General features: G+C 42.6%; 2 protein-coding genes and 2 long non-coding RNA genes across 7 annotated transcripts; 1 reads left to right on the top strand and 3 right to left on the bottom strand.

Moving 5' to 3' along the window:
• Positions 1-1,946: 1,946 nt before the first annotated feature.
• Positions 1,947-7,341, bottom strand: SYPL1 (synaptophysin like 1). Its single transcript, XM_052680923.1, has 5 exons — positions 7,217-7,341; positions 6,405-6,523; positions 4,285-4,489; positions 3,251-3,439; positions 1,947-2,437 (listed from the first exon to the last, which is right to left on the bottom strand). The coding sequence occupies exons 1-5, from the start codon at positions 7,283-7,285 to the stop codon at positions 2,309-2,311; spliced, it is 711 nt and encodes a 236-aa protein (XP_052536883.1). The 5' UTR covers positions 7,286-7,341; the 3' UTR covers positions 1,947-2,308.
• A 24,808-nt stretch (positions 7,342-32,149) lies between these two features.
• Positions 32,150-61,248, bottom strand: NAMPT (nicotinamide phosphoribosyltransferase). Of its 4 annotated transcripts, none has more exons than XM_052680898.1 (12): positions 61,100-61,248; positions 50,663-50,819; positions 49,342-49,445; positions 46,781-46,909; positions 46,161-46,319; positions 45,668-45,804; positions 43,388-43,613; positions 42,185-42,304; positions 39,386-39,403; positions 37,171-37,311; positions 36,904-37,038; positions 32,150-35,042 (listed from the first exon to the last, which is right to left on the bottom strand). In XM_052680898.1, the coding sequence occupies exons 1-12, from the start codon at positions 61,157-61,159 to the stop codon at positions 34,929-34,931; spliced, it is 1,500 nt and encodes a 499-aa protein (XP_052536858.1). In that variant the 5' UTR covers positions 61,160-61,248; the 3' UTR covers positions 32,150-34,928. The 4 variants fall into 4 exon arrangements, with proteins under 4 accessions (XP_052536858.1, XP_052536856.1, XP_052536859.1 ...); XM_052680896.1 differs by lacking the exon at positions 61,100-61,248 and adding an exon at positions 51,184-51,347; XM_052680899.1 differs by lacking the exon at positions 39,386-39,403 and having other exon boundaries at positions 61,100-61,246.
• Positions 61,249-62,739: 1,491 nt separating this feature from the next.
• LOC128079529 (uncharacterized) lies at positions 62,740-117,487 on the bottom strand. The gene is made up of 3 exons (XR_008206195.1): positions 115,875-117,487; positions 64,349-69,032; positions 62,740-63,066 (listed from the first exon to the last, which is right to left on the bottom strand). It is a non-coding gene; the product is annotated as an uncharacterized LOC128079529 (long non-coding RNA).
• On the top strand, positions 67,288-87,523 carry LOC128079528 (uncharacterized). Its single transcript, XR_008206194.1, has 2 exons — positions 67,288-67,365; positions 83,107-87,523. It is a non-coding gene; the product is annotated as an uncharacterized LOC128079528 (long non-coding RNA).
• Positions 117,488-121,896: the final 4,409 nt, after the last annotated feature.

Below are 121,896 nucleotides of genomic sequence, written 5' to 3'. Positions count from 1 at the left end.
GCCCGTTCAACATCTCACTTCTCCCACCCTGTAACCTTTTTAGGCTGAGAATTGCACCTTGCCTACCAGAAGGTGCAGCAAACAGCTTCCTTGAGCTAGTGGAAGTGAGATGCACAGAAACATGGAGTCACTCAAATCAGAAGGCTTTAAGATCATCGAGTCCAACCTCAACCTAACCATACTACCCTAACAATCATCTGCTAAATCATGTTCCATCACGTTCCTGAGCACCACAGCCAAACAGTTTTTAAGCACATCCAGGGATGGGGACTCAAGCACTTCCTAGGGAAGCCTATTCCAGTGCTTAACAACCCTTTCTATAAAGGCATCCAACCTAAACTCACCCTGGTGCAACTTGAGGCCATTTCCCTCATCCTGCCACCAGTGAGAAGAGATCATCCCTGCTCTCATTGTAAGCACCTTTCAGGTAGTTGAAGAGAGCAATAGAGTCTCCCCTCAGCCCCCTTTTCCCCAGACTAAACAGCCCCAGTTCCTTCAGTCACTCCTTATAGGGCACATTCTCCAAGCCCTTCACAAGCCTTGTTGCCCTTCTTTGGACCTGCTCCAGCACCTCACTGTTTCTTTTCTACTGAGGAGAAGATCTCAAGGAGGCTACATTTTGATTTTACATGTCATACCCCTGATGTGTGGATTGAAATCAAGTCCTACTTTTCTTCCACATTCCCTGAAAACAAGTCTTTGCAAGGTGATATAGTACTTGGTTCCTGAGTGATTATAAAAATAAAGCCAGCTTGCCTATTTATCAGTCAGAGTTGGCATCATTACATAGGAAATGGTGAGATATCCATAGCTTTCAAAACCCTTATCCTTGAACTGGGAAGAAACAATGTCCTTTAAAAAGGCCACGTGAACACTGCATTTAACACTTTTGAAATAAAACTCAAAAGAAACTTTGGACAGTTAAAAGTAATAAAAGGCCCCATACAGCAGGCTGGCAGAAGTGCTGCACAGCACCAGGTAAGCATGATCTGCTCAAGTAAGCGATGGTCCTCTCAAAGATAGAATCTTTACCCCAAAAAAAGGAGAAAAAACACCACACCAAACCAACCAAATCACCCACTAAAACACAATTCAAAGCATCAGTCTAACTGCTCTTCCACAGCAGTTACCTCATTCAGCTAGCAAGGTCAGAAGCAGCTAAAGCCACATCCCAACACATCTGCATCTATTACAGCAGTAAGGACACAAGGCACCCTCTTTTTGCAGCAGCCACACTAATTTTATTATACTTAGAAGCTTACTATCAGAAATACAACTCTTGTACAGTCAACAGTCTAAGTCTGCATCATATACAGTGGCACACCTTTGCTTATTTTCGTGATACAGCTTAAAGATAAGATTAACAAGCATGTGTTTTGTCTAATAAACTGTATCTAGGCAATTCAGAGTCAGGTATCTTCACACAGATGTTCACAGAAACCATCAAGTATTGCTCTCAGTAAATACAAGTGAGCTGAGCAGAGTCAATGAAGACTTCCATATATTGAGACAGCTTTAGTCCAACCCTTCCACATGCAAAGACTGTACATATACTTCAGAGGAAGGAGTAGAGACTGATATTAGCCACTAGATATTAGCTTTGGAGTCCACAATATGTGAGCAAGTTCTGAGACTAAGTCACCTTCCGCACACACACACACCTTTGATAAGTGAACTTACACTAAAATATTGCAGTTCTCATCTGAAGATTATCCTAAGATACTAAACAGTAACCAAATATTAAACAAATTAATGTCCTCCAAAAAAGACCTGTTGACAGAGTTGATGCTGTAATCTGAAGGGAGTACCTGCAAATCTAGGTGTGACGTCCACAATCCTGACAGAGCTCCAGGCTGTATGCAGATGGCTTTTGCACGGTGTCCATCTTACCAAGAAGATCAACTACATTTTTCATTGGGATTTCACATGTCCTGGTTGTATTTGCATTTCATTATTTTTTTTTCTAACAAAGGCTTGTTAGAACTAGATAGGCTGCAGTTGTAACTCAAACACAGGTGCTCCTTCCCCATCCCTCCTATGAGGTCAAAGAACCCCCCCAAGGTGCCAGCATTTAGGCAACCTCAACATTTTCTCTCAGAAATATTGCACAAGGTTGTACAGCCTTTTTGTTAAGGCATAATATATTTCAAGGTAACAATTCAGTTGAAATATTGAAGACTACATCAAGGTAACACTTCATATGAACAGAAGTCTGTACCATCAGTTATTACTGAAATAAATCCTATTGGCTCCATGTTCTTGGCAGTCTGATGTGAAAGTAGAAGCACTTCAAAGTATAATCTTGTTCTTATATTCTTTGAGCTGAATATGTCCCTGGAACTTGAGAACCTCTGATTAATTGGCTGTGCAAGTTGGTGTCCTTGTACACAAACCAGATATTTCCTCCCCACAAAACCATATTAAGTAAACCAAATACCTGTAGGTCAAGAAAAAAAGCGAGGTTAGGTTAAACAAACAAAAAAAAAAAAAACAAAAATAACACCCCAACAATGCAGAATATGACTTCTAAACAAGCCAGAAACAGCTCTCCAAACCAAAGAGATGACAGAATATACCTGCATATACTCTGGAATATTATGAATATTTTAAACAAACTTCTCTGGAAATCAGATAGTTGACATTCTGTCTTTTGTACAGAAATACAAGTTCCCTCTGCACATACAGAGCACACAACTGATCACTACAGTGGCACAATGAAAAATAACACTGAGTTCTGGAAAGCAAGTTTCATTAGGAAGATCTTACAGTGAGACAGAGCTACCTTGCTGCAAGGAGCATGTGAGCACTCTATGCCAACCATCTGATAAGGAACCTCTGAGGTGTAAAATTCACACAGCTGATTTTAAAAAGTGAAGTTCAGCACCAGAAGACAGAGCAGGAAGCACAGTTTTTCCTCCTTAAAGCAGTCTGAGCCATTTGGGTGGCTGAGAAACATTTTAAAGGTGCTACAGGCTAGAAACAGAAATAGCAAGGAGGCTTAAATGTGTCTAGGAACTATCATATCTAACAACTCTAAAGATAAATCCTTCAAGTTGTTTCTATTCCTTTATAAGAAGAGTTTCCTTTTTTTTTTTTTTAAAAAATAAGGTATAAGCACTATATCATAGTATAACCAACATCCCCACAAAGCAATTTTAAAAATCAACACATGTAATGAGAATATGCTTCTCAGCTACCATCTGCATTCTATAACATTCATTGAAAACTGCATGACATAAGACATACATACCACAGACACATTCAGAGATCTCATGCTGGTCACAGAGCCAAAATGACAAGTTGTTTCTGGAGCTCTGCAAGAGTCAATTAGTGGAATAATGCCAGCCCCTGTTGATATTTTGATATCAGCAAGTGCCTTTGCCCAAGCAGAAGTACTGACCAGCCACAGAAAGGTTGTTACAATAGTTACAGCTAAGTCCTACAAAAGAGAAGTACTCGTTAGAAGATTTAAAATAAATTGTTAAGTACGCACCAGAATAAGGCAGAGACTGTGTCAACTACTTTAGAATAACCATATCAGTACTAGTGAACACAAGCACAAACATTAACAGCTTCGTAATTACAAGTCAACATGGGTAATAAAATTGTGTATCAGCTATTAAATCACGTATGCCTTTTGTATCTATCAAGCAATAAGCAATTTTATCCTTGGGAAGAAATTTGTTTCTAAACCAGACAGCTGGCACTTAACAAAATTAAAGTCTCACAAAATTGGGGTAGCAGGGTGATATCAGTCTGGACTGCTGATATCCCAAAGTTTAGCTGAAAAGGTCACTAGGACTGAGAGATATTTCAGATCATACCCAAAAACACTGCAAAGATCAGGGCTTTGGTATATAAGGTGATTTCAACCCACAGGGTAGCAGTTTCCCTCCATGTATCACATCTGTACAGCAGATGCTCTACAGAGTGGGAGTTCCCAGAGACTAACAGGAAGGACCTCTCCCCATGGAATAACTGTACACTCAAATACATAATAAAGGTAAGTTATGGGGAAGACACTGTTCACTTTAGGAGGACTTTCATTCTAGTCTTCGCTTCAGTAGATGTACAGGACAAGATGCCATGGATATTAAAGGACTTTGGGTTCCTCCCTCCTTTTGCTTAAGTGCTGTAGCCACACATCCAAGATGCATGGTTCACAGTCCACGCAGCTTTTGGAACAACCAAGTATTCATACAATAACTCAGGTTTGGCTTGCCTTAATAGCATTTTCCATCCTTTTTATAAGTACAAAAAGACATGGAAATACTTATTACTCACAGTTAGTGGAAACTTGCTGTTGTGCTGATACACGTGTTTATATCCAATATATACTACCAGGGCAGCAATGCAGTAGAGGAAAGCCAATGCTGCAAGCGTAACAAAGAACTGTGCAGAAGAGGAGAAGTTGCCCACAAGATAGATGTCAGTCCAAGTACCACCACAGCGACTAGAATCTGGTGCACTAAACTGAACAGTATTCAACCTGGAAAAGATAAAATATATTACATAGTAATAGTCTGCTATGCAGAGGAAACTTCATACAGTCATGTTTCACAACACCACTGCTTCCTTCAGCATGCTAGTTGTTTAAGACTGTAAGAAAAATTGTTTGAATAATATTACCAGTTATACAATACAAAGGTACACATCTCTGAAGATTGTTCCTACATTGAGATATGCAACAGTAGCTTAAAGAGAAGTGTTGACCTTATATTTCAACTAACTGAAGAAAGTAGCTCCAGTTTGGAAGCAGACATAATATATTTCAGAGGCTAGCATTTAAAGGTGGAGGGAAGGTGAGGGGCAAGACTTAAAATGAAACAACTGCATATCTACACACAAATGCAAGCACTGGATCTTCAAGCAAAGGAAGCTCAATGAAGTTTGCAACCAGTAGCAACTCAATGACCAGCACAGGAGCATTTCAGATGCCTACCTTCTCCTCCAAGTGCTGCTACAATGCTGAGGTTTGTGACTAAGCTCTGTACTTCTGGAGAGGTCTTTACATTCTAGCATCTGAATCCATTTCTATCATTACACATATGCTTACTGAACATGAAATAACACATACACTTCTTATGATTGTGCCAAAGTTAAAAGAAAGAATAAGCCTTCTTCCTCATGCTCCAAGAAAGCAGCTTGCATTTACATTACAATTGCATTAGAGTATTTAGTCACGTACTCAACCTCAGAAAGACTAGAGTGGAATAAACTACAAAGTTAATTTTCTCCATTCTGCCTTTGCATGAAGATATCATGACAGCAGCACATCAGAAACAGTTGTACCTGGGTCCCCAGATCAACTATGTATAAAGAAAGGGGCTGTTAAGACTGTAGATAATCTTATAGAATCATTAAGGTTGGAAAAGATTTGGGGAGGAATAATTGCATGCACTGGTACAGGCTGGGGGATGAGCTGCTAGAGGTGAGCTCTGCTGAGAGGGACCTGGGTGTCCTTGTGGCCAAGAGGGCCAATGGCATCCTGGGGTGCATTAAAAAGAGCGTGGCCAGCAGGTCAAGAGAGGTGATCCTCCCCCTCTACTCTGCCCTGGTGAGGCCTCATCTGGAGTACTGCGTCCAGTTCTGGGCTCCCCAGTACAAAAAAGACAGGAAAGAGTCCAGCGGAGGGCCACAAAGATGGTGAAGGGCCTGGAGCATCTCTCCTATGAGGAAAGGCTGAGTGAACTGGGTCTGTTCAGCCTTGAGAAAAGACGACTGAGAGGGGACCTGATCCAGGTCTATAAATATCTAAGGTGTGGGGGGCAGAATGGCGAGGCCGGACTCTTTTCAGTGGTGAGTGGAGACAGGACAAGGGGAAACGGCTGGAAACTGCAGCATAGGAAGTTCTGCACAAATGTGCACAAGAACTTCTTTACAGTGAGGTGACGGAGCACTGGAACAGGCTGCCCAGGGAGGTGGTGGAGTCTCCTTCTCTGGAGATGTTCAAGGCCTGCCTGGATGCCTACCTGTGCGACCTGCTGTAGGGAACCTGCTTTGGCAGGGGGTTGGACTCGATGATCTCTGGAGGTCCCTTCCAACCCCTACAATTCTGTGATTCTGATTCTGTGAAAAGACCCCTGATTACTTGTACTGTTCTGCAGATTAATCACCTTATATAGCTTTCCCACACGGGCAGAACGTAGCTTAGAGTAAAGCAATACAAAATAGTCAGTTGTCACCTTTATTTCCGTGCCTCCACAGCACACCAATGACTACAGTGCTTTCAGCCATTATAACTTAATACTCTCTTCTTTCCCTTCAACTACCATAGATCAAGTCAAGAGGTTCACAATATTAGTTTGTATATGCGAGCTGTTCACAAGGAGAAAACTAGATGAAAGTGAAGAAAAAAAAAATAATCAGTGTATATGAGTAACAACTGAACAGATTAATCTCACCTGAATGGATAAGCAAACACAGCTGTAACTGTTTTGTTCACCACACCCCTGCAGGAAACTAGAAGGGTAGTCTCACCATGAAAGCTTCCACATGTTGAAAAAACAAAGATGGAAAAAATCTAGAAATTGAAACAAAGACATCAGCACACACCACTAGAGCTCAAAGTCTTTTAGCAGAAATTAATTTTTTAAGAAGTTAATTTATTAAGAAGTTAATAAAAACCAAGAACTAAGCAAACAAGTTATTAATGAAAAAAAAAAGCATTAAAGCAAAAGCAAGAAGGAATCAATGCATTGTATTTCTATAGAAATAATTGGGGAAAAAAAAGCAAACAAGTCAGTTTCAAAGACTCTTGTTTACACTCAGTTCTACTGAGAAAGTACCATTTTGATTTGAATGCTGTCAGGGAAAGCCAGCACAGCATCTCCTGTAATTAATAAGCACTTCTAGGAGTCTCAGACATCCACAACTGTATGCTGACACAGCAAGAAGCTGTATCTCTAAGTAGCTCCTGCTTGCCCTCTGTTAAGTATGGAAACTCCACAGCTCCTACAAGCAGGATGTAAGATACTACCACCCAGCAGCCCAAGTTGCTGTAACAGCAGTGATGAGTACATCGTGTTATTTATCTGCGGAAGTGCTTTCTTCCCTCCTAGACAGGACCTGAGGAGCACCTCTTTGCAGAGCAGCCACTCCCAGCTGCACAACACAGACAGGCAGCTGACCAACACGCTCCTGCTGAGGACTACACAGCCAAGCTCTGAGCAGAAGGACAAACTGCCAACCCCAGGGCCTTCCCTGCCCCACTCACCCACTCGAGGACCTTGATGAAGCCCAGGGGCTCTAGCAACAAGCCACAGTCCACCTGCAAGCCAAACATCCTGGAAGACCACAGAGCAGGCTGCAAGTCCTAGAGAAACCCCTAGTTCCCCCAGTCCCCAGGCAGCCCCTTTAGAGACATTGCCAGGCTCCACCCCGCCCACTCGCATCACCTGTAGGCAGCCCCGCCCCCATTACCTCATACGGGGTGGTCTTGCCCCCAACCGCCTCGCGCTGCTGATGGCCCTGCTCACTGTTCCGTCACACTGGGACCCTGTGCAAGGGGAAAGTCCAGCTGTGTAAGATGGCTGCTGCTGCCATGGAGGACGTGAGTTGGGATCTTGCTTGGGGAAGGAGGGCAGTCACGGGTAGGAGCAGCTTTGGCTGTTTTGTGAAATACCCAGAAGTGCACTTGGTCTTGTTGAAGCTCATACAATTGACGCTGCAGCAGAGTGTGACATTATCACATAATTTGCTCCTTTGTGCAAGAAGGAGCTTACTGTGAGGAGAGAGAGAGGTGCTGAGATCTGCCAGCTGCTATGGGCTACTGGAGGCAGCCCAATGTAAAGCTGTGAACAGGATGGTTCTTTCTTTCACTGCTGTGTTATCCATACAGTTGCACAGCCTGGCAGCCTCCTCCCTGGCTGGTGACTTCCGCTTTGTTTTTGTGTGTGCTTGTGAGTGTAACATGAACTGCACAGATGAAATACTGTCAATCCCCAGCTGTCTCGTTTTGATGCGCCTGTCTGTGAGGATTATATAAACCATTAAAATGAGTAGAGCGGGCTCATTTCTTACATGAAAATGATGGTGGTGCTTCACAATACAATGAATTAGTGTAACTGATTCTATTTATACCAAAATCTGTAAACTTCTTTTAAATCTGATGTCACTTCAAGCTCACCAGCATTAGTATTAAACTAGTTACTAAAGTGTCTTCTTGCTATTAAGATCAACTTACAAATTAATAATTAATTAGTTACAAATGGTAATTAGTTGGCTTGTATATTGGAGCTCTCCAAGAATGTGCATCTGTGGTTACAAAATACAAATGGTGCAGTGGGCACTGAAGGGTGAGAGCACCTGCTTGGCTAAGGCTAGTTGTGCAGCTTTCCTTGGAGGTGTGAGGCTGTTGTGCAGGCACTCAGGGAGCTAGGACAGAGTGCCAGACCTCTCAGCACTCCAGCAGAGTGTGTAGGCATCATTAAGCATATGCTAGAATTAATTTTTGAAACTCGGTATCATCTTATTTTTGTCTGCGTATGCCTTTGAAGCACAAACATGATCAGTCACTCCTTGAAGTAAGCTACTAAACACTGTGTGATTAGAAATGACAGCAGGGTATCACTTGAGTGGGAACCTCAGGACAGCAGGGACCTAAATCATCAGTCCGCAGAATTGCAGCTTGCATTTAAAAATGAAAGTAACAAGGCCAGTGATGGTCATAGAATCATAGAATAGTTTGGGTTGGAAGGGACCTTTAAGATCATCTAGGGCCAACCCCCTGCTATAGGCAGGGACACCTCCCAGTTGACCAGGTTGCTCATTCAGCCTGGCTTCGAATGCTTCCTGTAATGGAGCAACACCAGTGTATGTGCTGGTGTTGTGCTGGAAATGTGGAGCCTTGAGAGAGCTCCAGCTCCTGAAGATGCGTTGTTCAGCACAGCTGTCAGACCTGTAGCAGCTCAGGGCAGAGCTGTCTTCCTGGGTATCCATCCTGCAGCTTCGGGGCTATTCTAGATATGCTCAGCACAGGCTACCTGACCAAGATAAGGTCTAAGATGACAAAACTTATTTCATTGGTTATGACAAATTTGACTTCAGTGACTAATGTTGCAAAGGAATTTGTTATTTTGGTGCTGAAAGTAATCTCTGTTAATAGAGAAAACTTAAAACTCCAATCTGTACCCACCACCAGCTCCCTAATCTGTACTCACCATTTAACTCTATTAAGGCAGAGCTCTCTCACAGGGATATTGCAGTGGCACAGCTGAAGCGTTCTTTACTTTAGGCTGTGAAGATCTTGTGGGATTGAACTCTGGTGGAGAAGTCTTTGTGGAGCTGATGTTTTTTTCTTTTTTTTCTTTCTTTTTTTCTGTGTCAATAGGAGTATTTCTAATGTGGCTGGTGAAATTACCTCTTGTAAGGATCTGTCACAGTTCAGTGCTATTTCCCCTGAGTTAAATGAGTAGCGACTGAACCAGGAAAATGTACCCTGTGGGAGACAATCTATAAGCCCTGCTGACTGTGTAGTACATGAATCTCAGCACAACATACCAAAAACAACAAGCAATGGTGAGTGTTTGAGCCACACTAGGTAGCCTAGCTGCCTTGAGCAGCCAGTTTTTTTAAGGAGTTAAATAAGACTATTAAAAAAGGGACAGGTCAAGAGAAAAGGTGGAAGATCTATTTGGTTATTTTCTCCACCACATCCTGTATGCGCAGGAAAAACCGTTCTGTATGTAACTGGCATTTGTTTGAGTCTAAATACCCCAAACAATCCCCCTACATCCAATATCTGAGTATTCTTCTTTGTTTCTCTATCTTCTTTCCTCCCCATCTTCTACTTAAACCTCAGAAGCAGAATACCTCTATAAAAGTACACATAGGCGATTCCTCTCCTTTATCACTCATCAGTTGGTTAAAAGTATTTCCTTATTTAAAGCATTCTTCAAAAATACTCTCAGTCCCTAATTGATTTTTTTTTCCAAAGTCTCTCCAGGTATCAAATACCTGATATGGAAGTACTCTCAACTTCATGCTGTATTCTAGCTGTGGGCTCATTAATTCAAAACTGTAAAAGGCTCTTAATTTCTCACTTCATATAACTTATCTCTTCACTGGGGTTAAAAGCATTTTGGAACATTTTTTCTAATAGGTTGCATTCCAAAGTGGTATCAAACATATTAAATGTAGATGATGCTTCCACAGTGCCAATTTCATAAGCTAAACCCAATTCTAAATCGAATCTCTGCAAGGAAGTCTTTAAGCAGGTAAACCACAAAACTGTGTAAGTGCAATGAAAAAGTGCACTACAGAAAAAGGGAGTTATTTTGCTTAGAAAATTGGTTTGGCTATGAGAGAAAGTGAAAGAAGTATAGAAATTATACAGCAAGTGGGAGAAGCAGTTAATAATGAATATAAATTAGAAGGTAGCCTCTTGCAGAAAAGTGATAAGGGAGCAAATGGACCAAGGGACCAGCATATGATCTGCAGACTTGCAGACAACAGCTATGCATTTTTAAAATGTAGAAGGAAGAGATTATACCAAAGTGAATAGATAGAAAGGGTGGAAATCAACTCAAAGGAAAAAAAAATGCAGGAACAATCAATATTATGTTCTGTATTTGGGAAAAAGCAGAGAAGTATTAATGTGCTAATAGTATAATAAATCCTTGCCACTCCAGCAGGGCTCAGGAGAGTGTTTTGTCACATCTGCTAAAGCTTTTCCGTCAGCTGTCCGTACCCAGCAAACCCAGTTTGGATGAGGCTGATAAAGGAGCTCTTGTAATACTACTACTGATTGCCAGTCATCTTTGAAACACTGCTCAGGATCCAGATGTCTGATGTGATGGCAAGGCCAATCCTGTCCATTTATCACTATTCCTAAGGAAAAAATGTAACCCTCTCAATAGAGAATTAAATAAACATAGCTTATCTCGAGACGTATGGTCATCTGGGAGTTAGTTTCTGCTGACTGGCCGATGCCTTAGCCTGTGCTTAGGCAGCATGATCAAAATACTGAGCTGATGCAGTTAATAGTTGTCACTGTGACATATATTTGATCTGGGACTTGGTGAATGCAGAAGAATATAAAACTGATGTGAAACACTGATGTAATTAGAAGCTACCTAACTGATGTGAAACACTGATTTTAATGAGAAACCAACTGATTATCTTAAACTGAGAATTCATAAATTAGTGAGGAAATAAAAATAATTTCTCGAGATACTGAGTCTCATTCTTTGGAAGAGAAAAGACAGATTGTGGGCTTACATAGCGGCTGTCAGGGTGTCTGGTGGTGGGAGAAACCTGTGGGTCTGCCTGCTGCTCAGAGACACATCTCTAATGGAGACAGCAAGATGCAATGGGGACAGCAAGGTGCCAGTGCTGCACTGCAAGAAGCATCCTCTGAGCACTGCAGCCTCACTGACTGACTCTCATGGGAGATGAATTCAAACTGTCTGATTGTTTAAAGGTTGTGGAGAGCTCCTTTTCTAAGGATGAAAGAAGTTGCATGGTTTAGCTCATCAAAGTGAAGAGTAACTGAAGATATTACTGCTGGCTTGAAGTACACCAGATTCGGGGAAGGAAGAGGTTGATACTAAAAGACAATTTTACCACAGGAATGACTGCATGTAACCAAAGAACGTAATTCACGTTGAGTATAAAGTGTAAGTATGGGGTTCTGGAGGTGTCTCCCTGCAGCAGGCTCACTGTAGATGCTGTTTTCATAGGGAGTTCAGAATATTTGTGATATTGTGACTTGTGATAGCAGTGGAAAAGAACTTGATGATTCTTGATGTCCTTTCCCATGCTAATCTCCTACACAGTCCAAACAGGGATTAATTCAGGGGAAGTCCTAGGGTCTGTGTTTATAGAAAAAGCAAGAGAGGATGATTAATTTAGAACAGGTCTGGCTGGGAGACACCATTACATGGGGCTGCTCTGCCAACCAGACTGTTCAGCACCTTTACTGCTGAAACATTAGAAACCCTCTCTGCTTGAATCACTGTCCTCTTGCCACCAATAGGGCCCACTAAACCATGCCCCTAAGCACCACATCTCCACGTTTCCTGAACACCTCCAGGGATGGTGACTCCACCACCTCCCTGGGCAGCCTCTTCTAATGCATTGCCACCACAGAAGGTACTTGGAGCTGCAGTTTCCTCCTGGGCAGTTTAATTTCCTCATGGAAATCTACAAGTGAACCCTGTGCCTTGATTTTCATAGCTCAGTGTTTGTAGGTGTTAACGAGTCAGCTGTGAGGCAGCACTGTGCTGAGCTGTGAATTGTTCTGTAAGTACACATCAAAAGGTTGTCGCTGAAGATGGAGCTCTGGAACATACCAGACAATAATCATGATGTGTGCTATTGTATTTAAAATTCCAGCTTACACTGTAGAATCTTCAGGCAGAATGAAGCTGTGCTGAGCTGCTGCAGTTGTGCAGACAGCATCCTGTCATACCATCTAGTGGCTTGTTAGGATACAGCATGCTGTGGAAGTTATCCAACTTCAGGAGAAGGCAGTTATTATTCATACCATAAATTATTCTTAATTTATGTTTGTCACTTGTGCAACCCAACAGAAATGCATTTACAATGAATTTATTGGATGAAAGGAAGATATCAACAATGTTGTGGATGATTTAAAGTGGAAAGTGTGGGAGAAAGCAGGTAGAACCTATTCTCTGCTTCAGCCAGATCAGTATGGTCAGCCAGACAAACACTGTGTAAGCATCAGAAGCTTCTCTGCATTAGAATCATTAAAGCCTAACATTACTACATGTAACCTGTATACTATGGCAAAGCACATCTCTGTAGTGCTATTTATAATTTGCTTTTTGATGAAATAAGGTAACCCTTCCTCTTTTTCCCACCTTAATTTTCTGATAACTGTCTCTGAGAACTAACCTAGTATGCTGGTTAAAAGTGGTTTTCCACCCCTGGCTGCACTTCCATCCACAGAAGTTTGCACTGTCACACATTTGATTGGGATGAAAAAGAAACCCATCAGTGATTTCATTTTGTAGTTTATTTTCTTTTGTTGTACTTATTTATTTGTACTGAATAGATGCACAAAAATCTGTGCTGTTACAAAGCAAGATGTAGTTTGCATTAGGATGGAGCAGCTGGAGGCAGGAAATGCCTTTTTTTTAGCTACCTCGTCTTGGAAATTTCTCCTTAGCCAAAGTGATTTCTGACCCCTCCAGAAACAACCTGACCTCCACAGAAGACATCAGATGTCCATGGCAAAAAAGATGATGATGATTCCCTTTCAGGACACTGTATTGAGAACACAAAGAGCAGGAGAATTGGGCAGAGTAGGACAGGATTCCTCAGGAGCTTCCAAATGCACCGTGTTTTTCCGAGCAGGACTGGAGTTCAGCTCAGATCTACACAGCAGTTTCAAGTTTCCAAGGACTTGTAGCACACTGAGGCTGAGAAGCAAAGCAGCTTTAGAACTTTCCCATTTATTTGATGGATGAATAAATGTAGCATCTACTCTGCATCCTGAACAAACGCTGCTGTGCTGCTGTGCACCTAGTGCTGCTACCCCAATATTTTGCCCATCCAACCAAATCTCAATAGAAGTTTTTGTGTAATGAATTATACAAGCAGAATGCATTGCTTTGCTCTATTTTTTTAAGGTTCCAGATTTTCCAACTGTTGACAAAGGATGTGTTAATGTCATCATTATGAAGTTCTGTTGTTTACTGTTTTCTTCAGCAAGCAGTAATTTTATTGACTTTGGCAGAGACATTGGTGTTTTGCATGATTTCAATGGATTTTGTGGCACAGACGCACAATATAACCCAAGATGTTCCATAATAAACAGGGCTGTTACTACCAGATGGAAATAGTCCTGAAGCATTACTGGACTTAAGAAAACAAAAATGTTTTAGGACAAACATTTTAGGTCTTAGCTTAATTGTCTTCAATCAATATCTACTTGTAAAATATTTTTGAAAGAAAAACAAAGCCAAAGAAAGGATATAAACAGAATTTATTTCAGATTTTACTCTTTTATTATCTGTGCACAAATTTAGTTTATGCTGCTCTTTAAAAGACATGCTGACACACAAGTTAGTGAGATAACTACACAAAATAATATGAATCGGGGATGAGATATTTCTGATCAGAAAGCAAAGACTCAGAAGATATTCTGAGCAGTGAACTTAAATATACATGAACTAAAAGACAGTAGATAATGGCTGGCCTTATTTGTAGAGCTGCTCAAATTATTAAGTGTGAATTTCGGATTAATTCTAAATGTATCCTGGTAACAATAGCTTATGCAATCAGTGGATAATGAGCCCTGACACATGGCAGGTTTATAACTCAAATCTGGGTCGTGGACATGAAGCCGCAAAACAAAAATTAATCTATTCAACAGTACAAATATTTCTCATTCTAAATTGTGAGAAAGGAAGTCTTATGTGCTTGGTTGGAACGGCTGTACACAAATACAGATGGTTCAGCAGGTATTATTTGCTTGCCAAGTGGGACACAATAGATACTCGCAAAGAGTGTGTTAAAAATTTGGAAGCAATGAAATGTACTGGGTAGACTGCGTGGTTTAGATCACACATTGTAAAAATACATACAGATGAAATAAAATGCAAACAGCTGTGAGAAATTGAGGAAAAACTGAAACAGAGAGCATAATAAAATTAAGTGTTGCTATGCAGTTAATTCTGTTATCATTTGACCGGATTATATTTTCTAGAAATGAAAACACAAAACAAGTCTCAAGCAGCCCATGTAAATATAAAAGCCTTTCTCAATGCCATTAAATGCAAATGCTGCTCAGTAAAAATAGTTCATAAATCCTTAGTGCAAACGTTCACAGCCTGCAAAATGAAAGAGTGAGCCATGTTGTTCATGCAAGCCAAGGGTTTGGCTGAGTCCAGCTTCTCGTAGAACAACAAACTCCACTCTTGGCGCTGCGGGTTGGTGGCTGCATGTTTAACATCGTCCCTCCTGCTTCAGCACTTGACATTTAGCAGAAACAAACCGAGAAGGCGCTCGATGACCCCTGCCCTTCTCCTGCTGCCTTCAGAGCCAGGAAACGCGCTCAGGCACTGCCACTACCTGCCTGCCTGCAGCAGAGGTGCCGTTTTGGCAGAACACTGAGCAAATGGGGGTGCCAGTTGAGAAGGATGATGCAGTGTTGCCCAGTTATCCTAGGAAAACAATGCTGCAGAGGAATCAAAAGAAAAGGATTTCCTATAGGCTTCCTAGACCTACTTGGGCTGTAAAAAAACCCCAGCCCTCACAGTAAGATCTTATAAGTCAGGTTTCAGATTTCCTTTGGGAATCTTTCCAGTGTAATCTTTAAAAAGCCTTCTCAGAGCCATATCTGTATCATGGTGACTGGCAAAAATGCAGTGTAAAACATGGAAGAAAACAGTTTCCAGAGATGCTTTATTTCCAGTAAACTAAGTGCGGCCAAGGGCCTTCCAAACCGCGGTGGCTGTGTGACCTGGTGGGGTGGGCCGAGCCATCCTCACTTCTGAACTGGGCTTAGGAATTATGTGGGAGTGAGGTCTGTGTGCTGAAGCCAAATTCCAGTGCTTCACCGGTTTGCTAGGATCACTGACAGTGCTCCAGGAGAGGTGGCTCTCCTTGCCACTCTTCAATCTTTCTGTCCAGAAACAGCATTTTTGTGGGAGGGTTGGGGTACAGTCATGGCACAGAGCAAGAAGTTGCTTGGAGTTTAATTCTTTCCCCCTGCTCCAGGGACTCGCCTTGCTCTCCCACCTTCTCGAAGCATTTAGCTGCTTGTGTGGGTCCTTGGGTCCTTGTAGGACTGATTTTTCCCTTCTGACATCAACTTCTTTTTGCCTTCATTTTTTTCTGGAGGCCTTCTCGTGCTAATCAAACCTCAGTGGATTTTCCAGGAGACAGGAGGTGGAAGGCAGAAGGAGGCTGGCAAGAAGCCAGGCAGTGATAATGCTTCTGTGTCTGCTCTCAGCCAGTGGCACTGTAAGCATCCCGCTGGACGAGCTCTTTCATTAGCCATTCATCATATTCACAAACAAGCCCTTTGCTCTGAGAGTATTTTGAAGAAGAATAGAAAGCCTGGAAGGGAAGTCTAGGCTGCCTAATTGCATGGTGGCTCTGGGGTCTCTTACATATATCCCGATGCCACTGCCACTGCAGTATGCCTTCCAGCAAATATCTGCATGTCAGTAGAGCACAGACAGTGCTACTTTATCTGTATATGGCACTTCGAAACCCCTGACTGTGGCATGCTGTAGTTGTGCTGTCACCTCACTGTCACGATCTGCTGTGCAAGTGTGTGTGTACCTAAAATTTAAAACAACCAAATCCCAGAGTCAGTTCTAGGAATTGATACAGCTGGTGTTTCAGCGTTGGAAAATGCTATGTTTTGCCTAGCTTCCTGGGGATTTTTCCAGTAGCTGGTTTAATCAGTCCTGCTGGTAGCCTGTCAGCCCCAGGCAATGTTTTGGCACTGCATGTTACTCCAACATAAAGCTGGAGCAACCTTGGAAGGCCATGGGGCTGCATGCTGCGAGGCTAACCCAGCTTGGCTGCTGCTGCAGAGGCATAAATCCACTGTTACTTCCTCTCTTCATCCCTTCTGCACTGAGCACACAACAAATTCTTGGCCATACGTAGTGCCTAACGATTTTACCTTCTCCATGCTTTCCTGTTAGCATCCAAGACAGCTTTTTTTTTTGGAGCTCCTTCAAGCGTGTATATATAGGCTTGGCACATAACATAGTCAGATGTAATTTACATTAAGTTGTAAATTTCAAGCACCTCATTAAAATTCATGTTGTTAAGGGAAGGCAGAATTTAGGACCTAAGCATTTTGACAGAACTTTCTGTGGAGCTTCACTTGTGCTTTCATTAAGCTAGTATAAATCAAGAATAGCTTTCTGGAAGTCATGCACTAAAAAATGGGTGCTGTTGAGCATCTCCCATCTTCTTCAGCAAAGAATTTGGCTTCAGTGTAAAAGCATGAAGGTAGAATCAACCCAACATGAGCAGATGTATGCAGAGGTGTGCATTTCTGGGGGAATACCATGCTCTTCTCTATATGTGATTCTCACCTGTACTATCAAATACTATGATCTCTCTTAATTACATGGATTCATCTTTTTGCTGGCTTTTCTCTGCATTATACATCATGACATGCCCGTTCACTGTACAGTTGTACATGTTTTGAATAGAGCTCCTCACCAGATCCTCTGAATCAAAGAACATCCTAAGCTGGAAGGGACCCAAAAGGATCACTGAGACCAACTCCTGACACCACACACAGACTCCCCTGACACAGCTCCATGCCGTTTGCTTGGGCCCTGGAGCTGCCACAGAGAGCAGAGCTCAGCGCTCCCTGTGAGGAGCTGCAGTCGCCATCAGGCCTTCCCTCAGCTCCCCTGCTCTGAGCTGAGCAAACAGAGGAACCTCAGTTGCTCCTCACGCACGTTGCCCTGCAGACACTTCCCCATCTTTGGTGCCCTGCCCTTGATGCTCTCTAATAGTTTTATGTCTTTCTTATATGGTGGTGACCAAAAACACGCACAGCATCTCCTGTGTCACAACACACTCAAGGCTGGGAGAAACCCTTCCATGGCGTATGGAGGCTTCCCACTGTCTTTGTGCACTGTGGGAGAACAGACCCCAGGACTGACCAAGCATGGACAGTGCTTCGATGATTAATTTTTGCTCATGTCTTACATGGAAAGTATAAATCTAAAGTTCTCTACATTGGTGACACTCCACTTCACCTGCTCACAGTAGGTGAAGTCCTCATCAGCTTTCCTTTAAATCTGTTTTTTTGGCACATGCTAATTGCTGAGTGAGAAAGGTTTGACGGCTTGGCACAAGACTCAAGGTGCGTAGGAGATGCCACAGCTGATGGCATGTCAGCGGACCATTAGCTGCTCATTGCTTGTTTCTGTCTGGCCACTTTGCTTCCACTTAGACCTCTCCATTGAAAAACGAATGTGCTCATCCGACGGCAAGCGTAGCATCTTCACACAAGGCTCACTTCAGCACAGAGGCCAAGGACTGGCAGCAGGGTTCTGACGGCAGTGCTGGCTCGGCCCCAGGCCTGCTGGCTGAGAGAGCAGCCATGAGCCGCCTGTGCCCGCAGCCAGCCTGCGGCGCTGCCTGCCCCACTCACACACGGCTGTGTCCTTTCACACTCACAAGACCCTGACAAGCCTCTGTCCAAAGAGCTCTGCGCAGTTGGCAGCCAGCCTGCTTGTGATTTTCCAGTGACACGTGTTCAGCAACGGCTGCCGTTAGTTTTGGCAGATGCAAGGAAAACATTTTGTAACCCTGGAAAATCCCCAGTACTCACACTCCATCTGACTGCTAAGAGCATCCTTCTCCAATGGCATCTTCAGGCTGAGAAGCATCAAATAGAGTGAGCAACTGTCTCGAGCCTTAGAAGGAATAAGGGCAGGGAGAGAAGAAGGAAAAAGCAATTCTCTGCAAGAATTTCATGGCATTATTTCTCTTTTAAAGTACTAAAACCTCAATTGTTAGTCCTCAAAACCATCCAGCTTTCAAGCCATGTTGACTTAAAAATCAGATACAGCTGAGCTTCCTTTCCATTTGTTTTCTGATCCTTTACCTTTAGGAGGTGGCATTCGCCAGCTTTTCTTTGCAGTCTCAATGGCTAGAAACTTTCTTTTCGTTGTAGTGGAAGCTGAGATCCTCATATAATCATATGACTACAGTCATATGACAGAAGTTGGGGACTAAGGATCACACTGCATGCCATGGAAGTAGCAATCAGCCTGTTGGCTGCACTGCAGCATTTCCCTGGAGAGCTTGTCCTGCTGTGATTAATGTCCTAAAGATAATGTACAAGGTGGCAAATGAGCTGGAGGAGTGATCTAAAGGTCACATTCAGCCCTGTGTGATGAACCAGCACAGGCCAATGGATCACATACCTCTCAAGCAGGACCTGTACACATAGGCTGGGCTGACATTCGCATTGACCTCAAGACTGGATTGAATTTCATTCAGGGTGCATTCAGAAGACCCAACATCTCTGCTAGTGACTGCTGAAATGAGTGGAAGTAAAATCTCAGAATTTGAAAAGGGTTTGTGCCTTTTTTCTCCTTTTTTTCCTTTTTCTTTTTTCGTTTTGTTTAGTTAGGTGGCATTCTCTCCAACTCCCTCTTCCATGGGCCAGAAATCATACCTAATTCAGAAAGTAACTTTTGGATGAAGGTAACAGTACAATACGTACACAGAGAGAAAGAGATGAGATGAGAGGTTTTGATGAATATGTTACATATATGTTACATACATGTATAGAAATAAAAAAAATCATTTTTGCATATTTTCAAAGAAGATGTAGGGTTTTTTTTTATTTTCAAAGCAGATTTTATCCGACATTTTTGTAATTTGATAATGAGAATAGGTTAAAAGGTCATCAGACACCAAACGTGATATTTTGGATCCAACAGAATATTTCAGTTGTGTGTAAATAAAAAGTGCCTTATTTCAGCTGCCCTGTTAAGAAACTCAGTCTTTAGTGCGGGAATCGTCTTCAGCACTTTAACAACACAGAGTGCTGCCCAGGAGCTTGAGGCAGATGGAGGCAGCAGAGCCCCCAGAGCTGCAGAGCTGTTCATGAGTTTGTCATCACGAGAGCTGCGGTGGGCTGGGGAGGTTACATTGCATTTAGGCACTGCTTCCTGCTCCAGCCGGTGCAAGGGCACATGGCTTGGGGCCAGAGCTTGTGCAAAGGCTTGTGAGGGAACAGGTGGTGACTACGAGTTTTGCAATCAGCTGGCAGTACATTTTCTGTATTTCTGCCTGAGGTTGGGACACTCAAATGCCCTTGCCAATAACCCTCTCGTAGACATCAATGACAAAACACACACAAAGAGAGCGTATCTCTCTTGGGATATGTTAGTTCTTTTACCTTATTGAAATTATTACTGTTATTATTAAGGGAAAAAAAAGCAAGGAGGGGAATGTCAGTGGGTTTTGTTGTTTTTCTCCACTATTTGCACCACCACCAGAGGGCTTCATGCTCTAGGTTCTGGAGCAATCTGGTTGAAGAATTAGCTGAAGGTTGGATTTCTTGTTCCCACTTCCACTGACTGCTCCAGGAGAAAGGGGCATATGCTGCAAGAAGGGCTCTCAGCTAATCCAGGGCACCAGAAGTTTGCCATGACAGTGTGCTTCTGGGAAAGGCATTTGGAGCAACCAAAAAGAAGGCATTTAGGACGCAATTTTGCTTCTGTGATGTTTTCCCCCTGCCTTTCCCATGACAGAAGATGGGGTGAAGTGTCGCAGTGCAAGGTGGGATGATACACACAGTTGTGGTTTTGCACAAAAATAAAATGCAGAGCGGTGGAACAAGCTCAGACAGGAAATCACTTATTTCCTTGTGCTGCTACTATGACAGCAATGTTGATGTTGGATCTTCCCTACATGAAAAATAAAAAGCAAGTTCAACCAAAATAGGGCCCGATTCCTGTAAGGATGAGCCATTGCCTCCTCTGCAAGGTAGTTTTCTGCAGCCCCTGGGCACAGAGCATCAGCCATGCAAACTGTCAGAGGTGGATGGTAGTACATTTGTCATCCTTTATCTACAAGATGCACAGCTCTGAGTGGGAAAAAATTGTGATTTAATCGTTTGGTTGAACACAGTAAGGAACAAGGAGGGATTTTCCAATAATACTTGAGGTGGTTTCATTCTTATTGCCCTTGAGACAGAGATTTATTGTCTTGTCACTTGATGGCAGCTGCTTGCACTCTTAAGTTCTGTGGCACCTTGGGAAAGAGGGTAACAGTTTTTAATGACCAAAAAATCATCTCATGTCATTTCATGAGGGAACACTTAGGCTTTCCTGGCAGTGGAGTACGCTCTGCTGTAGCTTTCACTGCAGCCTCTGTGCTTCCTCTGAGAAGATGCTGTGTGCTCTTTGCTCAGCCCATTGGCAAAAAGGGTGAACCTCATCTTGATTCTTCTTCCCTTGCTGTGTTGCCTAAGAAAGTAAAAAAGAACTATTGTTTCATCAGCCTTTTTTGCAGCACCACAGGCAAATTTGAACTTTCCAACAAAGTCGAAGCAGGGAGTATTTGCGAGGTTGTGTGGCAGCAGTTGACGGCAGAGGAAAATCAATACTCCCCATCAAAACAGCTCAATAGCCTCATGCGCACCCACAGAGGTTTTCTTTCCAGATGCTATGCTTTGTCCTGGTAGCATTTCCAGTTGTCATCATGAACCTGAGTTCTTATTTCACCTGCAAACAATTCAGCTTGGTTGGTGTATTTGCAGACTCGGGTCAATCCACCTTCTTAAAAATGTGTGGAAGAGCAGACCTACACCAAAGAGCGGGCGATTTTGTGAAATAGCATACAGGGGACTGCACCAGTGTGCATCTACTGACTCAGTTTTAAGGCCCAGGAGAACAGTGGGCTGGGCACCCTGTCCTGATCTCCCATGGACCTTCCTGGAGCAGAAGCTCCGAAGCAGCCTTCCAGCTCCAGCCATTCGGTGGTTGTGTTCTCTCTTGTGCTGGGTTCCCCAGTGCGAATCTGTACCAACTCAAAATATGAGTAATTTAAAATCAATGTAGTTTAAGTGAAACACTTTCATTTTTTATTTCTTCTTTCTAGAACAATCAGAAACTCAATCTTAACCATGAGGGGTACACTTTTTTTTAAATGAAGGCTGAGGTTTTCACTTTGTCTCAGGTATATGGCAAATGCAGCTCCTGCAGTAGGGCTGTGCTGGCATGGGACCATGCTGAGGCATCTCAGTGCTCAGCCCAGCCATGATAAACCTGCCTGCATCCCCTGCAGACAAGGCAGGTCATAGCCAGTGACTGTGTGGGTTGGGAGATGCATGTCTCCCGCAGGAGAAGCACATGTCCACACATCTCAAACTAACTGCTGCCAAATGCCAGCATGTTGACCACACCGCACACCTGGGTGCCATCCAGCAATCTTGCTGAGAGTGTGCGCAGCCCACTGTCTGTGTTACCAGCAAGGACGTTAAACAGTGTTGGTTCAGTACTGACCCCCAAAGAGCACCACTTGTCATTGGTCTCCACTGGGACATCAAGCCACTGACTGCAACTCTTTGGGTGTTACCATCGAGCCAATTCCTTATCCACCCAGTGGTCTTCATCTTCCTATATCATCTGGATGAGTTAAAGGATGACTTTTACAAAGTTAAAAAATATTTCACATTTGTAGATCTAATAAGAGAAGACTTGCAAAACCACCAGTAACAGCAACAACCAACCAGACAAAACCCAAGGGATTCCAACTGAAAGGCAAAGCCAAGCGTGAGACAGAGTACTTGTCACAGTTGAGCATTCTAAAGCAGAGGGAAGCAATCAGATCAGCCCCAGAGATGCTAGGTTGGGTCTAGTGTTTTTATAGCAGATTGATTGTCCTGGGAGCTTTGTGGCTCCTATAGGGTGAGTCAAGTTCGTGATAGAAAGTATCAGCAATGAGCTTTTATGTCATGCCTTTGGTGTGCCATGGGGCAGAAGTCCAAAGGCAGCGTCATTTCGTACAGCTGGGTAGAGCATTTAGCACCTCTCCAGTGCTGACTCTGGAAGGTGTTATTCCAGGGTGAAGCCTTTTTTTTTTTTTTTATTTTTATTTTAAAAAACAGTTTTTTTGGTCCAAAATTGGAGTGAATGTAATTGGCTTTGTGTGTTTTCTCAAATCTTTCTCTGGTGTGGAAAGTGGAGGGTGAAAAGAAAGGAAAGACAGTTTACTCACTTATCTTTAATGATTTCCTTTGGTTTCCTCCACCCGTCAGTCATCCCCACCATATTTCCTGAAAAAGAACACTTTTAGCAGCGGGCAGGATTTTGACTGAACCTCGCACTAGTTTTAGCCCAGCACGTATCCTATTGGGGGATAAAAATCAGTAGGAAGACTGTATTAAGCCTTCTAACTTTTTAGCATAACAAGACATTTTCTTTTTTTTTTTTATTTGTCTTTTGTGGAAGGGGAGAGAGCCAGAAATGCTTCACCTGTTGCTTTGAAGCTGCACTACTCAGAGGAAACAAAACAAAACCATCGAACAGCAGCAGATCGGTGTAACAGGGACAAACAAGAGCAAGCCAACATCTCACCCATCCTCCCCATGCCACGTAGGCTCAGACAAACCGTCCAGTGGCTGTGTCCCATCTTCCAGCCGCGAAGGAAATAGTAAAGCAAAAGGACTGCCTGATATCTTTTATTTTTGCTTCAATGTACTGGAAAGTAGCGCTGCTGCTCAGTTTTGGCAGCTTTCTGTGCACCTCAGGATGCAGCCTCCCTTCTGGTCCCCACTCTCCTCCTAGGGCTGCTTACAAACCTTTTTTCTGCTCCCCAAAAGCAAAAATAACAACACGTTTGACTTCTGTCAGTTTAAACATTTTTGTTTTAAATTATGAAAAAATACCTCATTTTTATTTCAGATCCCTTTACCACTTTTACTTGTTCTATTTTCTTTTAACTAGCTGTGAATGAAGTTTCTGTCTGAAAAGTTGTGCTGACGAAGCCAGCTCAGTTCTGCAGTCTCAGAACTTATCTAACAGTGCACCAAATGGGCAGATTCATTGAAACCAAACCTTTCTGCCAGCAGTTCTGTAACAAACTGGCATTTTTTAAGGAAAAATATGCTTCACAGGAGAAATTCCAGTTCTTTTTGCCCAAATTATTGTATAAAGGCTTTCGTAACAGTCAAAAGGTCAGCTTGTTTTTTCGGATAAAGAAAGTTCATATTTTCTTCTAATCGTCTCTAACAGAAAGGGAAGTAAAAACAGGTAAGCACATTTTTGGTAGCAAAAATTGCACATTTAGATGCTTCATACATTTGAAACACTGTTGAAAAAGTATTTAAGTAGCTTAAGGTGTTCGTATCTGGGCTGGGGCACCTGGAGATTTGCCCAGGGCTCTGCATTTGGGCAGCCACAAAAGTGTGCAGTGCTTTCAAACGATTTGTTAACAGCTGGGCTCATGTAAAATGCACAGAACGTGATCTGCTGTGGGACGCTTCACACCAAAATCCATGCATCACCTAATGATGTGTGGGGGAATTACATTCTTTGCTTGAAGCAAGAAGCTTCTTGCTTGCAAATGGGGCACAGAAATTGGCTTCCGGATGGACAGACCGACAGAGGGAGTGATCAGTTCAGTCTAACGAAGACTGGCCTTCCCCTGGCTCCATGCTTATTCATCTCTGTCATGGAGGAGCAACCTTGAGGGTATTTCCAAAGCAGCTGGTGGTGCTCTGCTTGCTGAGGCCTGTTTTTCAAGCACTGTTTGGACCCTCGCTGGCAGCACAGGGTATGTGTGTACTCCTCACCACTCAGCATGTTCCCAGCAGAAAGTTCCAAGTCACAAACAACTGAAAATAGCAAAATGATCTCATAGATCAGTTGCTAAAAATATAGAGAAGACTCTAGTTACAAACACTGTGGTCTGCTGGTTTATTATTCAAGTGACAGAAGAAAGCATCACAGAATCCTGGATTCTGTCCCTTCTAGAATAATTTTTCCTTTCTGGTGTTACTTCTGTCCTTTCCTAAGCAACACTGAGGTCACACTGAGACTACTACAGAGGCCCTTATGTAGAAGGCAGTGCGGGGAGTGAGGTGGGCACATCTCACGTGTTTCACCACTTTCACCCAGAGGTACCCTTGTTGCAGTCCTGCTCCAACAGCAGAGACCTCACATGCAGTTCTGAGATGGCCGGTGTCTTCCCAGAGGACATAATCCCTATAAAACTTCCATGGGGGCAATAGTGTTGGCCAGCAGCCTGATGTTGCTTAAGGACCCCATGAACTTTTTGCATGCCTGGTGGTGGGAGAGGAGTCACTGTGGAGGTAGCTCCTTCCTTATGCTGGTCCCCAGCTTGGAAGCTGAAGGGTCAGTAGCAAAAGCACGCTGTGCAGAACTCCTTGGCTTTTCTGAGTCAAGCAGAGGGAGCTTGGCTACAAACACAAATGCACCCTGCCAGGGCAGGTTGGCATGGTGGGACATGTTATGCTAGATGATTTCCCTTCCCTGCTCGCACCTCATGAACAGGAGGTTTCCACACCTGGGATGGATCTAACTCACTACCTTGAATTTCACCCTGGTGTCAGCCATACTCTGTCAGTCACTCTGGCAGTGCCAGTGTCACAGTGGTACTGTGGCACTCTGGCCCCAGATCTGCCTACTGCTGCCTATACACTGCTGGAGCTCAGGGCCTGGCAGGACAGCATGGCAGGGCCTGCACAGTTGGAAACTGCTCCAAGCAAGAGCCTGTACGGGATTTCACAGCCTCCAGGGAGATGCACAATGGGGCTGTTGTGGGTGTTCGAGCCCTTCTGCAGGAGAATTAAATTCCTGGTGATTGAGCAGCCCATGTCCCAGGACGCCCTCCAGTCTACCTGGTCTTCTGGCTTGGCAAGGTTGATCCAACGCAGGCGTTTGCCCAGGGCGAGACAAGCTGTGAGGTCAGAGCTATGCTTGACAGCCCTGTGGTTGTGGTCTCCTCTTCCCATGTGACATTATTGAGCGAACTAAGGCTGACAAATATTTTCAGCACATTCTTTATCTAAAGGTATTTCCTTTCATAATTAGGAGTTGCAGCAGAGACAAGGATTTGGCCAGCAGCGCTTCCTGCTCAAAGCTAAATGGAGAAGGAGATCCTAAATGGGGAATATCATCTGTAGCCTTCCAGTTCAGAGCACTTTAATGGCCAGTAGTGACAAAGGGAATTAATAGAGCATGGGTCTGAAAGCTGTTGTCTTTCTAATATTGGGAGTGCATATCTGTAGAATAACAAAAACCATCAAGGTATAATGTTAATTCCTCCAGTGCATTAATAAAGTATTATGTTTTAAAAACTTGTGCAGTATGGAGTTATCAGGGAGTTAACTATAATGGGTTAAAAAAAGGTTCTTTCACTGATATCTCATCACTGATTCACATATCGATCACTGGAGACCATCAACAAGCATAACCACTTTATGAGAAATGCCAGAAGGTTGGCATCTTTTTGCTGCAGTTCAGTTTATCAGTGAACTAGACAATGACATAAAACTTCTGCTGGCAAAAGCTGTGGAAGAAGTGGAAACTGGGAGGTAGTGGAGAGAGAGAAAGATGGGTTACTGATATGCAAAACTGCCTTGTCTGGCTGCAGTCCCATGGCACCCACTGGCAGGTAGCTAAATTCCAACTTATGCGACACCAAAGGCAGACACGCAGACTGTCTTGGCAAGCAAGAATTCAAAGACAGATTTAAGTGTAATCGTAGATGATCACTTCAGCATAAGCTGCCAGTCAGGTGGTAGCCAAAAAGGCTGATTACACAACTCTTCATGTACAAAATGAAGCTACTAGGAAGAAATGGGGCAAGGATGGATCCCTTTTCATGTTTGTGAAAGATCACAGCACATGAAAGATCACGTTAGAATGTCTTTAGTCTTTATAGACTTTTCTTCTATTTATAGAATATTTGTGAATCTATATGCGCCCATCTCTTGAGATACAGAGAGATTTGCGTATCTGTGTGTGATACATACATATATATACAATTATACGTCAGTGATCTTAATACAGCCTGTATACATGAAAGAAAGATTTTCTTGTCCCAAAGGACTCTGCTGAAATAGGAGACTGCCGCCGTATAAATAAAATGGCAGAATTTTACCAGAATGTTGCCATTTACTACTGAGAAGTTTATTCTAATATAGCAAAGATAGCAGAAGAACAAGGATCAGTGTCACAAATGCCCTGAACTTTCTGAAGCTTGATTTTCCAATATTCAAGGGGCTTGTGATCTTGCTATCAAAGGCATAGAAAGGCCAAGTGGCTTGAAGTTGGACAAACTCAAGTTTGAAACTGTAATGGTAGGAAGGAAGTTACTTGGATGACTGCGCACAATATTTCAAGAGGAAGTCAGTTCTCTGAAAGAATCAGCAGGTGTGTGCTAAGGGAGATCCTATAATGTAACTTATACTTTAATTCCAAAAAGGCATACCACAAGATTCCTTACCAGAAGTCTTTAAAGGATTATAGAATCACCAAGGTTGGAAAGGACCTCTAAGATCATCCAACTGTCCACCTACCAATATTTCCCCACTAAATCACATCCCTCAGTACAATATCTAAAGGTTTCTTGGACACCTCCAAGGACGGTGACTCCTCCACCTCCCTGGGCAGCCTGTGCCAGTGCCTCACCAATCTTTCCGAGAAGTTTTTCCTGATACTCAGCCTGAACTCCCCTGGTGCAACTTGAGGCCATTCTCTCTTGTCCTATTGATAGTTACGCAGGAGAAGGGGCCGACCTCCGCCCCCCAACCAAATCCTCCCTTCAGGTAGTTGTAGAGAGCAATAAGGTGTCCCCTGAGCACCCTCCAGACTAAATAATCCCAGTTCTCTCAGCCCCTCAGCCCCTGTGCTCCAGGCCCCTCACCAGCTTTTTTGCCCTTCTCTGAATGCATTTCAGGGCCTCAATGTCTTCCATGTACTGACGGGCACAAAACTAAGAAGCTAAGAAGTTTTGTAAAATGAGGGGAGGTCTGTGGATCCAAAGATAGGATCCAAAGAGTAGAAAAAGTACTCAGTTTTCACAGACAGAAGTGGAGTTTCTTAGTGATCTGTGCTGTAACTCATGGTGCTCTGCATGTTATGAAACAGTCTGGAGAAGGATGAGTATGATGATAAGGAGATGCTGGAGTTGCCGAGTTATTTGAGGTAATAAAGATGTGTACCAATTGGGAAGAATTGCAAAAGGATCTTATGAAATGTTGTGACTACAGATTAAATTTGGAAATGAAATCCAGTTTAGAGAAACATAAACTGATGGGCATAAGACATAACCCTACTTTACATATGAAATGATGCATTATGAGTCATCTACTACCAGTTACACACTGGAGTTAAAAAATAGTGTTATTAAAATGTCAGTACAAAGCTAACGAGCACAAAAAACAAGCAAACAAAAAAAAACCTGAGCAATTCAAATGCTACAAAAAAGCAGATGCTGTAACACTGAACTTAAAGCCACCTGGATTTCTGTTAGAAAAGATTTAGAGAGAGACAAGAAGAATACAGAGCAGTGAAGAGCTTCTGTACAAAGAGTAACTATGTGGGTTGGGACGCTTCAGCCTGGAGTGGGACTACAGCACAGATCTACATATGCCCAGATGGTGCGGACGGGTGAAACGTCCTTTCCTTTTCCAAAGGGGAGAATTAGATGGCACAAGAAAGTAGCAGTTGGCAGATTCAGAACAAACAAAAGTACCAGCTCTTAACACAGTGTTCAGTTGTGTAATTATCATGGATTGTTTCAGGTGCTGAAACACATTGATTTAAGGAGAGAAATTCAAATTCAGAAAAGATCATTGACAAGTTACTAAACACAGTGTTTCCTGTGGCTTAGAAAATAAATGATCTGTGAACAAGGGGCAGTGGAGAAATGGAAGATGGCACTTCATGTTTCACTGTCGGTATCAGCATGAGCACCATCCTGGCTTTTTTGCTTTGCTGGCTGTGGCTCACCCCACTTCAGCTGCTTGAGGCCTGCAGCACACTGAGCTCACCATGGAGGTAACCACATGAGCTACAGCAATCTCTAATAAGCACAGCTTCAGATGGCAAGGCAGAATATCTAGTGTCAGCCTTTCTTATTTAGATGAAAGATTTATCAAAGAAAGTGTTTTAGGAAAATGGCACATGACTGCTTGGTGGAAGTGCATTTCATTCTCCTTCCTAATTCCAGGTGTTCTAAGGAACTAGGGGGAAGTGAATTAGAGGCAGCCTTAGCCTACACACATCTCAATAGCCTTGCCTTTCCTGAAGTATAACAATCACCTCAATGATTGTTGTTGTGCATAATTGATTGACTAGGGAGGGAATTATTATTTACCATCATATCACGACCTGCAAAGTCACTTCCATGCTCTTCTCATGCTGGTTTACAGCACACCATATATTCAGAGACTGTATGTGTCAAAGTGACTTTGGGCTGGATCCCCTTGTAGCATGGGAGAAACTAACAAAACTCTTTCCACATCTTCCCCAGTTCCATACAGGCTGTACCGATCAGGGATGGAACATGAACATGCTTTCTTACACAGGTAGAAACAGAGGCCCACCAAAAATGCAATTATGTTTTGCTCCAGGGATCAGGATGGCAGCAGGACACACATTTCATATAGTGTGCTGTACTTCTACAGTGGATACAAGACTCAGCATTGCAACCTCTGAACACTTGAGGACTTTGCCTTGCTGTTCTGCATGCAGTGCAGCCTCATTGTCTGATGGGTTCTGCCATGGGCGCAAAGCCTCTGGAGTCTGGCTGAGACAGGTGAGTTAAGAAGCAGCTGCAGAAATCAAGCTAAGTGAGCATTCAGCTACATTGTAGTAGTCCCTACAAGGATTATAACTGTATGTTTTGACATATGGCATCGCTGTATGTATAGTTTTCAAGAAAACAAATACTCTCAGCTTTGCCAGACCCAGGTCTTCATTAGCATGTTCATGACCCTAAGCCAGGACATGAAAGGCTGCACAGGGACAGCTTTCTTTTCTGGTTTCACTGTGTTAATCTATTTGCTTTGGTCTGAAGGTGTGGTGTAAAGATTGCAAAACTTTGTATGGAGGTGAAATCTTTCTTTTATCTTGTGCAGATTTATTGATGCAATAAAAACAGGTAGTGGTCTTGAAGCAACAGTGCTGCAGGTGAAGCTGCAAAAAAAGACAGCATGGGATGAATGGCAGCCTTAATGAAGTTTGTCATTGGCATTCGGCTTAACAAGTTGCTATAAGCCTTGAAAAATGGATTAAGGCTAAACTGGTGCACATTAACAGACCACTGCTTTGTTATCACAGGGACACGGCCACACTCTGCTTCAGTTGAACAGCCTCAATGCTTTGCAGTAGATTATAGGATAGACTTGAACCAGCTCAGCTGAGACAGAAATCACAGGGAGGCACCCTCACCAGAGGGAGATTAGCTGTCAAGCTCTGACCCTTCTGTGATTTACGGACATATCCCTACCCAAAGCCATTTAACCCACAGTTTATCCTCTTAAATTGCAGGAAAGGCCACCCTTCTGGCACCAAAAACCAAGCTGCAATTCCTTATGCATAAACCAGGTAGCATCTTTTGAATCATGGAAAACTCCCTGAAAGGGAAGTGTGCTCACTGCTGTCTCTTCCATCAGCTGAGGAAATTGCATCACGGTGACCCTTGGAAAACAGCTTTCCTCTTTTCCCTTTTGCAGAAAAGGGAAGGAAGTTCAAGACTGATATTCTTCACTTTCTCTTAGAATGAAAGAAAGCCTTGCAAGGCTTAGAGTGCTCTCAATTCACCTGACACGAGAGTAATATTTTTATTAATCTCTTGGTGATAGGAATACTCAGTCATCATAAAATAAGTTTCCTTGTCATAGAATCATAGAACCTGTAGAGTTGGAAGGGACCTTTGAGGATCTTGTAGTCCAACTCCCCTGCAATGAACAGGGACACCACAAGCAAAGTGCCAAGAACTGGATCATCAAAACTCCCAGTATTCATCAATGAAACATAAGAAAATACACAGTTAAGTATACAGACTGATTAAAGTATGCTTGTGTAATTGCATGTAGAGATCTAGAAACCCCGCTGTTTCAGATACAATCCCAATTGCTAAAGTTGTACAGCCCAAATGTTCTGACTTTTTTTCTCAGATGTAAACCAGCAATGAAGTTCTGCTACTGCCCTCCTCCTTGGAAGATTTGCAGGAAAGGGAAAAACAAACATTGCTGGAGATGCGATGGGCTCTTTCCTCCTGCTCCAGCCACGAGTGGGATAGAGAACTTCAGTCCTGAATTTAGGAAACTTCATCATAAATTGAAAAGCTTAAAAAATGTATTTAAAAAGCAGTTATGAGTACCCAGATAAAGAGCTGTAAGGAAATGCTACAAAGTACGTTACTTGAGAAGAGTTCTATGGCCTTCACTCCCAAATCCTTTTAATTGCTCTGCGCTGTCTTACAGCAGAAACCAGCAAAAATAACACTACAGGAAAGGAACTTTTGGAGGAGCTCTATGGCTGCACGTTTTTCATCTCTTCCCATAAAAAGGAGCATTTCAGATAAATGCAGTGAGTATTTTTAAATCATTAACAAGGCTGGCTGTGCTATCAGTAAAAAGAGGATAAAATGAACACGATTCCTGCAGAACAGTAGTGCTTTCACTAAGCGTGACTTTACAGAGCATCTTTAATGTCAGTGTTTCCATACTTCTGACGGCTAGGTTCTTCAGGAGGCACTATGGTGTCCCCCACATAACTTGCCTTTGTCTGTCACATTTAAGCCAAGGGGATCACCTTGCACTAAGCTGCTCACCAGCTTCAAAGCAGGTGTGTGCCTACAGGATGCTGTTGGGAGTCTCATGGACAAGCAGAAGTACGCAGTGTTGCATAGAGATACAACCACCATTAATTAAATATCAGCACGGCCCTTGCTGCAGGCTATAGGTGCCCTTTCCTGTATTCCAGTGTGATGGGAAGGGAAAAGCAACAAATAAAAAGAAATAATCTTTATACTTGTATTACAGATTGCATTTAAGGGACATTTTGTCATTTGAAGTTTTGTAGAAACTAACAGTGCAATTACTTCCAATTATGAAAACCCCATTCAAAGGGACTGGAGCTATTCGCTCCACTAAGAGATATTTTCAATAGATACCAAAACATTTTCACATGGCCATGTGAAAATCAAATAATCAGTCTTTATTTGAGGAAGGATTACATGAAGTGTAGACAGTGGATAGGACCTTATAGCGAGTCCAATCACAAGTGCTCCATCTTCCCCATCCCTGGAGGCATTCAAGGCCAGGCTGGATGTGGCTCTGGGCAGCCTGGTCTGGTGGTTGGCGACCCTGCACATAGCAGGGGGGTTGAAACTAGATGAGCATTGAGATCCTTTTCAACCCAGGCCATTCTACAACTCTGTGATCTTTAAGCAGAACACACACAATAGTGAACCACAGATACACTCGCACTCTGCAAGAAAAATACTGAAAAGAAAGGAGAGTTCAGTTTTCCTTCTCTTCTTTAGAGCAGAGTTGACCACAAACTGCACGGCAGCTGTCAGATCAGTTCTACAGCAGACCGTGACAGCACAGCTATGCTCCCATCTGTTTGGCAACAAAGAGCACATGAATGAAGTCTGATGCCCAACATCACAACTTTAAGACACAGGCAAATGGCTCTTATTTTCACTGCCAGAACTAAACTTTATTTCCATGTGTATTACATACTGGTATTTGATGCCAAGTACATTAGAATTACTTTAACAGAGGATTTAAGTGAGGAATATTTATTCTCACTGAACAGATTAAGAAGGAATGTAAAAACCTACAGGAAAAAGAAAATGTTTCAACTTAGTTTTGATTTTGGCAATCCAAACAGTTAAGTACTCTTCTATTCTCTCCTCCCATCCTTTAAAGTAGGAAAAAAACATCTTTTCATAATCATGCAGCTCAAGAAAAATAGTTTTATAAAATCCATTTCTTATGCTAAATATGGTTACAAATAAGGTATTAACACAAAACTCCCAGTTCCTATTTTTAAATACAAATACTGTGTTATATTATGAAATGGGGATAATTAAAATATATCGATGACTACAAATCTAGTAATTTAAAGCAAGCTTAAACATGCTGTTTGCTTTTATGTGGAAGAATTAGGATACTGTATGGTTTAAGCACTGCAGTAACTTCTGTCAACTCCTTGATGCCCAAAACGACAAACCGTCAAACAGAGAAACACGTATTTGGGTCTGAATAGCACCGGGTGTTTTTCTCCCCAAGTCCCTCTTTTGAAATATATCAGCAACTACCAAGATGAGTGACATGACAACTTCCAGGGGTGACGTGCACACACACACAATTTGATCTAAGACTCCAACGAGCAAGCTACATTTTAGACAACACTGACAAATACTGATGCACATTGTGATACAAAAGAAAACAGTGCTTCCACAGCATATCCTCAGTTCCCAAATACAAAAATATCAGTTATGGGTAGTTAATAGTTATCAAAATTTTTATTGGTACAGAATGAAAGCAGCATTTTTTTGTTTTTTAAACTGTACATCATAAAATTCCCTAGTGTGGAGGAGCAAAATAGGCTCTGTACTATTTACCTGCTATTGGTACTAAGTCCAGATTTAAATCTCTTCTTGGCCAAATACAAACAGTATCACTAATAGCAAAGGGAAGGCAGTTCCTCAGTGTGAAAGGTCAGCATTTAAAACTTTACTAAAGCACTATTTTTGAAACAATACATCACTTAAATGTATAATTACATACACTAACAGTGGAAAACAAGTTTTCATGAACAAGAACTATTGAGACGGGGCATAAATATCTTAACCACAAACCCTAGAGAGATTCTGAATGCTTTGATGTGGCCCTTTTTGGTGAGAGAATAAAAACAATGAAGTATGGCTTTTCAATCTTCCTTTAAATGCATGTTTCGTATAACTTCTGTAGGCTTAAATTATTTCAGAGGACCTCGAACATTTTCCTTTAATGTAATTTCCTAATTAGAAGCATTAATTATATAGCATATGAACTCATTGATCATTAAAATACAGCAGCCATTTGCTTTTGCTGTTGTATTTGCATGTTTGTTTAAGTAAGGGAGGTATTCCTTCTGTAGCTAGAGCCAGCCTACAGTACTAACATTTCAGAGGTTACTACATAGCTTCTCAAATGAAATCCTCAACAGTTTTGTTTTCCAGCAGACATTTAAATCAGGCATATGCAGAGAGCTCGTACAATCAAGTGCAGACAGTTCAGAAATCTCTCAAGCACTGCTTACAGTTACCCTCTGCAGAATGAGAGCCCCTCCTCACCCCAGTGAGATGGGGGAGGAGGGGAAACAGCTCTGCCATTCGTGTAGGAGTTTGGCTAGCATAAAGTTTTATTAAAGTTGTTAACAAAAATAGTTAAACATTTTTTACAATTTAACATCCAGTCTGACAAAAGGCAAATCAATGAAAAAAATACAAAAAAGTAAAAAAGTGCACTACCGAGTCCAGTATTCTGCTTTAAAGTCATGTCACTTACAGTATATGAAAAATAAACCCAGAAGTGTAATTACTTTAAAATACACCGCTTCCATATTTCAATATTTTACACATATATTCTATAGTGGAAGAGGAGATCTCTTAAAAACTTTACTATTAAAATATTGAGGTGCATATGCCAAGTGGGATAGACTTGGCAAGTTCAGTTGCAGTAGAGAATCCTTTCAAATTTGGCATTCCATTTACATACCTCACTGTGCCAGCAAGGCCTGTAAGTACCTAAACCTTCTAAAAAGAACAGTAACTTTCTTTGAAGCAGATTAACTAATACAGACAACTACAAGAAACGGTGAGGTCAGCAATTCTAAAGGATCTTAAGAAGATACAAGTCCTGATTTAGTCGTCAAATGGTACAATGTCACAACAAACTTTAAGGCCGTGTTTTATTTGCTGATTAATGGACAAAAGGCAATGGATTCCCCCCCCACCAAATATTTTCTTGAAAGTCTGTGCTCATAAAAATCATGAAAAGTTGGAAAGACTTACTTATTGAAACTTTAAATATATTTTACACAATCTTGTTTGTACAAAAATACAAGTTAAATATAAACATAAAGCAATCATGATAATTTTATGTAAATCCATTTTGTGATATTCTGTTATATATAAAAAAGTTCAGCTCTGTCTCATTTGTGAAAAGATCAATACCAGATTGAATCACTACTGGCAAAGGGCCCTAAAAAGCACACTTTAGCATTAAATATGTTTTACAATGTAAGTACCATTTCCTGATTTTATCTTTTCTAAAGGCTGGCAAAAGATAGGGCAGTATGTCCATAAACCAACAAATAATTTGGCTACAATGTCATAAAACACAAACACACAAATCTGTACAGTAAATCCAGTAGCTATGCAGTACATACTTGTTACACACATACACAGACGTGGAATGAAACTTAGTGAGACGCTGTTTCTAGTTCACTGTTCTTCAGCCTGGCATTTTGTCTTACTTCATCAAATGAATATGACTTCGTTACTTTCCCATTCTTAAATACCGTATGAAGGAGATCCTGCAAGAAACACCACCGGTTTAGCAACAGTCAATGCACAAACAATACAGGTTACACAAATGACATAGAAACTCAAATGCAAGGACCCAAATCAAAACTGATGAGACTAGAGCTCGTGCCTGCCATCACACCCGATCTTTTCACCTTCTGTCTCTCATTGCCACACAGAAGAAAGGATTTAAGTTACCCTACACACAGACAGAAGTTCAGTGCTGAGTAGTCCCCGAAGTAAGCTGTCCACACATGGCTAAAGACAGAACAACATAAGCTAAATAGACTCTGCTAGATTAGCTAGGAGAGGAGGCACCAACCAAATCTTATGTACAATTCAACTGCAGAAATTTAGACAAAGTCTTTGTTTTCTATACACAACTATGAAAGATATCTTTCTTGACAGTCTCCTTTGCATAAAAATTCTGTAATACAGCACATCGAGAAGTGCTCACAAACAGCACACTGAAAGCAACAGGCAGAGCTTTGTGCAGAAAACTTAGCATAAAGCAATGTCAGGCAGCTGCTATGCCTGCAGACCTATCACATAGACCCATGGCTTTAGGGAAACAGGGCCTGCAAAAGAGTGCATCTCCCCATCATTTCCCAGGGAGCCACAGAACCTGCACCACACATACAGCCCTCTCCAACATCCCATTACAGAAAACATCTTTACGTTATGACAGAAATGAAGGAACCATATACTGTCTTATTTCAGGCCCCGAGTCTTATGACTGAGTTGAAGAGATTTCTCAACTCTCTTAACAGAGATTCTTACTATTATCTAATCTAGACCTCCCCTCTTTTAGTTTAAAACCATTATCACTTGTCCAATCATCATACTTCCAGACAGAGAGTCTGTTTCTTAGGTCTTTGCATCCACTGCATGTTACCTATGGAGATTGTCTGCTTTCTGTGTTTACATTTCTCAGAGATGTCAGTTTTATGATTATTGTTGCATAAAAACTTTGTGCCTAATAGTATTCCTATGCCTTGTAGCACAGAAATGTGTCTCCAAGTACCAGAAAACACAAGAATCTTCCAGCTTTTAATGGCTGAATTTGATAGCTTGCTTATTTTCAAACCTCTTAATTCAGGAAGAGACACGCAGTTAAACAGTTTAGTGCTCATACAATGAAAAATTAAAAGAGATTTCCAGCTGAAAGCCTGGAGACTGGCCTAAAAAGCATGTTTATTTTACTGAAATAGCACTTAATTTTGTGACTGCAAAAAATTAACAAGGAAACTGAATTTGTGGATTAATTTACATCTTTGAAAACTGGGAAAATCCAGGCACAGAACATTAACACCTGAAGGAACTGTTTTACAAATATCAAATTGGAAAGCAAATATAAGTTCAATAAAAATCTACCCTTCTCCCCCTTCACCTCAGGATGTTACTTGAATTGCAGAGCATGGCTCATACAGAAGTACTTGGCTAGCTTAACATTCTCACAGAACATCTCAAGTGGGAAAGGATCCAGAAGGATCAGTGTCTTGCCCTCTAGACCTTTCACCATCTTTATTGTCCCCTTTTGGAGGTTCTCCAATAGCTTTATATCCTTCTAATATTTTATTACATTTAAGATAAACTAGTTTTGGGGAAAAAAAAACAGTATCTCTTATTTCTGAACAGAGACAAAAGATGGATAACTGTACAATCTGGACATTCTAACAACATCCTAACATTTTACTGGTACTGAATTTTGCACTGGAGATGCTTCTGAAGTATTGAGGACAGAAGTTGAACTAATTAAAAATATAAAATTTAAACTATTAAAAACATAATTTCACAGTTTGTTTTCAATTAACTTTCTTTCCAGTCTACTTCTGCATGAAGAACAATGTAATAAGCCTTGAAAATTCATACCTGCCCATACTCTTCAAGATCTCCCTTTCCTTCTTCAAGTGTCACAAAATCTCCAGCAGGTGTCCTGTGCAAAGACAGTCGGCCTTTCTTTGACCTTTTGTTTGGATCAGCTACCGGATCCTTGAAGACATTTACCTAAAATCAAAAGTACATTGGGCTTTGTTGGAGTTGCGTAGATGGCAGTAATCTAACAGGAGGTATGAAAAAGTTTGCCAAGTGGGGAGGCCCTGGCTGAAAACATGATGGTAGAAGTAGTATAAGACATACCCCAAGACCGTTGGTTACCACGTAGCTACATTTGAAGGAACAGTTTAAGAGATCTCTAGTTAGCTTCTGCAACAAAGCTCCACCAGATCCAAAGGCGATATTTTCAATACTCCATTTATTCTTCTTCATTCCCTCCACAATCTAATAGAAAAAGAAAATTATGTTAGAATATGCTCTTAGCCATGCTATTTTTCCATCAAAATAACACACTACTTAAACAAGATGCTTTTTACAAAGAATTGAACCAACTAACATTCAGTTTCCAGGAGACATACGTAACAATCCTGTCAATACTTGGCATGCAGCAGTTCACTTAAAATTTAAAAATCACAGTGTCTAGAATTAAGAGTAGCAATCTAGAAATGGAAATACATAAAGCTATTAAGAACATGTTTTGGCACCTTCTCAGGCAGATACAGATTAATGTGAACTGCACTGGTATCAATAAGTCAACTTAAAGCTTACTACAGCATTCCCCTCATCCCATTCTACCTATACAAACATGACATCCCCTAGCCTAGAGTCATGGGTGCTAGTTTAGTCACACTCATAAATGGCCAAGATTTGTTTCCCTTGTTACCCCTACGTAAGGCTAAAAAGGTAATGACAGCCCCACTAAGAATGTTTGATCTCATATCTCCTAAATGTTTCACTAATAGAAGTACAAGTGAAAGCTTCAGATCCAAAGGCAACATTTCCAATACTTGATTTATTTTTCTTCATTCCTTCCACAATCTAATAGAAAAAGAAAATTATGACAATATGCTCTTTGGCCATGCTGTTTTTCCATCAAAATGGAAATAGCATGGAAATGGAAAATGGTTAAATAGCGAAGTCCCATCCATCCAGATCAAAGGAAGCTGAGGAACAGAACGGAAGGATATAACCTATGGCAACAATGCAGTTTCAGAAACCAATATCATGAGAAATCTGGTAATTTTTTGTGCACCAAAAAGAAATTCCACAGTAACAGATAATACCACTGTTCCAGGAGATGCTGATGTGAAGTCATTTCTTTTAGAGACAGCTAAGGTAAAATGAAGCTTTCCAAAGGAAGAGAGCAGGGGTGGAAAGAAGTGACAACTTTCATATAGTAGTAAATGGATAGCTAATGTAAACAGAGTATATTTATCCATTTTGTTGCATGTAGACTGTCTCAATGGATACCCAATGTTACCAAGGCCCTTTGGGCTGCCAGGGCACACTGCTGGCTCGTGTTTAACTTGCCATCAGCCAGAATCCCCGGATCCTAACTACGAGAGGGACTGACTACAAGAAAACAAAAACAAAACAAAACAAAACGCCAACGGAAACCCACCTATGAGCATTTGCACTTGCTTTCAGAGACCTAGACATGAGAGAATATTTTGAACAATCTTCCACAAGATATTTAACAGAGATTTATTCCACAGAGATCTTTCAATAGGCTTTCCTCAATCTAACAGTAGCTGCTTACTCAGCCTCATCCAAGGTAGCAAGTAGAAGGACTCTCAGGCCCCACTCCCATGACCTTTGCCTAGGGAAGGAACCCTTCAAAAACTCTGTGTCTTGAGTAAACAGTGCCTGTGGATGCAAAAATCCTGTGCAATTTAGTAGTAGTTACCTCATCATTCTCAACAGCAACCCTGTACAAAAAGAACGTGTATTTTCAGGTGATTAGGTTCTCCTGGAAGCAGTTTTAAAAGGAGTATCCATAAAGGACAAAGGGTTTAAGATCATTACAGTGCAAATACAATTCTTCCTGATGCATTTCAGAAGCTACATACATGACAAAGAAAGGATAATAAAGAGAACTTTCAATATCCTCTCATCATGCATAATATCCAGTAAGACAGAAAGAAACTAGCCTTGACTCACAGATACGGACTCTGCTTATTTACTGCTGTTTTTTGATAAGGCAAATGTTGGTAAACCCCACCTGGATTCATCCAGTTCTAGCCTTCTGTTCTGAAGCCTTCCAAAGGAAAAACCAATAGAGAACAATAGAACAGTTCTGGTGTTAAGGTTTTGACCACCTCCTGCTGACCATTATGAGCATGATTAACAATTATGACTCCAGGTTAGAGGATTTTCTTCCTTTATAACCATTTAAAGACATCTGGAAATTGAATGTTCAAAAGGAAGTCCTTTGAGAGTGTAGTATATTGTGGAGTTAGCAGATTGGAATGATTTTTAAAGTGAAAATACTAGAAGAAAGTCAGAAAAGGTTCCTTACCTGTTCTACCAGCATTCCCTATTAAAACAAAGAATTTTAAAATCCAGTTTATACTGAGTTGTTTTCTATATTTTTCTTTCAGCTAGTTAAAAAGTTCTGATCTGCAATTACTCATTTTAGCTTTCCTCTTACACCCATTACTCTCTCTAGATCCATAACTGGTCATGCCTAGGATCTAAGGCTGATCTGGAATAATTAGAATGATCACTTCCATAGGGGTTTAGAGTGAAAAAAAGATAGCCACAACAGTGCATTTGTTTATGTAAATTCCTTTTTAACAAGTATGAATTATATTTCAAGATTTTTTTTCTTTAAATAGCAAGCTATAATCCATTCTTTCACAAGTCAGCATAGTAACCTTGGTTTTGCTGACATAGAAGGAAAGAAAAATCCATGAAATTTTAAACATGACTAAAATAGGCTGCAAGCTTGTGGTCTTTTTGCTCCAATGTAACTTGCTGCTGCCAAATTAGAAGTGTTGCTTTCCTCCTTTTCTGCTTCCCCCAGCTCAAGACAACAGTTTCTATTTCTCTTGTATTGTGCCAGTGATTATTATCCTGTTTTATAGGACAATTTCATTCACTACAAAAACAGAAAAATTGATTCCTTTCAGCCAAGTTAGTTTGCTGCTACATTACGGCATAAATTAGTTCAGTGATCAGCAGTTCAACAGTCAAAGCTGATGTGAGGTGCACAGCAAGATTACAGTTAGACAAGATGAGAAGGTGGCCACTAAGCAGCAGTGAGTTATACCTATTCTGTGAGCCCCACGGAATTGGACCTTTTATCTACTTCTACACATTACAGGTAATATTTCCTCACAGTCAGCAACAGCTTGAAAATATCAGCAAAGAATTGCTCCTTCTGCCTTTCATCCTCTCCCATTAGCTACTGGAATTATTTTTCTGCTCTATTATAGAACTCTGAGAGCAGTGCATTTTATCCTTTAACATAAGTAACTTCAATAATGGTTTTGGTATTCCTAGAGACTGGCTGAGGTTAGCAGGGAATTCTGATTCCATCTGGCCCAGCCCGTCCAAGCAGGGAGACTCGGAGCAGGGTGCCCAGGGCCATGGCCAGGCGGCTTCGGAAGACCGCTAAGGAGGCTCCACAGCCTCTGGGAAACCTGCGCCGGGGCTCCATCACCGCACAGTAAAGAAATGCTTCCTGGAGCTCAGACACAACTTCCTGTGCTCCACATTGTGCCCACTGCCTCTTGTCCCGTCACTGGGCACCACTGAACAGCACGGCCCTGCCTTTTTCACACTCTCCCTTCAGGTATTTATACAAATCGATGAGATCCCCCCGAGCTTCCCCTTCTCCAAGCTGAACAGATCCATCTCAGTCCCTCCTCCTATGAGAGGTGCTCATGTCCTCAATCACCTTTTATCTGAATGCAACCAATGCTCTATGAGCTTATTACCTCTTAGAACTTTGTCAAGTATAACTGACAAAATGAAAACTGAGTTCCTACAAGAAATAATGGTCCAACATTTTTTCATTCAGATTTTCATGAGTCTGTGACACATGTACATATGTTGCCTAACAATAGCACCAAGTTGTATTTAAGTTCTGTTTTAAAGCCACTGAGAATAGTAAGCTTATTTATCAAGCCTCTTCCCTTAGAATCTAACCATAAGACTTATTTCTCATGCCTTGCTTCCTTAAGAACATTAGCATGGATTATTCTCGCAAAGCTACAGGAATAAAATTCACTTTCAAGGCTGTGGGGAGCAGGAACAAAACTGTGGTGTATGACTGTACTATGGCTGGCATATCAGCAAACAACCTCAGTGTGAACTCTATTTTGCGTGACAAACATCTCAGAGTTCCATGGTTGAGGTTAACATGATGCATACATGTTAAACATGCAGATGTTTCCTAGCTGGCTTGAAACTTCAACTCTGTTAATAAGAATCTGAAGATGTATTAACCTAAGATAAGCATCAAAATTAATTTTATTGGATTTAAGTTTGTCCAACATATTTCTGGTTTTGAACTGTTACAGTTAAAGATGAAAAATGCAGAACAAACCTTATAAAGTCAAGTCCACCTCCTCTTACTTATCCTCCTTACCTACATTATGTTAGCTAGAATCTCCTTCTAGCAAATAGCAATGAAGTTTTAACTAGCTTCTAATGCAGCAACCACTAAATAACTAGATTTTGTCTTGCTGAAAGGGCACTTCAGTGTCATTTCTCAAAGACTATGCATATTTACCAGATTCAGGCATCAATGATCCAACATGGTCACTCTGACTCAGACCACAGCCTAATCTGTTGTTCATTTGGGCTTTCAACAATCCGTACTCCATTAGTCACCAAACCAATGGACTCCTTAACCTCCCCTCACCTTTGTTTTTACCAAGTCACCTTTAAAATCCACACCTTCAAAATTCCAAGTACAAACACTCATCAGAGCACACATAACCAATGAACCCAACCAGTTAATTACTATTATTGCTGTAGCACAGCAATCACGCGGCATGCTTTAGCTGTCAATGAGAGGACCAAACACTGCCAGATTTTTATCTGAATAAGGTTTGACAGCAGGACAAAAGCAAACAAAAAACGAGACAGCATGAGCAGAAGGGTTACAACACTAAGGTTAGGATATGCCTTTTAGCTATTTATGCATCTTAATTATTCTCTGTGAGAGGAGGATATCACAGCCAGTGTCTGGGACAAAGGGCAGGGAGGGGTCAGTAGCAAAGCTGCAACACCTAACTAGTCATAACAGATTCCAGATTAAATAGCAACATGGCCAGTACCACCCTGACATGTGAACAGGATCTCTCACCTCTTGCAACGTGTTGATATCCACACCATCCCCTTGAATAACTCTGAGATAAGGTGGCAGCAATTTGTAGCCTTTAGAGTTCTCTGTGATGGGAAACTTCTTCCCTAAGATTTCCAAGACCTATGGAAAATAAGGTTCAAAATAAAAGTAAGAAAGTAAAAAAACAAATATATCTACCATAGGCACACAAACTAAACTCACACCAGCCATTGTGGCAGAAGCCATTAGCTCAAAGCAGTCATAGACCATGAAGCTTTCATAAACACGTATCCAAAAGCTAATCCAATCCATGCTTCCCTTCTTTCTCTCTTTGGTTGCTGTCATTTATTGCTATTCAGATGTCATCTGACTTTTTTTTTTTTTAAATCACCTTTAAGATGGCAAAGGAGGCTTTCAGTTTTCTACAATTTTCTTAGCCAGCACTAACTTAAACGCAACTCTTCAGACGGGATTTTTCTTACTTACTATGATGAAGATAATTCAAAGTTCCTATTTGTGATATGTCACTTGCCCAGAAGAAAGAAGTGTTAAAGCTGCATGCATTTGAGAGAATACCAGTATCCTCAGAGTCTACCAAATTTAGTAAAACAGTGTGGATAGCTACTCAAATTCAGAGGTACCAACAGCTTTTATTATTTTAAAACTTCAACCATTTCTGCATACAACTAGACAGCCAGAAGTAATTTTCAACTTAAAGTTCATTTGTCATTGACTTACATACAATTCTTACATATATACAAGTCCCATACAGGAAGAGAGAAGGGTGTTTAACTCGTATTTACACCTTAAAATGGTAAATTATTCTAATACAGGACTCCAAGATACCTAATCTTGGAGGAAAGAAGTCTTACCTGCTTGGCATTTGTATTAATACAAATAAAAAGAGGGAAATAAATAACTTCTTTTTTTTTTTTTTTACTGAGGGATGAATCTTTCTAACATCATTAGAAGAGCAACACTGGTAACTGTTACAAAAGCTTCAAGAAGTGGTATGCAAGAATGCATTTAATGAAAACAACGAAGCAATTTAGGCTGCAAAGGAGTTGCCGTATCTATATGTAAATGAGATACAAGTTCAGATTTTTCATAGGTATGCTTTTCAAGGCACACTAAGCTAGAACATTATGTTTACTGGCCAGCCAATCATTACAAAACAAACAATTGTCCTTCCTAATCTCATATATAGAGAACTTAAAGCATTACCTTTAAAACAGTGTCAAGGGGATTCCCAGAATCTGGTCTAATAATAAGTGGTGCCTCTGGACTTCGGCCTTCAATTATATGCCTTAAGTCGTCACCCCATATTTTTTCACAAGCATTGTAAATGTCGTAGCTGTCACTAACCACAGATACAGGCACTGAAGAAAACTGTGTCACTATGTGTTCAAAAGCATCTTTTTCGTGATCCTTCCCCCAAGCTGTTATGGTACTGTGAAGTCAATTGAAAAAAGAAAACGCATTAGAGCAGCATTTGTGTTAAACCACACGTTCTGCATTTCCTAACAGAAATAAATCAAGATAAGAATAGGCAGTGTGATTACAGGACAGCACAAATTACGTTCTTATGTGCTCTGTCTTGTGTGGATAGCAAATGTACTAACAGCAGCACAGATTCATCTCTGGTAGCTTAGACAAACACTGGATATGTAAAGCTTCTTTAGCGTGTAACTTAATTTTACTTATTTACTCTCTGTATTTATGAGAGTTTCTCTTAGATCTGAAATGCAAACAATTAAGGAATTATAACTGCAAGAACAGACCATCTGCTCTGGAACTTCAGACTATCAAATGGGAAGTAGAGAATTAGCAGCATAAATTAGAAGAATCTTAACACTTTTTTTTAAATTTTATTTTGGATAACAATTTAAAACCACTAAGATCCCTATCACAAAGCTTCTTCCAGAAGAACCTCAGAGCTTTGCCCTTGGTACAAGGGTACAGGCAAGCACATGAAAGAGAGTTGCTAAAAGAAGGAGTAAGTTACTGCATGCCAGCTGATCAGCAGAGGCCGTCTGTATGTGGCTGGCACAACTTACATCAATAACTTGTGTGCGAACAGATAAAACACTTGTATAAAACATAGGTGTGTGGTAAGAAATAACCTGCATTGCAATTTCCCCCCAAAAATGCTAGCGTTAACTTTTAAGTGGACAAGCCCTGGCTCACAGGACCAAAGAAAGAAAACAAAACTACTTTCCAGGAGGCTGGGGCACCCACAGGAACAACACCTGGTGGTGGTGTGCCAGAAGGAAGCACCACACACAGCACCACCTTGGATTGGAAGTTGGGGAACAGCAGAACAATTCTGGAGAAATCCAGGTCTTTTGCAAAGAGCCACTTCGTGAACCAGTTTGAAAACAGAGACTGGTCTGCATTAGGCAGCACACACTCAAACAAAAGACAGTTTAAGACAAAGTATGCTCTCACACTACCCACTTCTGCACACTGTGCAAAAGATGCTTCCATGTGTTTTCTGTCATTATACAGAATTTTACAGTCACTTGCTCCATTGTTTGTTTGTTTTTTAAATCAATTGTGGGGTTAAGCCAAGAGATGTGCCAGGCAAATTTTGTTACTTCTACATCAAATAGCAGTTCTAGAACAGCATTACAGCAAGGATCCAGGAAGTGAAATGAAACAAAGTACCTTTAAAGCTGATCACTACCCTATTAGAACTATTCCTGTAACCTTTTCTGTTATCTTTCTTGCAAATCTGAATGAAAGCTTCTATTCAGAAGAGCTATATTTTGTACTAGCTAAGAAAAAAAAAAAAAAAGAGGTCTTTCCTTCCTTTGTGCTCATTTCAGTATGCAGATGTACAAGTAATACCCAAAGATGTGCACTCAGTCTTGACTCTGTAGAAGATTCCAATATCAAAGCAGAGATCTTAAACAGGCATTTCAGATGAACTCCTTACTCTCACATTCATTCACAACAAATAGAGGATTATACTATTGGCTGAATCTGTTATGTTGATAGGAAACTTTAGAATAAGGAAAATAGAGTGGGAAAGTTGTACCTCATATAGTTCTTCATTTTATTTTAAACAAAATTGTAAATGTGAAGTTCATAGCACACATCCTCAGTATCTTTTTCTTGTAAGCTTACAGGTTCCATTTTAAAAATAATCATGTACATTTAGAATCATATAATACTGTGAGTTAAAAGGGACCCACCACCAGGATCATCAGCTACTTCACTCTGTTGGGAAGTTTATAGTTTAAAAACACCTGCAGTTAAAAACAACCACACCACTGTTGAGCCCCTAGAATGTACAGAGGTGTCAGTACAGAACTTTAGCTTCGTCATCTGCATCAGTCAAATACAGCATGGAATAAATGAAGCAGCTTAAGATGAAGTGAAGCTTCCACTTTTCCTTTAAAGTGGAAAAAAACCAAACGCACGTTCCTAGATATAAAGATGAGTAAGTTTAACAAAATGTACTTTTTCCTATTAAAAAAAATTAATTGCCAAAAATCCTACCTGTGTTCAGCAGCTGGAACAGAATATCCTGGAACTGGATCTTTTGTTCCATAGTACTTCTTAATTAATGCAATTCCAGCTACAGTGTCTGTTCCTTTGAAGTTCACCAAATGAGCTGAAGCTCCTATTCCTGCAGTCTGAAAAAAGATGCAGCTCTCAGTTGCCAGGCCAAATACAGAAGCCTAAAATCAGTTACTGGCTAGCACCGATTTGAAACAGCAGAACTCTGACTTGGTTCCTCTTTTACTAATGCACTCTTCATGCATTTACAGGAATGACAATTTCCAAGGTGAAGGAAGCTCTCCCAGTCTAATTCTCAGAGTTCAGGCACACTCCACGCATCCAGATCCACTCCCTCCATATAAGTCCAAACACAGCACTCTATGAACTCACAATTTCACCGTTGCACACAATTACCACTGTTAACAAATACACACTGCTGTCCACCACGACTGAGATCAAACTTCCCAGATTATTAGAAAAGCTGTATTACCTCTTGTGAAGAAACTCCCCTGTAGCCGAAGTCATGCAGTTTATACTCCAGTCCCTCCAAGCTGCCAGAAGTCTCCAGCAAATATTTGGCCAAAATCTTTTTCTGCTCTCTAGAATTTGTAGCCACTGTGATTGGATACCACGACTGAACAAGAATAGTCTGAAGCAAAAACCCAAACCATTATTAGGCACGCAGTGAGTGAGAATTTTTGAATCCTAAGTAAACATTTGCTCAGATACAAAAGGACTATTTATTTTCATCACCCATTCAGAAAGCCTCCAACAGTTTACTTTAGGTTAAAGTAATTAGTCTTTATAATACCTTTATAAGGCAGGGTAATACCAGCCATCTCAAGAGTTACTGCTCCCAAGCTGTGGACATACACGATTCCCTTCCTCCTCTTTCCCTTACAAAGGAACTACTGCTATAAAATTATTACAGTCGCTTGCCAGGTAGGGAGGAAAGGTCTATGTATGAGTACTAAAGAAAGAATCGAGGCTTATTTAAAGCAGAAAATGAAAGCTGTCACAGACTTCCCTTAAGACAATATGGGATTCAACCCTTAATTTAAGTGCATTAATTTTTATTTAGAAAAAAATAAGCTACTTTCCAAGACTGACCTCAATCCAATTTGTGAGCCAGTAGCATTCTGGATCTGTGTTTTCTACTGTGAAGAGAACATTTCCTCTGGGAATGACAGAGCCCTCGGGAACAGCTTTTATTTCTATAGGAAGATGGCCATCATACTTCTATGTGAGAAAGAACAATGTCATTAGGCAACAGGAAGGATACATATTACTTCTCTTACTTGATTGCAGATAATAATCAGTCTGTGAGTTTTCTGACTAAGCCTCTTCATCAAATCAAACGAAGGTTTTCAGTTGCATTCCTTGTGCAAATTGAGACAAAAGGGTTTAAATATTACCTAAAAATACATAGACTCATAGAAATAAGAAACACTAGGTATTCATTTTTTCTTCAGTGTTTTTGATCTGAAGAAAGAAAAAAAGTTTAGCTGCTATCTAAGCCTTCAAAAAGCTGTAGTAGTTTTGCTCAGTGCAGATTAGAATCTACTAGAACCTATTTGAAAGAACATTTTATCACCTCAAATATTCACTGAACACAAAATCCAGTTTTGAAGTATCATTCTTCTGTCAAATTCAGTCTTTCATCCCTGAAAGACTGAATATTCTATGGAATATCCCTTTCACAAAAAGTCGTGCTCAGTAGCTCCAGAACAGTAATTATAACTTTCTGAAACAACATTGCCAGATAAACCAACAACACTTAAAACATTTTGAACATCAATACTTTTTGACAAAAAGCTTCATATGAGATATTACTTCTTTAAAGGCAACAAAAATTGCATAACTTCAGAGAAATTACAGAGATTCTTAACTGCTATCAATTTATATTCTCCAGTGCCCAAAACACATTTACAAAAATCCCCTACACACTGCAGTTAAGGTTTCTTCTGAAGTGCACTATGCTGTAGCTAATTGCATTCATGTGCCACACAGACTTGGCGTTCTTCAGACTTGGAGATGATTGTGCTAGTTTAATAAATAAAGGACAGTAAGACCTTCCAAAAGGCTCAAAAATATTCAATAATGATTCTATGAAGACAGAAGTATAATTAAAAGGAAAAAAAAAGCCCAGGAGATTTGAAAGTCCCTTAGGTGTTCATTTTATCCATGAAAAGCAATAAGGTCATATCACAACAGTATAGTATCATCATTTTCACATGTTTTAGGTAGTAACCTTCTCCTTTGTAATAATGTGTCTTCCCAGCAAACACTGAGTACATCTGGTACATATTTTAGACAAAATGCATAATATTTTTCCTGTACACTTTACCTAGTATAAGAAATTAGATAACAGAGCCAGAAAGCAAGCAGTGGTAGGTTTATAGAGGTATAAAAAGCAGAAGGATCTCAGTGTGCACATAAGGGCATAAAGCACACAAAGGGAACATACTCTTCCAGGTCGACAGACATTCACATCTAAGATTAAAAAAGGGGAAATGATATTTGTTTTTCTATGAACTGTTTTGGCAAGAAAACCTGAGCAATGACAAACAACGTTCACAGGGGGCATGTGGAATGGCTGCTTTAACTAAGCCAAAAGCACTGAAATGGGATTAGTGAAGTGTTAAAACTCAGTGTGGACAGACACGCCGCATAACAAGTTTAATTCAGTTTAGCGAAAGCAGGATCAGGATTACTTTAAATATATGAGAGAGCAGTCCACAAGTATAATGTAGCTTAAATAAGAATACAGTTCGAATTCACATCTGCAGTTATTTCAAAAGTAGACAAGGCTTCTATGAATCAATCTGCATTAAGTATCTCCTGCACACCTTGTGGCTCAGCCTTGCTGCTAGATGACATCCAGATATATATATCTCCAGATTACCAACAGATGCCACCATACAATGCATTCAGTCAGGGTATCAATAGGAAAATAAACCCAAGGGGCTAAAAATTGTTTCCAAGGGTCAAATGTCATTCATTAGAATTCATAGTACTTAACTCATCCACAGTGATTAGAACAGCTCTGAAGAATGCTATTAGTCTCAATATGGACAGAGATGTTTGCAATTACTTGAAGATGGACATACATACAAACAAAAAAGAAAGAGCATAAAATGTGGAAAGACTTGGAGGGATTTATGTCTCAAGTCTTGTATTTCATAATAGATTTGAACTGAAGCATCTCTGAAAAAACTTGGGAAACAATTGAACAAAACACATTTACACATTTTCTGGAACTATTTACACACGCAAAAAAAGTTGTAGTGCTTCCTGCATTAGAATTACAACAGCTATGATTAGTTACAGACAGCAGTACAGATGATGCAACCAACCACTAGGCACCAAATTATAAATGGAGACTGGTCAACAAGCCCCTACTTACTCTAACGTGGCTGATAGCAGCCATAAGTCCTTATCTCCTGCAAAGCCATGTCTATCATCCAAAAGGATGGACATTGCTTTTCTCTTACGATTATATGATCATTCTTTGACAGTTACCAATCCCTGTACACTGTACATAAAAAGCTACACTTACCCACTCTTTGCTATTATGGCTAAAATATTTTGGCTTAAAGAGACTGCCATATCTATTTTATTGTTGACTCAGAAATCCTTTCTTATCTTGTATTATTTTCATTAAGTTTTACCTCCAGAATATAGTTCCATCCCTTCTCATTGAAGACATCATCTTGAAAGTGCTCCCTATACACTTCTTTGGCTTCCTTGATTTTTTCTTTGGTCACCACTTTACCTGTGGTTTCAGAAACAAATGAAAGCTTAGAAAATAAGTAACAAGAGGTTTAGATACAGAAGACTTACTTTACTTGGGAAAAAAAAAAAAAAAAAAGACATGAAGAACACATCAAATACAATACAGTAGCTTGTTTAAACCAAATTTAATTTATCATGTAGATTATGATGCTCATGAAGCCAACAGCACAAAATAGACTTCTGGTCTGCAGGTGGCTCAAGGACAATTTCAGATCTTTTGTCTTTTATGATAACTAATAAGTCATCATGAGCTTTGTTTATCACTGGAATAGTATAGCAATTATGAAACTCAACACACTCAACAAGACACAGCCTGCCTAGCACAAGTCTCCAGCTATACTGCTCCAGGAGAATCCCTGTGGAGACACCTTAAAAAAAAAAAAAAAAAATCAGTCTCTGATTAATTACTTCTGTGATAGAAGCAGACAAACTAACTGATTACTTGAGTAAGCACTGCTACTGCTTTAGGACTAATTGTCTATTTGCAATGTTAGAGAACAATCCTAAGATTGCTAGAGAAAAGAAGTAAGATTATTAAGTGCTTTGATTTTAGTTTAATTCCAACACGTTGCAGAGATATTTATGGATTCTGGATAACGCAAAAGCATGCAAACTGCATGGCTACAGTTTTCCTTCTAAAGCTTGGCAAATGCAATTTGCATTCGGGTCAGAAAAGGTGATATTTGCACAATGCAAAAAAAAGAAAAAAAAAAAAGAAAAATCTTAAAATACCACCACAGAATTTTCAAATGTTACTCTTAAGATCAGCCAGCATTGAAAACAACTTCACACGCAGCTGCCGTATTAAATAACCTGAGCAACAAGGTAAACATAAGGGAAATTAAAGTTACTACCTTACATAGCAAATACAGATTAAAACGTGCATTCAAAAATGTGAAATGGATCTTCTTGTGATTTCGTGAAGCTTGTTTCGTTTCCATTCAATTTCAAGGTGGGGAAGGAACACCTCTTCATTTCTAATAATTCATTGTCATAAAGAAAGGTAGTAGGATGGTTCCTGAAGTTAGAAGTCAATATCACTTTATTGGGGTGGTCACCTCAATTTCAGAATCACATAAATATGTACCAACCAAGATAATCTGCAATTGTTTAAACCATAAGATTGCAGTAAGGCTTGGGAAAAATTAAGGTATTTATATTTACAGGTATATTTTTACTGGAATTTGAGATAGTTACCTTTCAAGTATTTATTCAGAATGTACTGCAAACCGTAAAAAACAGTTTCTTCATACTTCACTTTCCGTAACTTGGAATTTTCAGTCTTCTTCTCACGACATTCAAAGTAGGAATATACTTTGCTTGTATTAGGTGGATATTGCTTGTAGTGTGTAACCTACATTAAGAAAGACATCAGTAAGTGCTTGAAACAACACTATAAAGCACAAGAGAAATCAAAAATCATTGGGCAGAGCTCTACCTTTGTATGTTAGAGCTTACAGGCACTCCAATTCTTCTGACCTATTCCTCCATTAACACCCTACACAGTAAGCCCTTAGGGGATGTCCCCTCCTGTATTTTTCTTAGATTTTCAGTTCAGAAGTCTGTATCTCTTATCTTACTTTCTTTGTTTCTGCAACAAGACTTTTGTTCCCCCAGTACCCTTCATGGTCAACTCTTCCACTGCCCCCACAACTTCTCTTTGATTAACCGGGGAAGTTTTCATTGCTTGGGTTTTAGGAGCAGCACTGAGCACTCACCTGCCCAACCAGTTTTCTCTCCACCACACTTTGCTTCCTGCAGCTACCCGTCTTGGCCACAAAGTTGTCTGCCACTTCCAACCCAGAGGTATCTGCTTGCATTTAATTGAAGGGTTAAGGCTGTAGTCATGTAGTTCAAGTGAAAGCCATTCAGGCTCAAGAAGGCACTGACAGTGGCATTTACCCCCAATGTCTTGTTCACCAGGCCAGAGAGGATTTCCCAAACCCACACTGCATTAATGACAGCTCACAAGCCTGTTACCTTTGGGAATGCTGTTAGAAGAGTTGCCTGAGGTTTGTACCTGCTCACAACCTCTCATCCTTTGGCAGTCAAGCACCACCACACAACAAAATCTGAAAAGGTGCTAAAGGCACATCCAAATTTTTCTTAAAGGCCCATATTTAACCACAAGATTAAGTGTAACTTAATTGCTGCTGCTACTTGCCTCAAATAATCTTTAAAAGTGTCATTTCCAATACCACAAGAATCCAGGAAAGGAGTAGCTGAACATTTCTTCTTGTCTTTCTAAACTGCACCTTTGACGCATTCAAAACAAAGCATCTGAGTTCCCACTGCCTGTATTGCTAAAGCTGTACATTAAGAACTTTAAAAACAGTGGGTTCTTTTCCTCTCAAATGTCACTTCTATTTAGTAGTTCGCTCAGCTTGAATAATCAACTAGACTGTGCAATTGCATTTTCTGGTTCTTCTATTGCAGCAGTTGTGTTTGGGTTTCCAATGCTGCAAGGAACAGTCAAATAAACGAAAAGGTCAATTTATAGATCTTTCCATTATCTTCACTTGTATGAAGTTTCCAAGGCCAATCAAATAAAATCCAAGCTTGTAACGGCAAGCTATCTGCCTTCATTTCAAACAAAGCACTGCTGAGCAGACATCAACGGAGCACAACCTATTCTGCTCCAATTCCACAGCCACTCCAAAGGGAGACCTACCAACTAGTTCTTAGACTCAGTTCTAGCTATCAGAAACATCTCACTCCATGAACTGTGACAAAGCTGTCCCCAGCTCTAGGCAGAACTTCCAAAAAAGTAACAATGCCAGCTGATACAGTTCTGTTCACACATAAACACACAAACATAAAGCCCACCACCACAAAGCCTCCTATGGAGCATTCTGAAAAAAATACCACGTTCTTCTGACTAATGGGAGTGTGAATGTACACACAGCTCCCTTACAAAAAAAGTTATTAAATGGTCTCAGAGGAAAACATAACAAATCAGAAGGATCATTTACTTCGACAGAGAGCAGAACTCCTTGCTTCACGCTGTTACCACACAAGTTACTGTGACTGCATGAGAAGTTTTGGTCTTTTTTGTGACCATGCGAGGGACCAGACTTTAAGCTGGAACTTCATTTTACCATATTGCTTCCGAGCACTGTCTGACTTTGTTTTCATTCTTCATCCTGCTGGGATGCTACAGCTTTGCAATTTCAGAGTGAGCACACAGCACAGAGCTGACAAATGAAGACGTATACGGCAGACACTCCAAGAACAATTCCCAAAAGAGCACCTGAATTCCTGGAATGTGCTCTGGAACAAAACAATGTAATGCTGTTGTTTTATCCACAACAATTCAAGCAAGGCACTACATCCATGTGAGAATGTATACTTAAGTCTCTAATAAAGTTTAATGACCCAAGTTACTAAGACAGGCAGGTATTTGCAGTTAACATTTGCCTTATAATGAAAGCTTGCATGATCTCCAGCTACTGTCTTTGAAACAACCTCTGGCTTCAGTCATTTAAAGACATCTCCTCTAGCCACACATTTTTGTCTATCAAATGAGTTACAGGTCCCAGATTAACTTATGGAGCACAGTGCACACACTGAGTTGGTGCCACCTTCTCCTGATGCATTTAAACACTTTTTCATAGAGTCTTCCCATTCTAGCTCTGGTATGAAGCATAACTGCAGAACAGGGTGCTCTGGCAGTACGTGAGCAGAACTTGAGGGCTGAAAGCCAACTGGAAAGCCAACAGCTAGAAGTATCCTTTATGCAGCATGCCTGGGGAGACTGCTCCTCCAGACTACCTTGCAACAGTTTCAGCCAAAGAAAAAAACAAAACAGAGAGAAAACAAACCAAGAAAAATTAAACAAACAAACAAACAAAAAAAACCCAAATGCATACCCATACAATATGCAGGTTCTGCTATTTTTATAACTTTAGATTAGACCTCAAACTGAAAACATATAGCTGTTACTGTCCACAAAAATATTATTTCTAAGGATGCAAATTTAAATAAGTTTGAATGAAATTGATACATTTATAAATTAAACTTCACCAAGTACTTGACAGAGATAATTTGTTTTACAAGTTATAAATGTAAGATGTAGTTCTATTTTTTACATATTAGAATCCATTCAAACAAGAAAAAAAAAAACCAAACTGCCTCCCTCACAATTAAGTTACTTCACACCTAACCAGTCTTAGTGATTTTGACTGGTTAGGTGTTTGGGCTGCCTTTAATATTCCACGAAGCCACGGGTTTCCTCTATAAAACCTGAGCACCCACTGGGTGCCCACAAGGCTCCCATGGACTCTGTGGTACTCAGACACAACCTCAATCTTACAGCACCACCCTTTCCAACCACTCCAGGCACACAGTATATGTAGGTGAGAAGAAACCACCAGACCCATTTTCCCTCACTCTTGATGTGTTTAACCATAACAGGAAGGCTCCAGATCCACCATGCTAAGCCACATCATCATCCCACACCTCAAAGACTCATAGCCTCTGCTGTGCTTGCAAGCTACCAGGCAGCGTGCTGAATCTAAACGGCACATCTGTCTACAGCGCAGGATGATGGCTCTGTTCATTACTGGGGATTCTTGGATATCTAGGGCATGGGGAATAACACACATTCACCACAATGATGGTGCAGGGAAGTCAAACAGCAGTTTCATTTGGTGGGCGATAACCCTGCTTTCAACAGGGACGAACTGAATGGGCTTTGAGGTCCCTTCCAACCCAGTCCATGCTGAGATTCTATGAAATGTCTGGTGCTAAAAAATAAGTATTAAAAAAATCCAAAAAAGGATCAAGCCCTAGGAAACAGGAACATCTCACAGAAGAGATAGAAAACACCTCTGAGAAAACAAAACAGCAAAAAAAAGAAAAACAAGAAACCCAACACAACACAATCGATGATACAAAAGAGGCTACAAGGCACTTGGAAAATAAAAGCTATGCTTTGAAAACTGCCTGAGCTTTCCTTGTTGTCAGATGATATTCTGCACCTCCCTGTATGCTACACAGTGTAGAAAGAACAACTGATGACAATAGATGGCAGTTGAAATGTATTTCATGCGACTTACAGATTGAGACAGCATTGATAAAGCTGTGCTTTCAGGTAGTGGGTGACAGAAGCTGGACCTGTACAGACAGGCTCTTGATAAGCAGCAGTGACTCTAAGCTCTATAGGAAACCCCCGTTTCTACAGAAACAAAGACCAAGCAGAAGTTCCTACCGAGATTAAGAGACCCTTACAAAAAAACAGAACTCCAAAACATATTCAAAGGTCTTTTGATACTTAGTTCAAAGACTGTGGCTTAGGTTTTGTTTCCACGAATTTCAACAAACAGCCCTGGAACAACCATCTACAACAAGGTTATAAATTACATCTGAAATAGAGCACTTTTACTCTCCAGTTGTGACAGCTCCCTATTACATTTAATCCAAACAAAGGTGTATGCTGGATAAAGAATACTTCTATTCAACTAGATGTAGTAGAAAAATAATATGAAGCACAAAACAGATTTAGAGCAGCCATCCAAGAAAATACACCAACTGTACGAAGTTAAATTTTAAGAGAAATGAATTAAGAGTACTCATGACAAAACAACGAGAAGGAGACAAAGGTGGGGTTTTTTTTGTTGTTTGTTTTAAATAGGTAACAAAGCCTCTGGAATAAGAGTCTGTTTACAAACTTTACTGTAAAAGAGTTTGCAAAGAAATTCTTTTAAAATGTTACTTAAGGCCATACATGCCAGCCATTTGAGAATATGAGAAACCCAGCTCTAACCTCAGCAGAGAAATCTGGTGTGCTCACATTCCTGCTGCTCAGCTGGGTGCTATCATGAACCATCAGAAAGATGCTTCTAAGCTCTGTCTGTAGCAAAGCAAACAATACCCTGCATATCTAGCCTGCAGGGGCTGGTCTGAATTTTACCTCTACAAGAGAGAATACCAGCACAACTAAGAAGGTACTTGACATTTTTGTAGTTAGTTTGAAAACTCTTCACTGCAAAATGGGTATAAAAGCGTCCAGTTCTTGAAAGATAGATACTGTAGCCAAGCTCAAAGGAGCACGGTCCTTGTGGACCACTCAACTGGGGCACTTCAGGATCTAGGGCACATCACAGAGGGCATGAATTACGGGCTACTCAATATCCTGCCAGCCTTGTTCACACGCCAAAATGGGCTAGATCCATGACAGCGCAGGTGAAAATTGACCCATGCTCCTTTATAAGCGACAAACAAAAACGAGAGCCACACTGTGGGATGTGGTATCAGAATAGGTGTTGAATTAACTGGTACTGGAAAATATTTATCTGGGGGATCCTCACCCCCACGTACAGTATGCTGACTTAGATAACTTCCCTGCAGCAGTCCCTCAAGCATTTATCCTGGAGATACTTGTATGAAGCTCCTCTAAGACTCTCTCTTGTTGTGGCACTACCTACCATTTGAAAACTCGCAGGAAAAGACAGAGGTCATGATCTGAAGGACCATTTCACCTAACAATATTGGGTTTAACTCATAGAGTGGTTCAAAGCAAAGGTTGCCAATAACTTACATGGAAGGCACAGTTAACAAACAGCAGAGGAAATGAAGCAGTATTTAGGACAAACACAGGCTATGACCGAAACTGAAGGGTGACTCTGTACCACATCTAATGCCTCTGTATTTTAGCATACCATTATCTCTTACAGGCTGAAAAAATAAGAGAGTGAGCAAGAAAACCTAAGGCATCGGTCAGTACTACAATAAATAATGAGAGTATGTGCACAGAGGCACATTTATATGTAATCTGCACACAACAGCAAGAGGTCCTCTTAAGGATGATGTTCACATTCACCTACAAAACAAGGTCAAATATAAGCACTGTAACCAAAGGTATTCTGAAATGCTCAAAAAATATGTTTTAAAAGTAGCACTCTGCAGCAGATTTGTCACCAAAAATTCCCATGTTTTACAAGCAAGATGACAGAAATGCCTTATGCTTACTGTTTACACATTTTTTGAGTAGCAGTAGAATTTCATGTACTGCTACAAGCTTCACGTTCCTTAATTAAAAGTGAAAAAGCATTTAGCTTTTCAACAATGAAAGTTAATTTAATTAATTTAAAAATTGTCCAAATCCCACACAGTGGCAGCATTCCCATAGAGCAATGATGATTTGAGGGTTGGAACACGACTGTGTGACCGAGTTAAAAGGTGGAAGAAAACAGACCCTGATACAGCAAAGACTGCTTTGTACATGGAACGTCACGCCTGAAGCTTCTGACCCTTCCACTGCCAGAATTACAGGAGGTAACAGAACGCGTCCACATCCCCACCAAAAGATTTTAATTAAAATAAACAGATATATATGTGCTGCTAACAATAGTTTGTCATCATTAAGTACTAATCAAAACCAATAAAGAATACTCATGACACTTCCTTGCATACCCACAGCCTTATAAATAAAGAACGTAGCTGCTGTCAGAGCCTGAGAATAAACACATTCACATGAAACACTTCAGAAGTGCTCTTCTGCATCCACGTGGAGTAAAAGAAGTCATTAAAATTCAACATGGAAGATGCACACCGTTTTTTTGTTTTGTTTTAAAAGGAAAAATAAAAGGAAGAAAATATGTTTAAGCTTCCTTGAAGCATCCAGAAAGAACTGAATTCTGACACAGATCTCATTTGCAGTCTAGATATCAAGTCAGTTCCTCCTATGGGGTAATTGCATGGCAGCTTATTATAGCTATCAGCTTAATTACAAAACACTCCAACCAGCAGTAATAGGGTCCATTGCTGGTAACAACATAAGCTATTACTGGTATAGAAACGAGGTTCAGTCCTCCTGACAGCCCTTCTCCACTCACAGCTCACACTGCGGCCTGGCCAGCTGTGGGTCCATGCCTGACACCTACCCACCAAAACACCCTGCCAGGCCAGCCCTCCCCTGGCTCTCAGGTGATGTATTGTCTGGAAGGTTTGCAGCCTGTGCTCAAACCAACACGGGACAAACAGAGAGATGGGAAGCAAAGAGAAAACAGGGACAGTGTGTCAGCAGCATCAGAGATGAAGAAGGTGGAAGGCTTCACTGGGAAGCGCAGGGAGTCACAAGGGGCACAAGAAGGGCAGGACAACACATGGCCCTGATGGGAGGAAGGGCAAGAGCGGGATAAACTGACCCCTGATGAATTGAAAACAACCAAAAAAAGAACCCCAAAAAATCAGATTATGGAGACTTCTTAGTACCAACAGATCATTAGGACAGCAGCCAGTACATTCAGTTGAAGAACAGTGAACTTCAAGGAGTCTACCTGCATCCATTCCCTCAGCTGCAGCTTTCCAACTAGCAGCCAGAATTTGGACTTCAAGTACTTCCCTCTTCCAGCAAGTATTGTGTTACCAGCAAGAAATTTCACCACTAAAAGCATAGTGCCTCTACTGGACACTGTCACAGAGCAGTTCCCCAGGCACCAATGCACAAATTAATTTCTTGCAAGTCTTATGATCCAAAGAATTAACAACTGCTTTCACTCACCAGTGAGATACAAACACACCACTCTGTGTGACCACCACAGGCCTGGCAGCAGAGGCACATAATAGGGAAATCACTGCTGGAGAATTTGGGGAAGCTTAAGAATCTGCAACAAAGTACTCAGATTTTTATTTTTTTTTTCCCCCCATCTAACTGACGTAAAAACGTTTGTATTGTTATTGGGGGGTAGAGAGAGACTGGGCAATCTGAAGCCCTGCACCAAAATCATGAAGCACTGGTACAGATCTGCAAGCCTCAGCTCAAAAAAGGAAGCTCAACACTGGGTATGGAGCATAGCATGTCTCTGAAATTACCCTCTGGGAATTATTCCTGCCCAGAAAAAAAGGAGCATACTAGAAAAATAAGCATGGTATTGAAAGTGGGAGTTTGATAAGCTTCTGTAACTTAAGAGGAAACGTTCTACAATAGGCACACAAACAGGAAAACTGTTGAGGGGGAAGAGGAATTGGATCAGCTCTTAAAAGAAAGCTCTACCAAACCACTTTGCCATATACCACTTGTTTCTAACTCCTAGTAGGCTCTTAAACCAGTAATCAGTTTTCTTTCCAGCCCAGATTTCCTACCTCAGCGCAGAACTGGGACACTGGAGCCAATAGCACCCAAACACAAACAAACAAGCAGCGCCAGATCACAGCTCAGACACCAGAACTTGTTACTCTCAGACAGCTGTCTCGGATGGGGCCGCACTGTTTGAGACACTGCACATTTTTCCCCAGCAGAGCTGTTTATCTGCATGTGACTTCTGTCACCACCATTAGTTTGTACAGATCTGTGCCTACTGCAACGGAATTGTGAAGTAAACTTCTGAACACAAGTGGATGTTTTCCATTATAGCTTGATTGTCACATATTGCATACAAACCGATGCTGTAACAGTGGATATAGCAGAAATATTGAGGGAGGAATAAAGGAAAAAAAAACATGAGATCAATTTGTTCTAATAGTGCATCAGAGTGTTTGGTAACTCTTGCAAAAAGCTTGATGTTGTGGACTACCAGATCTTTTAGTGCAGTCATACTGAAAGTGCTTTCAGTAAGTGAGCTTCATTGATTAGGAAATGACAGTATCACACAGGGAGCAGATAAGTGATGTGTGCCCCTGTTACCTAACAGGATAAAAGCAACTACTTAGGTGTTGCTCAAAGATCTAAGAGTTCTTAAGGATTGGAACAAAGCATGGGGAGGCAATTTGAAAAGTCCTAACAGAACCAAGGTAACTCCAACTACTTCCGATATAAAGTAAAACACTCCAAACTGTCACAGAGAACTTAACCCCAATTCAACCTGAACTAGAAAGAACTCAGCCTTTACTTACTCCTGTAAGGTTTTTACCACTAGCAGAATGTCACTACATCAGCCTTCCTATAGAGCAGCAAGCAGAAAAAACAGGTCTGCCATTCCAGTGCCCCTCACTTCTACTGATCCCAGAACAGATCTGGTGAATTTAAGAGAAGTTGCGTGCAAATGAGATGGAAAATGGGCACTGCCTAAATGCTAGCCTACAGTACTTAACATGATTAGACTCAAGCATGGAAAAAAAAAAGTGGATCTTCCATGTTTGCATTAAATTTAAACATAGAATGGCTTGGATTTTAAACCTCACCAGCTCCAACCCCTGCCATGGGCTGGGGCACCCACAGCTCTATGGGCAGCTGTGCCAGGGCCTCACTGCCCTCTGAGTAATGAGCTTCACCCTAACATCTATCCCAAATCTCCCTACTCTTAGTGTAAAGCCATTCCCCCTTGTCTTGTCACTATTCGGCTGTCCCTCTCCTGTTCATAAGCTCCCTCCAAGTACTGAAAGACTATCAGGTTTTGCCAGAGCCTTCTCTTTTCCATTCTGAAGAAGTCCTGCTCCCTCAGACTGTCTTCACAGGAGAAGGCACTCCAGCCCTCTAAACACAGAAGACCAAAATGTAGTTCTTAAGGAGGGTTGCTAGATTGAGCCCTTAATGAAAGTGGTTTCCAGAGCCTTGTTGAGAGAGCCGCTCTGATGTTCTATTGGTGTCTCCTATGTTCCAGCTCACCTGTTTGCAGACTGCGGTGGTATACACTACCAACTCCTTTACAAAAAGAGTTCTTTTGTATAACATCAAACAGTAATAGTAGCATCATATCCTCAGAGACGAGCTGGTAGAGACAGCAATACGAGCCAGCAAACAGAGACTCCTCCAGGAGTTTGCCAGTGACAGGAGATGGCCGTGATATAACATCTCCTGTTTCCAGCTCCGTTGGGTTATCAGCACACGCCCAACCCCATACCAGCGGTCAGAGCTTTAAGGGACAACAGTGTTAACAAACGCTTTCACCACAATCGGTGGTGTGACCGCGGCGGCGTTCAGCACACCGACCGCCTCCCTGACAGCGCAATTCGGCTCCTGAAGAGGAAAAAGTTCATTTGTCACTCCCGGAGTCACTGCGGGCCGGACCGGGGGCTGCCCGCCGTGGCTGCGCCCGGAACCCCGCGCTGAGCCCGAAGCCCCGCGCTCGCGGTAAGCAGTCACGGGGCTCGCGCCCGAGCGCGCTCACGTTCCGATGCGCCTAAAGGGCTTCTGGGTCACACCCCGCGGAACGGCAGCGGGGAGGTCGCGCAGCGAGATCTCCCCGCCGGGCAGCGCCATCGCTCAAAGTGCCGCCTCGGAACGGAGACTCGACGCAAGGAGCCACTGCCGCAGCGAGCGGCCGCCCCGCACGCGCGTCTCCGGCCGGCGGCTCCTCGGGGCCGCTGCCGCCCCGCTACGGCGCGGGAGGGACAGCGCCGCCCCAGGGCCGCACGTGCGCCGCCGCCGTCCCCACCGCGGCCGGGGGCCGCCCGGTGCCGCCATGGCCGCCGCCGCCGGGCCGCGCCGCTTTCACTTTCTCTCTCGCCCCGCAGGCACCGGGGCCGCGGGACTCCGCGGAGCCCCACCGACGGTCCTCCCGCACCGCCCCGAGGCCGGGCGCGCTCTCTCCCTCCCTCCCGCCGCGGGGCCCTTCCGGCCTCGACCGGGCCGGCGGAGAACGGCAGCCGGCGGCGGCCCGGCTCCGAGCCTCAGCCGCCTGCAGGCTCGCGGGTCCGGAACGGTGCCCGCAGAGGTGACCCCCCCTCCGGCTCCGTCCCTCCCGCCGTGCCCACCTTGTAGGAGTCGGTGGCGAGGAGGATGTTGAACTCGGCGCCCGCCGCCGCGCACTCCATGCCGCCGAGCCCCAAGCAGGCGCCGCCGCCGGCACGGACAGGACTAGGCTGCGCTGCCCGCCGCCGCCAGGCGCTCGGTGCTGGGAGGGGGCAGAGAGGAGAAAGGGGGGATGGCGGGAGGCGGAGCCGGGCGGGAGGCGGAGCCGGGCGGATGATGGCCGGGCGGGCGGGACCTCGCTCAGCTTCCGAGCGCCGATTGGCCGCGCCGCCCAGCCGCCAGAGGCTGTGCCGTGAGGTCAGCGCGCGCGTGGGCGGAGCCAAGGCCTGAGCGGCCTCTGATTGGTCAGGCGGTGCCGGGGGGAGGAGGGGGACGGTGTGACACCGCGAGTGCGGGGGAGAGCCCCGAGCCGCACGTTCTCTTTCATCGGAGTCCGGGCGGAGGGCGGAGGGGAGGGGCCGGGCACGTGACGTCACCGCGCGGCCGGTGCGCGCTCTTTCCCGATTTGCCGAGGCATCGGGGGCGGGGCGAGTGCGGAGCTCGGTGGCGCGGGGGGTCGCGCGGTTCGCGGGTACGCGCCCAGGGGCTCCAGTTTCGATTCCTGCGGGCGCCGCCTGTGGGCGCGATTCTGGGAAGGGGCGGGTCGGGGCGTGACCCGGGGCCTTGCAGGAATGCGGGCACGGGAGGGGCCCTTCTGACAGGTGAACGGACTGTGTGCCTGCTGCTCGTCAGCGCTGCGCTAGGAAACGCTTTAATTAGCCCTTCCTGAAACACCGGGGAGTTTGGTGGTGTGTGGATCCGAGCCCCAAGTATGTCCAAGTATATGCTTCGAGTTTCTGGATGGGTAGAGCTGCAGTGTGCTGTTGTTGTTTCCCTATTTCGTTTTCCTGTTGTAAGAAGTCACCATTTTCAGAGCAAGGACTGGGATGGGTGGACTGCACTGGTCAGGCTGTCACTGGAGCACAAGCATCCCCAGAATCTCAGGCACACGATGGGGACAGAGGCCCCTGTGGGGCTGTGTGTCTGTGCGTGCTGCCCCAGGCCCTGCCCTGGGCCCTGCTCCACTTGGCCTGGCAGCAGAGATGGCAGCAGCCTGTTCTATAGGCAGAGCACTGGAAGGTTTGGACCAGGAGCTGTTGCCCTTTCACTTTACCAGCCCCTCTCCCCAGCACAGGCCTTCCTTCCGCTTGCTCTGTTGCTGCTTGCGAGGTTATCTCCCTGCCGTTGTTTTGCCATCGCAGCAAAAATATCGGCATCTCCCACCTGCAGTTCCTCCCTTGGGGCTTTCTGTGGCTCTCCCTTTGTTTGAGGAGAGCCAACTGCCCTCTTCCATTAGCAAAACTCATCTTAAAATGCTGTTTACCAAATGTCAGTCTAGGAAGCTTATCTGCCTTGAAGTGCTTTTGCTGAAGCTCTCTTGACTTGACTTAATTCCTTCTCCCCCCAAGGAGTGTGCCATCAGTGCAGGACCATGATTATGGGGCAGTGTGAAATTGTCTTTACACACAACTGCCGTGCTCTGTTCCCAAACTTTACATTGTGATCTCATTTACACCTGATTTTTCTCCTTGTCCTTCCTCCACGTGTTCTTTCCTGGTGACATTGTGGCAAAAGACAAATCTCCATTTTTGTTTCAAAAGTCTATTTTAATGTAAGTCAGATCACTGAAAAGAAAAATAGATAAATTTGATCAGATCCGTCTTTTATCTGAAGTGTTCCAAGAAATTAGAAGAGTCAGAGACATACCACAGGGCTTGTTGTTTTTTAAAAACTGACATTTCTCACTACAGAGTTTTGCCGATAAATCTTCAAGCCTTCAATAGCATAATTAATGGTGATTTGCTCAGACAGAATTTTTAATTGTCAGCATCTTCCCCCTCCTCCTGCTGGCTCTTTCTTGGATCTTACAATGTGCCTGAACTTGAAGAATGGTTTAATTTAGCTCATGTGAGCAAATCTAAAGCTGTATCTGTAATGAAATATTGTAAAGTTAGGAAACTTCAGCATGTTAATAGAAAATAGTATTATGCTGAATAGAAGTATATTAAATCACACTTTGCTGGTGACAAGAACATATTTTAAATTTGAATAAAAAGGAAATACTCCAGCTGTTGTTGCAGTGGGAGTGTATTACAATGGGGGAAGAGAGGTGAAGAGTGGGGACCTCAAACACTGGATGCCTGTGCTTTATTTGTTATCTTTCTAAATGACTTTGGGCTCTTCATCTGACTTACTGAAACCAGAATTTGTAATTTAAATGGGCATAACTTCTCTTTTCAGATGGAACCACGTTAAGAAATTGTGTACTTCAATTTAAATGGAATTTCAGCTGAATTTTCTTCTGACAGCATTTAGCCTGATGATATATCTAAATGCTCTGTTGGTGAGCATCTTCAGTGAGTGAGATCTTCACAAATGATTTCTATCACTGTCCTTTGACATATAAGACACTTTTAGAGGTACTCATTTTACATGTTTTCAATAAACAAAACAGTAATGGTAGGTTTTATAAAGTCATATTAATGCAGGGACATGTTTTTGTCCTCCAGGATTTCTGATAAGAAATTATATTGAGTAGTAGAAGTATCCATTAGCAGTTTATATTTTTAAATATATATATATTTATATGTACATAAAGTCTGTCATGTAGTCTGTTGCTGCTTTTGAAGGAATTCTGTCCTGCAAATATGTTCTCAGGTTGGTGTATTGTATACAAGATCAGCCAAATTAAGATAGAGATTAGATTGTATCACTTTGATAACCATTGCAAAACTGGATATTTATTTCATCTAGCTGTGAGAGTCGTGTCGCATCTACACAGAAAATCGATGTGACTGAAATTTCTGCACGTGAATTTTTCATCTCACCTGAAGAGTTTCTGGTTCTTTTGTTGTTTTTTTTTTGTGTTTTTATTTTTTATTTTTTATTTTTGTTTGTTTGTTTGTTTTGTTTTGTTTTTTTTCTGGGATGCCATTCAGAGGGACCAAGACAGGCTTGAGCAGTGGGCCCAGGTGAACTTCATGAGGTCGAGGCAACCCTCACTACCAATACAAGCTGGGAGATGAAAGGATTGAGTTCAGCCCTACTGAAAACGATCTGGAGGGTACTGGAGGATGGGAAGCTGGCCGTGAGCCAGCAATGTGCCCTTGCAGCCCAGAAAGCCAACCATATCCTGGGCTGTATCAGAAGCAGCACAGCTAGCAGGGTGAGGGAGGTGATCCTGACCCTCTGCTCTGCAGTACAGTACTCACCTGGAGTACTGTGTCCAGATGTGCTGTCCTCAGGACAGCAGAGACATGGACCTGTTGGAGTGCATCCAGAAGAGGTTTCATAGAAATGATCCCAGGAATGGAACATCTCTCCTATGAGGACAGGCTGAGAGAGCTGAGGCTGTTCAGCCTGGAGAAGACCTGAGAGTGGCCTTTGAGTATCTAAAGAGGAGCTACAGGAAAGAAGAGGACAGACTCTTTTGCAGAGTCTGTGGTGATAGAACAAGGGGAAATGGCTTCAAGCTTAAAGAGGGTAGGTGTAGGTTGCGTATAAGGAAAATGTCATTTACAGTGAAGGTGAGGAGGCATTGGAACAGGTTGCCCAGAGATGTGATGGATGCCCTGACTTTCAAGGCAAGGCTGGATAAGGCTATGGTCAACCTGATCTGGCTGTGCATGTGCCTGATCATTGCAGGAGGGTTGGCCTTCAAAGGTCTTTTTCAACTCTAAGGATTCTATGATTCTATGATTCTTTTGATAATTAGTTCTCAGCCTGCACCAATCCCTCATTCTCTGTTTATCTTGGTGATAATTCCAAAGCATATTGGTGAATCTGGGATTGTTCAGCGTCTAGAGAAGACGCTCAGGTGAAACCTTATCACTCTCCACAACCACCTGAAAGGAGGGGCCAGGGGTGTCTTGGTCTCTTCTCCCAGGTAACATAGGATGGGATGTAATTGCCTCAGGTTGCATCAGGTTGTATATTAGGAACAATTTATTCTCACAAAGAGAGTCAAGTGCTGGAACAGGCTGCCCAGTGAGGTGGTGGAGCCACTCTCCCTGGAGGAACATTTAGATGTATTAAGACATGGTTTTGTGGGCTTATATTGGTGGTAGGTGGATAGTCGGACCAGAGGTCTTTTCCAACCTTGGAATTCTACGACTCTATGAATTAGATGCCAGCATTATATTTTAAAACTGATAATTTCTGTTTAAATATGTAGATATAGCTGGTCTTCTTTGTGCTTTAGGTTTGCACAGGTTGCTGCAGCCAGTGCTCGTGGTGGTGTTGAAGCTTTTAACAGTTGGCAGCAGATGTCTTCCCCCAGCTCAGTGCACCCTTCATTGTGAAACTATGAAGAGAACAGAGTGGAACCTGGAGACTTTTCATCAGGACTAAGTCTCCTAAATTTTCTCTTGTCCTTCCTAAAGCTTCCTACCCTACACCTTTCTGCAGCACCTCAGTACTTCCTCTGTATAGTTAATGGCATTCTTTCACCATGGATGAAGCTCCAGAGATGATCAGTGCACAACTGGCTCAGGTGTTAGTACCATCTAAGTAGATTACAGCAGGCTTGAGAATTTTATTCTCATTGCTAAACGGCATCCATCAATAGTCTTGCAAAATAGTATCCTAATCACAAGGAATCATGGAACAGTGGATTATTTTGCATAAAGCAAATAAAAGAAAATCCTGACACATCACTTTAAATCATATTCAGTGTGAAGCAAGCACTAGTATTTCTCTCCTGTAATTTATCCAAACACTTGTGCAGAAGCCTAATTAACTTGTAAGTCAAAATAATCTTTAAAAATTTTGCGTTATGCAGGCTGTATAAATAACTGACCGTACTGTGTAAGAAAATAAGATGTGCTATAGGATAAGGTTAAATCCAGTGCAAGATTCTACTTATGGGAAATGGCAGAGCTTTTCGGAGGGCAGCCACACTAGATTATATGTAGTTTGATACTCAGATTCTTGGATCTCTGTACATACAATATATATAATTATATATGTAAGATATATTTATGTATATATACAGAAACTAATATTCTATTAAAATACTGCTTGGTGGTCTGTCTACTGAAGTTGCTGTTCAGTTCATGGTATAGCAGCTCTTTCCTAAATTCCAGCTTAGCAAGAGATGTTTGTCTGTCTGCAAGACCTGGGTCAACAAGAATTTTATCTTAGGATGGCTGTCCTTCAAGAACTTATTAGATTTTGTGGTTCAAAGTGTGTATTACAGCAGCCAGTTTTTCTTTATACTTTCCTAAGAGCTCTATCTCATCATTGGATCTTATCTCTGGGAGGAGATGCACGTATTTCTCCTGGGGGTAGATTCCTGCCCTTCCAGATGTGCTGCAAGACCTCTTGCCTTGGTTTTTGGAAGAAGTGAATTTCAGTTTTGTGAGGCTAACCTCACTTCAGGTTATGATTATGGTTTTATTTAGCTCATACAGTATATGTCAGGAAATAAAAAATGATAAGCAGTGCTGAGGCTTTTGCTTGCTCTTCAAAGAGTAAAAGAAGTTCAATCATTCACTTCCCTGTTCAGAATAACATGAAGCTGAGTTAACTTGAAGATGCTGTCGCACAGGTGGACAAATGCCACAGGATCCTTTGAAGCTTCTGAAGCATTGAGATACTTGACTGCTTCTGCATAGTTGCTGTGGATCCATGACAGTTCCTCTGCTTTGGCTGAGTCCTGAGGCTCTCTCCATCAAGAGCCACTCAGGTTTCTCTGCTTTGTTTCACCATTGCTCAATATTTTTCATGAATTAAGTATTGTGCATGGATATTTGAGTGCAACTCCCTAGAACCAGCTTGGATCAGGACAGACCTTCCTGAGCGAAAGCTTGCTGGGTTTAACGGGGCTCCATGAGTAAAGGTGCCTGTGCCATACTTCTGAATCTTCCCGGGGTCCAGTGAACAACACTAGCTTGGGTCAGTAGAGTTTATTTTATATTATTATGTTCCAGATAACATAAAAATGGATAAACTGCTTCTAGATCTGATCTGACACTGCTTAACTTTGTTTGTGCAGCACCTGAGCCAATAAACTTTGTGTGAGTAACCTCTGAGCTGAGTCCATGGCACATACAGGCTGAGTCCATGGCACAATGTGCAGCTGAAATAACCCTCTACGGCCAATTAAGGGGTGGCTGTGGACTGTGGCATGCAGTGAGTAGTGATGTGAACATTAAACTGGATCACCAGTGCCCACACATCAAGGTCCACAGACATCTGAGCAGCTGGATTTCCTTTTCTTTTAAATTGAGTAAGTAGAGAGTGTTTTCTTTGCCTCTCAAACCAAATTTTCTCTGCTTCATTACTGTGCCCAGAGGCTCAGCTTGGGCAAATAGAGTTCATGTTAATTAATGCATCTGGCTTTTACAGGAAGAAGAGTGAACTATTTCCAGTAAATATATTCCAGGATTCAGAAGTACTTCTAAATAGTTTCTCCAGCAGTGTTTGGCTGAGAATTTTTGATGTTATGGCATAGCGTGAAGATTTTACTGCCATTTTTCTAGAATGAAGTTTGTAATTTAATCACTTCTCATTGCTGTGGAGTAAAACAATAGAAAGTGAGTCCTCTGGAGCTGAGACCACTTCAGTTCTGTGTTTGTTTATCCCTCAAGGTGCCAAGGACTGATTCTATCCAGAGCCTCTGCACTGCCATAATAACAGTGACTGCAGTGTCCATAGGGCGAGATTGAGCTTTGCATGGGTGGAGGAATAAGAGACCTCAAACAAAACAGATTGCTTTTCTATTGTATGTTTGAAAGGATGATTTTCAAAGGGAGTGAGATGTACAATTGTGCGTCCTGGTAAAAACACGTGGTTCACAATATCCACAGCACCATTGCGTTAGCAAAATTTGTGAAGTTCAACCATGCCACCACACTTATGTCTGTGACCAAGTGCCAGCTGTCAGGCTTGAGAGCCTTGCTAATGGTCTCCATGCTCATTCTAGAAAGGTGGAGGCTATGCCTACCTTTGTTTTCTTTCTACACACTTAGGAAGAAAAGGAAAAGCCAGGAGCCTCCTAAAAACACCGATTCCCCCCAGTTTCCGTTGTTGCTGTGTTGGCAACATGGAAGATCGGACATATTTAGTGACTGCCTAGTTTCTGTAGTGTTCGTGCTAGCTTTGCAGGAAAACTCTGGAAGCAAAATGAGAAAAATCAGTGCATTTGTAAAAGCCAGCAGCCAGCCCTGCCGCTTAGCCGTGTGCTCCAGCCCCGCCGTTACACTCGTGGCTCCTCAGCTGATGACCTCAACCAGTCTCCTCGCATGAACTTCAGCCCTGAGCTGGTGCTGTGCTAACACGCTCAGGCGTGCTCTGTTAGGCGTGATCCGCAGCAAGCACTGCTTCTCCCATGAGAACCCTGAGCTGCCGCTGACTTTGATAAGCTCAGCATCTTGCCTACTGTTTCTTTAAAGGGAGAAAAGAATGAATAATTAATTGCTGCTCTCTGGAAGAGTGGCATGGAGGGCAAGCAGTACTGAACAGACAGCTTTCTGTCAAAAAAATATCACATTTGGTGCACTACAAGTCTTTAAAAAATGTGTTATTTTTTCCTTTGCCCACTTTCTCAGTGAGATCTGGGAAATTTGTCAGGGAAAGATCTTGCTCCTGCTGTTCCCAAGGAGTGTGAATGCTTAGATTGCAGAGGGATCAGGACTGAGCCCCAAGTGGTGCCCATTTCTGTAACAGCTCAGCACAGGCTTGGGGTTTGACCATGGGACAAATCAAGGCTCTTTCAGGCAGTCAGCAAGGATGTTGGTGGCTGGAGCTGAGGTGCTGCAGGGATGCAGGGCTGTTCTGCTAAGTCATCCTAGCTCGAGGTGAGCAAACCCTGCAGACAGATGCAGCGTCATTTCTGCTCACTCAGTGCTGGTGCATTCAAACTGCTGCTGGGCTGTGCCATGGGTTGTGCTTCTCCTGTGCAGAGATGGAAATAAATAAAGACCTGGGAATTAGCAAGGACAGCACCTTCAAAACCAGGGAATTTCCAATGGAAATTGATGGAAATTGATGTTCGGGTTTGCATTTTGTTGATTCTTAAGATAACAATGAATGAAAAGAATGAATGAATTTAGAATGAAGAATGAATTTAGAATATTAACCAAAATCCAGCAAAAAACTACTTTCTATACTTAAATTTAGAGTGTCAGCAGTTTTATTGACTTGAGCAGGATTAAAATCAGCATGTGTGGTAAATAATTGCAGAGGTGATGAAGCAGCGTACAAGTGTGTGCACTCTTTTGTGGAGCTGGAAGTCTTTCTTTTTGCTGTCCCAGGCAGGAATGATCTCTGCCAAAAAGTTATTTTTCTAACAGTGGTCTTGCACAATATTTGTACTGGCACAGGGCACTGAGCTTTGCAAGTTCTGCACTGGCTGGTTTATGGAAAATGCCATCACTGGCAAAGGAACAGGGCTCCCTGTATTCTGCCCACTGTCTTTACAATATAGACACAGGTTTTTCTGCTCTCTTTCAACCCCAATCCATCGTAAATTCTCTGTCCAGCAGACAACCTGGGGCAGGCGGACAGGCAGCCCGCGCTGTCTGAGCCAACTGGTCGGGGCTGTGCTGGAGGGCACGTGCTGGAGCTGCTTCATTCTGCAGGGCTGCCAGTTACACAGTGGGCAGTGAGAGCAGAAAGCTCTCCATGCAGGAATAGATTGCAGCAGTGCTTTGTGAAGAGCTTAATCCCATTAGTGTGTGTGAAGCGTGGCCTAGAAATCCTCTATGGATGAAAGCTGAGGGATGTTGTGTGCGGATGCTGATGGGCGGAGGTTCTGGGGCAGCTGTGAGCATGCACAGAAGCAAACTGATGGGCACCAAGAAAGCCTTTGACTCGAACAGATCCTTACCTGCTATGTTATACACAGCTGCATAGTGCTTTCTATGAATGCTATGTTTGGATTTTGTCTTTGTATAAATCAAATTCTACTTGATTCATCTTTATTGTAATTTCAATTTAATACTTCGTTATGAAATATGAAATGAAAACTGGAGATGAGAGTTTACCCTGTGACCAGAGGAGACAAGGATGAAGTTTGTGCACCCATTTGTGATCGATACAGATCAGATTGATGCATATACAATAAAAAAGCCATTACCTAGAATTATGAGGAGCTACAGGAAATGCTGAACAGTGGAACAGGAGGAAAAGCTGCCTGAGCCCTGTAGGAAGAGATGGCAGCCATGCTATGTGACAGCTTGTACTGCATTTGGAATCAACATGAGATCCCAGTTTGAGCTGTTTTATTTGGATTACACCTACCCAACAAGTACCTGTAGGGTCTGGCTCTTCTCTTTCACTTTGGCAACATCTGGAGAGTTTGTCAATCTGATAAACTGCTGAACTGAATTGAATCACAGCACAGCCCCCTGCACACAGCATTTTCTTGCCAGCATCTCTTCCCATCCCGGTTTGCCAGGCTCCCCAATCACAGTTCCTGCCCATGGTCTCATTCCTTCCTCAGTTCTCTCAAGAAATGAACCAAATAATTAAAACACACCCCTGAAATCCCCACTTGTTTACAGCTAGTCCTTCCTCTGGGATCATAAGCAAGGTGTCTTTTCTATTTATTTTTCTGTAGATTAGATCCTGAGATCCCAAAGTGAGTGGAAACTGGAGGGAGATTTTAGATTGCTGATTTTAGAGATAGGATTTGTGTCTCAAATCAGCACTGAAGGTATTGCCTGAGATGAAGCAATAATCAGCTCTCTGGCAACATTACTTCTTACACATGAAATGTGATAATCTTTAGCACAAAATTAAAAAGCCAAGCCTTTAGCTGATTGGGCAGCAAGTAATAATCGTTCCACAAATGTTTTGAGTAATTCCTAGTGTATGTTTAAGTAATTCCTTACTTAGTGAAGTAAATACTTGGCTTTATGACAAACCAGTTTCAAACAAAACATGGACCTTTCCATAGCCACTGTTACTTTTGCTATGCTGTATCAGTCCCTTCCGTATGTTTTCATTTTCTCATTCGTTTTCTCTATCTCAGATATGCATTTCCCTGCTTCTGGAAGTAGTTTCTTTCTTCTTGCTGGGGTGGCAGATGGTATCTGATCATTTTTTTCTCTGCAGATTATTCCTTCTATGGTCTACATAGTACTGTTTTCTCTCTTTTATAACCTGATCATAGTAGTAGGAATTAATCCATATTCCTATTAAGAGGATTTATTTCTGTATCACTCACCTTATATTTATTAGCTCTAATTTATTATACCCATAAAAAAAAAAAAAAAACCTGACACTGTCACAAGGATCTTCCATTTGATAAGACCAAGTTGATTCCGATTAGAAGGTTTAAATTTACAAGACTTTTAAGATATATACAATTAACTGAAAGATATTATACAGTTGTTAATCCCAAAGGTCTCTTTTACAGAGAGAATGAAAATGCCCTAGGAATTGGAGGGAATAAGGAAATACCTGAGTGTGTAGCTCAAGAAATAACATTCTTCTTGATGCTGAAATATTAAAGACTCAAAAATATTCCTCCCAAAGGGAAATGTTTAGAAGATAGTAAGGGTAAATTGTCTAGCCTGGAGCAATGCAAAAAAGTGGAAGTGAAATTAAAGATGGAAAATAAATGATCCAGAAGACAACAGTGAGAATATATATGTAGAAGAAATGGTCATTGGTCCTTGTTTATGTGAAGTTTGCTGCAGTAATCTTTGCCATAGTCATATGAGTCTTATGAGTCATAGCTGTGGGGAGGTTCTCAGGAGTTCCATTAAATCAGGAAAGCAATACAGGAATTGTATCTTGATTTAAATTCACACCGTGGCAGGTTCATGGGTGTTTAAGCTGCTGACTGTTCAGTTTACCATCTATTGTATCAGATCGGCTTTCCAAGAGGCCTGCGTGGGATTGTTTTTGTGATGTGCAAGGTGCAGTCAGTCAGGGCAAGGAGAACTGCAAATTTCCAGTCTCACAAGGGTGACATGAGAGCTCCAGATACAGTCAGGATGTGGTATGATTCTGGATTCACACCTGGGAATTAGAGAGTGTTCCTGGATGCAATAGTGCGCATGTATTTTGTAAAAACATTGTATGACTTTGATGTGCTGGCTCATCAGGAAGGGAAAAAGTAAAGTGAAGTCTTGGCAAATAACTGAGCCCATTACTTTTCCCTCCACATTCTGATGGGTATCTGGCAACTCACTTTAAACTCTCTGTGATAATTCATAAAACCATCCAGGCTGGAAGGGACCTTGGAAGATCTCTATCCTGGTCTTCTGCTCAAAGTGGGTCGATGTGGAATTCGGATCAGGTTTCCAGGGCTTTGTCACGTCAATTCTTGAACATTTTCCAAGGACCAAGGCTCCCTAATTTCTCTCAACCAATGTTCCAGTATTTCATTATCCTTCTAGTGATCTTTGTCCCTGTTTCAATGTCCTTGTATGCACTGCAAAGCTGCTATTGGGTGCGCCCTAAAGCCTTCTCCAGGCTAAGCAACCTCAGCCTCACCTGACAGAGTGTGTGGGATCTGATCACATCGGATGAGACAAGGTTCCTCAAGAAATACTTGCCTCAATCCTCTGCCATGAGGAAGGCTCTTCCCCTTTGTTCCTGCCTATAGACATAGTGGCCTGAGAGACCTTTCTGGTGGTGACTGAGGCAAAGGAAGCCTTGAGTATTTTAGCCATATCTGTGCCTACCCATCTCATTCAGCAGCAGGCCCATATTTGTGTATTCTGTTAATACTAATGTAGCAGTAGAAGCTTTTGTTGTCCCTGATGCCTCCCACCATGTTTCAACTTTGGCTTTCCCAAAATCATACGAGTTCCTGGGCAATGGTTTAATATTTCTTTTGACAGCCTTTGTCTGTCCATCCACCCAGCCAACCAAACATCCCAGAATTCTGCTGGTATGACTGATCTCATAATGTTTCAGTGATTCAAGTGATGTCATAGATGTGGAGTCTTGTTGCTTCAGTTTGTTTGTCTGGCTGCGTGCTTGCGTATGGGCATTTGAGATTGCTTCTTTATATCTATTTCATCCTTCCCAAGGGCTCTCTTTCTCCTATTACCTTGTCCCATTACTTACCAACCTGACCTCCCTTACTTAATTGCAAACTATTATCACTGTTCCCTAGTGTACTGTTTAAAGTCCTCTTTACCAGCTGGCAAGCCTGCTGTCTATTTCTTCTATGTAACATGAGGATGGTTGTAGTTTTCTATAGTACAAGCATAACATAATTGTAGATACATTAAAAAAGTGAGAAGAGATGGTGAAAAAAAGTGTCTGCCTTGTGGGAAAATTCTGTGCAATGAAAAATCTGTACATAGTAGTTGGGTCATCCATACCTTTGGGATTCCTGGATGTCCAAGCATGCTCTTTTCTCACAAACTGGTTGCTAGTAAGCAAGAAGAGGCCTTATTTGAACTTCTCTTTTAATAATAAACTCTTGTCTGTTCAATCAGAAAACTCCTAACCAGTTGCTCTGCTAATATAGTGCGGAGGGACAGTGACCATACAGCTGGTGAGTAGACCCAAGGCTGGTTGGCAGCTGGAGGCATTCTGGGAGCTCTCTGTCAAACGGTTTGCTCATAGAACCTGCCTAGCTCCTTGTACAGGTTACAGTAAAAGCTGCTGGGAGCACAATAAATAGTGGTTTCTGTCATCACAAAAGCAGAGATTGTGAAAGGATTAAATGTTATGCTAATAAGGGAAGAAGATGGCTACCAGGTGGAACTTGAATCAGCCATTCCCCTTTTACTGTGCATAGGCAGTAACTTTTCCATGAAAGTAATTGATTATTGTCTTAATGAGCCAAATGAGCTGACTGGAGCACCCATCAGAGCAGTGAGTGTAGTGGGCAAGTGCAGAGATCTCTAGAAGAACACAACAAACAATGTAAATATCTTCAACCACTCACTGTAGTCACTGTTTCCTCTGATTGATGTATTTTATGTTAAAGTAACAATGACTCTGATTCAGGAGAGGGGCTTAAGATGGATGAGTCTGTCTGTACAAGCAATGTACTGATCTTTCTCCAGATAGATACTTCTGTATACTTCTTGAGAAAGATTTTAAAGTCTCTAAATTCTTCATAAGGAGCCAGGAATTCCAATATTTCTTTGAATACTGCTGTGAATTATTCATGAATAAAAGATTATGTTGTATTTTATCTTCTATAAAATTTCTGATGTTCATCTGGTCTATCTAGAAAATCGTAGTGAATTCCTGCATAGCTTTAATGCTCCTGATTATAGGCAACTAGGGAACATGAAGTTCACTCAACATTTTCTGAGCAACTCCTAGTTGTTGTCACAGAAGCAGCAAGATGGAAGTGTTTTAATCTTCTACAGCTCTACCTGATACCTACTGGCAATCAAGCAAGTACAGGTCCTCTGTTTTTTAAAGGCACTGCTGGAACATGAACTTTTACTCCTTCCATACATATTAATTACATTCAACTTATCTCAGTGAATAGGGAAGGCTAAGAAAAATAAAACTAAAATACTTGCAGCCTGTTTCGTTCTCTGTTATGCTGATATAAATGAGGCATAAACATACTGAAGTTTCACATACTCTTATGTGAAACTGGCATGATGATTACAGAACTGGGCAAGTTTAAGTTTAAATTTTCCTCTCATAGTTTAAGTAAAATGGATTATTGGATGTGAACTCTGATTCAAAAAAAGGCATAAGTAGGTTGTTCTATGGACTATTGTTCTATGTTCAAAGGTCTGCATTTTTACTTTACAAGTGTCACACACTGATTGTGCAATTATCATGTAGCCTTTCATAATAAAATGAAACTAAGAGTCCACATCACTATATCGCCATGTAGAAATTGTTGTAAGGGTTAGTTAATGTCATCAATGCAGTTAGCTATTGGAAGACACTTTCACTGGAAATTTGATTGCACTCACATTCCTTGGTAAACAGGTTTTTACTTACCACACAAATTCCTTTAATAGGTTGCGTCTGCAAGAACTGAAGCTTAACATTTTTTTCTGTCTCTTCATGCAGCCAAATCAGAAGTATTAAGAGATTTTGGAAAAAAATATACTTTGAATTATTTGTGGGTTTATTATCTTACAGAATCTTACAGATTTTTTAAAAATAAGAATATTAATTCAGTGTTCTCAATAAATTTTCTGAACTCTACATAGTAATTGGAATATAACTCTTCAGGTTATAATATAATATAATATAATATAATATAATATAATATAATATAATATAATATAATATAATATAATATAATATAATATAATATAATATAATATAATATAAATAATTATTATAATATACAAGTTATGAGGCACTGCTATGCATTTTTGAAAAGCCACTGTAATTCAGGGAGAGAGTATTTTCAAATGTATAAGAGATTTTGATCAATAAGATGGCAGTGAAAATGAATACGTTTTGTACTTCAGTATCAGCCTACCCTTTTAAGATTTTAGTGTCCTTTGAACACTGATGAAATGAAGCCCATAAAATATACCAAGCGCATAATATTATTTTAATTTAACAAATTGGAAAACTAAAGCATAGTTTTCTAAGTATTTTTAAAAGTTCAATGAAATTTTGAGGGGCAAAGATTTGGTCCCAGGCTCCAGGTTCAGAACAGGTTCTTGCATTTAATTGTTTAGCCTTCATTTTCTATTCCATGTAGTCATTTTCTATTCCATGTAGACATGTAGCAGAGTAACCATTTTTTATTGTGCTTTTGTCACTGTGTATCTCACCATGACTTCACTTTGCTTGTGCTGCTTCCTGACCTTTAATGTAGCTCACGAAAGCACTCCACTCAACAGCTTGCTGCCTGGATCCATGATGAAAGACACTAATGTTTGTTTCTGTTTGCTGTTATTCCTTCTGCTTTTGTTTGTTGTTTTTCTATTTGTCCTCCTTGGCTATTCCTTATCTTTATCCATTTTAAATTTAGGATTTTGCTTTTTTCTTCTTGACTTTTCCCAAGCAAAGGGAGATGTCAAAGACTTTATCCTTCTAGTGAAAGAAGATATGGAGTCTAAAAATTATATTATTCATGACAAGCTATGCTGGAATAAGGGATGAGGTTTTACTGCCAAGACAATTGTCCAGAAGTAGTGATAGAAGTGGATGCTTACTAGCAATACATTGGTTCAAGATTTTGGACAGTAAGTCTATGGTTGCTGAAGATGATCAAGATGAATGATGAATCTATGACTGAGAGTTCATCATGAAGGCTTGTAGTTTGGCCTTCATATAATAACTGTTATGGTAAAGAAAACCTGAGGCACTGGCTTGTCATTCCCATCCAACATCCAGAACAGTGATCTTTGTGAAGTCCATTCGGTGGAATTGGGAAACTTTTCCCTTCCTCTCTCACCATCATCTTCAGTCTTCATGCTATGGTTCTTGAGTACCCGGAAACCTAACATTGCTTTGCTTTGTGCTCTTGCTTTAATCCTAAGAGAAGGGAGAAGGGGGCTTGAGGGGAATGGACTGTGAATGCAAGCATTTTTTAAAGCTGTGCCAGTCATTTTGCTGCTGTAGACCACCTACAGACAGGAGAATGTCCTGGGTTTGTTAACTGGGAGTTTCCTGTGTTTGACATCAGCTGGAGAGGACTTCTGCATAGAAGTCAGTTATGTCACATTAGTTACTCTGGTTTAAAGCATGTTGCAATAGTTGTGTTGGTTATGTACACTGTGATTGCAGTATTAAGAGATAAAGATTCCCTGAACAGCATCCGCTTTCATTTCCTGACATTGATCTGATGTTAAGACTTTGACAATAATGTGTTTTTTCAGCTACATTTATTCACCTTACATGGGAAAGATCAGTGCAGCTCTTTGTCTCCCTCTCCTTTCCTTCCCCAGAACTTCCTGCACTACAGTGTTCCCTTCTCCACCTTCCACTTTGGAAAATGTCTACCTGTGGCCAGGTCCCGCTAGTATTCCCACTACAAGCAGTCATCAGTAGAACCATTCTGGTGGTACAGTAGAAGAAGGAGGAAAGGTTGGAAGAAAGAGGTACTCTCTGGTAATAACAGGGCTTCTTACTTCTTCACATATACCAGCTCCAGGATACATATACAACTGTAAGACGACCTGAAGCTGGTATATGTCAGAAATGTCTTCCATTAAAAGTCATTAGAACTTCCTCTCCCAGTCCCTGCCTGAACACAGAATCCAAGGTGTGTCACATCCAGGCCCACTGAGAATGAGGCACAGAAACAAGCTCTCATAGCAAGGAGAAGTCCATGAAATGTGTAAAATTCTAGAATAATTCAGGTTGGAAGGGACATTAGGAGGTCTCAAAGTGACCGCTGAGATCAGACCATGTTGTTCATCCAATTGAATGTTGTAATTATCCAAAGATGGAAACTCTACCATTTTTTTGGATGCTATTCTATTGCTTGACTATTTTTATAGTTAAATATGCAGTCTGAATCTCTCTTGTTTCTGTTTAAGCCAATGATCTTTTGGTCTTCTGTCATGAATCACTTGGTCTTCTTTTATCCAACCCACAGAAGCACAGCACCTCTTCATGGGGCATTGGCTGCAGCCTCTTTCTGAACCTCCACTGGTCTTAGTCCTGTTGATCAACATCTCTCTTGTATCTGAGGGCAAATGCAGTCTTTCAGATGCAATCTAATGAATGCAAAGGGAGATGATCACTTGGCTCAATCTACTTGCACTACTCCTATTCATACACCCCAGCCTATTAGCTTTTGCTGCCAGGCCACACTCTTGGCTTATGTTCAGCTTGCAGTCTGTCAAGACTTCCAGACTTTTTTCAGCTAAGTTGCTCTCCACCTAATCTGTGCCCATCCTGTATAATTGCAGGGGGTTCTTCTGTTGCAGATACAAGTCTTTGCATGTGTCCTTGTGGAATTCTAGAAGAATCCCACTGGTCCATCCCTCCAGGCTGCTCAGGTTCCTCTGAATGGCTGCCATGCCCATGAGTATACTGACCGTTTCCCTCTGCTTACCTGTCAGTTTGGTATGAAATCAACAGCATATCAAAAATCTTGCTACAGTGAAAGTGAGTTGCATCCACTACTCTCCCCTCACCACAAATCCAGTCATTTTATCTTAGAAGACTAGGCATGATTTTCCCTTTATAAAATCCATGCTGGTTGTTCCAAATCAGTGTCTCCTTAGCGTATCCAGAAATGTGCCTCAAGAGGCCTTGATCCATGACTTGATCCATGACCAAGCTGGTCATGACTTTTTTTGAAGCTGGGTGAAACACTTACCTCTTTACTTACTTGGGATCCTCCTCAGTCTACTCAACATTTCAAAAATGACATAGTGGCTTCACTGCATTATTGTCAAGTTCTTTCATCCCTACTGAATGCGGCCTGTCTGCTCCCATGGACTTGACCCTCATCTACTGCTGGTAATTTTTCTCCCTGAACTCTGCCTTTCAGTCAAGATGAAAGACCTTGTATGTGAAGGCTGAGACAAATGAGGCACTACGTAACCCAGCTTAGTCTGTGCCCACTCTCACTGAATATTCTACCCCATTCAGCATCAGTTCTATGTTTTCCTTGTTCAGTTTTCCGGTACCAGTGAAACAGTAGAAGCTCTTCTTGTTGTGCCTCACATCCCTGGCAAGTTTCAGCTCTACTTGAAGTATGGCTTTACTAACCCCATCACTTTGTGCCTAGGCAATATTTTTAAATTCCTCATTTGTTGTCTATTCCTGCTTCCCCCTCCTGTATGCTGCTTGATTGTTCTAGGGCTCAGTCAGAGTTTCTTATTTACACTATCCAGTCTCCTGGTAGAGCTACTTGACATACTGTGTATTGCACTTCTATTTGGAGGATGCTGTACTTAAGGCCTTGGCGGATCTCCTGAGCTACTTCTGAACTATTTCTCATGGGATCCCACCGATAGTTGATAAAGCTAAAATTTGCTCTGCTAAAACCCAGGGGCTACACTGTCCTATTTGCCTTCCTTACTCCCCTTAGGATCTCTAACCCTGATATTTTCATTGTTACTACACTCAAGTAGTGTCACAGGTGATCGCATAATCGCATCACAAAGTAGTTATTTCTTCTTTCATTTCAGGATTTGTTAGAAGAAAGTTTGATTCACTTTCTTACTTTGATCATTTGAAATGTTAGTCTCACTTTTTGTTCTGAATATGTTGCCTTTACAGAAAGGGTTGTTAAGCACTGGAATAGGCTCCCCAAGGAGGCTGTTGAGTCACCATCCTTGAATATGTTTAAAAACTGTTTGGATGTGGTGCTCAGGGACATGATTTACCAGAGGGTTGCTAGTTAGGGTAGTATGGTTAGCTTGTGGTTGGACTCAGGGATCTTTAAGGTCTTTTCCAACCTGAGCAATTCTATGATTCTGTGCTACTTCTTCCATAGAGACTCCATCTTCTAGACCCTATGCCACTTGAGACTATGATAAGAGTCGTGCAGCAGGTGGATGAATTTTATGGTGTGTATTAGAGGGGTGCAAGCCATTTTGGCATGATGCTTATAGGAGGGCTCTGAAGCCCCTGTGCGATGGAGACATGTTGATCTGGAAAATGCTCCTGACCAAAATGCCAGTCCCCAGCCCCACACGTGCTGCCAAGTGACACACAGCAATTTGACAGCAGCAGTTTTGGTCCAAAAGCTCACTCCAGAACATAGAGTAAACATATACTGCAGATATTCCAAGAGAGAAATGTTTTCTGTAACACTGGGACATCTGACATCACCTGAAACCTGCTTTGAACTCCACATTACTGTAGTGGTGATGTTATGCAACAAGCAAAATCTAAGCCAGGCCTTTTCCAGCACACACCTGCTAACAGAGGTACAAGCAAGCTGTATGTGATACTCAGCAGGTAGTGAACAGAGAAATATCTACATAAATTAGACATTCCAATTCTTAAACAAAATTATGCTTTGTTGGGATTAAATATAAGGTCTCCACTGCGCAGTTTTCAATGTTCCTTTCTAACATATGCAGCCTTTAAAGGTCTTAGCCTGTTCTGTGTGTGTGGAGATTCCAGTACCTTGAAGCCATGGCACGGCAGGCAGCTCACAGCTTCTTACCTCAGCTGACTCCAAAAAAAAATACCATGTCAGTCTAATTAAATAGACAGCTGTAGCCTTTCATAAGTTGAAGAAACATACTGCCCTTTGCTGTTTCTATGGCCTTCAGAAAGAGTACAGTCACTCACGATGACTTCAGCATAGCCCATATGTGTACACTGAAATCAAACAACCCTCCAGTTGCCAGATTTTTCCATATATAAAGTGCAATGAAAATGTGACTGGGGACTTTAAAGCCAAAAAGAAGTTTAGAGAAAAACATGAATGGAGTGCAGATGGAGTGAGGAAGATGTCCTGTTTTTAAAATGTCCTTATGTCATTCTACCTGTTTATATTTGCATAGGAATTCTGAATCAGATTAGCCTTTATACAATCCCCCCAAAACAGTTGAATTTATTCTAGCTTTTATTATGTGCTAAAGAACCTGCAAGATGAACATTTTTCACCAGAGATCACTTTCACATGTGATGTGAATCTCTATTCTCCTGGATGTGGAAAAATATCTGGTGTCTGAGAAGAACTGTTAGAGTTTGAGCATCTTTAAAGGAATCTAAGAAAATAGGAATTAATAATTTGGCAGATTGTGTCTGAGTTTATTGTATCTGACAGGTGAAAGGTACACGTGGAGGGACTGTAATTACACCAGGGTAAATATCAGTCACTTGTGAGTCCCTCTGAGAAATCTTGTGGTTTGACTGTAGAAGTTTGCAACTGTCTCAAAATAGTGAGATTCATATACAAAGCCATGTATTGGCCTATCTGTTCCTGAGAGAAATTATACATAGGAATTCAGTGGAGAAACTATTGCTGTAATAGGCAACACATGCAGCTTGTTGCAGGTTAACAAGAGGTTGGGTGTGTTTTATCTGCCTGGTGGGAAGCAAAAAGAATTCCTTTTGCTAACAGGGTCGTGTTCACAGTTTGCAACATCTAATATTGCAACATAATGCATCTATGACTCAGACCCCCTTCACACACTACATTACTTCAATTTTATATGAAATCTTTGCTAATGTTTCACTTTCACATTGTATTTATTCTCCTATCCAGAGCTCTGTCACTCAGACATCACGTGCCTGTGGTTAAGGGGATCTTTAGCCACCCCATCTGCTGACGGCAGAATTAACTGCCTTTGCACTTGTGTAACAGTACAATTTTATTTCCACTTCTGGTTTACTGGAAGTAGGATTAGGGATGAGCATTAAAATTAAGAGCCTGGACACTGCAAACAGCATTCCCTGAGAGGCTGCCATGGCTTTCTGCGTTTAAAAGCGTATTCTGAAATGAATCTTTAGATTTCATGGTGCACTAATCACAGACTGTAACATCAGAGGGCATGGAGGGATTTATAACCACTACCAGAGTCGACATCGTTCTTTATAAATTTAGATAAGTAAAAATACATCTGTCAGACATTATTTAGATCACAGAGGTTTTTGAAATTATTGAATTATCGTTGCATCTTCAGGTATCGCAGCATTGGTGCAAAAAGCAATCCGGAATGAAAACACAGAGTAAATCCTCAGCAGCAAGGAGGATGCTGTTCACCCAAATGCAGCAGTTCTGCAGGTTCTCCCCACGCCCTTAAACCTCTCTTAATCCCTTCCCAAAATGGGCACAACTGGAGCTGGCCTGCGCAGCTCTTACGTGATGCTCTGGAGCCTGTTTTCTTGGGTCAAAGTATGAGTGCACAGAGTAATTGTCTGAGACACTTTATGCAAGCCTCAGTGGTCCCAGCTTTCTATTTAAAGCACATAGAGGATGGAGCTGCGTGTAGGCTGGCTGTGGGCACGGCTCTGCCTTCTCCTCTGCAATCTCAGCAGATTCCTGCTTACACACACACACAGAGCGTAGTTTCAGGGCTGGAGCTCATCCTAATGTAGTAACACTACTCAACAACACCCAGCTGCCAGGTTTCCCCCTTCCCAGTGCTTTCTGAGGGATGGACAGAGCCACTTTGCAGTCTGCCTTCACTTGGCAGCAAAACCAAAAAAATCAGCCCTGATAATGTTTGGCTCTACTTCTGCAATGGTTACTACACTTTCTAATGTATGTAAACCAACTGCTGATAAGTAAAGTTTAACCCTGATGCACATGCCGTTGGGGAGTTACTGAGCTGTGCTTCTTTAAAAGGGAGTGCCGTGATGGTATTTTAACAACCATTTCCCATGCAGAGACACTCAATGGCAGAGTGATTGTTTAAAAGAAAATCTCTTTTCCTTGATCTTACCATAAGGTGCTCTCCCACAGGGGACCATTTCTCTCAGAACTGTTGGCCACTGTCTGGTGTCAGCAGGACTCCCCAGTGCAAGGCTTCTATGAAGTGCTGGTTGCAGCACACCCCATGTGCTTTGTGACAGTTTGTGCTCCACTGCTGTTATCTGCAGTGGGCAGACATTGCAAGCTGTCACAGCGGCAGTGTGCAGTGATGGCTGCATGGCATGAGGTCATGACTTGCCCTATGCAGAAAATGCTTCCAGCTGGTTCTGAAGGAACTGAAAACATTATGCTGAAAATACCCTATGCACCAAAACGTGCCATCAGTGTCAAAATCTCGTCTGTGAAGCACTGGATCCCCCTATATAAACAGATGTGAGAATGAAACTGGCAGCCACTGGGTCGGGAGAGTGGAAACTCCACCCAATGGCATGTCCAGGAGGGACTGCAGCCCATGGGTGACCCACTGTGCAGCAGGGACATACCTGAAGGACTGTGTCCTGTGAGGGACTTGCTCCTGAGAAAGGACATTCAGGGACAGGGCAGCTGAAGCCAGTGTCGTGTGGTAGGAACTGTGATGCTAAGTGTCAGGAGTCACAGACCATTATGCACAAGGCAGCAGAACACTATTACACACGCTGCTCCAATTGCCTGTGCCACCTGCTCCTGGAGAGAGGAGTCCTGTCTGTAGCAAAATAAGGGAAGATGAGACTGGGAAGGGAGGAGGATAGAGGTTTGGGTGTTTATCTGTGTTCTTCTTTCCCTCAGAAAGTGATCAGAAATTTGTGTGGCCTGGCAATTTCCTGACTCCAAACCGTTTTGTCCGTGACAGCTATCTACAAAGTGTGTTTTAATTAACTGCATACAAAACACTATCCTACATGACTATTTCTGCTTCTGCAGGAACAGTTTGTACCAACTATTTGCAAATCTCTTATCTATGTACAGTTTGATCTCCTCTGCAGCAGAATGGTGTGAAAAGCTCAAGGACGCTCCGCCCCGGATGTTCATCAATCAATACACACACATTGAGGTGTTCAGGGGAGATGTGATACAGAGGAGCTACCTGGGATAATCCCTAGAACAGACCAAAATTCTCATGCAGAGAGCTCCTGTGTACCAAGCACTTAATTACCATGATGGGAAGGAGTTCATACCTGCTTTCAGAGCAGACTGTTTCCTCAGACCAGCTCTAATGTCTTCTGATGACAAGCTGGGGAATTCCTGATCCACAAGGGAACTGATGACAGGTGCAGTGTGTGTGCAGAGGCACAGCCCTGATACCCAGCTACACCACAGTTATAGCTATGGGACAGACTTGAGATTTGTACTTAGAAGTCTGACATCTCCTACTACACTAAGATACTGTCCTAGCCTTCAGAATTTTGGTGTCTCTGGTTTTGGATTACTGACTGAAAACCTTTACTCAAATCAATTCTTGATTTTAAACTTCCCAGGAAAAATTGTGATACTGTCCCGAAGAATCTTTTATTGATTCAAACGTATGACTTTTCTCAACCATTTTAAGAGGATCACTGGCCTCACACATTTGTCCAAATACCAGCTTGTAATGAGTTAATTGGGTGTAAACTGCTATGACATCCATGTCATTATCTTTAAACTTTTCTTCATTTTGCTATTTACTATCAATGGGTTTTACTGTCTGCACATCATCATGCACCGAAGCACAAGTATGTAATCAGAGCAGTTTGGTCTAATAGAGGAAACATAATGGCCTCTACTGAACTTCTTGGGATTATACTGGGCTGATCTCTTCTGTAAAGGCACATGGAATCGTGGCTCTGTTTCCGCTGCTCTCCAGGTCCTCAGAGACAGTCTTTCTGAAGCGCCATTTTCCCCCATCCCCAGGAATTGTGCCACCTGTCCTAGACCTGCCATGTGGGACACGCAGCTGCTGTGGTCCTCTGAGATCGTCTAGGTTGCAGTGTTCAGCACCACTGTTCAAGTACAGACTTGGAGAAAGCCAGTAAATTTGTCAAGAACTGCTCCAGGGAAATGTTTCTGTTACAAACACTGCAGTCATACAATCTCTCTTTTTCTCAATAAGAAGAAAAAACTGCCCCAGGGCTAGATCTCCAAGATACTACCCACAGGCTGTTTTGGTTGTGTTTTTATTTGGAAAAGAAAAGCAACCACTATCAGCAACCCTTGCAGCAAAGCTGAAGCAGCCCAAACATTTCCTTGAAGCGTGTCTTCTCAGTCATTCCAATTAGCAGTTGCTATAATATGACATTGTGACTGGTTCTCAAGTTGAGGAGGAAAAGGGGTGCTGAGAAATGGGTTTTGAAATAGTAAGAGGGAAGTTATTTGATAACAGCCTGAGGTCACGACACGCTGCATCTGGGGATTTCACTTCAGGTTTAGGTTTCTTGGGAGGAAGAACTGTAACTCTGCCTGTGTGTATTCTGAATACCACCCGCTGATGGAGGCTGCCCTCCCAGCTGGGCAACCCTGAAATACCAATGAATAAATGATAATCATCTCCAGTTTAATGTCTGTCTGTGGGAATGGAACACAGCACTGTTTAATTTTGACCAGCAATAACCCTGAGCAAATTAGTAACATCTGGTCTCCACTCAGAGCTTTCTTGACCAACAGAAAATAAAATAGAGAAGTTTCATAAAGCAACGTCAATCCCCAGAACTGTCAGAGTCACGCTGTGTGTCCTTCTCTTCAGCAGTGCCCCCAGGACCGTGCCCACTGTGACACAAGAGTGACAAGGCCTGGATCCCAGGCCTCAAGTGTTCTTGCCCACAGCTTTGGGTTTCCAGCAAAAACAGAACACAAACTTTGTCATGCTATTAAGTTATATTCATCCTCGCTAACCTCTTGTGATGAATGGCTCCATCTGAGTGTAGTGCTGCCAGCCTCTTTACATCCCCACGAAATACGATTACAATATATCTTACGGACCTGACAGGGAGAAGAGCTACAGCCTTTTTATGCAGGAAAAACTCCCCGAGGAAATGGGATGAAATGGAACAACCTCAGAACTTACTGCAGGAAAAAGCATTTCAGGCAGCCCAGTGGGGCCCAGGGACCCAAGCAAACAAAGGACTTTGTTTTCTGTTACAGGGCTGTCCGTGCTGAGGGGTGACAAGCTCCTGGAATAAAACTAGAGCTGGAACAATGGAATGGCATGGAAGAAACCAGTTCCTAAATGTTTTCAAATACAACAGTGTCCTCTCCCTTTCTCAGGCTTACAATCAAACAGGGACCTGGGCCAATCTGTACTGCAGTGGCCCAGAAGTGGTGGTGGCAGTGTTCTGCTGGAACTTGAGCTTATGGTCAGCAGCCCAAAGAACATGGGGCCCAGCATGGGCTGGCCTGCCCTGATGGCAGCAGTACATGGAGGGCTGGGAGGGAGCTGCCAGGCACTGTGCTGGCTCTGGGGCGTTCCATGGCTTTTTATCAGGTGCCAGTGTGTGCTGCCAGCTGTCAAATGGAGGCATCTCTTTTCAACACTGCCTTGCACAAGAGCAGGCCCCAGGCTTGCTTCCTGACTCTCCCCAATATGCAGTCTGCCAGGTAAGGCAGCTCCTCCCATCACAAGGCCACAGCGGGCTGTGAGCTGACATCCTCCTTCCCCACGTGCTCTTCTGTCTGGCAGTGCTGACTGAACCCATGGCCATGGGCCTCCTCACCCCTCACAGCATCCTGTGTAAAGAAGTGCTGAGAGGGTGAGGCCACAGTATGTTCCCAAAGGAGCATGGAGAAAGGCATCTTTGGGAGGAGGGAAATGTACTCCCAGCTTTGCAGTGCTGTTTAGACAGAGCAGGCTATGTATGCTCAGAGAGGCAAAGATAAACTTATTGTTGCTGAACAAATATTATGTAAACAGGGATTTTGCCATCTGTGCTCCAATATTAGATTTCCAGTACTATTTACATGTAGACAGACAATTTTTAAGTGAGAATTAATATTTGCCCCCAGGTGAAATGTGGGGGAAAAATAAAAGTCAATTCTAATTGAATCCCATTTCTGCATTGGAATTGCTCTTAAAGCCCAGGCATACAGCATAGCCACAGCAGGGATGTGAGTGCCTCCTGCTATTCCAGACACACTATGATGAGCTCAGCAGGCCAGCAGGAACCCAGCTGGCTTCCATTACACCTCCTTGGCGATGCCCTTTTACAGCCCGCTGTCTCAGAGACTTTGTGAACTTTCCATTCAGCATTTTCCTGTTTCATTGACCTATACCTTAAAGTCAGACTTAATCCTGACAAGGCTGGAAGTCAGGATCTGTTGAGATCTGCCTGAACCTGGCAGGCTGATTCCTGGGACTGAGAGCAAGGAGGGAACAGATGCAAAACCCAAGGTGAGCAGCGTTGATGTTTTGACTGATCATAGAATCGTGGAATCTTGAATATCTACACAGAGAGAGACTCCACAACCTGTTCCAGTGCTCTATCACTCTGACCGTGAATAAGTTCTTCATTGTGTTAATATGGAACTTTCCATGTTCCAGTTTCTGCTCACTGTCCCTTCTTGTACTGTTGCCTACCACTGAAAAGAGTGCTTTCATCAGCTTGACTCCTTCACTTTAGATGTATATAAACAATGATGAGACCCTCTCTCCACCTTCTCTACTCCTAGCTGAATAGCTTCAGATCTCTCAGTCCTTCTGTGCATGGGAGATGCTCCAGGCCCTCAATTATCTTTGTTGCCCTCCTTTGGACTCCTTCTTGGATATCTGTTTTCTTTTTTTGTCAAGGAAGCACACAGTACTCCAGATGTGGCCTCACCAGGGCAGAGTAGAAGAGGAAGATTACCTCTCCCAGCCTGCTGCACATGTTCATTTTAATGCATGCCATGATACCACTGGCCTTCTTGGCCTCAAGGGTTATGGATAATCCAGGGTTATGGACAACCTGTTGTCCACCAGGTCTTTCTCTGCAGAGGCCCTCTCAACTAGGTCATCCTCTAACCTGTACTGATGCATGCAGTTATTCCTTCTCAGGTGCAAGACTCTACACTTTCTCTTGTGTCATCAGTGTCTTCTCTGTCCAACTCTCCAGCCTGTTCAGGTCTTGCTGAATGGCAGCACAGCCTTCTGCTGTGTCAGCCATTTCTTACAGCTTAGTATCACCAGCAAACTTGATGAGGGTAGACTTTGCTAATGTTGAGGCTACATTTACGTTAAGAAATAAAAATATATTCTCTGAGCCTGCTGCCTTGGTGTGTTTTATAAAATTATAGAATATCTCAGGTTAGAAGGGACCCATAAGAATCAAGTGAGCCTTACTTCCCAAACAGTGTGAGGTCCATCACTAAAATTCCTCTGAGCCTTATCTCACTACTGGGCTAATTGTGGCCAGAGCACGTACTAGCATGGGACATGGCACTGGAAGATCCCCATACCTGATCAGTGCTCCCACTTAGAAATTTCCTGCCTACCTGCAAGTTTGCAGAGAATGTGGCAAGCCAGGCTGAGTGCAAAAAGCAGAAGGTAGGAGACAAGTATGACAACAGGACACTTTGTATGTCCTATGATATCATTTGTGAGACATGTGGTGAGAATGCATTAAATGTGCTTCAGTCTTCGAGTGGATTTCCTTTTTGACATCCTACAAGCTAATAACCACCAGAGGCATCACTGGTGTCAGGATCAAGGAGAAGTGTTGAGCTGTCGGCACCACTCATGTTTTCTGGGTCCCTTTGGCAGGTGTGTCCAGTTAGACCCATCTCTCCTAGCTTCTCAGAGACATGTTGCTGATTTTCTACATGGACAGAAATCTGTCAGGAGGGGTTTTTCCTCTTGTTACAAACATGGCTTTCAAAACCACCTTCTATCACATGTGGGAGCCATGATTAGCACTCATATGAGGCAGAAGCTCCTCAGGGGGTGGGGAGGAGGAGAGAGTTTGAGAGCTGAAGAGGTCCTGAGAATGAACACACTTTGCCAAAATACATTATTTTGTTTCATCACAGCAAAATTATAAGGTGACACGACACTCTCAGCACAGAAAAGCCACAAAAGCATGCACAGGGTTTGTGGCGGATAGCATTTCTGCTTGGCCATATGGGCTCTTGTGCGTGAGAAGGGATTTGGCTAACCCTGAGCATGATGCCATCTGCCAGATCTGTCCATTTCTCCTTCAGTATCTGTGTAATACTCCTTTTATGTACTCACAGCAAATGGCAGACCACCTGTGTGTTTTATCTTTTTAAATGAAACTAAGTTCGCTGTGTTGTGGGGTTTTTTTTGTTTTTTTTTTTTTTTCCTCTCTTCTTCCTGGACACAGCAGTATTTTTTGATGTCTGAAGTCAATGCTGTACAAAGGTCTTGTACAATCAATAGATATCAAGATGTTATAATCACAGTATAATCAAGAGAGTTAGGCAAAGTAGACAACAATAACAAAAACAGAATAAGTGGAAGAGCTTACCCTTTGGCTGGGCTCACCACAAAACACCAAGAGAGAGGATCTCCAGAAGGGATCCTTCCCCTCTGGTATCCAGCTCTTAAGCAGGTCTAGGAGGGGTGCAGCCAGGCTCCACCCCTTCTGGCAGCACAGGTGAATTGCCTGCAGCTGTGCTCCTCTGGCTGACTCATGGCTCGCCTCAGGTGATCAATCAGAGGTTCAGGCCGTGACTCAGCAGTTCCCATACAGGTCTACACCTGGATTTAATTTTGGCATGCACTGTTGACAGCAATGAATGTCTCATGCAAGAATACATGTGCTTGTGTATTTCTTTAAAAGCTCAGTGTCTGCTTTACTGCAATGCCAGAAACCCACAGTCAAGATGCGGATGTAATTGTTCTAGGTACTGTACAAATGTGATGAGGGAAAGCCATTTCACACTGAAATACTGCTTGAAAACAGAGGACTATTTGTGGCTGGAAGTGCCAGTGTTTATTTCAACTCAGGCCAAGTACTTTTGCCTCTGCTGCCTCCCTTTTGAGAGTATATCTTTTTATATTGCACTGCCAATCTCATCTCAGATTTTCCAAGCTCCAGGGGGATATGAAGTGTGTTATCTGTCATACTGATGGGAACACGAGCTGCATTTTGGGCAAAAGGGCTATTCAAGAGAAATGACACTGCCAATACACTCAGCCCTGCAGAACAAGCAAACTGACATTGCTACTTGAAATTAAAAAAGTGAAGCATCACAAATCACCACAATTCCCAAATGTGGGAGAACCAGCCAAGTCCTGGGTTCTTGTACACATCGTGCTGAGATCTGTGAGCAGGTTTGTTTTGTTTTGTTTTGTTTTTGAAAGTTTCCTCTGGAGACAGAATTTTGTTTAGAAAGAAATTATCAGTGTTTGCTGACACTTACATTCATCACAGCTATTTACTGATTCACTTACTGTGATTAATAGGATAGCAAATGATGAATATTTAATAGAGAACACTCTGCAAATGGTCAAGGCAACAGCAAAATATTTAATGCTTCAGAGCAAACAATGTGTATGGAAATATACGTCCTTCTGCCTTCCCATCCCTGTCTTCTTCCATCCCCTGGTGTGAGTGTTGCAGGGTCTCTGGCTGGCTTTGGGCACGGTTTTGGCAGCTGTAAGCATGGTAGTGCTTCTCCAGTGGCATGCATAGACACCAATAGAATAAATGTAAATTTATGGGTTTTTGAAGGGGAAGGAGGAAGCTTCATGGTCACTGTGATTATAGTTTGGTATTCCTCATTACATTTTATCCTGCTTCTCTTTAGATCGTACTAATTGCTGCTGCAGGTGGAGATTTTATATTTATTAATACATCTTTATATTTTTAAAATAACATATTTATTAAAATATCTTTGGCAGTCTTCAGCCATGTGAATAGAAATGCCTATGATCACAGTGAGGTTAATCTCACTGAATGATTCAACCACTCAGAGTATTTTTAGGAAAATGATGAGGAAGGGTGGGTACTCAGTTTCCCCATCGCTTTTGGACACAAACACGAAACCCAGCAGCATATGGCCCTCTGTCAGACTGGGGAAATCCTCCTCTTCTTTCACAGAGGCACCAGCAATTTCCAGGAATCCCCCTGGGCAGTGGCTCCTAAAAAACAGGTGGGATTGCACAGCTCCAGGCCTGTTTGCCAGCTTTTTATCCACCTGCTGCCCTAATTTGGCTGTTCTCCCCTCAGTCCCTTGCTCCACACCACCCCTCTGCATCTCTGCCTGCCAATTGCTTTTCAGAAGGGAAGAAGTCAGACTGCTTAATGAGGACTTCATGGCTACAGGATAGTAGCACTACTAAGCAGAATTTAGGGCATTGCTTCATCATGGAGATGAACCACCTCTACCACTGGAAGAGATGTTACAATACAATATAATTTCCCATGTACTTGCTGCTTACTTATTAAGCTGTGTTTTGAATCTCGTGGCTTAGACCTCAGAGCATATTTTCTAGAAGCAGTTGATTTTATGAGCAAGCAGGAGGTTGGCAGGCTACCAGGGGAAGTAGAACCAAAAAGTGATTTTCGTTCTCCAAAGGCTAGTAAGCTGACTGCTGGTAATGTGCCAGGTGCTCCCTAGCTCTGACAGATCTGTATTCCACATTCACAGATCTCCTGAGGAATTCAGGAGTCTCCTTGTTAAGCCTCTTAAATCCCCCTGACATTTCCAACAGCAACTTAGATTTTATCACTAATATAAGAAAACTCACAGTTTCTCTGGATGTAGTCCACCTTATCTCAACAATTGAAAGGGAGCTTGATAAAAGTATAAAGACCTTTTTTGTTTTGTTTTGTTTCTATTGATATATGAAACCACTTGAATATGCCAATATCCTTGCATCAGTCCAAAGCAAATAAAAATGCTCTGACATACTTGAGCATTTGGTGCATTACCACTCCGGCACCGTTGAGCCTCCTGAACAAGGATAGCAGATGAAATTGTACCCTGAGCACCACAACCATAATATCTGTGTATTCATGTAAGTAGTGTGTTTGAGGGCACCTCTGGAGATATCTAGTTCAGCTTCCCTGTCCAGAACAGGGTCAGCTGCAGCGGGATGTTGAGGGCTGCTCCTAGTCTGTCTTCTTACTTTCTCTGAACAACTTGTTCTGTTGTTCTATCTTCATGGTAAAAAAGTGTTTTCTTTTGTGTAATTTCCCATATTTCAGTTTGTGCCCATTTCCTCTTTTCCTGTCACAGTGCACCACTGAGAAGAATGCCTCTGCTTTCTTCGCTCCCCACATCAGGCATTTGCAGACACTGGTAAGGTCCTCCAGAGACTTCTCCAGGAATAACAATCCTCCCAGCTCTCTCAGTCTCTCCTCACATGTTGATCCTCCAGTCCATCACCTGTGTGGCCATCTACTGGACTCACTCCAGTATGTCCATGCATGTCACGTACTGGGGAGCCCAGAAGGAGACACAACAACCCACTGCCAAGCACAGGAGAAGGATCACCTCCCTCACCCTGCTGGCAGAGTTCTGCTCAGTGCAGAACACCTCACTGGACATTTGTCTACCCTTACTTCAAGCTTTTTTCTAAAAGAATATTTTAGGAGACTGTGTACTAAGCTTTACCAAAGTCAAGATATACAACATCCACTTTGCCTTGGTCTTTACTGGTAAGATTTGCTTTTGAGGATCACAGGCTCCTTAAGACCAGTGAGAAATGTTCTTCTTCCATGTCATCTCCCAGCCACAGAGCCACAGAGTCAGGAGACATGTGGGTGGGAGGAAACTGCAGCATAGTCCACAGCTCTTGCCATGGTTCCATCTCCTGCTGGCCCTGCTTTCCTGGCAGAACATGTCTACAAAAGGCAGTGTTATTTCAGACTGCCTCGCATTCACAGTAAGAAACTTGTGCTATGCAGGCATGTATGACTGCTGTCAGATTGCCTACCTTATTTCTTACTTCACTTGGAAGTCAGGTAGGGCAAATTGATAGAAGAGGGCTGTTGGCAACCTGAGCCTTTCAGTGATGAAGTTATGTGCAGAGTGAAGGATGGGCCTGCTGGAAAGGGAGACTGTTCAACTGGTTTGACAGATAGAATGTTGAGGGCCTTCCTTGTTTCTGCCATTGCTTTCCTAGTCATGGCAGATCTCTTTCGCAGGGCTGAAGATTAATACCTGCTGGCACTCCCCAACTGCTGTGACAAATATTTCTTGTAACATTAATGAGGAACAGCATGGAACTCAAGTCTGAAATGAAAACACGTTATGTGCTAAGGGTGCAGAAAATAAAAGCTCAGGCATCTGCAGGGCGGGGAGCTTCAGTAGTGATGCTGAAACTGCCTTGAAGTCAGCTTGAGTCTGAAAAAAAATAAATTCATTTCTAGCAAGATGTGAAGAAGGAAAAAAAAAGCTATATCGTTTCCATTATGAAATAATTGCTGAGATGTGTTTTAGAATAGCTCTACGGCTGATAAAACAGGGAGCAGAAATCTGAGAGTTAGCATTGGTGATAGCTCTTCTGTCAGAACTTTTGAGTGCTTCAAAGAAAACAAGATAAAGCACAAATCTCTGGAAAATGTTGTGCCCTGGATTTTGCTGGGGGAGGGGTTGAGGGAAGAGCAAAATGTTTCATTGATATCTAGTGTGAAACTGCCATCAGTGAACATTCTGTACAGCTGTTGCAAAAACGTGCCCTGCTCATATAGTGAAAAGAAAGGAGGGAGAGAAGATGAACTCAGGAAAACTTTGTTCAAAACCTATTCTAAAATCTACTTAAGGAGGATGCTTCCATTGCATTCAGATTACAGTCTGATGAATGGAAAACACAGAAGTAGACATCAGTGTTCAAGACAAATCTCAAGAATGGCTTTTCAAAAGACATGCTGTAGTTAAATACACTCATTCACAAGGAAGCAGAAAACTGTGGACTGTGTGAGGGGCTTAAACTTGGTGTTTAGAAACATTTCCTGATGTTTTTTTCTTTCTGTATCTAGAAGGAGTAAAAAGCAACCTTAAAGGACATCAGAAATCGACACAAGTTTCTGTGGGAATTTTGTTTTGATTTTGTTTTTAAAATCCTGCCCAATTTCCTAGTGTTCTTAGTAAAATATTCTGATAAATATTTTAGGAGGATCACTTTAAAATTCTGCTTCAAGAATTGCAGAGTCAGAGGCATCTCACTGCAAAGGAACAAGGCAGAGTTTCAGTCGTGTTCTGAGGAGCTGAACAAACAGACCAGGCAACCAGTAATCAATTCAGTAAGCAGTCTAGGTGCATACAGAAGCCTAACACATACATGAATGACACATGGTAACCCTCTACTAGAATGCTTGCTGCATTTAAGTGTTCCGAAGTTGTTGTTTATGCATGCAGCATACAGATCTGTTATATAAGCATTGTATTCACACACACATATAACTGCACACACACTGTTGCCTATCGCATTTCTTCCATACAAATAACCATTTACTTTTGCTGTCTGCACTCTTGGGAAATGAGGCCAATCTGAGGAGCTGAAGTTGTTACATGCTGAATAAATGAATTTCTGTTGATGTTAAGGTGGTAGTGAACTTTTAAAAATTACCTATTCTTCACTGACCTCTCGACTGGATGCCTTGCCTCAAATGCAGCACTGCCTCCAATACAAGCCATGTCCCCTAGTCACTGATGCACTTTAAGGAACTATCAGGATGTCTAAAAAGCATGTGCACTGTATTTTGTAAATTGTCTTGGGGAACTGACATTTTGTATGAGCTGTATAAAGCTATATTTTGGCTCTACAGAGATCCTTAAGAGCCTCAGTGCTACGTCCAGAAAGGTTTCTGTCAGTGCTAACTGTAGTTTAAGCTCTAGTACATGTAATGGATGTACAGATCCAGGAATGAGACCAAAAGAAGTGAAATTTACAGCAGCCTACCACGCAGCAATCAGAACTGACCACTGGATGTGGTCTTTGATTCAAACACAGTTTTGCGAAAATAGAAAAAAATCAACAACAAACGCTTTCAGAAGATGTTTCATTCTGAACTGCTGCTGATTTGAAGATGGTATTATTGTGATAAACACATTTCAATATCTTTCACTCTCCCAGGTGAAATCCGGCCATTACTCTGCTTGTGTGAGCGGTGCTCTCACCTCTCCAGCAGCATGAGTTGTATGACAGAAGTGTGAACATAAAGAAGCAGTTGAAGATGCAGTTTCTGTGTGGGTTCAAGGACACAAGTGCATTAACTCAGTTTTGGAACGAGGGCCTACCAAGATCTGTGTAAAGGCTACAATGCTTTGCTTAGACTCTTGTACCGAGGTAGCTGCTGAGATTGCCCGTGCTGGAGATCAGTGTGCACACTCCCAGTCTACTTGTTTAGGAGCACATAAGGTCAGACAGTCTGATTATACACTTGTATGCCATTCAGGAACACGGACACCTCCTGACCATCGAGTTTATTTTTCTGGGAGTGGCAGCATGTCATGCAATCCCTTCGCTGACCTTTCCAAGTCCTTCACACATCAGTGCCAGAGGAGCTCTGGCTCTTGACCCTGCTCTCTGCTCAGCCTCACAGGGGAGTCTCAAAGCAGACCCTGGATGCTGCTCCTGGTCCCTTACACTGCTGTGACTGATTTGTTTGGGCTTTCTCACATGGGAAATGTTTCAAAGTACTTTAAAATCAGGTTTTGGCATTTTTCTTTTTGTGCACACTGAGATGACTGACCATATAGTACAGTCATGCACATATCTCTTGTCCTATTTTCAAACAAATGTCACTCATTTTAAAATGATAACACCTAAAAGTATGCGTACGGAGAATTGAGAGAATAAGGCATAAGTATTGCATAATGATTTGATTCAGTGATACATAATGATTAACACATGTTGCAAAGCACTTGGATTTCCAATTCATACAAACTAGATAAAATACCTAAGAGCACTGCTCTTGACATTTGATCAGTGACACATTTTGTGTTTCTGGAGATGCCTTAAAGGTTAGTACTATATTTCATCCTTCCAAGCTCTGTACTCATCTCAGTCCGATGGAACATCACCTGGTGCCAAGGAAAGGCAGGCATTACTTAAATCACATTCTAACACAAGCTGTGCAGAAGTCTCACTTGGCGTCCTCTTTGCTAGCAAAGTTAAAAGCAGAGGAGGTGCTCTTGCAGATAGTTGCAGGGAGAGGAGAGGAAAGGAGAGGAGAGGAGAGGAGAGGAGAGGAGAGGAGAGGAGAGGAGAGGAGAGGAGAGGAGAGGAGAGGAGAGGAGAGGAGAGGAGAGGAGAGGAGAGGAGAGGAGAGGAGAGGAGAGGAGAGGAATAAGGTCTGAGTGTAACTTAACCACCAAAAGGAGCAAGGGAAAATAAAGCAAAGTGGGGTGAGAGCCCTGAGAGGAAGGCACCAAAGTGTAAACAAGAAAAGCTGGTCCATATGTTGGAAAATGTATTCAGATCATACATATGCAGAGAGTTTCATGCTGGATACCTGCTGTAACTCTGGCTGATTCCTGCTCTTAGCTAGCAGAGGCAGAGGGAAAGTGGGCTATCACAGAAATATCACTTTGGTGATACCTCTAACAGGAAGTTTAGATCCCCGGCACAAGAAATGAAGACATTCCTGTAAAATGACACTGGAAAAAAAGCATGGCTGATAACTACTAACAGGCTGCCCAGGAACATGGTGGAGTCACTGTTCCTGGAAGTGTTTGAGAAACTTGGAGATGTGGTACTGAGGGGCATGGGTTGATGGTTGGACTAAATGATCTTAGTGGCCTTTCCAACCTCAGTGATTCCATGATTCTGTTTCTGCTGAAATACCAAGGGGAGAGTGTTCTCTGTGAGCTGCTGAGAAGTGATGTGGAGAAAAATATGCTTCTGGTGAGCCACATGTTAGCTGGAAACAAGAACCTGCCCTACAGCCAATGCTCCTGACTCACTGGATGACGTAGTTCTTGTCCCAGAGCACTGTCCTTCATGGGTTAGAAGAAAAATATGTATACGTATAAAGGCTAAAAATATCTCTGCATGCCTTGTGCCTGCTGACAAAGGGACAGCCCCAGCAGGTGCACCTGCGCAGCAGGCACTGCTCCGGTGGAAAAGTCACTTATCCGTGCTTGGAGTGTTCACCCCTACACAAAAAGAGACAGCCAAAAATAGCTCATACTGCAGAAATCTCTTAAGATCAGTCAAGGAGCTCCTACTAGACCATTTTTTACAAATACAGCTGTGCCTTCCTTGCTTATACATGTCAAAAAGTGATGTGAAGACATAATTTGTAGTGCAGCATAAGATGCAAAGTGAAGTAGCAAATGTCCCAAAGACCTGATTTTTAATTCCACTTCGAAGGTGAGGTCTGATATTTACTGCAATGTGAAGAAAGACAGGGTGGAAATTTTTAACAGTTTGTCAGGTGAGGCTTTGCAAACATTGCTGTGACACGATGTTATGAAGTGGTTCAAATTTTGTAGCTGCTTTTTTCAAACAAGGAGTAAGAAGTGTTGAAAGAATAATTATTGGATTTCGTAGGCTGACACTGCAAAAGTAACTTTTGCACCTTACTCAAAGCAATGATTGAATCCAAAACCAGAAATGGGAATATATATTCTCAAAGTTTTAATAGTCTGAGCTGGGGAAGGAGATTAACTTCTGTATTTGTATGTATGGTCCTACTAAAAGAAGCAAGACATAAGAAGGCAGCAAAAGCAGACAGTACTTCCACCAATTCAGACTCTCTGCCCTGGGCAGCCTGGTCTAGTATTAAATGGGGAGGTTGGTGGCCCTGCATGTGGCAGGGGGGTTGGAGATTCATGATCCTTGAGGTCCCTTCCAACCCTGGCCATTCTGTGATTCTGTGATTCCGTGATTCTGATTCTGTGCTGCAGCTTTGTCTTTCTAGTATAAATATTTATGTGGGTGGATCTGGCTCCATTTTGCCCTTTGGTAGCCAATGAAATACCTGAGGCTTCAGACTTCCCTCTTGTCTCCCCATCTCCCAGTATATAGCTGTAATGGATAGCAGAGCTGACCCCAAGTGGCCATACCATATGCATCATGCTCAACATCTGGGAAAGAAGAAGGGAGCTCTGAGACTTCTAAGGTGGCTGTTGTTTGGAATCTGGCTAGGCATGGATCTGCTTGTGGGAAAGTGGGGACTGCTTTTGCATCACTTGTGTTTCTCCCCCTGCCCCTTTCCTTCACCTGTTAAGCTGCCTTTACCTCAGCAAATCAATTTTCTTGCTCTCCTCGTTCATTCTACTCTCTTCATTGTGCATAGGCAAGAGGGATCCAGAGAATGTACCTGCTGGTTGCTCCCAGCAATCTCATGGAGATAAGTGAAACATAACCAGGAATACCAAGTTGAAAAGGGTTTAGCCTCCAAAATTCCTACTGGATATGGTCAGACCCAAGCAGACACAGCATCAAGGCACCAAGACAGGGAGCTGCATCTGCTGCCCAACATATGGACAGAGCCTGAGGGTCAGGGACAGTGGTGTCCAGGGTACATCCAAGAGAAAGTGTGGGGAGAAGTGTTGCAATCCTGGATATTAATACCCCAGCCTTGCTTTGGAAGTGTACCTAGGCAGGGATCTTTTCCAGAGACATTCCCACAGTCAGGCAGATGGGCCTAAAATTGCTGCAGTCATCCTGCTTAAGCATTGCAGATTTGCGCTGAAAAGTGGATTGGGTCATTACATCCATATCTTACATAGAAAGTCTAAGGACAAACAACCAAATAAAAAGCCCAACCCAGAAGATAAATGTTTACTACTGAAGTACAGATTACCCTCTGAATCACACACAGCTCCTGATTAACTCCATCTGATAGGAAAAATAAAGCACTGTAGCAGTAAGTCACAGTAAGATACCAGTTGGCACATCTCTCTTTTCTTGACTAGAAATGAGGAACCCATTTGCTAAATGCCTAGAAGAAATGGCAGCATATCCTTAAGTACTTGCTTTCAACCAAACATGTAATTCTTTTGTGTTACCAAATGGTTAGTGCCATCATATTTGCCCAACAGTACCATGAGAAATTTGCAATTGGACAATTTAGGAAACTCAAGCTATCATCCCAAGGGGGGCATAGGGGCGAACTTTTCTTCCAGTCCAGTTATAAAGGAGTGAGCCCTGCTTAGCTTTCTGGAAGAAAAGTCCTTGAGTATCCTCTGGGGACACCTGCCCGCAACGCTGGCTGAGCTGCCTGGAGATGGGCGTTTGGGGCTTGCCTTGCCCTTCGTGTAGCAGCTCTCTAAGGCTTGCCTGGACCACTGGCCATTTTGGGTCCCATCCTGAGACCGTGGGCTCTCGTGTGCATTGGAAAGGGGTTCTGGGGCACCCAACAGAGTGCAGAGTTCTACATTTCACATTCAAAGGGCAAATGCATGGCTTGTAGGCAGTCAAATTCTTAGTAAGAGTTGGCACCGAGGAGAAGGATCTTACATGCCACTCATACCCTTGCATACAGGTTCACATTTCAAAGGGAATTGAATAAACCATCTGGTATTGGGAGGGAACTTAATTTTAAGCTGGAATCCATCTCAAGTGCAGAGAAAGATGCCACCAAAGAAAAAGAAATTAAGAGAAAGAAAACAGGTTTGTAAAAATGCAGCGTGTTACATTCAAAGTACTGAGGAAATGTATCTAAATTCTCTGCAAAATGGAAACTCTGGAAATGACAATGACATGCGTTAAATAAGTCAACACATTACTGAGAGACAAATAGTGTACAGTAGCCAATTAGCTGAAAAACAGCATGAAGGCTCGATTTTCATTCTTCATTTCTAGAAAGAGAAAATATATTTTCCCATGAGAATAAAAACACATTAATGATTCCTTTTTTTCATAGTAAGCATGAGAACACGATGTGACAGGTATGCATGTGTGTAATGTCTAAGAGTCCTAACTTGAAAGGTTTCAAAGCAGTGACAATTCAGAAGTTGCAGTCACAGAAAAAATCATATTCCTAAGATGCTGTGAAATAATTGGATTCATATTTAGCTTTGGATTAAACCATGAAACCAAAGAATCTACTTAATCAAATATATGAATACTTGCCAAGGACACAAAATTTTTTTCTGTCCTATTTGAATATCACAATTCTAGCTCTGTGAAGGAGGAAAGAGGGATGGTCTAGTATATATGGTGCTAGTTTGAAATCTCTGTTCAGTTCTTTATAGCTGCTCTCTGTGACCCCAGACAAGTAATTAAGCTGCACAACAGTAAAAGCACTTTCTAACGTAATTCCCATTGGACTTCCAGTGATAGACAGGGAGGACTTTGGCAACCCTTGTCTGGACACTATGCTCTCCATGCCTCAGTCTGCTATTTGTAAACAAGAGATAATAGTATTTCCCTCCCTAAGCGGGTATTTAGGTAATGTGACAATGGGAATTGAACTCCTTGTAGACACTGAACTGATCGTACGTACCATATGCATGCATACGCACAGTACGCTCAAATTACTGCTGCCTAACCCTGTGTCATCTTCAATAAATACAAATGTGGCAAAATGAGCTCAGAGCCCCAAAACATTTTGATATGCTGAATGCCCTGTTTAATGGGACTGAGTGAAATGATCGTCTGCTAAACTCCTTCTCACCCTTCGGAGGGTTTAAGCAGAGCTTCCCCTGTGCAGCATGAAATTGTACTGCAGCATGGAATACCAACCCCTCTGAGAGCAAATATGGTCCCTGCCTCATCTTGTTAATAAATGCTAAAACACAGAAACACTGCCAGCTTCGCATGTTTTAACCTCCTCCTCTTCCTCAGCCACAATAAAAAGACCTGCCAATTCTGCTAGTAAAACATTTCCTACTGCCTCAGCCACCAGCAGCCACAATGCTTTTCTCCCTGAATTACAATTGCAATGCATTATGCAAGCAGTTTAGCAAAGGAGAAAGTGCTAGAAGCATACGAGAAATAAAAATAGAGCCCCGCACAGAATACACATGACTTTGCATTTTTCTCTGGGGATTACAGAGGAACAGGCCTGGCCAGTCGGGCGAGCCGAGATTTAAATCCCAGCCTTGTTAACAGCATGACACAACTGGTTGTGCATAACGGCTTTTCACAAATTTGCAGAACGTAGACAACAACTCCAAACGTTAGCCCTGGCTATTGCTATCATGTCATGTCTATCATTGCTATCATGTGGCCAAACTCTAACTCCATAGGAATGCCATTCCACAAGAATACCAAATGTTTTATGGGTGAGCACGCATCTGGGAGGCTGTGGACCGTTTTATGTTTATGAGCACAGATATTTTCCCCAACAGATGTGGGATTCTCCCTGTGGGAAATTTAAACTCCTGACAATGAAGTTCTCATTTGTGGGTTATTTAACACCTGCCCTCAGGATTCCATGAGCTGCAGGTTGAAAACTGTCAATTTAAGTATCAAACAGTTCAGCCGCACAGAAGGGTCTCTCTGTTTATGAGCCACAGGAGGAAGATCTTACCTGCCTGGGTTGGAGGCAAATTGAGGTGAAAGGCTGAACCTTGGTGGCTGTGGGGTGCTTATGGGAGATTCCTTCCCAGGATTTCTTGTTTCAGGGATATTTCAGGATGTGGGGGGGAAGAATCCATTGGGAACTGCACTGAGTGTTCCTAAGCACAACCCAGTGCTGAAGACTCCTTCCTCCTAGGATTACTCCGGAGCTCTGTGGTCACAGGCACAATTCCCTGCTCTCCTTTGGACCAGCATCATGGTGGCTAGGACTGGCCAGCTCTGCACCCATTGCCTCCTCAGATGCCACCTTTGTCTCCTTTACTCCTGGTGGCCCCCTCCCAAGCCCAGTGCCAGGAGTCTGAACCCCGATCTGCATCCAGCCCCAGCTGAAGCCCCACTCCACAAATAACCCTGAAGTTAGCACACTGTCCGGGACAGAAAATGTAGCATGCTGTGCACCTCACCCCAGCCTCAAAGCTTCTGTGTGCTCTTGCTTTGTGCTGTAACTCTGAGCACCTGGCCAGGGATTAGCCATGAACATGAGAATGCTTTCCAAAATGGAGCTAAGTCACACGGAGGCCTCACTCTCACACATGAGACCATTGCCCTGTTCTCCTGTTGGCTTTATGCTGGGGCTGCCTCTTCTCCCTGCCCTTTTCTCTGTCTTATTCCACTTCTGCAGCCTTCTTACACTATGTATTTCCCAGATTCCCGAATTGCATGTTAGCTTTTGGGACTGCACAATGTAACTGGTCTGCAAGCGAGAGATGTATCTAGAAAAAAAACCGTCAGCTGGCTGTGCCCCGTGGACCATGATGGCAGCTCAGGGAGCCCCAGCCTGTAATACTGGGTTGCTACATAATTCCAGGAAAGCATGACATGAACTCGACACTTTTGGATTAGCCTGGTGCTCTTTTTGCCTATCACAAATTGTTTTATTCGAAGTATGTGATATAAAGCCTGATTTTAGGGTCAGAAGCTTTCAGGCTAAGTTGCGCACGGGGGGCTGCACAAGGAGATGTAGGAGAGAAAGAAGCAAACCCCACTGCTGCACACTGATGGTTATTTTTGCTGTCCTTTTTATCTGAAAAGTTTTACCTCAGCGTTCCCAGCTCTGGTTTCAAAATCTCGGCTCGCGGTCACCTCACAGACAATGTTGATTTTCTGTGATCTTTGGTCCTGTAAATATTAACTACTATCAATGTGATTGAAATGCCTGTGGTGCTCCGGAGGCCAAGTGCTATGAACCTTAGCCTACAAAGCTTCGTGACTTTTGTTCTGCTGGAGCCAGTGAACACGCTTCAGCCCCTGTGTGATATGAATCACAAGTGAAACCAGAACACTTGCAGATAGAGTTGGTTGTGTAACAGCACAGCCGTGCTGCAGACGTGCAAAAATGCTCTGCTGAAGTCACAAAGAGGACTTGGAAGACCAGGGGCACCGCCAGGAACAAGAGGAATTCACCAGCTTATTGCCTTATTGCTCACTGACTAATGTAAGTGCTACCAAGAGGCTGCTCTCTGGCCCAAGTCTATGCTGTGCTCCCCACTATCAGTCATGTTAGGGGCTGGGAGAAGTCCTGACCACAGTGCAGCCCTCACCACCCCACTGTACACAGGGCATGTGGCCATGGCACAGAGCTCTACAGCAGGGCATGGGGACAGGAGGGGCTGTGCTGATAGGGCTGCAGGATGGGAGTAGAGGGCATGGGAGTGCAGGACAAGTGTGCTGCTCCCAGGATCCTCCCTGCTCAGGCCTTGAGCACTGTAGCCTAGGGGTCTGTCTGATAGCAGGGAGGGAGAATACCTTTTTCTTGTTCAGGTCAGCACCATTTTCAGCATGCTTTCACAATTCCTTCCATGCTGCACCATGTGCCACTGTGCAGGAGCATGCTTAGCTTTAAGGTGAGTCCATCCACCTGTGCCCACATCCAGCATCTTGCACCCTGCCTCCAGCATCCAGCATCCCACTTCCTGCTGGCACAGGGACACAGCCCCTCACCTGATCCCTGCTGGGTTCCCCCTGGGATGACATGCCTGGAGGCTTTCCTTCATCCCTCAGTGCCCTGCACTGCTGTTCGATGCTCACAGCTTCTTCTCTAAGCAGAAACAGTCCAAAGGAGTACATCACAGTAAGATGACTCACAGCTCAAGATCACATTCCTCTAGGTTTTAAAAGGAAAGGGTAATCTGATTTTTGAAGCCTGAAGAGCTGCACAGCACACTGTAGATGTATCCAAATAACCTGTAATAGCCCTATATGGAGGTCAAGGTAATTCTGTTTAAAAATATTACTTTCAGGCAGAGAAAAATAGACTTATCCTGGCCAATGAGAAGGTACAGCACAGAACAAGGAGTGCCAAACCAGTTTTCCTTGTGGCAGAGCCTCTGCACATTACTGCGAGCTGAAGGACCACTGCTTTCCAAGCGTCAATCCATCAAACGCAGTGACCTGAAGCAGGAGTTGTCCAGCCAGCCACCATGCACCCCACAGTACTGGGGTCCAAGGTCTCCACTCCCACCTGCTCTAGGCACCTCACAGATAGAGTAACTCATGTGCCTGCTGCCATGGAATAAGCTCCTTGGGTAACCTGCAGCCAGGCCAGTGGGACAGTGGGTTGGTGAGGATGGAGGTGGGTGGCTCTCGGCCCAGCCTTCCTTCACCTGCAACACAGACCTATAGGCATTGCTTAAATATTCATAACTGGCAGTAGGGCTCGGTCCTGTGCTGCTTGCACTGGTACAACCCAAGTCTCATGGAGCATGAGGGCTGCTCTCCTGGTTCAGTGGCATTTTCCACTCCCTTGGCAAAGCCTGAGTGAGTGGGGTTCCAAGCCTTATTTTTCAACAATAGCTGTAGAACCCAAACCTGGGTGAGTCAGCTAGTGCAGAAAGACAAACAGATTCATGGCAAGGAGGTTTGTTCTCATTTGGGTTAGTTAAGCTTAAATCTACACCAGCTTAAGAACATCTGCTTATTGACATGCAGGAGTTGGGCAACACTAAAGATTTTTGCTTGCTAAGGGTTATTTTAGAGGGATTTAAAGCCTACCTAGGAAGGCTTGTTGAAAGATGTGCTGCTACAAGGACAGTGATCTCACAGCATGAAGCAACAGATTAGCCCATACACCTGAGCCATAATTACTACCAGGGGCAGCCTGGTGCACAGATGCCAATAACTGGCATATAACATCCTGGGGCAGGGTGGGACTGCAGAGCCGATGTTCCCTTCAAACCCCTGCCATGTGCATGGTGCTGCTGGGTGGGTGGAGGACACATGCTGCTGGGCTTGGCATGACCACAACCTGCTTCTGTAAGGGATCAGGGGAGAGGAAGCCTCAGTGGAGCTGAGTGCCTGGTCTGAGCTGAGCTCCTCTGTCTGTGCTTACCCACAAAGCAGCCACCTCACACGTGAACTGCAGTCCCCACACTGTGCTGTGCCATGTGCATCCCTTATCCACAAGACAAGCTTCTCTAGCATCACGGCATCAGAAGGGATGTACAGTTATGTATGCTATTCTTTCTTTCTTTATAGCATTAGCTGTAAAACATAGCATTTAAATGATACTTTACAGAGTTTGAGTGCCTTTTTTATGCAGACTTCCAAAACCAGCATAATGCTTGCCCATGCCCTCCGCAGGCATGGACAATGGAACTGCCTTTTCTGACTTTCAGCATGGATGAATGCTGCGGTTTTTAGAAATGAAAGATATTGTGAGGAGCTGTCAATATAGGAACTCCAGCATTTGGCAACCTGCTTCTTCCTTCTAGTGTCCATGCTCCCTTTACCTGGCTGCTGGTCTGGTTTGTTTTTTGATCAATTCATGCAATGTTAAGTGATTTCCCAGGCAGAAGTGTTCTATTTCTTTGCTCCATTTCCTGCATGATATAAAGGGCAAAACTCAAAACTATGATAAAGCTGATAAATAATTGATGGGATGTTTAGCTGTCACTACTGATCACTTTCTAGAAGCCAAGAAAGTACTCACAAAGTGCCCTTGGTTTGCAGCCCATAAAGTCCTGCCTTCATAAAGCTGAAACCAAAGCCAGAAAAGTAACAGTGCTAATTAATCTGTATGACTGTTGCCACCACCATCAACTACAACTGACAGAATGCACAATAAAATAAAACAAAATAAAATAAGAAAACTGCATGAAAACTCATTATGAATTTTTGTCAGCAAATGTGAGCACTGTGTTAAGATGGCATAAAGGCATTCGAAAAAATGCATTTTTGGTCTGTGGCTTAAAGAAGTCTCTTCCTCAAGCTGTAGTGAGGACATATGACTCACGGTGCTGATTGTAATAGGTTTTTGCCACATCCTTGCAGGAAGGGAATATGGTCCTCTAAAAAAATAACATTTCCAGGTGGAAAATGTTTTGTCTTCTCTCACTTCTTGCATGTGTGGCTCCAGAACAATAGCTCAGAAGACTCCTTCCCTCTTTCTCCTTGTTTATTTGGTGCAGCTCTGTCAGAACATAATGGCTATTCCCACTTTCTATCTCTGCACAGTCAGTCAGTCCGTTAGTTTTCCTGGTATCTGTCTAGCTCTTCAGTCTCATGATAAAGAAAACTAAAAACATAGGGCAGGAAAAGCACCACTTACTGGCAGAGGATCTCAAGAACAAGCATAGGGTCTGGAACTACTTCCTTTCTTTTCCTTTTCGCTGCTTTACTTCCTGGCACAGTCGAACCCCCTAAATTTTATAATAAAACATTGCATCACATGTGCTAATAGATCATACGGGAACTGAATAAGAGCAAAATAGTCTAAGGATTTCCACAGCCTGTGTGCCAGAAGAGCTCTCCCCACTTCCCATTATTTTATGACTAAGTTCAGGGGAAGACACTGAGGTAGTAGAACTGAGCTTCTGGGAACTCAGATGGCCTTGGCAGCCTCACGGGCTCACTGCAGGCTTATAGGGCAGCTCAGCACATCAGTCTTTGCCTCCAGTTCCTCAATTTCCCAAATCGTGCCACGAGCATCACCTAGGGTGCCACTGAGAGGTTAATTTTTGAAGGTTAATAAAAGATTTTAAGATCCTGGGGTAAAGAATTAAATGTATAGAGTTTTACTCAGTAGGCATTTGTGCTTTTTGATAGAAATTACTGTAAAGTAGGTCATAGATGAAAGAGAAGAGAGGCTTTATTGTAATGATAACGCTCTTTCAGAATATGTCACACTGGAGGTAAGATGTTTCTAGGCAGATTTCAAGCATATCCGCAGTGGTGCAGCTTTTATTAAAATGCTTCAGTTGATGGAATTTCTTACACCACAACTATACTGCAGGTAGATGTACTGAGTCTGTGTTAGCCAGTAATGTGGCCAGTAAGAGCTGAAAATCTTCTAACAGAGAGCTGTGCATGGGAAAACAGTTGTGTTGAAACTCAGAATCCCCGTGAAACAGGATGATTCCAGCAGCATTTAATAAGAAAAGATGTAAACTCTTTACAGTAAGGCTGAAAGTTGTACTTCGGCACCTGCAGAGAGAACATTTGTATTTCATAGTCTAATAAAAATACTTCAACATTCAAAGCATTCACATTCAAAACATTTCAGTATTCAGTACACAAAGTTTGAATGCATCAAAATCTTTTTTTTTTTTTTTTTTTTACTTTTATGTTATTCTGACTGTTTAAATGGCTCTACACAGTGCCTGGAAAACTGAAGCTGACACTTCAGCTAGGAACATGCATTAAAAGCTTAGAGCTGAAAATTGAATATACGCAATCATGACGTCCGTCCCTGCAATGCCATCCAAACTTCTCACTGCCTAAGGAACCACATTCTTTCTCCACAATCTTAACAAACATTTCTACTTCAATATCAAAGTACAAAACCTCCTGGATCAGGATCTACTTTGCCAAGTTTTACTAGATTAACTACTTTGGTTAAGACTAGGGCAATACAGTACTCTCAAGTCAACACAGTTGGCTACTGTAGAAAAACCAGCTTTACTGATAGAGGATTGCTGCTGGCTCACTTCTAGCATGGCCTGAGCCCAAATACCAGGGATCCTCCCTGTCTGTGCCTTATATCACTGAGATTGGTCAGGCTAGCAGCTTTTAGAGAGCAAATATGCTTTTCTCAGTACTGGGGCTGAATTATCCAGGTCTGGGTGGAACAGCAGTGAGCTCAGCCAAAATCCTAGGGGGAATCAGCATTGCAGTAGCAACAGAAAAACCCACTGCTCACATCTGCTGTGGTTCTGGAAGTGCAGCATGTATAACCCAGACCCTGCAGAGCAGGTCGGTCAGATGCGATGTGGCCATAAATAAATGAGACCTCAGTTTAGTGTAGGAACCTGTCTTCTGATCACTGAGATGGTGTAGATACCACAGATTAGAGAAAAGAGAGGAAAAGGGTTTCAAGGATCCTTCCCTAGTCCACTTTATTTCTTCAACTTTACCTACTAGTGCCCAGCCTGTTTTGCTGTCAAAAAACAGCCAAAAGTAACACTACTGGGAACTGATTCAGCTTGTCATGAGAGGACAAATGTCAAAATCTTGAAGGCATCAGGACAGAGAGAGAACCTAGAGTCACTTCATAATGTGGGCATGGAATTTCTGCTCCAAGAGAAACCATGCCCAGTTTTGTGAGAGCAGACAGCTGCAGGAAGGAGGGCAGCCAGGCTGTAGGAAACGAAGGACCAAGCTTTCCGCAAAGAAACTTTGGCTAGAACAAGGTGGAACTGCTCTCCTCAGGGGAAAAGCAGCCCCCAGCATGCCCTATCCCATCCTGCCAATGCAGAGCTCCGTGCTGGAACCATGCCATGGCAGGGATTGATGCTTGATGTGTCATTGGACATAAATGCCTTTTTTATGACCTTCAGGTTATTACGGAGATGAAAAATATTTGTGACCTTTCTTTAAACAGCAAAGCTCCAGGTGACTGTGTTCATTTTAAAGTGTAACACTGGACATTTCTGATTTCTTGGATATCTGTGGGATAGCAAACCCATACCTATCTGGATGTTCCTCGTGGGGTTTCTGCCCCGAGACCCATCCCTTCAACAAGGTCTTTCAGCCTGTGCGGATACAGCACACAGCATCCTCATGTCATAAGTAAATGCACTTAAAAGTAAACCCTCTTTAATTTTAGGTGATAAAGAGTTAACTTACTTCTTACTGCATGGTCTAGGACAGCAGTTGGTGAGTGAGCTGTCCTTTAATTTACATGAACTTAAATGCCAATGGTGATGCCCATCCCAGGCATGCTTCATTACCTGGGACCTCAGCTAGGAAAGCATTTGTTTGCAGAGCTGGAAATAAGTTGAAGCCCCCTGCAAAAGTAAAGAAGAGGGGCATTGTGCCAGAAGTGGGTAGAGTCATGAGACAACAATAGAGACTGGCATGCTGGGCTCCTTTAGTACCTCTTCTCTTCCCGGTAAATTCCATGCTCTTTCAACATTTTTAAGCATGTTTACTTACTACTAAAGTAAATAACAAAGTATAGGTCTATCACTCTTCCCACACAACAGAGTTTTGGGCTAGTAAAAACATACACTGCTCCCTTGTTCCAATTGTTACTGCCTGAGTCCTTACACAAAAGGAAAATGTTCTCCAAAAATTATTAAAAAGCTTGTTTAGTTGGGGTTTGTGTTGTTTTGGTTTTTTTTTCTTTCTTCTTTTTCTTTTTTAAACTGGCTAGATTCTCTTCATTTTTTAAATCAGTTCTGCAGATTCTTCTGAACTAAAGAGTCCAAAGCTAAATTGTCATTTTATTAACAAATTCCCTCAAGATTTTAAGTGGCAGAAAGCACGCAAGTCCTGATGGTCCTTGATGACTGTGTAGGACAATTCAGCCAACACTACTTACAGACTGGCCAGGGCAGAGAGACAAAGCAAGAAGCCACCTACAAAGCTAATACCAGACCCCATAGTTTATAATCAAATTAGGGCCTGGGTTACAGAATCATAGAAATCGCAAATCACAGAAACACCAAGATTGGAAAAGACCTACAAGATGATCCAGTCCAACCACCCACCTCTCACCAACAGTTCTCACTAAACCATGTCCCTCAACACAACATCCAAATATTCCTTGAACACCTCCAGGGTCGGTGACTCCACCACCTCCCTGGCAGCCCATTCCAGTGCCTGACCAGTCTTTAAGAGAGGTGCTATTTCCTAACGTCCAGCCTGAATCTCCCCTGGCACAGCTTGAAGCCATTCTCTCTAGTCCTATCACCAGTTACATGATAGAAAATGCCAACCTCCCAGCTCACTACAACCTCCCTTCAGGTAGTTGTAGAGAGCAATGCGGTCTCCCCTGAGCCTCCTCTTCTCCAGACTGAACAATCCCAGCTCCTCTTTCAGCGGCTCCTCTTAAGACCTGTACTCCAGACCCCTCACCAGCTCAGTTTCCCTTTGAACCTGCTCCAGGATCTCAATGTCTTTCTTGCAGCGAGGGGCCCCAAACTGGACTCAGTACTTGAGGTGCGGCCTCACCAGAGCTGAGTACAGGGGCACAATCACTGCCCTTTCCTGCTGGCAACGCTGTTTCTGATACAAACCAGGATGCCATTGGCCTTCTTGGCCACCTGGGCGCACTGCTGGCTCATGTTCAGCCGAGCATCAATCAATTTCCTCTACTCAGTCTTTCCATTTCCTCTACTCAGGTCCATTTCCTCTACTCAGTCTTCCAGCCACTCTGCCCCAAGCCTGTAGCGTTGTCTGGAGTTGTTGTGGCCAAAGTGCAGGGCCAATTGTACCATTACCATTACACTTACCATTGCAAGCAATAGCATGGGAACTTGTCCCTGCCCTCCCCTTTCACTTATCTAGACCACAGCTTTCCCATGGCATGGGGCAGTTGTACAAATGATGTCCAGCATAGAAGTAGCGTACCTAATTCCCACCTTTGCAAAATACCCCTTGCCCTTCCTTCTCAGAGACAGGACTCTTTAATAGGTTCCACATAACTTCCTATACATACTGAGGGCTATTTCTTCCCATTTTCATGGAGGTACCCCTTACATTTCACACAGTTCCACAAGTTATTCATTCAGTTGATTAACCAAGAAAACTTGGTTCCAAATGACAATAGGCCCGCAAGCTGAGTAGCTGGGAGAAAATACCATGCTGTGCTGTCACCCTGTGATTCAGAGGGCCAAGATTCAGAAGATTATTTCCAAGCTGTGTATGCCAACATTGTACTGGGGAAATTTAGGAGCCTTCTGTAGCATTACTTGCAAATTCCACTAGAGGAAAAGCACAGTGTATATGAGCTACTGGAACAAAGATGTATTTGTGACCCAGTCCCAGAAATAGCTTGCCCCCTGAGTAGGCACTTGGGTTTGCCCTGGATATTTGTTGGAGTTTACTCAATACAAAACAGAGGTGACAGAGCTGGAAAACTGCTTCAAAACTTGCAATAGCAAGCTAAGATAGTGGTGACTGTTCAACGACCTTTATGAGATATACTGGGCTAGATATAAACTTCTAGCTGATATGAATTGTAAGGAAGAACAAAGCAAGAGGTAACTGATAACTCTTTCAATAACTGTTGCTTGGCCTGCCCAGGGGGGTAGCTACATCCCCTGGTCTGCAGACTGAGGAGGGCAGAGATGTGCTAGGAGGTCCCTGTGGAGAATTATGGGCTGGATCGTCCCTGTGGAGAATTATGGGCTGGATCTTGCCCACTAATATACAGCATCCTACAAACAGCTAATATCTTTCTTTCTTTTTTTTTTTTTTTAATTAGAGAAAAAAAAAAAAAAAGCCCAAACAACACAACAGCCACACTTTTGTGACAGGATATTGAATTACTGCAACAAGGTGACTTCTGTGCAATTTTGCTCTGGACAGGTGATGGTCCCTCCACCCATACCCAACCGCTGGGGAGCTTGTGCTGCCTGCAGCCACTGTGCTTCATTTCTGCTACACCTCATATGCCACCTAGTGGCTTCTGAAGCAGGAAATTCCTTACTGAACATGATTTTAGACTCCCTGTTTCTGCCACTTATTAGATATTTCTCAACATTGCTGATGAAGAAGCAAGTTGAGGCACAGTGGTGTCATACATGGTGTATGAACCTACTGATGTGCAGGTGGCTGAGTGCAGTCAGATATCACAACATGTGCCAGCACTGCTGCAAATGCCCCCAAAATGGTCCATCCCAAGTATTACTTCACACCAGCCACAGTAAGATCTTGCTCTTCATTGCACTCTCAGAGTCTCTCACAAGAAATTTCCTCCACTTTGGGCTTTGCTTATAGCTCTTCCGTTTGCCCACCATGCTCAAAGCTGTCCTAGGGCCTGAGCCCTTTGGCTACTCACCACACCCCTCTATCCCACCACTGTAACCAAATACCTGGTGAAGAGTTCACTGGACTTTTTACTTGAAAGCAGTCAGTAATGGCAGGCACTTGCTACAAAATTGACAGGTTGGTTAAAATCCAAGATTTCCAAGAAAAATTTACATCAGAAATGCTAAAACAGTTCTTCTTCTTACTGACTTATTACATGGACCAGGGAGGATTTTACTGTTCAGTTCAGCAGTTAAACTCAGAGTGCCCCACATTCAGGTTATAATGCCATAGCCTTGTGGTTGGAAGAAAAAAAAAGTTTTGGCTAGGAACTATATTTTGTTTCCAAAACAATTAATTTCATTACTTTTTCTCCCGAGTGTGGCAGCCTAATTGCTGTGCTAATAAATACCTCTCCATCTCAGCCAGCCCCTAAGTGAGACAGTGCCTGCAGAAGAGGCTGGCAGAAACCCCTTGGAAGACAGCCAGTACTGTGGTCACTAGGGTGAGCCCAGCTCCAGCCAGGACATCTGGTCAACAGTCACAGAGCATGTGTTTGCTGTTACTAATGGAAGAGCTTGGTCATCCTCACATTTGGGAAATAGATTTCCAAGTCAGCTGGGGCAAAGAGAGGATCCAGACCTGATCCATGTTATCTCTAGCACCTGCGGTAGGCAATGACAGTAGTAAAGAAGATGCCGCTTTCCCTAACCAGCAACTTCTTGCCTTTCACTGCAAATTATTAGTAACAGGATAATCTATCTGAAAGTGCCAGCAAAGTTTCCTTTTGCATAAATTTCAGTATTTCCATTTGGGGTGATTTGGAGGAGTTTGTTTACTTCTTGAAGTAATACATGCCCAAAGCCACTGGCTTCTTTAACCCAGAGCACTGCCTCTGTTTATTCAGTGGTTTGTTTGTACCGTACCACGTGTCTCCATGCCAGGATATAAAGTACATATCTGCATCAGTTTGTCTTCTCGCTATACAGAACTCCAAAATACCAAACCTTTCCAGTGTTTCAGAGGTATTATGATTTTAGGGTACCAGTCTCCTGGCAAACTGGTGGGCTGTTGTTTTCTTCAGCATTTTTCAAGATAGTATTAGCCACAGAATATGTATATATATATATACAAAATGGCACTTGAATTCATGTTTCCTGTGGTTCTGATCCGACTCCTGGTTTAAATTCAGGTGCTGACCTTAGGTGTACGTACCACCAGTATTATATCTCAAGACTACACAAAAATGCTACAGTTAGTGGCAAAGCTGTGAGCTGCAAGAAATGTCCCTGCCTTTCAGGAACTGGTTTGTCACCACTGGTGAGGACAATGAAGATGAATGGATGCAATGAACAGCTACCCTGCAGTGTGGAGAACCGGCATTATTGCACCAAAGCCCTGCAGCTGCACTGGGTCGGTAACCAGGTTCCTGGGCAGCCATGTCAGGGCCTCCTGGGCAGCCATCTCAAGAGCTCCTGGGCAACCATGTCAGGAGCTCCTGGGTGGCCACATCGGGGCCTCCTGGGCAGCCATGTCAGGGGATCCTGGGAAGCAATCTCAGGGGCTCCTAAGCAGCCATCTCAGTCCCACCAAGCTGCCCAACAAGCCCCAGGCTCAGGGAAGAGTGCCCGGGAAGCACGAGAGGAAGCGAATCTGGTGTGAGCCCCTTTCTCCTGCAGAGAAGGCAATAAACAGCCATGTGCGTGATCTGCAGCTAGAGGGCAGGCTCATTTTCTTGTAAAACGGGAAACAGTTTGCCGCGGTTGCAGTGACTTTCAGAGCATTCAGCAGAAATTACTAAGCTGTAAATCACTCAGGGCAAAGTGGAGAAGTCTTCTGTATATTAATAAGGGGGGCAGGCAGGAAATCAACCCAAACACAGGAAAAAGAACAGCAGATACACAGCCTTCTGATTGCTTTGCAGCTCTGGTTTCCGCCAGCAGGGTCTGCTGCTGACAGCAGCCGCAGACTCACGTCCATGGTGGGAACGCTTCACAGCTGTGTCTCACTGCAATCCTCCATCGCATAAAATGTTCCATTGTTGTTTTTTGTGGCCATAGGACCTGGGAGTTGGTTGGTGGCAGTGAGCACAGCTGGAGCTGCTGTCCAGGACCAGGCTGTGTCCTGTGCCGCCATGTGTCCAACCAGGGCTCTGCTGGCACAGCAGCACTGGCTTTAGCACAGCATCATCAGATTCTCTTTGTCCTTTCTTAAAAGACCCGATGAAAAAAATTGGCTGTCAGAGTGCTGCCCTCTGCAGTGGGAACGTCCTTATTTAAGTGTATGGGAAACCGCCATACATTTAAGTGTATGGTATGACACCGCCTAGTATCAGTGCCGTCCTGCTGTTAATGCAATTATTGATGAGGCCAAATAACCCTAGAAGTGGCGCCTGAAAATTAACATCAGTGTAAATAATTCCAGGACTCAGATGGAACAAGCCTGTGGCAAAACACAAGTGCTTCTCCTGTTCCCAAACAGCCGTGTGCCAGGGGGCTTGCCAGGTATTGTGTCAGGAGAAGAGTTTCACACATGAGAGGTGAGAGAAGCATTGTAAAACTGCGTGCCAAGAAAGGTGGAAAAAAGCATCCTGAGCAGCCCAGGAGTGCAGCTGCTGGAGAAGCCCAGAGAGGTCCTTGGGGCTGTGCACTAGCGGAAAATAAATCGCAACACTGTGGAGAAAGATTTCTCAGCAACTTTAAATTTCCTTAAATATATTGGTAATACATTTTGACTTTTATCTAGTTTGCAGAAATGAGTCTGCAGCGTTTGTTTCCTAAAGCATTGCCCTGGATAGAGACGGACTTTGAACTGTGCTTGATATACCCTCTGCAATGATGGGCATGGATGGAGAGAGAGGCAGAGAGGTTTGCGTTTGCAGAAATGATAGGCAGTGTCAGCCTGGTTTGGAGAGGGAGATTTTGCCATGTTGGGTGTGAGGAAGATTTGACAGCTCCCAATGCATGCTTGTTGCCCTCCAAAAACTAGGCAGAATCTTAAAAGGCCAGCAGGTATTTGGAGGAGTTGCACGTGCAGCACAATGCACAGAACTGAAATGAAGTAGCCAAACTTTTTTTTAATAGTTACTGAGAAAAGAATTCCTATCACTGCAGTTCTTCCTATCTACAAGGGCCAAATCCTCATGGTTTGACACGGATATCTGATGCTGAAAGAACTGCTCATTTCAGTAGAGAAAGGCTTGGGAGAAATTTGGATAATGAGGATGCTGTTAGAAGCCTGGAGAACGTCTGGGAACACAGAAAGCCACAAGGAGTGCTGTTCACCAGCCTTTACCAAACCAGCTGGAAGGGAGAGGTGAAGGAGCATCAGCAGAAGGCAGGAAGATGGAGAGAGGTTTAAGCACAGGTGAGGCTGAAATGAGGAGGTGGAGCTGTGAGGACAGTACATTTATTTTTCCTGTTAACCAACCTGTAAATCAAGCCACAAACAGAATGGGAACATTTCATACTGAATTGTGCATATGAAAGAGACATGAAAGTGGAAGTAGTGCCACAGGATAAACTTCCTACCAGCAGCAAGCCATGACCTCAGATTTAACAGTGTCAAGGTAAATAGTTCTGATCCAAGCCCCTGACTGGCAAAGCAGGAAAATTACGCTAAATCGATGTTCATTGGACAAATTTTCCTTACTTACAAATATTCACCCAATGACAAATAGTAGGTATTTTTCTTTAATTGGGAAAAAATATAAACTAGACAGGAAGGCAGGGGTGGTGGTGTGAGCAGTCCCCACCATGTCCCTCGTGCCATCACCATCTTTGTATCAACAGCATCTTCTGCTCCTGCCTCTGCTCTTCCAGCGCACAGCCACTCAATGCTTTGTTTGAGCTCCAGGGCCCATACACTTCATGGAGAGCAGAGCTGCCTCTTGCTCAAGAGAGGAAATGCTGTGGTAGCTTCTTCCATTTCATGCATTTGCCAAAATCCTTCTTGCTTTGAAGCACCCTGCTCCATTACCTGTATCATTTCTGGTGCTGAAGTTTCTGTTGGACCTTCTCTGATTAATGATTAACTCCTTTCTACCAGAAATTCCTCTCCAACATAGAGAAACACCACCAAAAACTGTGCACCTGCATGCTTGTCTGTCTCATTTCTCCCTTTACTCCATCAGAGCTCCACAAAATATCATCCAGGGTAGATTCAAATCATTGTTAAAGGAGACTGAAAGCCTCCTGGTGCCTCCTACTTTAACCTTACTATGTGGCATTCCCTAACTACCTAGCCCCAGCCTCCCAGAAGCCAAACGTCCCTCAAAAAAAAAGTTAAGATGACAAGAAGACACTCAATTTTAGCAAACTTATCATTGATTATAACAACACAAACTAGTCCAGAGCCCTGGGTGGGATTATGCATGCACATCCATAAAAGAGGAATGAGAAAGAAAGCTGACAGAGCAATCGCTTTTATAACCCTCTCCCATATGGAATGAGGTCCTATGTGGTTTAGCAATTCGATGCTCAGAATTCCCCATAATACATTACAGAGTGCTGTTTCCCACAGAGGTGCAAGGGAGGATGCATGGATAGGTGAAGGAGCATACCCATGCTCTCCATAGTGCCTGTGTGACACAACCTGGCAGGGCACGAAAGAGGCTGCATCTGCCATCAGCTGAGAGGTTCCTGGTAATAGGAGGCAAAGAAGGAGCCAAATCCAGTTGAACCACAGTGTGCTCAGGCTTTTACAATGCACTTAAATCACAGCTCATTTTAACAAATCTCAGCTGTGCCCTTGCTGTGCATTGGTGCAGAACCAAGCTGTCCCAGTGCTGCCAGGAATGCCACTGCCAGGTCTCCCACTTCACTCATCTCCACTCCTCCATCACAGTGTGCACAGATTTCCACTATGGAAGGGAGCAGTGCTGGGCAGCAGGATCACATCCCTGTCTAGCAGGTTGTTAAGGCAGGAAGGTTTCCATTAAGTACGCAAGGGTGTTAATTTATAGCATGCTTACCTCTTCTCACCAAATACTCTTCTAGGTCACCTCTCTGCCTGCCTCTCACTGCCAGCTGCTGTCCTCCAGGTCGAGCAGCTGCTCAGCTACTTCGGAGGTCTGGAAAACAGAGACATGTATACATATATTAGATGGACTACAGACGGTGTAAATGGCTTCCAGCATTGCAAACACAAAAGCACGTTCCTCTGCCGAAACTGCTGTATGGACAACTGAAGGTAACTGTGCCCCAAGAGATTATCATTAATGGAGTCTGAATCCACCAATCCAAAGCTACTGCCCCATTCACAAATGCTGTGAATTTTTTTTTCCATCAAAAAGAATTTCTCAGAGTTGTACAACTTACGGTCTATTATTGCATCAAGGGAAATAAGACTAACTAGGAGCAGAATGAATAATAAATATATAGAGCACTGCTGATTTATTGTTTAAATAACATGCTATAGGAAGTTTCTACTAACTGCATCTGAGAGGTGAGGTCACTAGTTTCTAACAAAATAGTGCATAAACTAAACATATAGCAAACAGTGCTGCTAAAAATTATCGTATTTTCAGCAAGCATTGTGAGTATTCTCCAATAGAAGAATGGTTTCTTCATAACTCACTGGCCTTCATCAATTCAAGTCAGCTTCAAAATGCTTTTCAACGTCTTTAGTGTAGCTTCTGGTCATTATTATGAAGCTTTTAAGAAAAGATCATACCACTGAGCTCTGAGATCTGAATGAATCTTAGATCACAAATAGCCAAAGGACTGGGGCCTGCTTGTCACATGATGTCATTGTACTTGTTCCATGCAACTAAGGAGGCAACAAAGAATGAAGTCCACTGTTATCCAGGAAGATATATACAACCCACTGCTTTCATTCCGGTTTGTCAGGCAAGTGTAGATGTAGGTTATGGGTAACAAGCCTATTACAGCAGCTGTTGCAAGCCCAGGCTCAAGAGGAGATAAGTCAGCAGGAAATGCAAACAGAAACTAGACTACATATAATGATTGATCTCTTTTTTTGTATGACACATAGATTAACAAGCTCTCTAACTCCATAAAAATGCTCTCAGAGATGGCAAAACATAAGAAAATGTCAGTATGATTTGAATTGCTGTTATGTTTACAGTAGCCAGAAAGAATCCCCAAAACAAAAATAGAAAATCACTATATTTCTCTGGGTGAGAAAAGTGAAGTACAGTGGTATTTCTCATGAATTCCTATTTTAACTGCCAAATTTAAGCCAAAGAAGGGATTTTTGCCTAATAAGGAAATTCTTGAAAGCCTCAGATTATTACAGAAACTGTGAGTCTGCATTAACTGCTGATGGATACCAGTAGAAATCATTGCAACAGCAGCCCTTGTCCTTTTTTCTGTTGCACAGCCATCTCACATGTGCCTGGATAGAGAGTCATTTGTTCCTGGATCAGGGTGTCTCACTGGCACTGACACTGTTCTGTAAAATGAGGGCATTTTCTATAGGCAGCATTCTATTTCCATTTCCCTGGGCACAGTGACAGGGTCACTGAGACAAACTCAGAAGCTTCTGGGAATTCAGCAAGGTTGTGTGTGCTCACCTCCCGCTACCTGGAGACCTGCTCTGACATCGGATCCTGTCTCAGTGTTAACCATGGAGCTAGCCCATGGGGGTGACATGCTGTGACATTACTCACCTAGCTGGAAAGCTTCTTTGGTTTTACTCTTTACATATACATTCAACTGGAAATCTCTCATCAAGTAGAGCATGACGAGAAACAGTCATGATGAAAAAAACAGTTTTGTCCTTTGACAAGAAGCTTGAGTCCTCTGCAATGGAGAATGGGCAGTGGAAGTTGGCAGTTAGCAAAGCCTCTGAGCAAGGCTGTCTTCACTTTGGGTCGTTTGTTGCGTGGAGTAGCATCAGTGCAATGAACTGTTACACCACAGATAGCTAAGGGAATTACAAGCAGATGATAGCAGTGATAGTGCCTGGATGGCTGGTAAGGCCTAGCTGCATTTGACATGGTTGTGAACAATAGAGTTAGGCAATACAATAAAGAATTGGATTTGGGCCAGGCTACAGGAATACACAAAGCTGTGTCAGCTACTGTGTCACCTGAGATTTCAGAGACACATTCAAGTATGTAGTCTGAAGGGAGGGAGGAAAAACTACATCATCCTCATGAGAAAGATCACTAGAGAAGACCTTGAGATGTTCCCGTAAGGAGGAGAAGCAAAGCTCTGGAGACAGAAGCTGCAGTTCAGTGGTTGCCACATACATTTTTGGAATTGCACAGATGTATTGACCATTGTCTATGTCATGCAGAAAGGATGTGTCAATTTCTGCATGTCACTGATGCAACTCTAGTTTCTAAATTAACTCTTTTCCTCCCTACCCTTCTCATTAGTGACAGCCCACCTGCAGATCCCTAAAGACAAGATGCAGTGTACTGCTTTCTATCTTCAACATGGAAAACTAAGCAGCAGGTGACTCTCTCACAGTCTTGAGCCCAGTAGAAATTGCTTCCACTGGTTGCCCGAGTTCTGTTGTTGCTACTGAAAGGCTTGACCTTGCCAGAAAACCATACAGAATTGATGTGCTCATGAGATGAGGACACTACATGACAGAACTGTGCTTTATAGGTGAAAGAAAATAGTTAAGAAAAGTTTTCTGACTATGCTCCTTCTTGAGAAATGATTAGATCTAGAAGACCACTCATTCCTTCTGAAGTTCCTTCTGTTACAGACTGTGTTAGCTCTCTTAATTCCCATTAAGCAAAAGGGAACAGTGCGGTTCTGGCCTCTCAGAAAGGTTAACAAAGTAGTGCAAAATGTTCAGAGAAGACTAATAGGCGTAGCCCAATTGCTGTGCAAGGAGTAGTGCAGGAGAGTGGGGCTTCTCAAGCTGAAAAAGAGATGAGATGAGGATACTGCAAAAAGAAATTATAAAATCATTAATACACAGAGTGGATAGGGATTGATTGTTCATTGTATCTCCAGGACAAGAATGAGGGACCTGCTAGTGCAGGTAGGAGCCAAATCCAAAGCAACCAAAAGGACAAAAGCAACCTGGTCATGCAGCAGGCAGTAGTCCAGCCAAGGAATCTCCTCAATCTGAGACTGATCACAAGGAGCGCAATCCCTCAGATGTTTGGAGGGATTCATGACACAAAGAGACCACAGCAGGTTCTGGAAAGCCTCTGAGCTGGAAATAGCTAGAAGCTGCTGTAGTGTTATGGGAAAAATGATGGATTTGTTCTGAATTTTTCCTAGGTGTCTGTTTATGGCCAGTATTGGAAGCAGAACAGATGGTCTAATCCAGCACAGTGTTCTTGCCTGGAGCAAGAACAGGGAAGGTAGGAGTCAAGTAAAGAAAGAGATCCCAAAGAGAGCAAGGGTGCAGGATGAAGCAAAGCAGGAGGTGAGGTTGAGTGAAACTGGTATAGCTAGACTGCAGTCCAAAGGTGTAGATAAGGAGGCAGAAGAAAAGTTGCAGTTTCAGCTCCATCCATGCTCAGGCTGAGCCCAGACATGCCCCACTATCATCAGGAGCAAAGCTTTCCACTGATTCCAGCAGATCAAGCCCTAAAGACATAAAGGCAAGCAGACAAATGAGGAGTTTCAGGGTCAAAGAATATTTCCAGAATATCAGGAGATGCAGCACAGTTGAGTCCATACAGGCAGAATTTGCAATTTATCTGTGTTTTTTATCTGCCAGATCCAAATGGTTTCATTCCTGGTAAGATCCAAGTAAAATTGGGATTTACAGATACTCTTTTGCAGAGTCTGCAAGATCCTAAATAAGATCTACTCTGTAGGCATTGCCCACAGCACAGTTATTTTTTAAATCTTTTCAGTGGGTACTTAGAAATAAGCAGTGCTGCCTCTGCTTCACTCCAAATGTGATATAATCCAGTAGCAAGAAGTTACAGTTTTGGCCTCAAGGCGAGGTGCAAAGCCCCCAGAAGGCCTTATGGGTATGCAGGTTTAAGAAATATGGCCACAGAATGTTCCTTCTGCATGGGAGGAGCCGCTAGTTATTAGTTACCCAAAAACACTGACTACTGCATTAATGAACAAAATAAATATTTTTCTTTCCAGAACGGAAGAATGTTCCACATTCCAGTGGACATTCCTAAATATCACAATTCATTCCATCCAGACAACAATCATTTTGGGTAATAACCTTGAAATTAGCCTTTCCTGTTGTGCGCTTCTGCTTTTCTTTAGGACTGGTCTTTGTTTTGTGACTGACACACACAGTTTCTCAATAAATGAATCGGTATTTTCAGAGAAGAATCTCTTTCAGCTGAAGTACACAGAATCTGTTGGACTGCAGAAAACAAAAGCATTTTAAGAAGCTGATCTGATTTACTGGTGAAACTCAAAATGTGCCAGATTGCTCTGCAGACATGGCACAGTCTCTGACCTACACCAAGGCTGGAAATTGTTCCAGGCTGTGATGTGCCGTGTCTGTTCACGTCAGCTGTGCACTGGGAAATGCAAAAGGAAATGGCTTGCTGAAAAATCTCCTTCAGCTTAGGAATGGAAGAGATTCCTGTAAAACATATTATTTGGAATGATTTGGCTTCTCAGACACAGGGAAGAGTGATGTCATTTCTCACAGAATTTATTAAGATTTCTCAGTTTTCTTCCAGTGTGCTGGAAGATTTAGGTTGGAAATTAGGAAAAAATTATTCTCTGGAAGAGTGGTGAGGCACTGGCATAGGCTGCCCGGGGAGGTGGTGGATTCATCATCGCTGGAGGTGTTCAAGAAAAGGGTTGATGAGGAACTGAGGAACTTGATGTGGAACACTGAAGAACATGGTCCAGAGTGATCACAGGCATGAGTTAATGGCTGGACTAGATGATCTTAGTAGTCTTTCCATCCCTAATGATTCTGTGATTCTATGATTTCCACACCTCAGGTCATTCTGGCTTGTGTATAGATGCCAAAGTGTCATATGAAGAGGTCTCATCAGAATCCTTGCATGGGATGTGCCAGCACTCTATCTTCTAGTTGCAAGGACAGGAGGAGAAGCATTTCTGCATTTCTCTTGGTTCTTCTTGCTTCATTTCTTGCTCTTGAGACCCTTTTGGGGGGATTTAAGTAGGCAGTTTATATAGGTAAATTCTTAATGTAGTTTTCACCCCCCCTGCTTCTCACTCCCATTAATCAGAGTGTGGAAGCAGCATTCTGCTCAGCCTTGAGACCTTCAGATTCCAGAGAAAATGTCCGACACTAAATTACTTCCCTTCTAGCAAAAATGAGTGGGTGGAAACAAGAAGCTGGTGACACGTGACCAGCTTGGCACTGTCCATTAATAGCTGTGACCTTTGTGACTAATGCAGCACTGGGAGGCATTGGGAAGGTGCCCTAAATCCATCCCTCTGGTGCAGTTGTCATCCTTATCTCATCGCCCAACTGAGTGGGAAGCTGCAGTTCCCAAGCCTGCCAATTCCTGCACAACACACAAAACTCTGGGCTGTGTTTGCTGACCACTGACGCCTTCGACAGAGGATGGGTTTTGCAGTCTAGCTGAATGTGGGCTCTGCAGTCTGCTTTGAGGCTTAGCCCCATCCCTTAAGGTAAAGACCGTTCCAAAATCGTCCAGTGGCTGTGTGCCACCACTAGGTGCAGGATGCGGTCACAGATCCCATTTAAAGCAATGGACCAGCAGACACAGGCGGAGCATTTAGAATCCTACAGACATGGAAATTAGTTGACAATGGAAGATCTTACCTCGGGTTTCAAAACATATGGTCAGCCAACACTGCATCCTGATCAGGGAAATTTGCCTGGAATTGCTGAGTTGCAGATGCAGGATCTGGAGCATGGGCCGACATACAAAATAGAGGAGGACACACAAGCAAAGAGAAGCGAACAAGGAGACAGAGCTTCACCCTGAGTCCTGAACTTTCACATAACACCTGTGAGCCAGGGAAATCCCCACAGGCTGGTGTGCAGTGAGCGCTTCCTGCTGCGCCAGGCTTGGGCAGCACTGAGAGGGGAAACTGCAGTGGAGGTGGGAGGGAATGGACCCCATAACTCCTACT

The sequence above is a fragment of the Tympanuchus pallidicinctus genome, unplaced genomic scaffold (assembly GCF_026119805.1).
Source record: "Tympanuchus pallidicinctus isolate F22 unplaced genomic scaffold, pur_lepc_1.0 scaffold19, whole genome shotgun sequence".
Lineage (NCBI taxonomy): Eukaryota > Metazoa > Chordata > Aves > Galliformes > Phasianidae > Tympanuchus > Tympanuchus pallidicinctus.
Note: the sequence above shows the minus strand (reverse complement) of the source record. Positions and strands in the feature narration are given on the sequence as shown.

Coding starts and splice junctions, on each gene's coding strand:
- SYPL1 (XM_052680923.1), bottom strand. CDS start 7,285: ATGTTTGGCTTGCAGGTGGACTGTGGCTTGTTGCTAGAGCCCCTGGGC. Junction 6,524..7,216: donor TCATCAAGGTCCTCGAGTGG/GTGAGTGGGGCA, acceptor TTCAATTTCTAG/ATTTTTTCCATCTTTGTTTT. Junction 4,490..6,404: donor GTGTTTGCTTATCCATTCAG/GTGAGATTAATC, acceptor TATCTTTTCCAG/GTTGAATACTGTTCAGTTTA.
- NAMPT (XM_052680896.1), bottom strand. CDS start 51,285: ATGCAAGCAGATACCTCTGGGTTGGAAGTGGCAGACAACTTTGTGGCC. Junction 43,614..45,667: donor GTTCCAGCTGCTGAACACAG/GTAGGATTTTTG, acceptor TTGACTTCACAG/TACCATAACAGCTTGGGGGA. Junction 42,305..43,387: donor CCCTTGACACTGTTTTAAAG/GTAATGCTTTAA, acceptor TATTTTCCATAG/GTCTTGGAAATCTTAGGGAA.